General features: G+C 35.4%; 2 protein-coding genes across 3 annotated transcripts in view; both read left to right on the top strand.

The window, feature by feature from the left end:
• The first annotated feature begins 29,808 nt into the window (after positions 1-29,808).
• On the top strand, positions 29,809-96,853 carry LOC142342403 (uncharacterized). Its single transcript, XM_075393719.1, has 11 exons — positions 29,809-29,969; positions 34,865-35,035; positions 36,036-36,182; positions 41,916-42,004; positions 54,661-54,757; positions 78,668-78,751; positions 81,692-81,784; positions 84,270-84,426; positions 88,344-89,066; positions 89,446-89,869; positions 96,456-96,853. Exons 1-11 carry the CDS (start codon positions 29,838-29,840, stop codon positions 96,748-96,750), a joined length of 2,412 nt encoding a protein of 803 aa, XP_075249834.1. The 5' UTR covers positions 29,809-29,837; the 3' UTR covers positions 96,751-96,853.
• Positions 96,854-124,349: 27,496 nt separating this feature from the next.
• Positions 124,350-144,179, top strand: part of LOC142343191 (uncharacterized) — a 24,599-nt gene continuing 4,769 nt past the window's right edge. The window contains exons 1-5 of one of the 2 annotated variants that reach the window (XM_075394917.1): positions 124,350-124,614; positions 134,237-134,397; positions 135,238-135,356; positions 136,133-136,317; positions 143,876-144,040. In XM_075394917.1, coding sequence (XP_075251032.1) covers positions 124,411-124,614; positions 134,237-134,397; positions 135,238-135,356; positions 136,133-136,317; positions 143,876-144,040 — 834 coding nt within the window. In that variant the 5' untranslated portion in view covers positions 124,350-124,410. The remainder of the gene's footprint in view (positions 124,615-134,236; positions 134,398-135,237; positions 135,357-136,132; positions 136,318-143,875; positions 144,041-144,179) is intronic. The other variant, XM_075394916.1, reaches the window with a different exon arrangement.

Genomic DNA, 144,179 nt, shown 5'->3' with positions numbered 1-144,179 from the left:
TGGCATCTCAATCACGGAGCCTGCTAGCATTCAAAAACACAAGAAATTGTTCTAAAGAAGAAATCAGTTGGAATGATACACCCTGATGTGATGGGAGATTGGTTCACTCGCCTAGGGCTGGGTTGTTGAGGCTTGAAAAGGTAAGGGTTTGATTCATTCCAGCGCGCATACGTATTTGAAAATACAGCGGAGGTAAATTTGTTCGGGGGTTTTATTCAATAAGTTTATCACAACAATTAGGCTAGTAAGTTTTTCATAAAATAAAATAAGAAGTAAATTACTAAGAAGTTCTTAAGAAGTACGTTCTCTCGTAAGTTCTTCATGAACATTTTTGCCACCACTTCTATCTCAGAGATTCTCCCCTGGCGTATTTTCTCACATAATTTTACAAGCTTGTCAATATCGGCTGAAAAAAAGTGTTTTGTCAAACTTATGGAAAGACCCTAAACAAAATTATGGAAAACCCTAAACAAAATTGCAGAGAAGTAATTGTCAATCAAAAATTAAAATGATTAACTAAAACGAACCTTTTCGAACATTGCGTTCGTCGTCAGATTTAAAAATTAACTGAAACGAACGGTTTCGAACATTGCGTTCATCGTCAGGTACCTGAGTTTCCGGGGTCAGCTATGAAGAGCCTTTTGAGCCTAGCCGCAACGAATGTTCACTTTAAGTGTAATAAAATGTGGTACACTCAATCGGACGGTTTAGCAATGGGTGCTTCGCTGGCGGTAATTTTGGCAAACTTGTGGATGAAATCCTTCAAAAAATCTTTGCAGAAACCAAAAGGGGGAAGGGAGATCAAAACTCCTGACACAAAGGTGATATGCATTGAATGTAACCGACGCGTTACTTTCCGAAGAAAAGGAGTCGAGTGCGAATCATGCAAAAACTGGTTTCATGCAAAATGCCAAGGTATCACTGACACAGAATACAAGACCATGCAGGAAGTTGTTTGGATCTGTTCCTATTGTGCAGAAGAAGGTAAAAAGGAGGACACGTTGGAAATGAATTTATTCATGAGGTATGTGGATGACATAGTGTGCATGGTAAAAGGGAACCCTCTAAATTACCTTGAGTATGCAAATTCTTTTCACAAGAACTTACAATTCACTCTTGAGACACCAAACGGAAGTGAATACCGGGCATTCTTAGATCTAACATAAACCTAAAAGAAGATAAAAAACAGCTGTCATTGGTATCAAAAATCAACTGATACCGGCATAATCCTAAATTTCCGTAGCTGTGCACCGTTACAACATAAGAGAAATGTGATTCAAGTGACTGTGCATAAGATTTTAAATGCGACTAGTGACGGGCAATCCTTTGATGTAGCTCATAAGAAAAATCAAGAGATCTCGACTGAAAATCAATACCCAACGGAGTGGATCTCCAGTATTGTTAATGAGACGTTGGATAAAATAGTCACGAAGGAAAAGGTCACAGCAAAACCATCCCAAAATGAACAACATCTTAAAAAAGTTAAAAGCCTTAACATTAGGGAGCCTAAACCTAGGTTTTTTGTTCAATAAAGAGGAGATATCACGCAAAATTTTGCAAGTAGACTGAAAAAAAATTTGTGTGAGACATTCAAATCATTTTGACAACAAGAAAGCTAAGAACTTGCTTGCCCACCCTGAAATCACCTTTTGATAAGAATTTGAAATCCCATGTGGTATATAGAGTTACATGTAATGGATGCAGTTCCATCTATGATGGCCAAACCAGCCAATATGTTACCATTAGAATTTCAGAGCATCAAAAGAAGGATTCCCCTGTTGGACAGCACCTTGTTGAATGTTGTGGTACAAAGCATAACGTAAAATGGGAGATTATTGATGCATGTCGCGGGGTTGAAAAACTAATGGCGACAGAAGCGATCTACATCGAAAAGCTGAAACCGCAATTAAATGAGCGCGATAAGTATCGGGGGCGGGAATTGACATTGAAGTACTAGTTCAAATACAAAAATTTGACTTTTGAAATTCAAAAAATATTCTGGTGCATGTTAATTCGAAATTTTGTCAGCCCCAAAAAAGTAAAAATAAAAACAGATAAGAATGAAAGTAAAAATTCTTTTCAGGAATAGAAAGCCTTATACCCGGGACTTTCATAAAATCCGGAATAAAAAATGACTTGAATTAAGTGTAATAAGTGTAAATAAAATGTTGTAAATGTGTTTTTAACTGTAAATAATTTCAAAAATTCGATGTTACTCTAACTCATTTCTTAGAATTATAGTCAACGACAAGTTTATATACTTTGTAAATGATTTCATTTAATTTTTTAAACCTGACGATGAACGCAATGTTAGAAAACGTTCGTTTTAGTTAATCAATTTAAGTTTTAATTGATAATTACTTCTCTGCATCATAAATGAAATCAATTACAAAGTATATAGACTTGTCTTTGCCTATAATTCTAAGAAATGAGTCAAAGTGACATCGAATTTTTGGAATCATTTACACCCAGGAGCCTTACTCTAAATCCTGCACTCCTACTACTACTACTACTACTACTACTGCTACTAACTGGATCTTCTGATCCGTACAATACAATTTTGACAACATTAACTGGTAGCTCAAATTGTTTTAAGTGTTTAAAGGGAAGTTTCTGTCATGAAAGTGTGTGCCTTGCCTAGCTGATATTTTTTTCTAATATGTTTTTATCTTAGTTGTTTGATTTGATATCAGTGAGGTTGTAGAAAATGAGGACTAACGGCATTGACCATTTTGTTTCACTCTTTTTGATCAAGCCTCCCGTTTTTCGGCGTTCTGTTGTAGGTTTGTAAAAATTGGCCTCTGTGTTTTGCAACTCGTCATTCAGAAGCCTTATTTGAAAATTATGCACGGACTGCTCAGTAAAAAGTTCAGTTCTGGAAAATGAATTTCGAAATCTGGAATGAAACAATTAGGCTAAAAGAGATCAAAAAGTTTTGCCCTATTTATTTCTATTGCCACTTTTAGTCTTTTCTCATAAACCTGGTAGCTCTTCAATCAGTCATTTTTGACCAGATTCCGGAGTAGCCGAACCTGTGGTATTACTGTCAAACCCGCCGATCAATTCACAAGATCTGTGGACAACAATTTCCGTACATTGCAGCTAAGCCTCGCCGAAGAGTCGCTTTTACGTTTCTTTGCCTCTTACCTGGTCCATGCTATGTACCTGATTGAATGTTACGCGACGGAGTGCTGCACTTTTGCAGAGATACTAAATAGACCCCAATTGACCACGACAATAAAATGGTTGTAGCATACTAGACTACCAAAGGCTTGCAATTTTTTCACACATACCATTAACAACTATGACTTCGTCTGCCTGAGGTAAACATGGTTCAAACAACTTATCGTTGATCCAGAACTATTCATCTCAGAATAAAAAATACAAAAAGAAGACAAGAACCAAAAACATTGGAGACACCAAGCACGGAGCAGTGCTGATCGAAGTAAACAAGGATATACCGAGCGCATCACCAATTTATCTGACTGTGCAAAAATCACGCTATGTCTATGGAAACCATCATTATCTTCTGTCTTTACCGTGGACCAGGGACAAGCACTTATTCGTGGCCTACAGAGAAATGAAGCAAATTCGTCAAAAAACTAATAAAATGCAAAAGCGGAACAATTCCCCCAAACGTACATCAGAGCCTGAACAGATAGAGCCAAAACTTCAGTCGCTCGATGGAGAAATTTTCTCAAGTAATTCCACCACCACTGATGATGACGCTCGACTGGACATCAAGGCAAACGGTCTGTGGGGCTCCCGTTTTAATCGCACTTTCTTCGATGTGAAGATTTTCAACCCTCATGCGAAGAGCTGCCCTAAGACCATAAAAGATGCATACAAATATCACGAGAGCATCAAGCGAAATAAGTACGAGGAGGCAATCCACGAAACCGAACACAGCAGCTTCAATGCACTGGTTTTTGCTTGTTCGGGTGGTGCAGGTCCATCAGCATCGCGCGTTATGAAACAACTCGCAACCAAGATCAGCGAAAAACGCGGAGAGCCGTACGGCGACACTATAAGCTACATCCGAACGAAAATCAACTTCGCACTTCTGAGGAGCTGTGTTCTCTGCTTGAGGGGATGTCGTGCCCTCAAGCCTCGTGTTCTCAGTGAGACTTTGATTAGCGCCGTCGTGGAGGAGGGAAGGCTGCACTGAGTGTTTGGCTGCTTATGTTTATTACTTTGCTTATTCCTTGATGTTCCATTTTTATTTTAATCCTTCCATTCCAGTTCCCTATGTGTGCCATATATATATATATATATATATATATATATATATATATATATATATTTAGAGTTGCTTTCCTCTCCACTTGTTAGTTATTTTTGTGACTGAGCCGTCTTTACACTGTCTGGAGGGGAACAGCTTGGAGTGCAGCATCCGGCTACTAAGTGCTATTCATCATGCCCTATTTTTCGACCTACATCCATCGATGCCGGATGGTGTACTCGGCCCTTTATTGTTGTTTTTTTTGTCCAAACGTACATCATTAGTGGTTTCAATGTTTACCACACCCCCTGGCGCACCATGACTTCTCCACTGCTCGAGGATCATGACTTGATAAACAACCTATGCGATCTGACCTCTCGAAAGATATTGCAAACAACATACATTGAAAACCTTGAGGTTTTGCTAAGCAACGACCGAACTTCCGTCATTCATGTAGCCGTTGATAACAGAGTGGAGAGGTTTTTCCCCCTTAAACCACCCCCAAATTCTACATGAAGAACAGCAATGACAACAAACCAATCCATAAAGTTAATCAGAATTCCCGGAAATCAAAATACGACTTCCACCTTCAAGAACGCAAACTGGAACGAAGTCAGCAAAGACATAAAAATTAATCTCTTTGATACCTACTGTAAGATCAATGTGGATCTTGGAGGATTTGGCAAAGAGTTCCATCCTCATTTTAGGCACGGCTGTCTCAGTACAGTTTTCGATTGTGGAAAACTGTCCACAGCTACAGACCTCGATTAGTTTTTCCTCGTACCTAGCTTTCTTCATTAGTCAAAGACCATTCATTATATTATTTGGTATGGTGCAACCAAAAAAATTTTCGGTTTTAGTATTGAGCAACATTAACGAGTCCGCCATCGCACGGAGTTTCTCGGAAATTCTTCATGAACAGTTTTGCCGCCGCTTCTATCTCAGAGATTCTCTCCCGGCGTAATTTGTCACGAAATTTTACAAGCTTGTCATTATCGGCTAAAAATAGGTTTTGTCAAACGTATCCCTAACTGGATCTTTTTATTCGTGCAATACAATTTTCATTACATTAACTGGTATAGCTTAAATTGTTTGAAGTGTTTACAGGAAAGGTTTTGTCATGAAAGGGTCTGTCTTGCCTAGCTGATAGTTTTTTCATTTTCTTTTTATCATAGTTGTTTGATTTGATATCAGTGAGGTTGTTTTGGAAAATGAGGACTAACGGCATTGACAATTTTGTTTCGATCTTATTGATTAAGCCTCCCGTTTTTTAGTTGTTCTGTTGTAGGTTTGTAAAAAACGGCCTCTGTGTTTTGCAACTCGTCAATCAGAAGCCTAATTTGAAAATTATGCACGGACGGGACGGCCTGTTCAGTAAAACGTTCAGTTCTGGAATATGAATTTCGAAATCTGAAATGAAACAAGTAGGCTAACAAAGATCGAAAAGGTTTGCCCTAGTTATTTCTGTTGCCACTTTTAGTCTTTTCTCATAAACCAGGTAGCTCTTCAATCAGTCATTTTTGACCAAATTCCGGAGTAGCCGAAGCATTATACCCGGGACTTTCATAAAATCCGGATTAAAAAGTGACTTGATTTTAGTGTAATAAGTGTAAATAAAATGTTGTAAATGTGATTTTAACTGTAAATAATTTCAAAAATTCGATGTTACTCTAACTCATTTCTTAGAATTATAGTCAACGACAAGTTTATATACTTTGTAATTGATTTCATTTAATTTTTTAAACCTGACGATGAACGCAATGTTAGAAAACGTTCGTTTTATTTAATCAATTTAAGTTTTAATTGATAATTACTTCTCTGCATCATAAATGAAATCAATTACAAAGTATATAGACTTGTCTTTGACTATAATTCTAAGAAATGAGTCAAAGTAACATCGAAATTTTGAAATCATTTACACCCAAGAGCCTTACTCTAAATCCTGCACTACTACTACTACTACTACTGCTACTAACTGGATCTTCTGATCCGTACAATACAATTTTGACGACATTAACTGGTAGCTCAAATTGTTTTAAGTGTTTAAAGGGAAGTTTCTGTCATGAAAGTGTGTGCCTTGCCTAGCTGATATTTTTTTTTCTAATATGTTTTTATCTTAGTTGTTTGATTTGATATCAGTGAGGTTGTAGAAAATGAGGACTAACGGCATTGACAATTTTGTTTCACTCTTTTTGATCAAGCCTCCCGTTTTTCGGCGTTCTGTTGTAGGTTTGTAAAAATTGGCCTCTGTGTTTTGCAACTCGTCATTCAGAAGCCTTATTTGAAAATTATGCACGGACTGTTCAGTAAAAAGTTCAGTTCTGGAAAATGAATTTCGAAATCTGGAATGAAACAATTAGGCTAGAAGAGATCGAAAAGGTTTGCCCTAGTTATTTCTATTGCCACTTTTATCCTTTTCTCATAAACCAGGTAGTTCTTCAATCAGTCATTTTTGACCAGATTCCGGAGTAGCCGAACCTGTGGTATTACTGTCAAACCCGTCGATCAATTCACAAGATCTGTGGACAACAATTTCCGTACATTGCAGCTAAGCCTCGCCGAAGAGCCGCTTTTACGTTTCTTTGCCTCTTACCTGGTTCATGCTATTTACCTGATTGAATGTTACGCGACGGAGTGCTGCACTTTTGCAGAGATACTAAATAGACCCCAATTGACCACGACAATAAAATGGTTGTAGCATACTAGACTACCAAAGGCTTGCAATTTTTTCACACATACCATTAACAACTATGACTTCGTCTGCCTGAGGTAAACATGGTTCAAACAACTTATCGTTGATCCAGAACTATTCATCACAGAATAAAAAATACAAAAAGAAGACACGAACCAAAAACATTGGAGACACCAAGCACGGAGCAGTGCTGATCGAAGTAAACAAGGATATACCGAGCGCATCACCAATTTATCTGACTGTGCAAAAATCACGCTATGTCTGTGGAAACCATCATTATCTTCTGTCTTTACCGTGGACCAGGGACAAGCACTTATTCGTGGCCTACAGAGAAATGAAGCAAATTCGTCAAAAAACTAAGTAAAATGCAAAAGCGGAACAATTCCCCCAAACGTACATCAGAGCCAGAACAGACAGAGCCAAAACTTCAGTCGCTCGATGGAGAAATTTTCTCAAGTAATTCCACCACCACTGATGATCTGGACCACTCGACTGGACATCACCACCACCACTCGACTGGACATCAAGGCAAACGGTCTGTGGGGCTCCCGTTTTAATCGCACTTTCTTCGATGTGAAGATTTTCAACCCTCATGCGAAGAGCTGCCCTAAGACCAAAAAAGATGCATACAAATATCACGAGAGCATCAAGCGAAATAAGTACGAGGAGCCAATCCGCGAAACCGAACACAGCAGCTTCAATGCACTGGTTTTTACTTGTTCGGGTGGTGCAGGTCCATCAGCATCGCGCGTTATGAAACAACTCGCAACCAAGATCAGCGAAAAACGCGGAGAGCCGTACGGCGACACTATAAGCTACATCCGAACGAAAATCAACTTCGCACTTCTGAGGAGCTGTGTTCTCTGCTTGAGGGGATGTCGTGCCCTCAAGCCTCGTGTTCTCAGTGAGACTTTGATTAGCGCCGTCGTGGAGGAGGGAAGGCTGCACTGAGTGTTTGGCTGCTTATGTTTATTACTTTGCTTATTCCTTGATGTTCCATTTTTATTTTAATCCTTCCATTCCAGTTCCCTATGTGTGCCATATATATATATATATGTATATATATATATATATATATATATATATATATATATATATATTAGAGGTGCTTTCCTCTCCACTTGTTAGTTATTTTTGTGACTGAGCCGTCTTTACACTGTCTGGAGGGGAACAGCTTGGAGTGCAGCATCCGGCTACTAAGTGCTATTCATCATGCCCTATCTTTCGACCTACATCCATCGATGCCGGATGGTGTACTCGGCCCTTTATTGTTGTTTTTTTTGTCCAAACGTACATCATTAGTGGTTTCAATGTTTACCACACCCCCTGGCGCACCATGACTTCTCCACTGCTCGAGGATCATGACTTGATAAACAACCTATGCGATCTGACCTCTCGAAAGATATTGCAAACAACATACATTGAAAACCTTGAGGTTTTGCTAAGCAACGACCGAACTTCCGTCATTCATGTAGCCGTTGATAACAGAGTGGAGATGTTTTTCCACCTTAAACCACCCCCAAATTCTACATGAAGAACAGCAATGACAACAAACCAATCCATAAAGTTAATCAGAATTCCCGGAAATCAAAATACGACTTCCACCTTGAAGAACGCAAACTGGAACGAAGTCAGCAAAGACATAAAAATCAATCTCTTTGATACCTACTGTAAAATCAATGTGGATCTTGGAGGATTTGGCAAAGAGTTCAATCCTCATTTTAGGCATGACTGTCTCAGTACAGTTTTCGATTGTGGAAAACTGTCCGCAGCTACGGACCTCGTTTAGTTTTTCCTCGTACCTAGCTTTCTTCATTAGTCAAAAACCATTTATTCTATTATTTGGTATGGTGCAACCAAAAATTCGTTCGATTTCAGTATTGAGCGACATTAACGAGTCCGCCATCGAACGGAGTTTCTCGGAAATTCTTGATGAACAGTTTTGCCGCCGCTTCTATCTCAGAGATTCTCTCCCGGCGTAATTTGTCACGAAATTTTACAAGCTTGTCATTATCGGCTAAAAATAGGTTTTGTCAAACGTATCCCTAACTGGATCTTTTTATCCGTGAAATTTTCATTACATTAACTGGTATAGCTTAAATTGTTTGAAGTGTTTACAGGAAAGGTTTTGTCATGAAAGGGTCTGCCTTGCCTAGATGATGGTTTTTTCATTTTCTTTTTTATCATAGTTGTTTGATTTGATATCAGTGAGGTTGTTTTGGAAAATGAGGACTAACGGCATTGACAATTTTGTTTCGAACTTATTGATTAAGCCTCCCGTTTTTTAGTTGTTCTGTTGTAGGTTTGTAAAAAACGGCCTCTGTGTTTTGCAACTCGTCTTTCAGAAGCCTAATTTGAAAATTATGCACGGACGGGACGGCCTGTTCAGTAAAAAGTTCAGTTCTGGAATATGAATTTCGAAATCTGAAATGAAACAAGTAGGCTAACAAAGATCGAAAAGGTTTGCCCTAGTTATTTCTATTGCCACTTTTAGTCTTTTCTCATAAACCAGGTAGCTCTTCAATCAGTCATTTTTGACCAGATTCCGGAGTAGCCGAACCTGTGGTATTACTGTCAAACCCGTCGATCAATTCACAAGATCTGTGGACAACAATTTCCGTACAAAGCAGGTAAGCCTCAACAAAGAGTCGCTTTTAATTTGCGTTTCTTTCCTCTTACCTGGTTCTGCTTTACATCTTCCCTTATTCAACAGGCAGGACAGGTTATTTCTGTTTCTCTAAACAACCTCAAGAGTATGCAGGTCAGATTTTTCTTCACATGTTTTGAGGCACTTCATCAGGTGGCGCTTGATAGAGTTCAGGTGCCTATCTCATAACTTCATGCTCTTTAACTGATTGAATGTTACGCGACGGAGTTCTGCGCCTTCGGAGAGATACTAAAACAACCCCAATACATCAGGACATTAAAATGGCCATAGCATACTAGGCTACCAAAGCCGTACAATTTTTTAATACAGACCACAAACAACTATGACTTCTTCTGCCTGAGGTAAACATGACTTGAACAAATTATCGTTGATCCAGCATTATTCAGCACAGAATAAGAAAATACATAAAGACAGAACCAAAAACATTGCAGACATCAAGCACGGAGGCTGATTGAAGTAAGCAAGGATATACCAATTTCATCACCGATTTCTCTGATTGTGCAATAATCATGCTATCTCTAAGGAGACCCATCATTCTCTGCTGTATTTGCCCTGGACCAGGAACAAGCAACTATTCGTGGCCTACAGAAATGAAGCAAATTCGTCCAAAGTAATTATTAAAACACAAAAGCGAAAAAATTCCCCCCAAACGTACATCATTAGTGGTTTGAATTTTTATCACACAACTGGCGCACCATGACTTCCCCACTGCTCGAGGTTCCTGACTTGATAAACAAACTATGCGATCTGAACTCTGGAAAGATAACGCAAATTACAAAAATTGGAAACCTTAATGTTTTCCTAAGCAACAACCCAACTTCCGTCATTCATGTAGACGTTGATAACAGAATGGAGAAGTTTTTTCGCCTCAGGCCACCCCCAAAATCTACATGAAGAACAGCAATGACTACAAATCAATCCATAAAGTTAATCAGAATTCCCGGAAATCAAAATACGACTTCTACTTTCAAGAACGCAAACTGGAACGAAGTCAGCAAAGACATAAAAATTAATCTCGTGTGGATCTTGGAGGATTTGGCAAAGAGTTCCTTCCTCATTTTAGGCACGGCTGTCTCAGTACAGTTTTCGATTGTGGAAAACTGTCCACAGCTACGGACCTCGATTAGTTTTTCCTCGTACCTAGCTTTCTTCATAAGTCAAAAACCATTTATTATATTATTTGGTATGAAGCAACCAAAAAAATTTTCGGTTTTAGTATTGAGCAACATTAACGAGTCCGCCATCGAACGGAGTTTCTCGGAAATTCTTCATGAACAGTTTTGCCGTCGCTTCTATCTCAGAGATTCTCTCCATGCGTAATTTGTCACGAAATTTTACAAGCTTGTCATTATCGGCTAAAAATAGGTTTTGTCAAACGTATCCCTAACTGGATCTTTTTATCCGTGCAATACAATTTTCATTACATTAACTGGTATAGCTTAAATTGTTTGAAGTGTTTACAGGAAAGGTTTTGTCATGAAAGGGTCTGCCTTGCCTAGCCTTACCAAGCACGGAGCAGTGCTGATCGAAGTAAGCAAGGATATAGCGAGCTCATCGCCGATTTATCTGATTTTGCGATAATCACGCTATGACTAAGGAGACCATCATTATCTACTGCCTTTACCGTGCACCAGGAACAAGCATTTACTCGTGGCCTACAGAGAAATGAAGCAAATTCGTCCAAAATACTAACTAAAATGCAAAAGCGGAATTTTTATCACAACCCCTGGTGCACCATGACTTCCCGCTGCTCGAAGATCATGACTTGATTAACAGCCTATGCAATCTGAACTTTCGAAAGATAGTGCAAACTACAAACATTGAAAAGCTTGAAGTTTTCCTAATCAACTACCCAACTTCCGTCATTCATGTAGCCGTTGATAACAGAGTGGAGATGTTTTTCCCCCTCAAACCACCCCCAAATTCTACATTAGGAACAGAAATGACTACAAACCAATCCATAAAGTTATTCAGAATTCCCGGAATTCAAAACACGACTTCTACCTTCTAGAACGCAAACTGGAACGAAGTCAGCAAAGACATAAAAATTAATCTCTTTGATACCTACTGTAAGATCAATATGGATCTTGGAGGATTTGGCAAAAAGTTCCTTCCTCATTTTAGGTACGGCTGTCTCAGTACAGTTTTCGATTGTGGAAAACTGTCCACAGCTACGGACCTCGTTTAGTTTTTCCTCGTACCTAGCTTTCTTCATTAGTCAAAAACCATTTATTCTATTATTTGGTATGGTGCAACCAAAAAATTGTTCGGTTTTAGTATTGGGCGACATTAACGAGTCCGCCATCGAACGGAGTTTCTCGGAAATTCTTCATGAACCGTTTTGCCGCCGCTTCCCTCTCAGAGGTTCTCTCCCGGCGTATTTTGTCACAAAATTTTTTAAGCTCATCATTATTGGCTAAAATTAGGTTTTGTCAAACAAATCCCTAACTGAATCTTTTTTTCTGTGCAATGCAATTTTCATGAAATTAACTAGTGTAGCTTAAATTGTTTGAAGTGTTTACAGGAAAGGTTTTGTCATGAATGGGTCTGCCTTGTCTAGCTGATAGTTTTTCTAATTTTTTTTTTATTATAGCTGTTTCATTTGATATCAGTGAGGTTGTTTTGAAAAATGAGGACTAACAGCATTGACAATTTTGTTTCGATCTTATTGATCAAGCCTCCCGTTTTTAGGCTTTCTGTTGTAGTTTTGTAAGAAACGGCCTCTGTGTTTTGCAACTCGCCATTCAGAAGCCTAATTTGAAAATAATGCACGGCCGGTTCATAAAATGTTCAGTTCTGGAATATGAATTTCGAAATCTAGAATGAAACAATTAGGCTAACAGAGATCGCGAAGGTATGCCCTAGTTTTTTCCCCACTTCTAGTCTTTTCTCATAAGCTAGGAAGATCTGCAATCAGTCTAGGAAGCTCTTTTGTCCAGATTCCGGTGTAAACGAACCAGTGGTATTACTGTCAAAGACGTCGATCACCGATTCACAAGATCTGTGGACAACAATTTCCGTCCATTGCAGCTAAGCCTCACCAAAGAGTCGCTTTTACGTTTTTTTGCCTCTTACCTGGTTCATGCTATTTCATGCTATTTACCTGATTGAATGTCACGCGACGGAGTGCTGCGCCTTCGCAGAGATACTAAATAGACCCCAATTGACCACGACAATAAAATGGCCGTAGCATACTAGACTACCAAAGGCTTGCAATTTTTTCATACATACCATTAACAACTATGACTTCTTCTGCCTGAGGTAAACATGGCTCAAACAACTTATCGTTGATCCTAAACTATTCATCAAAGAATAAAAAATACATAAACAAGACAGAACCAAAAACATTGGAGACACCAAGCACGGAGCAGTGCTGATCGAAGTAAGCAAGGATATAGCGAGCTCATCGCCGATTTATCTAATTTTGCGATAATCACGTTATGACTAAGGAGACCATCATTTTCTACTGCCTTTACCGTGCACCAGGAGCAAGCACTTACTCGTGGCCTACAGAGAAATGAAGCAAGTTCGTCAAAAATACTAACTAAAATGCAAAAGCGGAATTTTTATCACATCCCCTGGCGCACCATGACTTCCCCGCTGCTCGAGGATCATGACTTGATTAACAGCTTATGCGATCTGAACTTTCGAAAGATAGTGCAAACTACAAACATTGAAAAGCTTGAAGTTTTCCTAATCAACGACCCAACTTCCGTCATTCATGTAGCCGTTGATAACAGAGTGGAGATGTTTTCCCCCCTCAAACCACCCCCAAATTCTACATTAAGAACAGAAATGACTACAAACCAATCCATAAAGTTAATCAGAATTCCCGGAAATCAAAATACGACTTCTACCTTCTAGAACGCAAACTGGAACGAAGTCAGCAAAGACATAAAAATTAATCTCTTTGATACCTACTGTAAGATCAATATGTATCTTGGAGGATTTGGCAAAAAGTTCCTTCCTCATTTTAGGTACGGTTGACTCAGTACAGTTTTCGATTGTGGAAAACTGTCCACAGCTACGGACCTCGTTTATTTTTTCCTCGTACCTAGCTTTCTTCATTAGTCAAAAACCATTTATTCTATTATTTGGTATGGTGCAACCAAAAAATTGTTCGGTTTCAGTATTGAGCGACATTAACGAGTCCGCCATCGAACGGAGTTTCTCGGAAATTCTTCAAGAACCGTTTTGCCGCCGCTTCTATCTCAGAGATTCTCTCCCGGCGTATTTTGTCACAAAATTTTTTAAGCTCATCATTATTGGCTAAAATTAGGTTTTGTCAAACGTATCCCTAACTGAATCTTTTTTCTGTGCAATGCAATTTTCATGAAATTAACTAGTGTAGCTTAAATTGTTTGAAGTGTTTACAGGAAAGTTTTTGTCATGAATGGGTCTGCCTTGTCTAGCTGATAGTTTTTCTAATTTCTTTTTATTATAGTTGTTTCATTTGATATCAGTGAGGTTGTTTTGAAAAATGAGGACTAACAGCATTGACAATTTTGTTTCGATCTTATTGATCAAGCCTCCCGTTTTTTAGGCGTTCTGTTGTAGTTTTGTAAGAAACGGCCTCTGTGTTTTGCAACTCGCCATTCAGAAGCCTAATTTGAAAATAATGCACGGCCGGTTCATAAAATGTTCAGTTCTGGAATATGAATTTCGAAATCTAGAACGAAACAATTAGGCTAACAGAGATCGCGAAGGTATGCCCTAGTTTTTCCCCACTTCTAGTCTTTTCTCATAAGCTAGGAAGATCTGCAATCAGTCTAGAAAGCTCTTCTGACCAGATTCCGGTGAAAACGAACCAGTGGTATTACTGTCAAAGACGTCGATCACCAATTCACAAGATCTGTGGACAGCAATTTCCGTCCATTGCAGCTAAGCCTCACCAAAGAGTCGCTTTTACGTTTTTTTGCCTCTTACCTGGTTCATGCTATTTCATGCTATTTACCTGATTGAATGTCACGCGACGGAGTGCTGCGCCTTCGCAGAGATACTAAATAGACCCCAATTGACCACGACAATAAAATGGCCGTAGCATACTAGACTACCAAAGACTTGCAATTTTTTCATACATACCATTAACAACTATGACTTCTTCTGCCTGAGGTAAACATGGCTCAAACAACTTATCGTTGATCCAGAACTATTCATCAAAGAATAAAAAATACATAAACAAGACAGAACCAAAAACATTGGAGACACCAAGCACGGAGCAGTGCTGATCAAAGTAAGCAAGGATATAGCGAGCTCATCGCCGAGTTATCTAATTTTGCGATAATCACGCTATGACTAAGGAGACCATCATTATCTACTGCCTTTACCGTGCACCAGGAACAAGCACTTACTCGTGGCCTACAGAGAAATGAATCAAATTCGTCAAAAATACTAACAAAATGCAAAAGCGGAATTTTTATCACACCCCCTGGCGCACCATGACTTCCCCGCTGCTCGAGGATCATGACTTGATTAACAGCTTATGCGATCTGAACTTTCGAAAGATAGTGCAAACTACAAACATTGAAAAGCTTGAAGTTTTCCTAATCAACGACCCAACTTCCGTCATTCATGTAGCCGTTGATAACAGAGTGGAGATGTTTTCCCCCCTCAAACCACCCCCAAATTCTACATTATGAACAGAAATGACTACAAACCAATCCATGAAGTTAATCAGAATTCCCGGAAATCAAATAACGACTTCTACCTTCAAGAACGCAAACTGGAACGAAGTCAGCAAAGACATAAAAATTAATCTCGTGTGGATCTTGGAGGATTTGGCAAAGAGTTCCTTCCTCATTTTAGGCACGGCTGTCTCAGTACAGTTTTCGATTGTGGAAAACTGTCCACAGCTACGGACCTCGTTTAGTTTTTCCTCGTACCTAGCTTTCTTCATTAGTCAAAAACCATTTATTCTATTATTTGGTATGGTGCAACCAAAAAATTGTTCGGTTTTACTATTGAGCGACATTAACGAGTCCGCCATCGAATGGAGTTTCTCGGAACTTCTTCATGAACAGTTTTGCCGCCGTTTCTATCTCAGAGATTCTCTCCCGGCGTATATTGTCACAAAATTTTTAAGCTTATCATTATCGGCTAAAATTAGGTTTTGTCAAACGTATCCCTAACTGGATCTTTTTATCTGTGCAATGCAATTTTCGTGAAATTAACTAGTATAGCTTAAATTGTTTGAAGTGTTTACAGGAAAGTTTTTGTCATGAATGGGTCTGCCTTGTCTAGCTGATAGTTTTTCTAAATTCTTTTTATTATAGTTGTTTGATTTGATATCAGTGAGGTTGTTTTTGGAAAATGAGGACTAACAGCATTGACAATTTTGTTTCGATCTTATTGATCAAGCCTCCCGTTTTTTAGGCGTTCTGTTGTAGTTTTGTAAGAAACGGCCTCTGTGTTTTGCAACTCGTCACTCAGAAGCCTAATTTAAAAATAATGCACGGCCGGTTCATAAAAAGTTCAGTTCTGGAATATGAATTTATAAATCTAGAATGAAACAATTAGGCTAACAGAGATCGCGAAGGTATGCCCTTGTTTTTTCCCACTTCTAGTCTTTTCTCATAAGCTAGGAAGATCTGCAATCAGTCTAGGAAGCTCTTTTGACCAGATTCCGGTGTAAACGAAACAGTGGTATTACTGTCAAAGACGTCGATCACAGATTCACAAGATCTGTGGACAACAATTTCCGTACATTGCAGCTAAGCCTCACCAAAGAGTCGCTTTTACGTTTCTTTGCCTCTTACCTGGTTCATGCTATTTCATGCTATTTATCTGATTTTGCGATAATCACGCTATGACTAAGGAGACCATCATTATCTACTGCCTTTACCGTGCACCAGGAACAAGCATTTACTCGTGGCCTACAGAGAAATGAAGCAAATTCGTCCAAAATACTAACTAAAATGCAAAAGCGGAATTTTTATCACACCCCCTGGTGCACCATGACTTCCCGCTGCTCGAGGATCATGACTTGATTAACAGCTTATGCGATCTGAACTTTCGAAAGATAGTGCAAACTACAAACATTGAAAAGCTTGAAGTTTTCCTAATCAACGACCCAACTTCCGTCATTCATGTAGCCGTTGATAACAGAGTGGAGATGTTTTCCCCCCTCAAACCACCCCCAAATTCTACATTATGAACAGAAATGACTACAAACCAATCCATGAAGTTAATCAGAATTCCCGGAAATCAAATAACGACTTCTACCTTCAAGAACGCAAACTGGAACGAAGTCAGCAAAGACATAAAAATTAATCTCGTGTGGATCTTGGAGGATTTGGCAAAGAGTTCCTTCCTCATTTCAGGCACGGCTGTCTCAGTACAGTTTTCGATTGTGGAAAACTGTCCACAGCTACGGACCTCGTTTAGTTTTTCCTCGTACCTAGCTTTCTTCATTAGTCAAAAACCATTTATTCCATTATTTGGTATGGTGCAACCAAAAAATTGTTCGGTTTTACTATTGAGCGACATTAACGAGTCCGCCATCGAACGGAGTTTCTCGGAACTTCTTCATGAACAGTTTTGCCGCCGTTTCTATCTCAGAGATTCTCTCCCGGCGTATATTGTCACAAAATTTTTAAGCTTATCATTATCGGCTAAAATTAGGTTTTGTCAAACGTATCCCTAACTGGATCTTTTTATCTGTGCAATGCAATTTTCGTGAAATTAACTAGTATAGCTTAAATTGTTTGAAGTGTTTACAGGAAAGTTTTTGTCATGAATGGGTCTGCCTTGTCTAGCTGATAGTTTTTCTAAATTCTTTTTATTATAGTTGTTTGATTTGATATCAGTGAGGTTGTTTTTGGAAAATGAGGACTAACAGCATTGACAATTTTGTTTCGATCTTATTGATCAAGCCTCCCGTTTTTTAGGCGTTCTGTTGTAGTTTTGTAAGAAACGGCCTCTGTGTTTTGCAACTCGTCACTCAGAAGCCTAATTTAAAAATAATGCACGGCCGGTTCATAAAAAGTTCAGTTCTGGAATATGAATTTATAAATCTAGAATGAAACAATTAGGCTAACAGAGATCGCGAAGGTATGCCCTAGTTTTTTCCCACTTCTAGTCTTTTCTCATAAGCTAGGAAGATCTGCAATCAGTTTAGGAAGCTCTTTTGACCAGATTCCGGTGTAAACGAAACAGTGGTATTACTGTCAAAGACGTCGATCACAGATTCACAAGATCTGTGGACAACAATTTCCGTACATTGCAGCTAAGCCTCACCAAAGAGTCGCTTTTACGTTTCTTTGCCTCTTACCTGGTTCATGCTATTTCATGCTAGTTATCTGATTTTGCGATAATCACGCTATGACTAAGGAGACCATCATTATCTACTGCCTTTACCGTGCACCAGGAACAAGCATTTACTCGTGGCCTACAGAGAAATGAAGCAAATTCGTCCAAAATACTAACTAAAATGCAAAAGCGGAATTTTTATCACAACCCCTGGTGCACCATGACTTCCCGCTGCTCGAAGATCATGACTTGATTAACAGCCTATGCAATCTGAACTTTCGAAAGATAGTGCAAACTACAAACATTGAAAAGCTTGAAGTTTTCCTAATCAACTACCCAACTTCCGTCATTCATGTAGCCGTTGATGACAGAGTGGAGATGTTTTTCCCCCTCAAACCACCCCCAAATTCTACATTAAGAACAGAAATGACTACAAACCAATCCATAAAGTTAATCAGAATTCCCGGAAATCAAAATATGACTTCTAGCTTCAAGAACGCAAACTGGAACGAAGCCAGCAAAGACATAAAAATTAATCTCTTTGATACCTACTGTAAGATCAATGTGGATCTTGGAGGATTTGGCAAAGAGTTCCTTCCTCATTTTAGGTACGGCTGTCTCAGTACAGTTTTCGATTGTGAAAAACTGTCCACAGCTACGGACCTCGTTTAGTTTTTCCTCGTACCTAGCTTTCTTCATTAGTCAAAAACCATTTATTCTAATATTTGGTATGGTGCAACCAAAAAATTGTTCGGTTTTAGTTTTGAGCGACATTAACGAGTCCGCCATTGAACGGAGTTTCTCGGAAATTCTTCATGAACAGTTTTGCCGCCGTTTCTATCTCAGAGATTCTCTCCCGGCGTATTTTGTCACAAAATTTTTTAAGCTTATCATTATCGGCTAAAATTAGGTTTTGTCAAACGTATCCCTAACTGGATCTTTTTATCTGTGCAATGCAATTTTCGTGAATTTAACTAGTATAGCTTAAATTGTTTGAAGTGTTTACAGGAAAGTTTTTGTCATGAATGGGTCTGCTTTGTCTAGCTGATAGTTTTTCTAATTTCTTTTTATTATAGTTGTTTGATTTGATAACAGTGAGGCTGTTTTTGGAAAATGAGGACTAACAGCATTGACAATTTTGTTTCGATCTTATTGATCAAGCCTCCCGTTTTTTAGGCGTTCTGTTGTAGTTTTGTAAGAAACGGCCTCTGTGTTTAGCAACTCGTCACTCAGAAGCCTAATTTAAAAATAATGCACGGCCGGTTCATAAAAAGTTCAGTTCTGGAATATGAATTTCTAAATCTAGAATGAAACAATTAGGCTAACAGAGATCGCGAAGGTATGCCCTAGTTTTTTCCTACTTCTAGTCTTTTCTCATAAGCTAGGAAGATCTGCAATCAGTCTAGGAAGCTCTTTTGACCAGATTCCGGTGTAAACGAACCAGTGGTATTACTGTCAAAGACGTCGATCACAGATTCACAAGATCTGTGGACAACAATTTCCGTACATTGCAGCTAAGCCTCACCAAAGAGTCGCTTTTACGTTTCTTTGCCTCTTACCTGGTTCATGCTATTTCATGCGATTTATGTGATTTTGCGATAATCACGCTATGACTAAGGAGACCATCATTATCTACTGCCTTTACCGTGCACCAGGAACAAGCATTCACTCGTGGCCTACAGAGAAATGAAGCAGATTCGTCCAAAATACTAACTAAAATGCAAAAGCGGAATTTTTATCACACCCCCTGGTGCACCATGACTTCCCGCTGCTCGAAGATCATGACTTGATTAACAGCCTATGCAATCTGAACTTTCGAAAGATAGTGCAAACTACAAACATTGAAAAGCTTGAAGTTTTCCTAATCAACGACCCAACTTCCGTCATTCATGTAGCCGTTGATAACAGAGTGGAGATGTTTTCCCCTTCAAACCAACTCCGAATTCTACATTAAGAACAGAAATGACTACAAACCAATCCATAAAGTTAATCAGAATTCCCGGAAATCAAAATATGACTTCTACCTTCAAGAACGCAAACTGGAACGAAGCCAGCAAAGACATAAAAATTAATCTCTTTGATACCTACTGTAAGATCAATGTGGATCTTGGAGGATTTGGCAAAGAGTTCCTTCCTCATTTTAAGTACGGCTGTCTCAGTACAGTTTTCGATTGTGAAAAACTGTCCACAGCTACGGACCTCGTTTAGTTTTTCCTCGTACCTAGCTTTCTTCATTAGTCAAAAACCATTTATTCTAATATTTGGTATGGTGCAACCAAAAAATTGTTCGGTTTTAGTTTTGAGCGACATTAACGAGTCCGCCATCGAACGGAGTTTCTCGGAAATTCTTCATGAACAGTTTTGCCGCCGTTTCTATCTCAGAGATTCTCTCCCGGCGTATTTTGTCACAAAACTTTTAAGCTTATCATTATCGGCTAAAATTAGGTTTTGTCAAACGTATCCCTAACTGGATCTTTTTATCTGTGCAATGCAATTTTCGTGAAATTAACTAGTATAGCTTAAATTGTTTGAAGTGTTTACAGGAAAGTTTTTGTCATGAATGGGTCTGCCTTGTCTAGCTGATAGTTTTTCTAATTTCTTTTTATTATAGTTGTTTGATTTGATATCAGTGAGGTTGTTTTTGGAAAATGAGGACTAACAGCATTGACAATTTTGTTTCGATCTTATTGATCAAGCCTCCCGTTTTTTAGGCGTTCTGTTGTAGTTCGTAAGAAACGGCCTCTGTGTTTTGCAACTCGTCACTCAGAAGCCTAATTTAAAAATAATGCACGGCCGGTTCATAAAAAGTTCAGTTCTGGAATATGAATTTCTAAATCTAGAATGAAACAATTAGGCTAACAGAGATCGCGAAAGTATGCCCTAGTTTTTTCCCACTTCTAGTATTTTCTCATAATCTAGGAAGATCTGCAATCAGTCTAGGAATCTGTTTTGACCAGATTCCGGTGTAAACGAACCAGTGGTATTACTGTCAAAGACGTCGATCACAGATTCACAAGATCTGTGGACAACAATTTCTGTACATTGCAGCTAAGCCTCACCAAAGTGTCGCTTTTACGTTTCTTTGCCTCTTACCTGGTTCATGCTATTTCATGCGATTCATCTGATTTTGCCATAATCACGCTATGACTAAGGAGACCATCATTATCTACTGCCTTTACCGTGCACCAGGAACAAGCATTTACTCGTGGCCTACAGAGAAATGAAGCAAATTCGTCAAAAATACTAACTAAAATGCAAAATCGGAATTTTTATCACACCCCCTGGTGCACCATGACTTCCCCGCTGCTCGAAGATCATGACTTGATTAACAGCCTATGCGATCTGAACTTTCGAAAGATAGTGCAAACTACAAACATTGAAAAGCTTGAAAATTTCCTAATCAACGACCCAACTTCCGTCATTCATGTAGCCGTTGATAACAGAGTGGAGATGTTTTTCCCCCTCAAACCACCCCCAAATTCTACATTAGGAACAGAAATGAATACAAACCAATCCATAAAGTTATTCAGAATTCCCGGAATTCAAAATACGACTTCTACCTTCAAGAACGCAAACTGGAACGAAGTCAGCAAAGACATAAAAATTAATCTCTTTGATAACTACTGTAAGATCAATGTGGATCTTGGAGGATTTGGCAAAGAGTTCCTTCCTCATTTTAGGTACGGCTGTCTCAGTACAGTTTTCGATTGTGGAAAACTGTCCACAGCTACGGACCTCGTTTAGTTTTTCCTCGTACCTAGCTTTCTTCATTAGTCAAAAACCATTTATTCTATTATTTGGTATGGTGCAACCAAAAAATTGTTCGGTTTTAGTATTGAGCGACATTAACGAGTCCGCCATCGAACGGAGTTTCTCGGAAATTCTTCATGAACCGTTTTGCCGCCGTTTCTATCTCAGAGATTCTCTCCCGGCGTATTTTGTCACAAAATTTTTTAAGCTTATCATTATCGGCTAAAATTAGGTTTTGTCAAACATCCCTAACTGGATCTTTTTATCTGTGCAATGCAATTTTCGTGAAATTAACTAGTATAGCTTAAATTGTTTGAAGTGTTTACAGGAAAGTTTTTGTCATTAATGGGTCTGCCTTGTCTAGCTGATAGTTTTTCTAATTTCTTTTTATTATAGTTGTTTGATTTGATATCAGTGAGGTTGTTTTTGGAAAATGAGGACTAACAGCATTGACAATTTTGTTTCGATCTCTTTGATCAAGCCTCCCGTTTTTAGGCGTTCTGTTGTAGTTTTGTAAGAAACGGCCTCTGTGTTTTGCAACTCGTCACTCAGAAGCCTAATTTAAAAATAATGCACGGCCGGTTCATAAAAAGTTCAGTTCTGGAATATGAATTTTTAAATCTAGAATGAAACAATTAGGCTAACAGAGATCGCGAAGGTATGCCCTAGTTTTTTCCCAATTGTAGTCTTTTCTCATAAGCTAGGAAGGTCTGCAATCAGTCTAGGAAGCGCTTTTGACCAGATTCCGGTGTAAACGAACCAGTGGTATTACTGTCAAAGACGTCGATCACAGATTCACAAGATCTGTGGACAACAATTTCCGTACATTGCAGCTAAGCCTCACCAAAGAGTCGCTTTTACGTTTCTTTGCCTCTTACCTGGTTCATGCTATTTCATAAGATTTATCTGATTTTGAGATAATCACGCTATGACTAAGGAGACCATCATTATCTACTGCCTTTACCGTGCACCAGGAACAAGCATTTACTCGTGGCCTACAGAGAAGTGAAGCAAATTCGTCAAAAATACTAACTAAAATGCAAAAGCAGAACTTTTATCACACTCCCTGGTGCACCATGACTTCCCCGCTGCTTGAAGATCATGACTTGATTAACAGCCTATGCGATCTGAACTTTCGAAAGATAGTGCAAACTACAAACATTGAAAAGCTTGAAGTTTTCCTAATCAACGACCCAACTTCCGTCATTCATGTAGCCGTTGATAACAGAGTGGAGATGTTTTTTCCCCTCAAACCACCCCCAAATTCTACATTAAGAACAGAAATGACTACAAACCAATCCATAAAGTTAATCAGAATTCCCGGAAATCAAAATACGACTTCTACCTTCAAGAACGCAAACTGGAACGAAGTCAGCAAAGACATAAAAATTAATCTCTTTGATACCTACTGTAAGATCAATGTGGATCTTGGAGGATTTGGCAAAGAGTTCCTTCCTCATTTTGGGTACGGCTGTCTCAGTACAGTTTTCGATTTCGGAAAACCATCCACAGCTACGGACCTCGTTTAGTTTTTCCTCGTACCTAGCTTTCTTCATTAGACAAAAACCATTTATCCTATTATTTGGTATGGTGCAACCAAAAAATTGTTCGGTTTTAGTATTGAGCGACATTAACGAGTCCGCCATCGAACGGAGTTTCTCGGAAATTCTTCATGAACAGTTTTGCCGCCGTTTCTATCTCAGAGATTCTCTCCCGGCGTATTTTGTCACAAACTTTTTTAAACTTATCATTATCGGCTAAAATTAGGTTTTGTCAAACGTATCCCTAACCGGATCTTTTTATCTGTGCAATGCAATTTTCGTGAAATTAACTAGTATAGCTTAAATTGTTTGAAGTGTTTACAGGAAAGTTTTTGTCATGAATGGGTCTGCCTTGTCTAGCTGATAGTTTTTTTTAATTTCTTTTTATTATAGTTGTGTGATTTGATATCAGTGAGGTTGTTTTTGGAAAATGAGGACTTACAGCATTGACAATTTTGTTTCCATTTTATTGATCAAGCCTCCCGTTTTTTAGGCGTTCTGTTGTAGTTTTGTAAGAAACGGCCTCTGTGTTTTGCAACTCGTCACTCAGAAGCCTAATTTAAAAATAATGCACGGCCGGTTCATAAAAAATTCAGTTCTGGAATATGAATTTCTAAATCTAGAATGAAACAATTAGGCTAACAGAGATCGCGAAGGTATGCCCTAGTTTTTTCCCACTTCTAGTCTTTTCTCATAAACTAGGAAGATCTGCAATCAGTCTAGGAAGCTCTTTTGACCAGATTCCGGTGTAAACGAACCAGTGGTATTACTGTCAAAGACGTCGATCACAGATTCACAAGATCTGTGGACAACAATTTCTGTACATTGCAGCTAAGCCTCACCAAAGAGTCGCTTTTACGTTTCTTTGCCTCTTACCTGGTTCATGCTATTTCATGCGATTTATGTGATTTTGCGATAATCACACTACGACTAAGGAGACCATCATTATCTACTGCCTTTACCGTGCACCAGGAACAAGCTTTCACTCGTGGCCTACAGAGAAATGAAGCAAATTCGTCAAAAATACTAACTAAAATGCAAAAGCGGAATTTTTATCACACCCCCTGGTGCACCATGACTTCCCCGCTGCTCGAATATCATGACTTGATTAACAGCCTATGCGATCTGAACTTTCGAAAGATAGTGCAAACTACAAACATTGAAAAGCTTGAAGTTTTCCTAATCAACGACCCAACTTCCGTCATTCATGTAACCGTTGATAACAGAGTGGAGATGTTTTTCCCCCTCAAACCACCCCCAAATTCTACATTAAGAACAGAAATGACTACAAACCAATCCATAAAGTTAATCAGAATTCCCGGAAATCAAAATACGACTTCTACCTTCAAGAACGCAAACTGGAACGAAGTCAGCAAAGACATAAAAATTAATCTCTTTGATAACTACTGTAAGATCAATGTGGATCTTGGAGGATTTGGCAAAGAGTTCCTTCCTCATTTTAGGTACGGCTGTCTCAGTACAGTTTTCGATTGTGGAAAACTGTCCACAGCTACGGACCTCGTTTAGTTTTTCCTCGTACCTAGCTTTCTTCATTAGTCAAAAACCATTTATTCTATTATTTGGTATGGTGCAACCAAAAAATTGTTCGGTTTTAGTATTGAGCGACATTAACGAGTCCGCCATCGAACGGAGTTTCTCGGAAATTCTTCATGAACCGTTTTGCCGCCGTTTCTATCTCAGAGATTCTCTCCCGGCGTATTTTGTCACAAAATTTTTTAAGCTTATCATTATCGGCTAAAATTAGGTTTTGTCAAACATCCCTAACTGGATCTTTTTATCTGTGCAATGCAATTTTCGTGAAATTAACTAGTATAGCTTAAATTGTTTGAAGTGTTTACAGGAAAGTTTTTGTCATTAATGGGTCTGCCTTGTCTAGCTGATAGTTTTTCTAATTTCTTTTTATTATAGTTGTTTGATTTGATATCAGTGAGGTTGTTTTTGGAAAATGAGGACTAACAGCATTGACAATTTTGTTTCGATCTCATTGATCAAGCCTCCCGTTTTTAGGCGTTCTGTTGTAGTTTTGTAAGAAACGGCCTCTGTGTTTTGCAACTCGTCACTCAGAAGCCTAATTTAAAAATAATGCACGGCCGGTTCATAAAAAGTTCAGTTCTGGAATATGAATTTCTAAATCTAGAATGAAACAATTAGGCTAACAGAGATCGCGAAGGTATGCCCTAGTTTTTTCCCACTTCTAGTCTTTTCGCATAAGCTAGGAAGATCTGCAATCAGTCTAGGAAGCTCTTTTGACCAGATTCCGGTGTAAACGAACCAGTGGTATTACTGTCAAAGACGTCGATCACAGATTCACAAGATCTGTGGACAACAATTTCCGTACATTGCAGCTAAGTCTCACCAAAGAGTCGCTTTTACGTTTCTTTGCCTCTTACCTGGTTCATGCTATTTCATGCTATTTACCTGATTGAATGTTACGCGACGGAGTGCTGCGCCTTCGCAGAGATACTAAATAGACCCCAATTGACCACGACAATAAAATGGCCGTAGCATACTAGACTACCAAAGGCTTGCAATTTTTTCATACATACCATTAACAACTATGAATTCTTCTGCCTGCGGTAAACATGGCTCAAACAACTTATCGTTGATCCAGAACTAAAATTAATCGCTTTGATCCCTGCTGTAAGATCACTGTGGACCTTGCAGTGGACCTCTGGTACAAGTGGTTAAAGGAGGTGTTGAAGAGATGTCTCCCCAAGAAAACTAGACACCAAAAACCACTGGTGCCATAGGTTGGCCAGGAAGCTTCAAATCTGATTGACAGAAGACTGAATGTCCTACAGAAACAAGCAAGAACAAAAACCGAAAACTTTTATCGTAACTAAAAAAATTAAAACTTGTTCTATCACCTGAAAGTGATCATTAAATCCCGAACCAAAAATTTTCAAAGAGTTTAATTCTTCAGACTAACAGAGGTATATTAAATCATTATCCAAAACAAACGAAATACCAGCAGAAATACAGCTAAAACAGAATATCGCAAAAAACCAATCTCGATTGAGCTGAACTCCTCAAACTCCTAATTTCAAGCTGTCTACTCTGAGACTACTACAAGGCACAAATAGGCGAGAGTTAACAGCCCGAACTTGGTTGCATCGATTTCTCCTTAGCCGAAATAAAAACGGTCGTACTAAACCTTGATATCAATAGGCCCTAACTGCTTCGGTAATGCATCACTAAAAAACCTCGCGGATTCTATACCGTAGTCCATTCAATTTCTATTCAAGCTCATTAAAAATCGCAAGTTTCAGTTATGAGAAGTGAGCACTTTTTTCCCGTCTTCAAATAAGGGGACAAAGAAGATGCCTCACTATCGACCAATAGGCCTACTTTTGGCCGTTTCCAGGCTTTGAGAAAACTCAACAAACAGTCAACAATACTTAATCTCAAACTCAACCCATAGCAACATGGTTTCGGAAACAGAAAATTAACGTCTAACCTAGTTGAAATAATTGACAATATCCTGTGTAAACTTGCTTCTCAAAAAGCTGATGATGTCACGGCTTTCAACCTCGAGTTGAAAAAGCTCTTCGACAAGGTAGCAGATCAATTACTTATCGGAAAACTCTGCTCTCAAAACTCAGTATTACAGAAAATTGCATCAAACTTATAAATATTACTTAGATCACAACAACAGATGTTCAATATCAGCGATGTTATCTGCAGTGAGCTTTCAGTAAGAAGTGGAGCACAAAAGAGATCGCTACTGGACGGCTGCATTTCTTAGTCTCTCTCTCTCTCTCTCTCTCTCTCTCTCTCTCTCTCTCTCTCTCTCTCTCTCTCTCGCTTTGGGTATTAATCCCTGTTGGGATCCCCCTGACTTCTCACAGCTCCTGATGTGCCTCGCCATATTGGATGTTGACACGATTCGTCCGCATTCTGGGCATTCCCTGGCCGTTGCTCTGTACTTTTTGGGCTCCTTCGTCTCTCCATAGCTTTTCACATTTTTTTCTCGTTTATCCACGGTGGATCTTCTTGATGTGAATGACTAAGCCTCCTCTGGACTTGCATTCCTTGCGGCACGTTTCACATCTCAACTCGTTCCTCCGTCTGTCGTTTCTCTCTAGTATCTCTCCTTCATAACCGTTCTCTTGTGACTCTTCCCATTGGTTGATTCGTTCTATCCTCTTTCACCATGCTTTTCCATTTCTTTCGGTCCTGGGCTCTTCGCCCTTGTTCGAGAACGTCCGACATTGCTTCCTTGGCTAGCTTGTTCCAGTACCTGGGCGTGCACCTGCAATTTTTCTTCTTTTCTCTAATTCTTTCAGCCAGCCAAACGTTACCTTCCAGACTACTCTTTCCGGTCCCACTCGCAGCATGTGTCCCTAACCTTCTTGGCGTCTCTTATCTATCTTCAATCTTATTGACTTAGTTCCGAGTTCTTTTCTCACCTCCCATCTGTTCTTCTTTTGTTCCATCTTTTTAATGGTGTCATTCGTTTTGAGCTCAAAATACTTTTGTAGCATTTGTCAACGCAACCAGTTTATCTCACTCATGTGCCATTTTCGTACTTGACAGTTGTACATTGTGCTCTCTGCTATGGCTTGGAGTACATGGGCTTGTGTTTTGTGAGTCATGTCTTTTTGAGTCGGTTTTTCACTTTTCTCCATGCTTCCATTCCTCTGCGGATTCTCTTCTTTGTGTCTTCTGGCTCCCCTAGCCATAGGCCCAGGAATTTTGCTCCTGCTGCACCCTGCTCCCCCAAGGTAATGTTTTCTTATTTGCTCTCGTTTTTTCGTTCTTCGAACAGGCCCATTACCTTCTTGGTAGTCTCCTTGGCTTCGTCTAGTTTATCAGGCTGACTTACTATGGTTGTATCGTCGGCAAATAACATATTTTTTTGGTTGATTTTTTCTGCTTCTTCTTTGAACTGTCCTCTTTTTGCTCCATACATGCATTTTCCGATATAAACAAGATCTGTACTACATCATCTGTTCGTTTGTGCTCCGCGGCCCTCATTACCACCTGGTGGTAGAGTTTGAACAAAATCGGAGAAGATGGACATCCTTCCCTCAGTCCTCTCTGTGGTATCCATTTGGAGCTATCCTGCACCTCTGGACATTCGATGTCGCGATTACCGTTTCCTTCGTTTCTCTTCCCAAACATTTGGTTCAATTTCTGCGTCCATCTCTTCTTTTCTGGTTTCCTCTGTTTGGTTGTTTTTTCTCTCGAACTGTTTTCTTTTGTCGTCTTTCTTTGGTCAGTCTTTCCCACTTCTCTTGTCTCTGGTTTTTCCTCTTGATTTTCCTGTGGGCTATTTTCATTTCTTTTTGAACCTTTTATCGGCCCATTTGTTCAATTGCATCGGTCTTAGCCATGGGTTTGGATGTATTGTTTCCAGTTTCTTCCGAAGCCATGCTTCTTTGTGTCGGCTGTTCAAAATGACGAGCATCCGGCCGTGATGTCTGTTTTTGCCTAGTGTTTGTTTTAGGTGCTCTGGTTGGCTAATTCCGGGCCACTCCCCTCCCTAAAAATGATTTTTTCGTGTCCAGATTCTTTCGTCTCTGTTCGGACTTCCTTTCTGAGGTGATGCTGCTTTTGTTCTCCACTCTCCACCACGGGTAGGTTCAGCATCTGGGAAGCTTCTTAGTCTCATAAACGACTTGCCAGGCATTGTCATATCCCCGAAGTTTGTTAACGCTGATGGCTGCAAAGTTGTCGATAATGAATCCTTAACCCTCATCATCGATGTACGAAAAAAATCACAAATGGTGCGCAGAAACTTCATGACAATGATTTTGAAAAAAGTAAATCGGCCTCTCTGAGAAGAACTACTGATGTAACGCTTGCTAGTTACTGCTTCAGCAGAACGGAAACTATGAAAGATATAAGAATTTTTATATCAGAAATGCTAAATTGGTCAGTGCAGCTAAAACTGAGGGCACTAAAAGTTATCACTTTATTCTATATCAAAAAAGAAACCTCTCAAAAAAAAACCTTCCGGACCAGGAAAAGAGCCTACATTAGATATGTGGTAACAATTATCAGCAATGATTCATCCCTCTGGATGCCCGGCAAAAGAGATCTAAAAACCATTGAGGGCGTACAACGCAAAGCTATGTCCTGGATTTTTGACTTGAGTAATTTGAATTACAAAGATAAACTTATGACGATCGACACCTTACCGCTCTCTGTTACCAAGAATTGTGCGTTATTGTATATCTCACGGAAATAATAAACGGCAAAGTGGACATCCAATGGAAGGATTATGTGCCAATTTCAGAATACGTAGGAACACGAACGCAGAGCACACGTATTTTTGCTGCCAAGCCCATAAGATTACGGAAATGCGTGTCAGGTTTCTGGACAAGAGCGTGCAGTCTATCCAACTTGTTCAACGAGCATTTCAAAAGTGACAGCATCTTGGTCACAAAAGCAAACTCCTTCAAATGTACAAAGCCTAATTTGTCAAAAAATTTGCGAAAAATGTTACATGCACATGGCGAATTCTATGCACGTACAGCACCTGTAAAGAAGTGAGGAAGCTAAATTATCTATATTGAGAGCGTATCATCAGACAACTTGAACGCCAAATTGACAGGGTTCTTACCAAACCCTTGGACTCACGCCCTAAATTCTATTATTATTATTATTATTTAATGTAAAATTTCGAATAATGAAAAGAAATCTATGACTTTTCTTCAGATGTCTAATGATTCTTAATTGGTAAGGGTCTTGATGCAACTAGCTTCGAGGAAAAGTCATCGATCATGCGAAGCGCTGAAAAGTGCGGTTGTGTCTCTATTTCACATCGACGATTTGGAACTTCAGCAGTCGATTGGCAATGGATTTTACTCAAATGTCTTCAGAGTAAGTGAATTCTTTTCATCCATCATAAGAAATTGAAGTTTTGCTGTATGCTGCCCTCGATTGAGGTTTAAAAATACTTTCATTAAACACAAATGTTCATTAAACACTTGCATGAACTAATTTCATGATCTTCACTGCTCATATTAAAAAAAAAAATTGTTCGCCTAAATTTAATTGTGCGGTCTGTTATTGTAAACACAAAGTATGCAGCTTCCATTGCTGAAAATGAAGTTTTGGTGGGTACCCAGATGCTCCTGAAAACGCTGTTGAGTTAGTTTGGCTTGATTGATACAATGTTCCGTTGAATCAATTGATGTTTTGCGAATGTTGGCTTTGTTGGAGATTCCGACCATTAGCCTTTAAATATGCTCCTTTCGGTACCAGATTTTGTTTTATAGGTTCCGAAATATTAATTTTTGACCCCATCAACGAAAATGTCGAAAATTTACATAACTCTTTCAGAGAAACAGTCAGAAACCAACGATCTCCCCGACTTAATTCACCAAGCGAACATTGAAAAACCCGAGAAAAATCTCAAAAATTTAACTACAACTACTAATTGCAATCAGTTTCTACATGCAAACTCTTTTGAGGTCACTGTTTTGCAAAAAAGGCGTTTGCATAATTTTTAACTGACCGCAAACTATTTAGTATAGGCGTGTGCGTTGTATACTTGTGTTTGTGTCTATTAAAGAAAAATTAGATATCAGCTGCTTGATCAAATATGACTTTTTGGTTGACGTTTCTCCCTTGACTTTGTTCTAGAATGCTTTAATTGGAACTTCCTGCATGTCTTCTGTGAGCATTGCGTCTCACGTTAATAGGCTTTATTAAATAGATCTTAATAAAATTATTAACAGTTTTCACAGGCGGCAATAATTTTCACAACTGAAAAGTTCTTACAAATCGAAGAGCATTGATATTTATAACCTTTAGCGAAAAAAACACAATTATGCTTCCGTTTCTAAGAATCTTTTGAAACGAATTTTAATTATAAATTATAAAAAACACTTACTTTTGTTCCTTATTGGCATTTATTCTTTCAACTAAAAGCAAGAATTGAAAAAGTTTTTGCTGAGAGCTTGAAGTTATGGGTTTTTGCGCTGCGTTGACTTTTTTCACTTTGAGGCATTTATAACTGGCCCCAATTGATTGAATATAAGTTATTATTTGATTGAGCGGTTACAATCGTCTTAAGTAAATAGTTGATGGTACAGTATTACTTAGTGCCTACTAATTTGTTTTAACGGAAAAACCCACGTTTTACGAAAAAAGCCCGAGAAATATTGTGTTAGATTTTACTTTTTTCAATATTTTTGGTATTTTTGTGACAGTTTTTTTCTGCAATTATTCTATGCAGCAATTGATTTGATTTATATGCGATTAGATTTTCAAAATTTTTAGTTGTTGAAGATTATTTAAGAAGTTTTTATAGGACGTAGTTTTCTTTTTCTGATAGTTTTAACAAGATGAGAATTAATTTTAAATATGAAGGTCATTGAATAGTTTTTTTCTCATCGCTTTTTTTCCGTTTTTTCATTGGCTCTGGCTAAACTTTGAGATTTTTCTTGTTCGGTAACATTCGTTACTTGTTTATTGGGAATGAAAGCTAATTGTATTTGATTATTTTTGCGTTTAAGGGCAAAATCGGCTCAAATTTCTCATTTTTGGCCTATCGATAATTTCTCTATTTTTGATCTTTGAAAGAATTTTTTCGCAATCGGTGCATATGGTAACTGACTTTTTAAAAAGCTAGCACTGCATTTCTCAGTTGTTAACGTGAGGTCTTTCTTATAAATTTGAGCTGATTGAAAGCCAATTTTCGAAGCTTTTTGTCTGATGTTTAATGATTTCTTGCTTATTGGTTTGATTTACGAGAATGAGTCTATGTGCACCGTCAAGGATTAATGCACCGCCAAGAGTGTTTTTTCGTAATGGTAGTTTAAATTCTGACATATTTAATAAAATATTTCAATGTTCTCCAAATCGTTAAATTTAGTATTAAATGTTTTGTGTTGTCAGGAAGATATGTAAATAAATTTACAGAACCTCTTGGTATGAATTTTGTGATCTAGTTGTTTTTCTTTTGTTACGTTTTTTTGTTAGCCACCGACATTCTCTCAAAGGCTATTATTTAAGCGCTCTCCTTTTTAAAAAATTGCTTTCGCTTTCCACCAGTTTTATTGTTTTACATAAAACATGACTTTCACGTTTGACTTTCGACTAACCTCACTTGCTGTTTCGACTGAATTGAATTAAAATTCTCAGCAAGTTTACCCGGATACATTCAAGATCAAAAAGCGGGAGAAAAAATGGGATAAACCAATGGAGCCCAGGCACTAGGACGTGATTTTAAAGACTTAGTGCGTTCAGTTATGAAAGTTCTGAGTTTACTGCTTTTTGATTTTATTGACCTAATCGTTCTCCAATTTAGAGGCTAAGTTCTAAACCATATTTATCGATCTAAGGAAACGGCAGAAAAAATTAAAAACTGTTTTCGATACTCCCTTTTTCTCCTCTTTTTTTTCTAACTGATTAAATCCCAAAGATAGTGTGATCAACGGTGGCTATACAGCGGCAAATTGCAAGCAATGCTTCTGTTTTTGGTCTTTGAATTTCTTTTATAATTTTTTACAATGTGTGCATAACTTTTATTAGATCTATTGTGTTTCTCGCAAACGATGAGTTGTTGACATTGTTTCAGCAAGTCGACAAGTTTTTTGGTTCCGTTTGTTTTTAAAAATTTTTCAGATGCTTGCTGTTATTGCGTTTTAATTTTTTGTTGTCTTGCAATAATTTAAGTAATTGCTCGAAATTTGATGCACTTTTTGTAAACGTGTGTCCTTTTTATGCAAAGTTCTTGCTTTACTTTTTTGTTCTTAAAAATTCTTTTGATGAGACGGGGGTTCGAAGATCTCATTGGTCGGACTTTTTACCCATAAATTATCTATGCTACAGCCCCGCTGATTCAAATCGCCCCGCAGGTTGTCCGAAAGCAATTTGTCCGATGTTAGCAGGTTGATGTTATAGTGCTGTTTTAAGTTTTTTAATATAATTACTAAGTTATTTGAGATTTTTGGCAATTGAAACTTACAACTTAAATTGTTTTGAGTCTTTGGGCCTGGTTCTGGTAATAATTTTATGCTGTATTGTTTTAAGTTTCTTTTGTCTTTTCCTGATATTTTGCTAGTCTAAACTTCTGTTTTCTAAAATCCATTTTCAACAAGAGAAAATTAAGTGGGAAATTTTTAAATTGCTTTGACGGCAAAATCAAAAATCTATTTTTACACTAAATGCCTTCTCAAATTCTTCAATTTCTATTCAGTTCCTAAGAATTAATCTGTCTTCCCCAATTTATCTGCTTTCCCAATGTAGCATTTGTGTCGTTAGTTGCTGTATTCTGAAATTCGGGACGGGGTATTTCGTTAGAATTGTTAGTTTTTGAGTTCATCAGTTTTCCTTCACTAATGTGTATCTGACTACCTTCCGAACACGGAGAACAAAAGTAAGAAAATATTGAAATTTTTTCAAATTTTTGCCATTTTTCATGTTTTTACAAAATCTTAAAATTTTACTAACTCATGAAAAATGAACTAACTGCTATTAGTCATATACGCATTACTTCCCTCAGCTTGAGAAATTTGCCGTTTTTCAACTCTACTATTATATGTCTAATATTTCAAAGTTTCGCAATTTGAAGAGCCCACGGGAAGTCAGGTCTCTACCTCAGATTTAGTTGTTTTTGTCTTTGCGCGGTTACTAAAGAGCGTCTTAATTTTTTCTTCGGTGCTATCATTGCTGATTTTATTTCTTTTTTTCATCATCTTTTTGGCAAATTTTCTTGAGGGAAAGAACAAATGTTTCCGGACAAAGAGAAACAGTTCCGTTTACGTTCTTTTAGAAGGTTACGGCGCTTCGGGACTTCTTCGGCTATGTTTTTTTTTGTTAAGATTATTCTTGCTATAATATGACGTCACGATTAGTTCGAATCTCCGATTAGTTCAAATCTGCTTTATTGGATCTGCATTCGGGCCATTGCCACTGAATTGCGTGCTTGACGGCATTTTTCACTTTCGCTTGAGCGAGTTTTTTTTTTCATTCGCGTGATTAAAGTACCTCACTCTAAAAATAATATTCCTCACTGTTAAAATGACTTTTCTTTCTATTTTAATTCAAGGAGATAAAGCGAACTAACTCAGTTGAAGTTTATTCCAGAGCAGTTATCAGAATTTGCAATAAGTTATAAAGATTCCTAATCAAAATATAACATCTCAGCAATTAATTAAAAAAAAAATGAATTACTCGTTTTCATTTTTTTGTTATCCTTTTGAGACTGCATATCTACAAAGCTATCGCCGTTTGTCATATAATTCTGCAGCTATGTTTTGCTATACTTGAGCCGTTTGTTTTGTAAACTGCATTGCAATAATCTATTTGAGATAACACATAACATCTAACAAAAAGCACACGTTGCTTCCTATTTAAGTTCCGTTTGCATGATGAAAGCTTTCGCAGGAAAAAAAACATTGTTTCAGACTTGGCCAACTTGTTCATCAAGGTTAAATGCTCAAATAGAACAGCGCAAAAATTTTGAGTGAATGCCTGAGTTTGTTCCTGTAATACAGGTGAGTTAGCTGGAACTCGAGCTTTGTTTTCTGACAAACTGAACAAAAGTTGCTTCAGTTTTCTCATTCAATTTAAACCTAAGAGCTTTCGTAGTCTCTTCAGCACTTCGAAAAACTTCTTGCATGTTTTCTGGTATATTGTCATTTTCATTTGTCTATTTGCCATTTTTGGCTATATGCAATTGGAAGTGACAGTGAAAGCGATGTCTCTTTGAGTGAGTTTAGATTGAAGGTACTCCTTATAACTGAAAGAACATATGTGTTTGATAGGCTCAGACTGAAGACGGAGATGTGCTGGCTCTGAAGCTGAACTTGAACGCGGAGAACAGAGGCAACTGTCTGCGAGAGATTCACATCCTCCAGCAGCTGCTCAAACACAGAAATGTGCTGGAATTCAAGGGAGCATGCATTTCAAAAGGAGGGCTTCACCCTCTTACGGAGGTATTATTCAAGAATTTCGAGATTACGCTTGGCTAGAATTCCTTCAAACTCTTTCGCACTATAGACAACCCACGAAATTATTGCACCATCGTTATGTTAAAGGAAAAGCGCTCATATTCGATCTTTGTGTGATACAATTGAAATCTTTTTTGACACCACTGTGTTGACTGATACTGAACAAAACTATCTGTTGGTTCTAACATAATGGTAAAGAAAACGGCTTGACTGAGGCCGTGCTTGGCACACAAAGTTCTAAACATTGTCAATGATAGAAAAATTAACAGGAATGGATTGACAGGTTTTGGCACAACAGGGAAACTACTCAATGATACAATATTGATACAGACTACTACTTAAAAGCACTGAATAATTTAATGAATAATTTGATAATTGATTGGTCATTTTGACAAAAGTTGAGTTTTTCGTTAGTAATAACAGACAGACATCGTGAACACATGCGATGGGTATTTACAATTTTGAAGCTAATGTGAATTAGTTATGTTTACCGTCAATGTTGTTTACATAATGTACTATTTATACATAATGAAAATTTTTCGAAGGAAAGGCTATGTAATATAGATACATCGTCTTCGGATGAAGAATAACGGTCTATGTTGATACGATCCACTTAAATGTCTGCTTATAAAGTTATGAATTAATTGTTCTGAAGTGAGTCTCATACAAGACAAAAAAACAATGACGTTTATTCCTAATTACAAATATTAGATTTATAGTGAATTCCACAAATCAACTGCAACTGCTTACCGCGGTTTATAAAATCTGATAATGCGTAATAAAAGTTTAGCTCACCGCGAATACAAAATGACTGTCAAATATTTGCTGAAAATTTGTAGTATTTCAACTCAATATTACTGTATAACATATTATCTGTTGTTACTTAATCAAAAATGAGCTTACTTGCAATGTGAGAGCATCATATAGATATGGTTAAACTTATATATGATCGGGGAGCTGAGATGTTTGATGCTTTGTGCTTCAGCTTGTCAACGGCGGCACTCTTTGTGACTTTATTGCTAAAGAGAACACAATCAGCTGGGGCTGCAAATGGTTCATCGCCAGTCAAGTGGCCACAGGCATGGAATATATACACCACATGGGCATTTTCCACCGCGACTTGGCCTCTAAAGTGAGCAAGCTACTTTTTATATACATCCAAATAGTGATAGGGTCTGCTGCGTTTAAAAATCGACTGATTGAGGCGAGTGTTTTCCTTTTTCTCGGTTTTCTTACTCGGCGTAGCTATATTTTTAGAACCTGCGGCTGACCCATTTTTCGTCTGACCCTTAACTTTTCGTCCTCAAAAACGGAATAAACAGGTAAAGCGCAGAGGGAATTAAGTGGCTGAGCAGCTCTTAGAGCCGTACGCCTCACTAGTCTCTGCATGCGATATACCAAAACTGTTATGAACATGACGAGTTGATCCCCCTCTATACCAACCCTCCCAAAACAACCCCCCACTGCTCACCCTTTTCCCTAATGACAGCCTTTCTAAGCCCCAGCTGGCTACTACCAAAGCAAAACCCCTCGCCGGTCATTCGAGAGCAATTTGCCCGTCGTTAGTTGGTTTTGCTTTTTCCGTCGTTTTCGCCATGGTTTGGTTGTTATATGTCCTACCTCGTATCTCCTATGACGTAGTTTTTGAAGTCTCGTATGTCAAAAAGTTAGACAAAAGCATCGATTTTGGCTGTTTTCAAAGTTTTTTTTTGGCAAATTTGTATTTGAGTTCATGTGATAAGGTGCGTTTTTGCGTCAGTTTTAGTGTTGTAATTTTGTTCTGAAGATATGGAAACCAAGAATCTACTATTTTTTTTCGTTTTGCTAATTTAAATTTTTTTGTATACTATTTTTCTGACTATCTGCTTGCCTCCTATATATAAATCAAAAAACTTTCTTGGATTTCAATTCTTTTATTCTGACTTCCTTTCAGTGGTTAATTTCAATGGTTATCATTTTCTCTAAATTTCAGAAACTAACTTTCATCTCTTTGGACATGACGTTGCGCTTTCAAAACGTTATAAGCTGGTAAAGCCCAGTTGGCGTTAAATTTCATTAGAGGCCCTAAGCTGGACTTATTTGTGCATCAGGTGCTTCGTGTGCTGTGACGTCTGAGAATGCCTAAGTTTGAGAGGCAAATGTCATTTTTGAGTGAGCCCAAAATGGTGCAATTTGTCTCATTATTTTTCGTTTGTCATTTTTTAATAGCCACCGTCAGCCTCTCAACGGCTATTTTTTATTTTTTTAGGCGCTCTCCCTTTTAATTTGCTTTGCTTTTGATCACGTTTTTCGTTTTACGGAAGTCACAATTTTCACCCTTGACTTCTGACTTACTTCACTCACTGCTTCAATTGAATGGTTTTTAAATTCTGTCACGCATTGAATTACGCAATTTAGTGAATACGTTCAATGTCAAAAGAGCAAAATCAAAAGAAAAGGGATAACACGATAAAGCCCGCTCATCAAGTCATAGAGCATTAGGTTTTCAATGTTCATCGGAGTGCTTGTTAGCTGCCACTAGTATTAGGCCTAACAGTTTTTAGTTCAGAAGCTGAATTAAGTATAATTTCAGAATCTAACTGAAAATGCACGCCAAATTATATCACTTTTTGACACTGAAAAACAGAAAAAATCAATTTTATCGGTCAATTCGGTCAATTTTATCTCTTCTTTTTCTGTTTCAATCCCGATGTGCATCAAGTGGATCAACGGTGGCTGTTTTCCGGCAATTCGTCTGCTATGTTTGAATTTGTTAGGTGTGTAAATTGATGTTGATCGTAAGTCATATTAATCTTTTTTGGCAAGCCGTATTTTCTTTTGTCTGTTTTTTGATGTATATATAATGGTAATGCAATCTGGAACGTGATGATGCTGAATTTGCGGTTTTTGAAATTGAGTTTTTTGGTCTTCGGGGCCAAATAAATGTTTCAGGGCTGGACGATAGGTCTCTAAATTTTTTTCGGTAAAGAAACAAAGGTTTTGAACCTAACCATTGTTACGAATTTTAAGGACTTTCCAAAAATAATTTTATTTTTCATTTCCGATTGTTATATCTTCAGGGGCCAAGAAATCAAAGCCAGTTCGTGGGTTAATTTGTATAATTGATTAATATAAGTTTTATTTTTAGGTCATATCTATCAAAAAATTTTAGTGTGTTTTCAATAATTTTGTATAATTTTTTCCAGTTCTTGCTCTCTTAGATCTGAAACCAGATTCCTGCTTCTTGAAAATTTCGGAAGGAAAGCAATGGTAGACATTGCTTTGGGGAGCTAGACAAATTGGCTTCGTTTCTTTTTAATTGCTCTCAAACGAAGTTTGTAGCAATTATATTAGTCCTGTCGGTCTTTTTTTTTTGCGATTTTTCGCTTGACCAATTTTTCGTCTGACGCTTTTGACTTTTCGTCCTCAAAAACGGGATAAACAGGTAGCGCCCAGCGGGCATTAAGTGCTCTTAGAGCCTTTTAGCTCTGTTTAAGCTCAAACAGTTTTGGAGTCTTATACTTATGGTGTGAACAGCGGTTCTTAGAGGTTGAAGACCCCCCCCCACTGCTGACCCCCCCCCCCCCCACTATTGCCCCCCCCACCGCCCTGTTGCCCCCCACCCCCTACCCGACTGTCGCCACCCCCATCGGCACCCCCGTGCACCCTCCCCCCACCCGTGGCTAGCTACTGACGAACAACCGCTAGCTAAAAACGCAAATTTATACTAATTTTCACAATTTTTTTCAAGATTTTTGAAAATTTTTGTCAGTTTTAAGTTTTTTCAGCCCTAGCAGCCCTAGGTGTCAAGGAATCCACTCTAGGATTTAATAATAGGTTATTGAATAGTTTCTAGTGGTAATAGAATGGTTTCAACATTTCAACACTGCGAATTTTTTGCATTTTTTTGATAAATTTTTGCAAATTTTTTCAATGTTTTTGAAAGTTTTTGTCGTTTTTTAGGTTTATCCAGCCTCAAGAGCGAAGGAACTTCCTCGAGGGTTTAATAATAGGTTACTTTGTAGTTTCTAGAAGTAATGGAATCATTTTCAAGATTTAAACATCACGAATTTTATCATTTTTTTGACAAAAATTGCTATATTTTAAAATTTTTTTGACATATATTTTCATTATTCAAGATTTTTCAGCCTCAGGGTTCAGACAACCTCCTGAAAGATTTGATAATACGTTGCTGCATAGTTTCTAGTGGTAATAGAATGTTTTTCAACATTTGAACACCACGATTTTTAGCAATTGTTGGATAAAACTTGAATTTTTTTTTCAAATTTTTCAAAATTTGTCATTATCTAAGTTCTTCCAGCCCCAAGAAACCTCGTATAGGTTTTGATAATAGGTTACTGAACAATTTTTATTGCGATAGAATAGTTTTGAACTTTTTAATATCACAAATTTTATCGATTTTTTAATAAAACTATGATTTTTTCAATTTTTTTTCGAAATTTTTGTCATTTTATTTGCAGTTTTTGAGTCCTTTTTTGAGTTTAACGATTAATACTGGCCAACGAAGCTTTTTAAGTCTTGCAGATGGGTTACATTACAAAAATCCAGAGGCAAAAAAACGTTCTTTGAACATTTTCGTCACTTCGAAATGTGGAAAGTTTTCTTCTGAATTTTGCACTTTCAGTTTTTTATATGATTTAGTTACTAACAAGGCTAGAATCTCATGGAAAAAATTTCTAGCTCTCTCTCTCCTTCTCTCTCTGTGTGTGTTGGTTGGCGTTTCTTTTCTTCTCTTTCTCGCTCACGTTTCACCTCGCACTCTCTCTCTCTCCTTAACTCTTTTGTTGACTTCAGCGGCTGCTATGTGGCGTGATAATATCGTCTATTACCCTACCCTCACGCCTCTTCAATCAAGCGAAAGCTAACCTCACTAAACAGTGGCTAGTTGCTGACAACCGCCCGCCGGTCGTTTGAGAGCAATTCGCCCGACGTTAGTCGGTTATGTTAATTTTTCTAATTTTTTGTCATTTAAATTTCCTAGCTCAAGTCGAGATAGGAGCTGCTTTTATAGTAAATGAGTGAAAAAAGAGTTTAGGAGCTGGTCTAAATAGTTCACTTTAAGTGTTAATCTTTGTCTTACTTTAACATCTTTGTTTTTTAACTATCTTTAATGCCTGCATGAACTGGATCAACAGCTTTAATATTTTCAAAAAATGTTAAGGGATCTCATTGTAATTCTTTGTTTGATTTTGCAATCCATGTTGACTATTAAAAGTTGTTCTTCTACAGAGTCTGACAGACAAGTTTTTAGTTTGTTTTGTGTATTGGTTTATATTTTATGTTCTTACTTCGTTGAACAAAGTTTGTTTCGCTTTATCTTATTGTGCTGCTTTCTCGGCATTTTGCGTGAAATCTTAGACTTCTCGAGGTTAGTTTCGTGCTTTTTCATTCTGCTCAATGTCTTTTTGAACAACAATTGTTCAGCGAATAATTTTGAAGTGAACAGATTTGGTATCGAAAAATTTAATCAAGGATAGAAAGTTGATCTACCCATGAAGCCCATTTTTAGATGCCCTGTATTTTGACTTGTTTCAATTAGTCTTAGTTATGACGTCAATTTTTGTGTTATTACTATTAATAGCCGCCCTCATCTTCTCAGCAGGCTATTATTGCGCTCGTATTTTTTTTTTACTTCGTCAAACTTTTTTTCGCTTTACCATTTTGCCGCTTTTTCGACATTTTGCGTGAAATTCTTTTTGACTTCTCTAGGCTAGTTTCTCTCTTCTCTCATTCTGCTAAAAGTGAATTTGAACATCAGTTGCTCAGCAAAGCAATTCAAAATGAACAGAGTTAGTATAAAAAATTGGAAGTCAGAAGTAGAAACGGGATAAACCCATAAAGCCCAATTTTAGATGCCCGCTATTTGAACGTCGTTCCTGTAAGTCTTAGTTACCATCTCTAATGCTTATTGGTATTGATAGTAGCCCCTGTAGCCTCTCTCTAAGAAACAGAAGTACGTTATGTTCAACTACGAAATGCCATCAAAATAAATCGGACTAAAAAAATGTTTTCCTACAAAAATCTTTTTTTTTCAATATATTCTATTCGTTCAATCCCAATCATGCTTATTGGAATCAACGGCGGCTATTTTCCGGCAATCTGCCGGGTATGTTTAGTCTTTGTATCCAATCTGTTTGAACCAGGGGTGTGTCTTATTGCGAGGTCTAATCAGAATAGCCCACAATTTGAATTTTTTTTACTACAATCAATTTTTAATTGCTCTCAAACGAAGTTTAGCAATGATATTAGTCGTGTGGTCATTTGTGCGATTTTTGCCTTTACTGATTTTTCGTCTGATTTGACTTTTGTCCTCAAAAACGGAATAAACAGGTACTGCAAACAGAGGGCAGTCAGTTCACTTAGAGCCTTGTGGCTTACTAGTCTCTAAGTATGCGATTTACCGAACCTGTTTCGGAGACATAAATTTATGATGTGAAGGGCGTTTGTTAGAGTTTGACTACCCCATCTCCACCCCTGTACATCGTTCCTTCCGTAACCCAGCGCTCTCGAAGTCCAACTCACCTACTTGATTTATATAATAGCTTTTGTCAAGGTATCAAGTGTTGCAACATTTTCGAGATTTGAAGTATGTTCTCATTATTGATGAAGTCCATTAAAGACTTGTCTATGGACGACATGTGTGCAACAAATGTCACCTAATTTGAAAAGTTTTGCGTCCCAAATTTTGTCAAAACTAAAGTCACGGAAATCAGTTTTGACTGGTCAAAAATTGATGTGCAAACGCACAATTAGGAGTCTTTTTGTTGCTTTCTATAAAGATTGCCCTAACTGTGGCAATATGTTCACTGCGGAAACTTAATTTTAGCGATTGGTTCCGTTGTTTTAACTGAATTTGTTTGTTTAGAATGTCTTCCTAGAAAGAGACAGATTTGGCAATATAATCAGAGCAATTGTTGGTGATTTTGGATTGGCTGACCACTATCGATCGAAAAGGTTTGTGATAAAATTGGGACCTTCCCTTTTAGGTCCCTATAATGATTTCGAGTTATCGGGACCAGTCAGTGCTGCACGTGAAAACTAAAGCGTTTAGGTCAAACGACTGAACAAATTAGAGAGCAGAGATAAGAAAATGGTTTTTTGTTCATACCTCAATTTTCAGGGAGAGGGAGAGCGAAAAGTTGGTGTAAAAATTTAAGCTAATTGAAAAAAACCTGTTAAGTATTTTTTAATTTTAATAATTAGACGCCGTCAACCTCTCAGCGGCTATTATTTAGGCGCTCTCCTTTCCTTAAAATTTGCTTTACCTTTTGGATGACGTTTTTCGTTTTTTATAATTCACGACTTTCACGTTTGACTCCTGATATCACATGATTTGCTATTTTAAAACGGGATAAACAGTTAACACCCAGTGGATATCAAGTTTCATTACAGGTCCTTGTCTGGCTTTAGTAGTCCTTCGAGAGCTTAGAGTGGTACAGCTGCTGGGAAGGCCTTAATTCAAGGTTAAAAGGTCATTTTCAGAGTTTTGTGCTCGAAATGGTTCAATTTATCACGTTTTTTTTTGCCATTTTCCTAGTTTTTTGTTTGATCAGTCTCAGATTGACGGTAGTCATAGCTGATAAAGGTCTGTTAAAAGATATAATTTCTTTTTATGGCCATTTTGTGAGCTTTTTTTGGTACTGCAAACATAAACTGTCACAATGATAGTAAATCTTGCAATTTTTTTCAAGTTTTTTTAAAATTGTTTGCCCTGTTTTCTGAGTTTATCCAACCGCAGTGGCCAGGTAACTCTAGGGTTTGATAAAAAGGTTACTGCCTAGTTTCGGGAATGCAATGGTTTTCAACACTTTAATATCTTGATGTTTAGCTCTTTTTTGATAAAACTTTTCAAGTTTGTTGAAAATGTTTGTCGTTTTTTGAGTTTTTCCAGCCACATGGCCAGGCAACTTCATCTAAGGTCAGATAATAGGTTGCCGCATAGCTGCTCAGGGCAATAGAAATTATTATATTCCGCGCTTGTCAATCTCTATGGGACAGTGAAATGTTTTTAATGTTTGAAATTGGGTAACTGACAATTTCTGAATACAATGAAATGGTTCTGAAGATACTATTGTCACTATTTGTTTGCAACATTTCTATAAAGTTTGCCATTGTCTTCCATTTTGAGAAATTGTTATTTTCTGAGTTTATCAATCTTTACGGGCAAACGAAGCTTTTCTAGGTCTTTAATTTAAAAGTATTTCTAAAGAATATTTCTCTATTTTCTCCATCTTGAGTGGCCAATATACCCCTTTCATGGCTGGTGCGTGGGTTAATGCGTTTTTTTAAACGGATCACATTTGACCTTCGGGGTAAAGCTTCAAGAATTATAATAATGATTTTATTTTTGTTTTGTTTGGTTATTTTACTTTCTCAACATTTGAGACTTTTGTCTTTATGGCTGGCCTTGTTCAAATGGTCTTCTGGTCACATACAGTAGTTCTTATTTTGCATTCGTTTCTTGGATTTGTTTTCAGGACTTGTCATGCTCTGATTTTTTACAATCCAGGAATTGGATTGTATTGGTGCTATGTCTTTTTATTTTTGTAAGATGTTTTCACACCTTTCTTCATGACTAAGCTTTCAAAACGGGATAAAACGGTAAAGCTAGGCAGGCATCAAGTTTCAGTAGAGGCCCTCAGCCGTGTCTAGTTGTCCTTTAAGTGCTTAGAGTGGCGAAGCTACTGGGAAGGCCGTAATTCAAGGTTAAAAGGTCATTTTTAGGAGTTTTTGAACCCAAAATGCATTTTTTAGTTTTTTCGTCTTTTCGACTTTTTTGTTGGAACAATCTAAAATTGAAGAATGTTAAAATTTTTTGAAGGTTTGTCATTTTGCAGTTTTTTAGCCCTAATTTTCAAGGAACCTCCTCCAGGGTATGATAATAGGTTACTGCATAGTTTCTAATGGTAATGGAATGGTTTTCAACATTTTAACATGACGAGTTTAAGCACTTTTTTTTGCAAAACCTGCATTTTTTCCAGATTTTTTAAAACACCTATTGTTCTTATCTATGTTTTTCCAATCCCAGCAGCCAGAAAACCTCCTGTAGGGTTTGAAAATCTGTTGCTGAAATTTTTTATTGGCCATGGAATGGTTTGCAACTTCTAAATGTCACACATTTCAGAAAATTTTTAAAATCACACATTTTTACGTGTCTCTAACCTCAAGATCCAAGGAACCTGCTCTAGTGTCTGATAATAGGTTACTGCATAGCTTCTATTGCCAATGAAATAGTTTTCAGTTTTTTAATATACGAATTTTAGCTTTTTTGTTAAAAAAAATGCTAAAAATTTTTTGGCACCATGGGCCCTGGAATCTCCAAAATAGAGATGCTGGAAACAATGAAATGGTTCTGTAGATTTTAATATCAAGAATTTTAGCAAGATTTTATTAAACTTTGATCTTTATTTTTGAATTTTTTCTCAAATCTGAATGTAACGATCTTTACTGGCCTTGCGTTTAGATCTTTTCTAGGTCTTGAAGATGGTTAACATGGCAGAACTCCACAAAAACTACAAAAATGATTTTGAACATTTCATTTCGCAAAATTTGAAAACTCTTTAAATTTTGTTATTGTCAGTTTTCTTGAAACATTTGTCATTTTTCTTATCTACCTTTAGTGGATAATAAATTTCTTTCAAGTCTTGCGAGTGAGTTTTTGATTTTACTAAATTTTGTGAAATTTTTGACCTTCAGGTGTAGAGTTGGTTATTTTTTAGCATTTTTGTTTAGTTTGTTTATTTTAGCAATGGTTATTTTTTATTTAGTTTGTTTGATTATTTTAGTTTTGCAATTTTTGATATCGTATTTTTGGCTGGGATTGTTCAATTGATCTGCTGGTGAGGTGCATTAGTTCTAGGTTTTGCATTAGATTCTTTGGATTGTGATTCAGGATTTGTGCTGCTATGTTTTATTTTTGTAAGGTCTTTTTAAACATTTTTTTCATGACCTTGAGCTTTCAAAACGGGATAGACCGGTAAAGCTAGGCGGGCTTCAAATTTCATTAGAGGCCGTCAGCCGCGTTTAGTTGTCTTTCAATTGCTTAGAGTGGCGAAGCTACTGGGATGGCCGTAATCAAATTAAAAAGGTCATTTTAGGAATTTTTAGGCCAAAATGTTGCGAATTTTCACGTTTTTTTTCGTATTTTCAGAACTTTGTGTTAGACCAGTCTAAAATTGAGGTTTGTAAAAATTGATTAGTCCTTTGCAAGACATAACTAAGAGCTATATGTTTTGGTACTCCAAACATAAACACGCAATTTTATAATAATTTTTACAATTTTCAAGTTTTTCATTTTTTTGGGTTTTTACAGCCCTAGGGGTCAAGGAACATCCTCTAGGGTTTCAAAATAGGTTACTGCATAGTTTCTGGTGGTAATGGAATAATTTTCAACATTTCAACATTACGAATTTTACCAATTTTTTTATATTATTTGCATTTAAACATTTTATCAATAAAGTTTTTCGAGCACCAGGAGCCAGGAAACCTCCTCTTTGGGGTTTGATTATAGGTTACTGAAAAATTTTATTGGCCTCGAAATGGTTTCCAACTTTTTAATATCACATTTTATAGCAATTTTTCTAAAAATCTGCTTTATCTTTTGATCAAGTTTTTCGTTTTACATAAGTCACGACTTTCACGTTTGACTTCTGACTTACCTCACTCACTGCTTCGAATGAATGGTTTTTAAATTGCATTCACTCAATGAAATACGCAAGATAGTGAATACAGTCAAGGTCAAAAGAGCAAAATCAAAAGAGACGTGATAAACTGATAAAGCCCGGTCATTGAGAATTAGGTTTTCAAAGTTCATTATAGTGTTTGCTAGCTGACATTGGTATTAAGCCTATTAGCTTTCAGTTTTGAAGCTGAAGTAAGTATAGTTTTAGAATCCAACCGAAACTGCACGCCGAATTTCCAGCCGAAAAAAGAGAAAGAAAATTGGGCAATTTATTTCTTTTTTTTTTCTGTTTCTATCCCGATTTGCATCAAGCGCGTCAACGACGGCTATTTTCCGGCAATCTGGCGGCTATGTTGTCGTTTTTTAGGTTTATGCAACTTCAGGGACCAAGGATTTTCCTCTAGGGTTTGATTATAGGTTACTGCATATTTTCTGGTGGTAAGGAAGTAGATTTTAATGTTATGAATAAAGCAATTTTTTAATAAAATTTGAAATTTTCACAAGTTTTTCAAAATATTGGTCTTTTGTTTTTTGGCTAACGCAGCCGGGCAACTTCTTTAAGGGTTTGATAATATGTTACTGCATGGTTGCTAGGGGTAATGGATTGCTGGGTTGCTATGGTCTCCAACTTTCGATATCACGAATTTTTGCAATATTTCAATAAAAACTGTTCTTTTGAAGTTTCTGAAATTTATTATTTTTCATATTTATCGATCCTTATGAGCCAATGAAATTATTTAAAGATTGAACTAGGGATACTGGATAGTCTGAGGAGACACAAAAATTGTTCTGAAGATATTAATATTAGAAAGTTAGCAAGTTTTTTTTTAATATGGATTTGCTTATAAATTTTTTGAATTTGTCAATTTTTGAGTTGAATGAACGTTGCTGGCCAACGAAACCCTATTTACTACTATTTAGGCTGGGATTGTTCAATTGATCTTTTGGTCAGGTGCATTAGTTCTCAATTTTTTGTTTCAATTCTTTAGATTGTATTTCAGGACGTGTCCTACTATGTTATTTATTTCATTGAACAAAAGTTTGTTTCGCGTTACCTCATTTTGCAACTTCGACATGTTGCATAAATATTTTTTTTTCGAATTCTCTAGGCTAACTTTATTGGATCATTCTGCTCAAAGTACTTTCAAGCAGAAGTGGCTCAGCAAAGCAATCTAAAATAAACAGAATCAGTATCAAAACACGAAATCAAAATTAGAAACGTGATAAACTCGTAAAGCGTAATTTTAGATGCCCGGTGCTTGAACTTCTTGTAAGTCTTCTCTAGAGTTACCATCTCTAATTAATTTTGGTTTTAATGCTTGCCATTGTATCGACTCAACAAGAAGCAGGAGTATGTCTAACGAAATGAAATCAAAATAGTTCGCATTTGAAAAATGTTTTCGTACATCAATCAATTGTTTTGCATTTCTTTTCTATCGATCCCAATCGGGGTTATAGCAATCGAAGGGAGCTATTTTGCGGTGATCTACCAGTTATGTTTAGCCGACAGGTTTGGAGCTCAATTAAGTATAATTTTGTATCTAACTGACTCTGCAAGTCAAGTTAGAAAACTTTTTTGACACTTTTCATTTTCTGTATCAATACCGATTGGCATCAAGTGAATCGATGACAGCTATTTTCCAGCAATTAGCTGGCGTTGTTTTTTTAGTTTTTTAAAAGTTAAAGTGGCTTCTCTGAGCCATATCAACATGCAACCCAGCGTTTAGTAGAATTTTGAACCATCTCAATCATGTATTAGACTTTAAGATGCAATCCTGCGCTACTTTGCTTTGTCGTTTTCGAAGATATAAGGTGAGCGTTTTCTTTCTCGATTTTTTTGTCTCGAGTATGTTTTTGCTTGAAATTAGTTTAAATCTTTGTTTTACAAACCTTTTGATTTGACTGATATCGATTTGATTTGGTTTCAGTCGATTTCGCTTAAGTTTTTTTTCCCAAATTCTTCTGTTTTCAGTAGCCGCGCTCGTCTTGTATACCTGTTTTTATAGCGGGACCCGAATCCAAAAATTTTAAGATCAGATTTTTTTCTTGTTTTGTAAGATCACAGGTTTTTCGTTCACACTTTTTTGGACTTTTTGATGTCAATGAGAATTAGTCAGTCTTGAGATTTTAATCACGCTGGAGTGGTAAACATGCAAAAATAGTAGAATTGAAGCCTGAATTTTTTTAATGTCACATTTAAAGTGGGGCGAGAAGTTGGTGTTTGATGGGGTTTTCTGCACGTGTGGCAATTCGACTTTTATTTTAACTGTTTTTTAATTATGGTTTCAAAATGTCATGAATTTTTTATAATTTTGCATTGTTTTTTTGTAATAGACGCACTGATCTTTTCAGCTGGTTATTATAGCCTTATCAACTGGTTATTATAGGTTATGGTTAATTAAAATTTGTTTTACTTTACCGCAGTTACAGCTTTTTCAATTTTTTGTTTAATCTTTTTTGACTTCTCTAGGCTAATTTTGTTCGCTCGTTCTGCTCAAACAGCTATCTATTGCTCAACAAAGCAATCTAAAATGAAAAGTCATAAAAAACGAAATGAACAGAAACGGGATAAACCCAGGGAAGCTTAATTTTAGATGCCCGCTACTTGAACTTTGTTCTTATAAGTCTGTGTTACAATCTGTATTGCTGATTGCTTTTTGCTGGTAATAACCACTGTATCCCCACATTAAGCAACAGGAGTAGTCGAACTAAAGAATGACATCAATATAGTTCGTCATCAATTTTTGTTGTTGTTTTATCACTTAGTTTCCTTAATAACAGTTTCCATCACTTGGGATAAGGCACAAATAATTATTCGCTTGAGTTCATAGTTAGTGTTTTTCATTCCTTGGATCTTCCTTATTTTCAAAAATTTCTTGGCGAGTTTTTGAGTTTTGCGTGTTTTTTGTTGTCTTATTACTATCACATTAATGACTGGTCTCATCGGTTGATAATGAGCCTGAAGCTAATCGAACTTGTTTCAGTCCGGATTTTTTGCTTTCTCTGTCGTTGAAGTTGTTTTTGAGCCGTTTTTTATAGTAAGTTTTTGCCCCGCTCTACTGTTCATTTGTTTGTCTGATAACGTACTCTTTCATCATCAGTGAAATTGGCTGCTAATAGGTAAATATTGAAACTATTTGTTGACTTTCTTTTCAAAAATCATCAGCGAATGTTTGTCTTGCCCGTTCTTTTTGCTATTTCTATGGTCCTATCATTTAATCTTAGCAATGGTTGGTCTAATGGGTGGCTAGTAATTTTCATATGAATCAAATTACTCGTTTCAGTTCATAGCTAATCATTTTATTGAGGCACTCTTTTATCCAAAAAAGATATGGCGAATTTTTGAGTATTCACTGTTTTTCATTTAATTTCTTTTGTTAATAGCCGCGAAGCGATAGCGGCTATTTTTAGGGACATTGTGGTTTTTTTTAATTCGTAGTCTCCATTGATGATTCTTTCGATATGACTTATTGGAATTGACTTTTTCAATGACTTCAGTGACTTCTGTTTTGCAGTTAAAATTTGTGTGCTGGACGTAATTTCTGGTTTTAGGGTCAATTGCGTGATTTACCTCACTCAAAAAAATGACTTCCGAAATCACTTATGGAACTTTAAATTTTATGAACATTTACTATAGTTAAAGATCAATAGTGTGCATCTAAGTAGAGCGGAACTTATATGCCCTAATTCTTGAGTATCAGCCTTGAGTTTTTGATTTCGAATAATAATTTTGAAAAACCCTTTTAGGGCTTTTTCCTTATAGACGTTATGTGATAAAATTGAAGTCGAATCTAACCCGAGAAGTCTAGTGGTCTATTAAAGGACTGGTGGTCGATCTGTCTATCTTATTTTTATAGTTGTTTCAATTCATGGAAGGCCACAAGCGTTTCGCGGCTATTTTCCGACAATCTGCCGGCTATTTTTTATTTTGTTTTATTAATGAGTCTCATTAAGGGTAGTTCTCATTGATTGCTATTAAGTTTCATAAATTTCATAACAATTTCAAGTTAATATCTAGTGGATTTATTATTTGGCGTCATAAAGTATTAGCCATTTGTTTTATTTTAGCATGTATTCGTTGTTTTTTGCTGTCTTATCATTTTATTACATTAATGGCACGTCTCAACGGTTTTTAATGAAGCTTTAGTCATTTAGTTTTTGTTTGGAGTATGTTTGGATCAATATATTTGTTTTCAAAAAGGGATATTGGGTTTTTGAGTTCTGCGCGTTTTTGCTTTTCTTGTGCTCTTTTCGCCGTCTTAAAAGTAACAGTTGCCCTTCTAAAGCTTGAGTTCATAGTTAGTGTTTTTCATTCCTTGGATCTTCCTTATTTTCAAAAGTTTCTTGGCGAGTTTTTGAGTTTTGCGTGTTTTTTGTTGTCTTATTACTATCACATTAATGACTGGTCTCATCGGTTGATAATGAGCCTGAAGCTAATGGAACTTGTTTCAGTCCGGATTTTTTGCTTTCTCTGTCGTTCAAGTTGTTTTTGAGCCGTTTTTTATAGTAAGTTTTCGCCCCGCTCTACTGTTCATATATTTGTCTGATAACGTACTCTCATTCATCATCAGTGAAATTGGCTGCTAATAGGTGAATATTGAAACTATTTGTTGACTTTCTTTTCAAAAATCATCAGCGAATGTTTGTCTTGCCCGTTCTTTTTGCTATTTCTATGGTCCTATCATTTAATCTTAGCAATGGTTGGTCTAATGGGTGGCTAGTAATTTTCATATGAATCAAATTACTCGTTTCAGTTCATAGCTAATCATTTTATTGAGGCACTCTTTTATCCAAAAAAGATATGGCGAATTTTTGAGTATTCACTGTTTTTCATTTAATTTCTTTTGTTAATAGCCGCGAAGCGATAGCGGCTATTATTAGGGACATTGTGGTTTTTTTTAATTCGTAGTCTCCATTGATGATTCTTTCGATATGACTTATTGGAATTGACTTTTTCAATGACTTCAGTGACTTCTGTTTTGCAGTTAAAATTTGTGTGCTGGACGTAATTTCTGGTTTTAGGGTCAATTGCGTGATTTACCTCACTCAAAAAAATGGCTTCCCAAATCACTTATGGAACTTTAAATTTTATGAACATTTACTATAGTTAAAGATCAATAGTGTGCATCTAAGTAGTGCGAAACTTATATGCCCTAATTCTTGAGTATCAGCCTTGAGTTTTTGATTTCGAATAATAATTTTGAAAAACCCTTTTAGGGCTTTTTCCTTATAGACGTTATGTGTCATAAAATTGAAGTCGAATCTAACCCGAGAAGTCTAGTGGTCTATTAATGGACTGGTGGTCGATCTGTCTATCTTATTTCTTTAGTTGTTTCAATTCATGGAAGGCCACAAGCGTCTCGCGGCTATTTTCCGACAATCTGCCGACTATTTTTTATTTTGTTTTATTAATGAGTCTCATTAAGGGTAGTTCTCATTGATTGCTATTAAGTTTCATAAGTTTCATAACAATTTCAAGTTAATATCTAGTGGATTTATTATTTGGCGTCATAAAGTATTAGCCATTTGTTTTATTTTAGCATGTATTCGTTGTTTTTTGCTGTCTTACCATTTTATTACATTAATGGCACGTCTCAACGGTTTTTAATGAAGCTTTTAGTTTTTGTTTGGAGTATGTTTGGATCAATATATTTGTTTTCAAAAAAGGGATATTGGGTTTTTGAGTTCTGCGCGTTTTTGCTTTTCTTGTGCTCTTTTCGCCGTCTTAAAAGTAACAGTTGCCCTTCTAAAGCTGCTTGCTTGTTGTCAATTTGTCGGCTTCAGCTGTTAGTTATCGCTTTCATTTACTGAAAAACCCTTCTTCCGATGTTTTTGTTTTGTTTTTGAATCTTCCCTTCATTGTTGCTCTTTTTTCCCTTTTCAGCTCACGGAAGTATTAATAGTTTATTGCTAAAGTTTTGAGTGCAATTTTTTATTACTGCAGTTTGTTTATTTATATGCTTTTGTCATGGATTTTAGTTGACAGTTTTGTGGTTTTTGTCTATGCCACTAATTTCAGAATAGTTGTGATTTTTGCCGAGTTTCTGTATTTGCACCGATTTGCTTTTTCTAGCAAAGATTTCCGCTGCTTTGATGTATTGTGCACTCATTTTAAGGACGCATAGTGTACAGTTTTGTTCCTTTTGATTTTTTATGACTTCATCATGGTGTTTCTTGACCGTCATAGTCTAATGGTGCAGGAAAAAGCCCCCTAACTTTTCATCAAGAAGCAGATGTATGTGTAGCTGCAAAATGAAATCTAAATAGTGCTTTTTTAAAATGTTTTTGTACAACAATCAGTGTTCAATTTCTCTGTTCTTTCAATCGCATGGTTTCGGGAATCAATGGCGTGTGTTTTTCGGCAACTTGTAGGGTTTTTTCTGCCTTGAGAATAGTGTTTCGTTTTCAGTTGTTCACCTAGAGTCCTAGGGATGTTATTGATTGGAAAATTTTGGTGGCTTGATATGCTAGATTTTCATAAGAGATAAACTAAACTTCCAGTTTTTTTCCCTTTTTTTGCTCATTATTTAATGTTTTCACTGTTTTTTAGTGCGACAGGGTTTCTTATGAGAGCTCAGTGAAGAAAGAGATTCTTTCGTCAGTTTTTGTGATGACAAAAGTAATGGAGATGGCGCAATTTTTAGAAAATGTTTTTCAAACAAGTTGACAGATTTTTATCGTTTTTTATCGTTTTTATAGTTGACAAATTTGTTTTATCGTTTCTTTTTGCGCGTATTTTTTTCCTTTCCGAATGTTAATATTCTTTTTAATAGCTGCAAAGCTCTATATGGGGCTCTTATTGGCTGTATCTTGGTTTTTTTATTGCGTCAAGATTTTTGTTACCACCATATGACTTCAATCTCGTCAAATCTGCTTTTTGTTCATTCATTTATGCAATTTTAACTGAATTGCGTGCGTGACGTCATTTTTCACTCTTATTGGGGCCAGCTGTTTTGTTCTTTCGCTTGATTAAGTTTTTGATTATACTTTACTTACCTCACTCTCAAAAATAATTTTCTCATTCTGAAATTGAATTTTCTTTCCTTTAATTCGAAGAGATAAAGTGAAGTGACTGTGTGTCACTCTGATTAAAGGTTATTTGAGAGGAGCTAATAGAAGCAGCAATGTTTAACAGAGTTTTAATCAAAATATAGCCTCTATACCTCTATACATGTAATGAAGTTTCGTTTTTGGTTTATTTCTTTTACAATCTTTTGGAGACTACAGATCTGCAAAGCTATCGCGGCTATTTTCTAGCTATCTGCCTGCTGTGTTCCTTTCGTTTGGCAGCCACGTTGTTGGACAAAGTATATCAGATGATCTGTTATAAAAGGTATGATGTCGAAACATTTTCCAAATGTTATTACATTTTGCTTTTCCGTTGTAATTTGTTTCCCGGTTTTTCGTTTCAAAATGAATGCTATAATGAGGTAAATAGATTTTTTGTTTAGTTACTGATTGGCTGGGGCTTATTTTAAGTTTTATTTTTTTGATTCCAGATTTTTCCGGCATTTTTCTGATTTTCTTCGGAAGATCTTCACAAATTGTTGTGGTTTTTTTAAAAGTCAAATGCAAGTTGTGAATTTAGTCACGCCGAAACGTAGTGGAGCGAATAAGTGAGTGAGTAGTGTTGCAGCGCCAAATTTTTCACTCTTATTTTAAAGCTTAATGAGTACAGTGTTTGAACAACCGTTTGTTTTCTCCTTAGTGTTTTTTTTTTAAATTACTCTTGCACGAAGTTCATAGCAATTATTGTGAACATGCTGGGCTTTTTTATGCAAATTTTTCGCTAGACCATTTAGCGCTTTTCTTCTAGAACATTCTTTGACTTCTCAAGTGACTTCACGCTTTCGTTCTTTATTTTTGAGTGATCTCTATTGCTCTCACTCCGAAGTAAAGCTTGTTGCTAATAAAGTCGGTTGTAGCATAGCAAAAACAAGGCCTGATATGGCATCTGATATGGCCTGATATGGCAAAAACAAGGCCTGATAGTGCATCTGATTAAGGATTGGGAGGTCAGTGGTTCGAATCCCGGCGGGAGAAAATCCTTTTCTACCCGCCTGTCGTTCGAGAGCAATTCTTCCGACATTAGTCGGTTTATGTTTGTATGTTGGCAATTATACTTTGATTTCTACTTTTGACTATGCGATTTTGACTCAATGGCGTGCGTGACGTCATTTTTCTTCTAAGTGGAGTGAGTTTTTGCTCTATTGCGTAATTAAGTTTTTTAGTCAAACTTCTTCACTTTCAAGTCGATTTTGGCTTGCTTTAATGGAAGGCGTTAATGTAAATTGAGGATATCTCACTCTAATTAAGGATTATGTAAAGGGAGCTGATAGTAACAACACATAATCTATACAGATTTTCTGAATAAAATTTGAGATCTCGGCGATTTGAAAAAAAATCTTTTTGGTTTTTCCTTCATTTCTTTTGGAGACTGCAGTTCTAAAGCTATTGCAGATTTTATCTGGCAATCTGCAAAGTTATCTTATTTTGACTGTGACATTAATGTGAAAATTGTGAATTCCCAATGGTTGGAATTGTGCTCTTCCGTTTTCTCCTTTTAACAACTCTCTTGTATTGTAGTTCATTTGTTGTTGGCTGTCTGTCTAAATGCAAAGTTAATCTCCAAGAATTGACAATTATCATTTTACAAAAAATTGTATTTTGACGGTACTACGGCCATTCTAAATTGCTTAAATTCATTCACATTGTAATTTATAGCGGATAGTTAATTAAATAATTGATAGTGGTGATGATGACATTTGTTTGCAAAATGATCCACTAGACATAGTTAGAATTGGAAAAAGTCTTCTGTATTCTCAAAGGTTTGACTTAATTTGTAAAGATTCAAATTAAATTCCGATGTCCACCTAAATTTGGGTTTGTGGTTGCTGGAGGGTAACTTTTGAGACTCTTGTAATTTCAGCAACAGCACTTCCAAGCCACTGACGGTTGTGGGTTCGCCTTATTGGATGGCGCCAGAATGTCTCAATGTACGGGGAACTCAGCACTATGATCACAAGGTAAGTTTTGGTGGAACTCGTGCTGCTAAAAATTTCAGCTTTTGTCGATTTGACAAGATGTTTCTCTTGTTTTCTCTAAAGTTTTGGTATCAAAATTATTGCAATTGTCTAAAACTTGGGGAAAAGTTTGGGTCTCCGTTCGTATCAGTGAGACTTTTTTGATCATTGCATAGTTTTTATGAATAGAGGGATGATGAAGTTCGCGGATTGGCTACCTCATTTTTGCTCTTCATACTTGTTTTGATGATCTTTGCGCTATGAATTATATCTGCTTATGGATGTTGTTATTTAACGCTTGGCGATATTGATTTTTGCTAGTGGGCAAGTTATCCTAATTTTTTGGCGATAGGTTGTTGTAATAGAATCATATATTCTGAATAGGACATCAAGTTAAATTGGTCGTGCTCAATTTGTTTTTTTTTTTGGGGGGGGGGGGATTATATTAGCACTGTGGTCTTTTTATGCAATTTTTTGCTTGACCGATTTTTCGTTTAACCCAATTGACTTTTCGTCCTCGAAAACGGGATACACAGGTAACGCCCAGTCACCCCGCGCCCTAACACAGCACCAGTTCACCCTCCTCCACTTGAAGATTTGGACCTCCCTCCGTCCAGCTAGTGATCGGAGGTCACTAAATTCTCTTATCTTATAGCCCTGCGGCTTAATAGTTTTTAAGCGCGCGATTGACTGAACCTGTTTAGGAGACATAAATTTGTAGTGTGAAGGGTAGTTCTTGAGTCCCAACCCAAACCCACAACCCCACCCCATCCACATCACCGCCCACTTTACCACTAAAATTGTTAAATTAACTGTTCCTTTGTGAATGTTACGGTTTCCGTTGAGAAAAATCGATTCTTTGAGTGTTTCCCCTGTGATTGTTATTTCATAGGAAAGTGATTGAATCCTCATTTTTTAAAAATATTTTTTGTTAATTAAGCATTTGGATTTTAGCTGCGAGATGTAACTCTTCCTCTTTTGGCCACTTTTTCGACATTTTGCATGAAATCTTTTTAATTCCTCTCGAAGAGAAACAATTATTAATAGCCGCACTCATCTTCTCAACCGGCTATTATAGCGCTCCTATTTTTTTTTACTTCGTCGAACTTTTTTTCGCTTTACCCATTTTGCCGCTTTTTCGACATTTTGCGTGAAATCTTTTTGACTTCTCTAGGCTAATTTCACTCTTCTGTTATTCTGCTCAAAGTCCTTTTAAACAACAGCTACACAGCAAAGCAATTCAAAATGAAGAGAGTCAGTATTAAAAAATCAAAGTCAGAAATAGAAACGGGATAAACCCATAAAGCCCATTTTTAGATGCACGGTACTTGAACTTCGTTCTCATAAGTTTTAGTTACTATCTATAATGCTTATTGGTATTGATACTAGACCCTGTAGCCTCTCACAGAGAGACAGGAGTATGTTCAACTACGAAATGACATCAAAATAAATCGCACTTAAAAAGGTTTATATACAAAAATCACTTTTTGTTGATATTTTTTTTCTTTCAATCCCGATAGAGTTATGGGGGTCAACGGCGGCTATTTTTCGGCAATCTGCCGGTTATGTTTGTAAACGTGCGTCTTTTTTATGCAAAATTTTCACTCGACCGTTTTTTGACTTTTCGGTTGACTTTTACGCCCTTGACTTTGCGTTAAGCGTGCTCTAAAGTTCTCTCTTATTCACATTTTCAAGCAGCTGAACTCAATTTAATGCAATTTACGGCAATTTAATGCTAAAAGTCAAATGATAAGTGATGCGAAATTGGTGCCGTTTTTACTTTAAATCTTATTGGTGGTATATATTGACCTCTAATGAGCTTATTTGACCCTAGTGGATTTTTTAGTCCCATTTAGGCTTACCCCTCCCCCCCACCCAATGAACCAGGCTGCAGTTGATTAGAGCTCCCACTATTTATTCGAGAGCAATGTTTGACTTCTCTTGGCTAGTTTCGTTGTTCGCTCATTCTGTTCAAAGTGCTTTTACGCAGCAGTGTCTAAGCAAAGTAATCTAAAATAAATACAATCCTATATATTAAATGCATGAGTTTATAAGGCACCGTGCTTAACGAAAGGCGAAAATGCATGTTTGAGGGGCCTCTGAAGAGCATGTTTAAGAACTATCGAAGAGCATGTTTAAGAGCTCTCGAGCAGCATGGTTAAGAGGGAAGATTGTGAGAGGTCAATGACCGAAAAATGCTCTCGTAAAAGGTCAATGTCCGAAAAAGCGCAGACTGCAAAAGAGTCATTGACCTAAATGCCAAAAGAGTCATTGACCTAAATGCAAAAAGAGTCAATGACCGATAATCCTGCTGCCAAAAAGTTTGAGCGCCTAAAAAATGAGGGATGCACGAAAAGTCATTCTCCGAAAAACGTAAATTGAATCCAAAAATAGGGTTTTGGCCTTTATTTGATCGCTTTTTGTTTCGTTGGCATTATGTTGATTGCGAACATATGAGGTTCAACTATTCTAGTTAATTGCTCTCAAGCGAAGTTTGTAGCAATTATATTAGTTCTGTTGGTCTTTATGTGATTTTTCGCTTGACCAATTTTTTTTCTGACCTATTTGACTTTTCGTCCTTAAAAACGGGATAAACAGGTAGCGCCCAGCGGGCATTAAGTTTAATTAGAAGCCCTTAGTGGCGTTAAGTAGTTCTTCAAGTGCATATTGTGTTGTAGGTGCTGAGAGGGCCGTAGTTTTTGAGTAATTTTTCGAGTTTTTCGTGTTTTTTCGATTTTTCGGGACCAGTCCAAAATTGAGGCTGCTTAAAGTTGTTAATGTTCTTTATTGCAAGACATAAGTACTTTTTATGAACATTTTAACAGCTATCTGTTTTGGTACTCCAAACAAAAACACGCAAATTTATACTCTTTTTCAAATTTTTTCAGCCCTAGGTGTCAAGGAACCTCCTCTAGGGTTTGATAATAGATTACTGCAACGTTTTTAGTGACATTGGAATAACTTTCAACATTTTAACATCACGAATTCTAGCGTTTTTCTGACAAAACTTGGCAATTTTTTTTAAAAGTTTTTCGAAATTTTTCGTCCTTATTCAAGTTTTTCATTTTTTTTCTATTTTAGGTTTTTCCAGCCTCAACAGCCAAAATAGCTCCTCTAGGGTTTCATAATAGGTTACTGCACAACTGACCTATGTAATCGAATGTTTTTCAAGACTTTAACATCACGAGTTTTAGCATTTTTTTTAACAAAACTTGCAATTTTTAATTTTTTTGTTATTATTCAGGTTTTTGGGGTCAGATAACCTCCTTCACTGTTTAAGAATAATTTACTGGAAAATTTTTAGTGTCCATGGAATAGTTTTGAACTTTTTAATATCACAAATTTTAGCAATTTTTCTGTTTCAGTTTCTCCAGCTTCAAGAACCAGGGAACCTTTTCATAAAAGCTTACTGCATAGTTTCTAGATGTCATTTTTTCAATTCTGAAAATTTTTCAGTCTTTTTGGTTTTTTCCGGGCCCCGGGACCTAAGTTTTGGTAATAAGCTACTGCATAGTTTTTAGAGTTAATGGAATGGAATGATTATCAATGTTCTAATGACTCAAGTTTTTTGCAATTTTTTGAAGAATTTTTAGTTTTGCCAATTTTTATCATTTTTTAAGTTAATGGATGTCTATGAGCCACTGAAACTATTGAAAGCTTGAACTGGGGATACTGGGTAGTCACATGAGTCAATGATAAGGTTCTGAAGATATTGATATCACGAATTATTGCAAGATTTGTAAAAAAAAAATTGCAATTTGAAAAAGTTTGAATGTTTTTGACCTTTTCTGAGTTTAACGATCATTACAGGCCAACGAAACTTTTCAGGTCTTGTAGATGGGTTTTATGACAGAACTCCAGCGACCAAAATTGGTTTTGAAAATTTTTTTCACTGCGAAATTTGTAAAATTTTCTTTTTTTTACAATTTTTCAATGGATGATTTAATTTCTAATAAAGCAAGGAAACTAGAAGTTGCGGAGTCGAATCTCATCATGAAAATTTTCCGCTCTCTCTCTCTCTCTGCCAGTGTGGGTTTTTTTCCTTTTTTCGTTCACGTCTTCTCTTTGTAGCAATCCTGTTGGTCTCTTTTAGGTGTTTTTTCGCTTGACCAATTTTTGTCAGAACCATTTGACTTTTCGTCCTCAGAAACCGGATAAAGAGATAGCGCTCAAAGAATATTGATACATCTTAGAGCCGTTCAGCACATTTTTCTCCAATTGTGAGAATCACAAAAATTATTTTGGAGACTTATTCTTATGGTGTGAAGGGCGCTTCTTAGAAATTGCCACCCCATCCCGCTCCCCAAATCAGCCACCCCCAATCCCCACCCTGCACATCGTTGAGAACGTAAGGGCCCCGTGTAGCTGAAGATGCCCTCCCACCATTGCCCCCACCCCCAATGTCCCCCCCCCTTCCCGCTGCGGTGCACACCCCCTTGCTCATCTCACACCCCTTCAATTAAGCTAAAGCTAGCTTCACTGAACCGTGGCTAGCTACTGATGGAGCCAACCGCTCGCTGACCCTTTGAGAGCAATTCGCCCGTTGTTGTTCGCGTATTTTCAAACTTTTGCGAAGTAGGTTTTGTGGGCTTGGCGAGTTTTACGATTTTCGCTCACGATCGAACAATTTATCCGTTAATTGCTTTCCATCAATTTTTTTCAGGCGATGTTTTTGACTGATAGATCTGAATTTTTATATACTTGTTTGCCTTTGTATTCATGATTTTCTCCTTGACATTTTCAAGCACTATTTTTACTTGCGAACGTGAGGTGAAGTGTGCACCAAGGTTATCGGAGGTTCTGATATTGCTTTGATATAGTTGAAGTTTTTAGCTTACCGCCGACGCAGGTTGGATTTATCCCCGTACTTCTATTCGAGGGCGTTTCCTTGGATTTTAGTCGGATGTTTCATTGTCATCAGAACGGAACAAAAAATTTCAATTGTAATAAAAATTTAGTTTTTCTTAAACTTAAAAAAGTAGTTTCGCTTAAACTTAATATTTGTGACCATTGCGCTCATTTTCCTTATATTTGCCGGATTTTTTTTCAATTTCTTCACGATCTTAAACAATTTTTCAGTTCTCGGTAAATGCATCAATGAAATTAGTATTGGATTGTGCACATTTGTTCGTCCAAATTTTTTTCAGAAAGTTCTTGAAAAAAGTTCATTTAAACTGCTTTTACAGACCTGCTAGTCAGTATTAAATAAAGAAATCAAAATTTGAAACGGGATAAACGTAAAACCCAAGTTTAGATGCCAGATACTTGAACATTGTTCTTGTGAGTCTTTTTGCCATCTCTAATGCTTATTGGTTGTCTACTGTATCCTCTCAATAAGGAGTATGTCTAACAGCGGAATGAAGTCAAAATCTTTCGCCCATTGAAAATGTTTTTGTACACCAATCGATCAATTTTTTCCCTTGCCTTTCTGTCAATCCTTATCGGGGTTATGGGAATCAATGACGGCTGTTTTACGGCAATCTGCCGTGTATGTTTGCTAATGCTTTTCGGTATTGATCGATGTATCCATTGAAAAACATGAGTGTCCAACTGAATAAATCCATCTAATTAGCGCGCACCCGAATTTTCAATTCTATCCATTTTAAAATTTTCTGTTCAATCCCAACCGGAATTAGGAAAATAATTTCAGCTATTCTCCAGCAATCTCCTTCGTATGATTGATTTGTTTAGCTGATACAGAACTGGCCCTATTTTAGCCATTATCTTAATTAAAGCTAAAACAAAGCTATTTATATGATCGTTGTTTTTTGCTACCCCAATCATCGCAGGTATAAATTTTCATGCAGCAGGATTTATGAAGCACTGAGCAGTTGTTATTGAAATAAAATTTTCCTGTTCCATTTTTTCTTGAAAAGGTTAAGAGCATCTGAAACAGTAAGTTGCCACCGATGTTTCTTTGTGGGCGGTTTTTTTACTAGTACTTCTTAATCAAGATTTGAGGAGCCGAAATAACGAATTAAGAAAAATACCCAGCATTTTGAGTTATGAAAAAGTTGATTCTGCGAGCATGATTAATGGTGAAAAGCTGAGCGAATGCTTTAGTTCTAAACAAAGGTCTATTTTTTTTAAAAATGAACGAAAAAATGAAAGATATGTTTAATCAACTTTTTGAATGATTATAGAAATCGAAAATTACAAGCAAATTATGAAACTTGTGGAACTTTTATGCAAGCTTTGTGCAGTACAATTTGTAGCTCATGTGGAATTACTTGATGGGTGTCTAAACACATTGTCTTTTTAGTTTTTGCCTTCATTGTATTCCATACTTTCTAAATACTACTAGTCTGCATTGAATTGACGAATAGTCTGTATTCCGAACATTTTAGAAAAGTTTGACTTCAAAGTCGCACTGCAGAGAATTGATGTTAATCAACTGACAGTTTTTGCACATGCACGTCGATTTTTTAGCAGAAGTATTCCTTTTTTCACAAAGTTGACTTAGAAAAGTTGAACTGCAGAAAAATTGAAACATCAATTGTAAAAATTAAAAATATAGGAGTAAGTGTTCTCCTGTTTGCATGATGTGTTTTTACAGCTACTTTTAATAGCCACCCTCCCTCATCTTCTTAACCGGTCCTATTTTTTTTACTTTGTCGAATAACGATTTGTTTTGCTTTACCTCGTTTTGCCGCTTTTTGACGTTTTGAGAAATCTTTTGGACATCTCTGGGCTAGCTTCACTCTTCGCTCCTTCTGCTCAAAGTGCTCTAAAACAGTAGTTGCTCAGTAAAGCAATCTAAAGTGAACAGAATTGGTGTCGAAAAACGAAATCAAAATAGAAACGGGATAAACCCATAAAGCCCAATTTTAGATACCCGCTGCTTGAACTTTGTTCTTACAATTGTGAGCGAACATCTCTAATTCTTTGTGGCAATGATACTAGCCCTGTATCTTCTCATTTAGAAACAGGAGTTTGTCTAACTACGAAATCCAATCAAAAAAGTTCTTACTTTTCAAATGTTTTTGTATAACAATCAATTTTTATTGTTTCCTCTATCCCAATTGGTTATGGGAATCCTTTGCGACTAATTTCCGGCAACCTGCCGGGTGTGTTTGTTCCCTGCTTTTCTTTTTGTCTATTTTTGGAGATTGCAACAGCTGTCTGAAAAAATCACCGCAGAACTTTGCTGAATAGGAAAACCTGACCTGTACTGCTGGACATAAATAATCTTTATTTGATACTCTTGAATGGAGATCTCATATAAAAATTTTAGTACTTTAAGCGTACTAAACTACCCAATAGCAGGAGTATTTGGTCTTTATTTTTTAAATAGTTTTCGAGCATGAAACTCATGGGCCCTACCATTGCATAGCATGAACTAGTTATTGGCCCAGGCCCATTTTTTGGAGTCTTTTGTGATATCCTTGCGACTATTAATTAAAAAAGAAAAGAAGATTTTGAAAAGAAGGAAGCAGATTGTTTTGAAGATACTCTTGCAGTTTTCTGGATTCTTATCCGCAAAGAATTAGCTGGGGCTATTATTGGCCTAACTTTGTCGTCAGGATTTTTGGTTCGACCACATTAGCTCACGATCGCTTCAAATCTTCTTTCTGTTCGTTTTTTTATGTAATTTGTCTGATTTAGCCGGACTTCATTTTTCATTCTTATTGGAGCGAGTTTTCTTGGTTCGTTCGCGTGATCAAGTTTATGGTCACATGTGACTGACCTCACTCTCAAAAATGACTTCCTTACTTTCCAAGTTACTTCTCTTTACTTTTTTGTAGGAAATAAAATCAACTGAGATGAGTTTCCCTCTGATTGAATGTTATTTGAGAGTACCTAATGGAAGAAGAGAAAAACATAGTTAATTTCCTCTAATACAAATATGAAAAAAAAAACGAAAATTGTGAAGGTGCAATGTACAGTTCAGAATATATCCTTGTAAAATTTAAAACTAAACCCATCAAATTAGGTATTCAAAGAACTTGGACCTTAGTAAAAGCGAGCTCAATTATTTTTTGCACATTTTCCTATGTACAGCGTGAAGATGTAGAAGGTACAATTAATTGCTCTCGCTCAAATGAAAGCTGATTGATAGTTTATTTGACTTATTACAATTAGTGGTGCCTAAGTAATTTTGTCTGGTAAGCTTTCACGAAGTGAAAGGTTGCCAGATAAAAAAGTTATATTCCGCTAGCCTTTCTCATTGTATCTATTTCACTTTTTCTTCAAATTTCATTTCGCTATCAATAACTACGCCTAGATATTTCACAAAAATTAATTCTAATATAATGTTGACGTTCGAAACGGTATTTGTCAAACAATTCCTGGTAATCAATACTATATACTGTTTTTTGTTTGTTCAACATTAGTTGGAACTTTGTAAAAAATCGATTATTTTTGAGATGTTATGTTGAGGCTTTGTTTTTGAACAATTTTGTTATCAGTGTTATGACTATGCTTTCTTTTTGAACTATGCTTGGTTTTTGAACTATGCTTTGTTTTTGAACTATGCTTTGTTTTTGAACTATGCTTTGTTTTTGAATGCTTTGTTTTTGAACCATCATTGTTATAACGAGATATAATTAGAAAAACTTCGTCTGCATACTGGACAAATGAGCAATGTTCTACAAACTTTGTTTAGTCATTAATAGTAATGTTAACAATTGAGGACTTAAAATAGTACCTTGTGGAACTCCTCTTTTCAAAGCTATCTAATCTGATTGAAGCTCTCTGATCAGATTGGTCCAATCTGATTCTATTATAGACAACTCTTTGCAATCTTCTATTCAAATAGTTCTCTATTAAATTGGTATCGTATTTGTCAAAACCTAGTTTTTTTGTTCTCCATATAAGTGCTTTGTGATTTATTGAGTCAAGAGCCTTTCAAAGGTCAATATGTGCCTGTCACTGTTTCTCGATAATTTTTAGTCTTATTTGTGCTCTAGATCTATCAATTATTAAAATTTGTTTTCTATAAGCAAACTGGCTCGCAGAGATTAGTTGCTCCCTTTCTCTCAAATCTTTTTTTTGAGAACTAGGCGTCTTTTCAAAAGCTGTGATTAAAGAGGAAGTGACTGCAATTGATCTATAATTGAATGGGTCTTCGAGATTTTCTTTCTTGAAAAGAGGAGTTACATAGGCTTTTTTCAGAGAATTTTCTTTGACGTGAACTGAATAATGAGATAGCAGAGAAGTTGCACCATCGCTTCTTTAGCATCTTCTTTTGCCCATGCGGGTTTCTCCGGAGGACCGCGAGGTTTTGAGACTGCTGATCGGCGCAGCTGTCACCGCTATTTCCTGGCAATCTGCCAGCTATGGCAATCTGTCAGATATACATCAATAATTAGACATAATTTAATAATTAAATTTAAAAAGTAATGTTCTGCAGGGATTTTCTTGCATTTTTAAAAAAATTCCATGCCACAGTTGAAGAATAGTTTTTGTCCATATCTGCGTAAATTTATACTTTTCGCAAAGAAAATATAGAAACGCTGTGCTTCTTCGCGTAAATTTTTGGAATATCAGCAGTAAATTCTTTACATTATATATGCAACAGCTGCACTTTTCACTACTGCAACGCTCATTGTGATTTAGCTTTGTAAAATAATGGATCTTTGCGCAGTTGGCTATAAAGCGCTGATTTGTTGAAATTTTTATGAAAATGGGGAGAAGTTTATGTCAGTCATCTGATGCATAAGTATCCGACATCAGATTAGAATTGTTCAAAGTATAAAACCGCGTAATAGAATAAAACTGCAATTTTTTGGGATGATTTTACGGAACATCGCACAACTTTTACTTGTTAAAAGCACGCCATTTTTTTCTTTGAAAATGATCAGTTTTTTTACACAGTGCTACAATCAGAATGTTTTTTGTTTGTTCAACATTAGTTGGAACTTTGTAAATAAATGGATTATTTTTGAGATGTTATGTTGAGACTTTGTTTTCGAACAATTTTGTTATCAGTGTTATAACTATGCTTTGTTTTTGAACTATGCTTTGTTTTTGAACTATGCTTTGTTTTTGAACTATGCTTTGTTTTTGAACTATGCTTTGTTTTTGAACCCTCAGTGATATAACGAGATATAATTAATGTTCTACAAACTTTGCTCAGTCGTTAATAGTAATGTTAACAATTGAGGACTCAAAATAGTACCCTATGGAACTCCTCTTTTCAAAGCTATCTAATCTGATTGAAGCTCTCTGATCAGATCGATCCAATCTGATTCTATTGTAGACAACTCTTTGCAATCTTCTATTCAAATAGTTCTCTATTAAATTGGTATCGTATTTGTCAAAACTCAGATTTTTTAGTTCTCCATATAAGTGCTTTGTGATTTTTTGAGTCAAGAGCCTTTCAAATGTAAATATGTGCCTGCCACTGTTTCTCGGTAATTTTTAATCTTATTTGTGCTCTAGATCTATCAATTGTTAAAATTTATTTTCTATGAGCAAACTGGCTGGCAGAGATTAGTTGCTCCCTTTCTATCAAATCTTTTTTTGAGAACTAGGCGTCTTTTCAAAAGCTGTGGTTAAAGAGGAAGTGACTGCAATTGATCTATAATTGAATGGGTCTTCGAGATTTTCTTTCTTGAAAAGAGGAGTTACATAGGCTTTTTTCAGAGAATTTTTTTTGACGTGAACTGAATAATGAGATAGCAGAGAAATTGCACCATCGCTTCTCTAGCATCTTCTTTTGCCCATGCGGGTTTCTCCGAAGGACCGCGGGGTTTTGAGACTTCTGATCGGCGCAGCTGTCACCGCTATTTCCTGGCAATCTGCCAGCTATGGCAATCTGTCAGATATACATCAATATTTAGACAATTAAATAATTAAATTTAAAAAGTAATGTTCTGCAGGGATTTTCTTGCATTTTTAAAAAAATTCCATGCCACAGTTGAAGAATAGTTTTTGTCCATATCTGCGTAAATTTATACTTTTCGCAAAGAAAATATAGAAACGCTGTGCTTCTTCGCGTAAATTTTTGGAAGATCAGCAGTAAATTTTTTTCATTATATATGCAACAGCTGCACTTTTCACTACTACAACGCTCATTGTGATTTAGCTTTGTAAAATAATGCATCTTTGCGCAGATGGCTATCAAGCGCTGATTTGTTGAAATTTTTATGAAAATGGGGAGAAGTTTATGTCAGTCATCTGATGCATAAGTATCCGACATCAGATTAGAATTGTTCAAAGTAAAAAACCGCGTAATAGAATAAAACTGCAATTTTTTGGGATGATTTTACGGAACATCGCGCAATTTTTATTTGTTAAAAGAACGCCAGTTTTTTCTTTGAAAATGATCAATTTTTTTACACAGTGCTACAATCAGAATGTTTTTGTTTGTTCAACATTAGTTGGAACTTTGTAAATAAATCGATTGTCTTTGAGATGTTATGTTGAGGCTTTGTTTTTGAACAATTTTGTTATCAGTGTTATGACTATGCTTTCTTTTTGAAATATGCTTTGTTTTTGAACTATGCTTTGTTTTTGAACTATGCTTTGTTTTTGAACTATACTTTGTTTTTGAACTGTGCTTTGTTTTTGAATGCTTTGTTTTTGAACCATCAGTGTTATAACGAGATATAATTAGAAAAACTTCGTCTGCATACTGGACAAATGAGCAATGTTCTACAAACTTTGCTTAGTCATTAATAGTAATGTTAACAATTGAGGACTTAAAATAGTACCTTGTGGAACTCCTCTTTTCAAAGCTATCTAATCTGATTGAAGCTCTCTGATCAGATTGGTCCAATCTGATTCTATTATAGACAACTCTTTGCAATCTTCTATTCAAATAGTTCTCTATTAAATTGGTATCGTATTTGTCAAAACCTAGTTTTTTTGTTCTCCATATAAGTGCTTTGTGATTTATTGAGTCAAGAGCCTTTCAAAGGTAAATATGTTCCTGTCACTGTTTCTCTCGATAATTTTTAGTCTTATTTGTGCTCTAGATCTATCAATTGTTAAAATTTGTTTTCTATAAGCCAACTGGCTCGCAGAGATTAGTTGCTCCCTTTCTCTCAAATCTTTTTTTTGAGAACTAGGCGTCTTTTCAAAACCTGTGGTTAAAGAGGAAGTGACTGCAATTGATCTATAATTGAATGGGTCTTCGAGATTTTCTTTCTTGAAAAGAGGAGGTACATAGGCTTTTTTCAGGGAATTTTCTTTCTGACGTGAACTGAATAATGAGATAGCAGAGAAGTTGCACTAGCGCTTCTTTAGCATCTTCTTTTGCCCATGCGGGTTTCTCCGAAGGACCACAAGGTTTTGAGACTGCTGATCGGCGCAGCTGTCACCGCTATTTTGCTGGCAATCTGCCAGCTATGGCAATCTGTCAGATATACATCAATATTTAGACATAATTAAATAATTGAAATTAAAAAGTAATGTTCTGCAGGGATTTTCTGGCATTTTTAAAAAAAAATTCCATGCCACAGTTGAAGAATAGTTTTTATCCATATCTGCGTAAAATTATACTTTCGCAAAGAAAATATAGAAACGCTGTGCTTCTTGGCGTAAATTTTTAGAAGATCAGCAGTAAATTTTTTACATTATATTTGCAACAGCTGCACTTTTCACTACTACAACGCTCATTGTGATTTAGCTTTGTAAAATAATGCCTCTTTGCGCAGTTGGCTATAAAGCGCTGATTTGTTTGAAATTTTTATGAGAATGGGGAGAAGTATATGTCAGTCATCTGATGCATAAGTATCTAAGTATCCGACATCAGATTAGAATTGTTCCAAGTATAAAATCGCGTATTAGAATAAAGCTGCAATTTTTTGGGATGATTTTACGGAACATCGCGCAACTTTTACTTGTTAAAAGCACGCCAGTTTTTTCTTTGAAAATGATCAATTTTTTTACACAGTGCTACAATCAGAATGTTTTTGTTTGTTCAACATTAGTTGGAACTTTGTAAATAAATCGATTGTCTTTGAGATGTTATGTTGAGGCTTTGTTTTTGAACAATTTTGTTATCAGTGTTATGACTATGCTTTCTTTTTGAACTATGCTTGGTTTTTGAACTATGCTTTGTTTTTGAACTATGCTTTGTTTTTGAACTATGCTTTGTTTTTGAATGCTTTGTTTTTGAACCATCATTGTTATAACGAGATATAATTAGAAAAACTTCGTCTGCATACTGGACAAATGAGCAATGTTCTACAAACTTTGTTTAGTCATTAATAGTAATGTTAACAATTGAGGACTTAAAATAGTACCTTGTGGAACTCCTCTTTTCAAAGCTATCTAATCTGATTGAAGCTCTCTGATCAGATTGGTCCAATCTGATTCTATTATAGACAACTCTTTGCAATCTTCTATTCAAATAGTTCTCTATTAAATTGGTATCGTATTTGTCAAAACCTAGTTTTTTTGTTCTCCATATAAGTGCTTTGTGATTTATTGAGTCAAGAGCCTTTCAAAGGTCAATATGTGCCTGTCACTGTTTCTCGATAATTTTTAGTCTTATTTGTGCTCTAGATCTATCAATTATTAAAATTTGTTTTCTATAAGCAAACTGGCTCGCAGAGATTAGTTGCTCCCTTTCTCTCAAATCTTTTTTTTGAGAACTAGGCGTCTTTTCAAAAGCTGTGATTAAAGAGGAAGTGACTGCAATTGATCTATAATTGAATGGGTCTTCGAGATTTTCTTTCTTGAAAAGAGGAGTTACATAGGCTTTTTTCAGAGAATTTTCTTTGACGTGAACTGAATAATGAGATAGCAGAGAAGTTGCACCATCGCTTCTTTAGCATCTTCTTTTGCCCATGCGGGTTTCTCCGGAGGACCGCGAGGTTTTGAGACTGCTGATCGGCGCAGCTGTCACCGCTATTTCCTGGCAATCTGCCAGCTATGGCAATCTGTCAGATATACATCAATAATTAGACATAATTTAATAATTAAATTTAAAAAGTAATGTTCTGCAGGGATTTTCTTGCATTTTTAAAAAAATTCCATGCCACAGTTGAAGAATAGTTTTTGTCCATATCTGCGTAAATTTATACTTTTCGCAAAGAAAATATAGAAACGCTGTGCTTCTTCGCGTAAATTTTTGGAATATCAGCAGTAAATTCTTTACATTATATATGCAACAGCTGCACTTTTCACTACTGCAACGCTCATTGTGATTTAGCTTTGTAAAATAATGGATCTTTGCGCAGTTGGCTATAAAGCGCTGATTTTACGGAACATCGCACAACTTTTACTTGTTAAAAGCACGCCAGTTTTTTTCTTTGAAAATGATCAATTTTTTTACACAGTGCTACAAGCAGAATGTGTGATTACTTAGTGCTGTACTTGATGACGTCGCTGGAAATTTTTTATGGAAATTTCATCTCTACAGAGGTTAATAATCAAAATCTACAAAGTAAAAGTTATTGAACAACTTTTCTTTGAAGTCGCGTATTTCAATGTCAACGGGTAGAAGTAATTTCAACATTTGTAGGCGAAGGCGCGTTTGATCTCATAAGCTTCAACAAACATATGGTATTGACGCGAGCTTCAATTTTCACTTGTTCGTACTTCTGTCTCCAGTCAATTTTGCAATAAATCATTGTCGATTGGAGAAGTTATCAAAACTACTGGCAGGCAACATTTTATTTAATTGCATAAATTTAGTTATTGATTCACATAATTTGCAAAAATAGAGGTGGTTTCATTTGAATAATTTAGTTCATGAGTGAACTATTTAGTCTCATCATAGCATCTTTTTTTCATCTGCTTTAAAGTGTTAGTAATTTTAAATTTTCCTTCAGATTGCTTTAGAATAGAAGTAAAAAATTGCCAGATATATGCTGTGGCAGTTTCTAGAGAGATAGATTTTCCCTAATACATTGCCAGATTTTGCTTCCTATATACAACGCGAGATTTTTAATAGCCGCTGTCTGCCTCTCAAAGGCTAGTATTTATTCGCCCTTTTCTACAGTTCGAAGAATTTGAATTGTATTGGCGCACTTTTTCATGACTCGAAGAGGATTGGTGGAGCGTCCTCTTACGACTCGAAAAGAAATTCAATTCGAAGAATTTGAATTGTATTGGCGCACTGTTTTTCATGACTCGAAGAGGATTGGTGGAGCGTCTTTTTACGACTCGAAAAGAAACTATGGTCATCTATTTTTTAATTCGGTTCACTGATTCTGAAACAGGATGTAATAATGCCGCACGTGAAAGTGTTTAGGTCAATATGCTGAACAAAGTCAAAAAGTAGAGCCAAAGAGGTTTTTGTTCATTCGTATTCCTGAGATGCAGAGCGAAAAAGTTGGGTGTGAAGAATTTTGCGCTAAGCACAAGATATTTTTTGATCACGTGCAGCTTTAACTCAGCCACAGGTGCTGGTCTGAATTAGCTTAGCTATTTATGGTACGTTTAGATTCATTTTTGACCACATGAAGCAACTATTTGACTCACGGTTTTTAGTCCTTTAGTTATTTTAGCTAATTATATCTATTTTGAGCTGTTTTCGTTATCCTGGGGACAATTTTTGAAGTTGTTGTAATTTTAGAATTTTGTTACATTATTAAGCAGGTGTTTCTTTGTAATTAACTGCTCTGAAACGAAATTTGTAGCAATCATATTAGTCCTGTTGGTTTTCTTTATGCGATTTTTCGCTTGACTGATTTTTTCTCTGGCCCATTTGACTTTTCGTCCTTAAAAACGGGATAAACAGGTAGCGACTAGCGGGTATTAAGTTTCTATAGAGGCCCTTAGTCGGGTTTAGTTGTCCTTCAAGTGCTTAGTGTGATGCAGTTACTGGGAAGGCCGCAGTTAAAGTTTAAAAGGCCATTTGTAGGAGTTTTTGAGCCCAAAATATTGCATTTTTCGTTTTTTGTCATTTTTCGAATTTTTTGTTGGACCAATCCAAAATTGAGGCTGGTTAAAGTTGATAAAGATCTTGCTATTTTTTCAGGTTTTTTGAATTTTTGTGTCATTTTTTAGGTTTCTCCAGCCTCATGAGCGAAGGAAACTCCTCAAGGGTTTGATTATGGGTTACTGCATAGTTTCTAGATGTTATGGAATGTTATTAAAAATTTTAATATCAATTTTCTAAAAAAATATTTGCAATTTTTTCAATTTTTTTTTAAATATTTTCTGGCACCAGGAGCCAAAGGACTTCCTCAAAGGTTTGATAATAAGCTGCTGCATATTTTCTAGAGTTAATGGAATGGTTATCAATTTTTAAAAACTTGAGGTTGAGCATTTTTTTTGATAAAATCTAATTTTTCTCATGTTTTGGAAAATTATTGTTCCAACTTTATAGATCTTTATGAGCCAGTGAAAATGTTTATGGCTTGAAATAGAAATTGAGACAATAAAATGATTCTGAAGATGTTAGTATCACGAATTTAACCAAGATTTTGTTAAAATTTTTAATTGTTGAAGTTTTTGAATATTTTGTCCTTTTCTGAGTTTAACGATCATTACTCGCCAATGAAAATTTTTAGGTCTTGCAGATGGGTCCCATGAAATAACTCCAGAGACAAAGAATGGTTTTGAACCTTGTTGTCACTGCGAAGTCTGGAAACTTTTTTCTTAAATTTTGCAGTTTTTATTTATGATTTAAGTAATAACAAGGCTAGAAAACACAAGTGTCAGAGTAGAATTTCATCATGGAAAGTACTCCTAGCTCTCTCTCTCTCTCTCTCTCTCTCTCTCTCTCTTTCTCTCTCTCTCTCTCTATCTCTTTCTCTCTCTCTCTCTCACACTCTTGGTTAGAGTTTCTTTTTCTCGTTCACGTTTTTCTCACACCATTCTCTCTCTCTCTCTCTCTCTCTCTCTCTCTCTCTCTTTCCTTAACTCTTTTGATGCCCCTCTCCAGCTGCTGTTGTGTCACTTGATTTCGTCATCTATTAATCTCATTAACGCTGAATTAACGTAATGTTTAAAAATTTTTTGAAATCATAAATGACTTAACTAGCCCTTTAGGAAATCATTGTTAATTGCTTTCAAACGAAGTTTGTAGCAATTATTTTAGTCCTGTTGGTCTTTTTTGGCGGTTTTTCACTTGACTGCTATTTCGTCTGACCCAATTGACTTTTTGTCCTCAGAAACGGGATAAAGAAGTAGCGCCCAGTTGGCGTTAAGTTCTCTTAGAGCCTTTCAGCTCCTTAGTCTCCAAGTTTGCGAGTCACAGAAACTGTTTTGGAGACTTATACTTATGGTTTGAAGGAGGTTTCGTAGAAATTGAACCCACCCCGACCCTGCCCCCCCCCCCCCCCGCACATCAGCCCCCCCCCCCAATCCTTACGCCTAAACATCGTTAGGCACCGTGCAGCCAAAGATCCCCCTCCCAACGTTGCTCGCTCCCCCTCGTTGCACCCCCCGCTGCGCTCACCTCGCGCTCCTTCGATTAAGCTAAAGCTAGTCTCACTAAACCGTGGCCAGCTATTGATGAAGCCAACCGCTCGCCGGTCGTTTGAGAGTAATTCACCCGACGTTAGTCGGTTATGATTAGAGAGTTGTTGGCTGAGGCATAAGTGAGCATCTACTTTTAGTCCTTTCAGGAGACTAATAATGGCTATTTTTTGATAGTCTTTTTGGAGTGTATTTGATACAGGAAAAGATATGCATAAAAACAATTTTTAATGTCAAATAGCTGAAGAGCCGAAAGAAGAAGAGTGGTATTCCGTTGATGCCGCATTTTTGAGAAGAAGCGGGATTAGCTGTGAAATTTTTGCTAAACCCGCAAATTCTTCTACCTTGTGCGTCTTTTTGAGGGCAGTTGTTTCTATTTTTACGCTAATTATAGTTTACGCATTTATCTTAGCTAGTAATGATGTCTCTGCAAGCATTTTTGACCACCTGAAACAAATTTTATTGCAATAAATTCAGTTCTCAACATTATTCCTCATTGGGCGCTTTTTTCAACAGCTTTAATATGCTTCTTTAGTTTTTTAATAGCCTCTAGGAGTTTTGTGGTTCAAATTCGTTGGTATTTCGTATTTTGCTCTCTTTTGTTGAATTGATATATATTTTGAGTTGTTCTGTTTAAAAAATGGAGTAATTTTAAACAAATTTTGGGCAATGTCGTTGTTTTTTTGCCTACTTCTAATGTTTTGTTACTCGCTGTAGTTTTTCTCATTCAATCCTTATCTTGGAGCTAGTCTGTGAATGTTACTACTTACGAGCAGACACTACAAGGCTAGTTTATTAAAAATTCCATTGTCGGGTTTTTGTTTGCATCATTTAGTTGCTGTTTGACATGTCTCTGCCAGTTACTGGGTAGGTGACTGAAACAGTGTGTTTCTTGAGAGCACTCTTTTCACATGCTGAAATTTGAGTACCATTTTTGCTGTTTTCCCTGATTTTCTTTGCTAACAGTTGCAAAAAGTGATTCACATGTGTTTATAATGTATAGCTGCGTTCCTTGACTTCTTCAAAGCACAGTTAAGGGTTGTTATTAATAGAGTAGTTTTTTTTACTTTACTCGTTTTTGTAGATGTTTTCGTTGTACTGTTACTTAGTCTCAGCAAGGGTAGTTCTCACTGGCGCCTTTAGGAAGCATGATTGAGGGTTTTTTTTAAAGGCCCGTTCATATCAAACCGTTTTACGAGTTTGACTGACATCTTTTTTTGTGTGTTTTGCCCTTATTTGTCATTTTTGTTTGCCGACGAGTGTCTCGTTAATGAAAGGTCTACTTGCCTCTCTAGTGAGACATTGTTATTTCTATTTGAGGTTGTTTCTTCCTATGTAACAGTTTTACATACTTTGAGACACTTTTACATCTTTTTACACACTTTTTTACATACTTCAAAAAAAGTTGGCAAGGATTTGTTTTAGTTTTACATGCTTGTTGGCTTTGTTGTTGTCTTGATACTTAGTCTCAGAAATGACATGTCTCTGTCAGTAACTGGTTAGGTGACTAATATAGCAGAAGTAATGAATGTTTTTCCCAGAATAACGGTTGGGAAGTAGCTTAATTTTTAAAAAAGGTCTTTTCAGAGAACATTGTTTCTTAACTTTGTCCTTCATTTGCCACTTTCATCGGTTGTTCTCTGCATGTTTGTTGGTTGTACATTTTTTGTTTTTTGGTGAGCTGGTAGCAGTTCATTGAGTTGAAAATAACTGTATAAGTTACTTGCGCATACTTGCTTCGGAGTTTAAAAAAGATTTTTTAAATCAGATATTTTGACTCCATTTTTCGCGACATACTTTGACACCATTTTTCAAGAGATTTAAACTCGAGGATTCGCTTCAGTTTTGAATGCTTGTTGGGTTTCTTGGTGTATGGCTACTTTGTTTCTGTAATTACATATGTTATAGATTTTCTGGATAACGCAGAACAAAGCACACACATAGCTAATGCTTGTGTCTAATATTCTTTACTTCCCTTAGCTAAAAGTTATACTACCATTTGTTTTCAAAAACTATTTTTTCTAGACCATTAGTCTCACTATTGACGGATCTCGCTGTTCTTAATTGGGTCAAGATTGAACCTTTTGAACAGTTATCAAATTTTTTAAATTTGTGTTGAAGTCAGATCTTGTTGAGTTTTATTTTTGGTCATATCTTAATTGTTAATTTTGTTAAATTTTTCCAGAGATCTAGCTCTTAATTTTTTATGCACCTTCCAATAACCAAAGGTTTTATAGTCCAGTGATTCGTGTTGTATTTACATTTTTCAATCAGTTTTACGTCGCTTATTATAAAGGTTTCAGAAAAGTTTACCTCGTATTTTTGTTTTTATCTGTTGTTCTTTACTTTGCGTCTCATTTTTTTCCTACAGATATATTTTTCATTTTTTATGTACTTGCTTTTTAAACGTCTACTAGTCATCTTGTTAAGAGTGTCAATGATTTTTCCTCAAAGGACTTCTCAAAAATTGTTTGCTAAGTTGTTTATACGTTTTTGATTAATTTGGTGTTCAATAGCGGCCGTCGGCCTGTCAACGCCTATTTAGGGGCTCTATTTTATTCACGTTGCCTCCAGATCACTTTTTTGTTTTGCTCATTTCACGAATTTTGATATTTGACTGCTGTCTTACCTCACTTACTGCTTGAACTGAATGGATTTTGAGTTTTTTAATGGATTACTCATGTGAAGTTGAAAAGAGCAAAATTGAAGGAAACGGGATAAACCCATAAGGCCAGGTCATTAATTAATCGTACACAATTTTATCAAAGTTCATTAGTGCAATGACAGCTGGAATTAATATAGCTTTATAGGGCTTCAAAGCTGTCAGTTTAGAAGCTATCACGTAGCATTTCATTGTCTAACTGAAACTGCACAAAAAAATATCTGAACACAAAAAATTCTGTCAATTTTTATCATTCTTTTTCCAATCCCGATGTGTCGGTTGAGGGGGACAACCACGGCCATTTTCCGGCAGTTTACCGTCTAAATTTTTTATTGCTGTATGTTATATTGACTACCTGAAGTTATATATGATTTTTACTTTGCCTAATTGTTTGGATTGTAATTCGGGACGGGACGTCTGCTATGATTTTTTAAAATTCTTTTTCTTTTCGTTTTACATAAATCATCTTTTTCACGTTTGACTTCTGACTTACCCCACACACTGCTTCAGCTCAATTGAATTTAGACTTGATTTGGCAAGTTTACGCCATTACGTTTATTCTCAAAAGGCGAAACTGGACAGGCCGATAGAATGCGGGAATTAAGACTGGTATCAGTGTTAAGCTTATTTTTTTCGAATTTGGTGGCATGATTCACCATTTTTATTGAACACCAAATTAGAACACGTTGATCCTGAGATAAAGTTGAGGCTGCCATCAATTTTTCTTTATTTTTAATTGCTCTCAAACGAAGTTTGTAGGAATTATATTAGTCCTGTCGATCTTCTTTTATGCGATTTATCGCTTGACTGATTTTTCGTCTGACGCTTTTGACTTTTCTTCTCCGAAAACGGGATAAACAGGTAGCGCCCAGCGGGCAATAAGTGCTCTGAGAGCCTTTCAGCTCTGTTTCAGCTCAATCTGTTTTGGAGACTTATAATTATGGTGTGAAGGGCGGTTCTTAGAGGTTGAAGACCCCTCCAATGTTTACCCCCCCCCCCATCGCACAATGGCCCACCCCCTCCCTCCTCAACAGCCACCCGGTGGAACCCCCGTGGTTATGTTCGAATAACCGATCGCTAAAAACATGCAATTTTATACTTATTCTCACAATTTTTTTCAAGCTTTTTGAAGATTTTGGACGTTTTAGGATTTTTTAAGTCCCAGGTGTCAAAGAACCTCCTCTAGGTTATAATAATAGGTTACTGCATATTTTCTAGCGGTAATGGAATGGTTTCAACTTATCAACAGCACGAATTTTAGCTTTTTTCTTGAAAAAAACATGCAATTTTTTTATTTTTTTGACATTTATTTTTCCTTATTCAGTTAAATCCAGACCCAGGGGCCAGAAATCCTCCTAAGTGGTTTGATAATAAGATACTGACCATTTTCTATCTGCCATAGAATAGTCTTTTAACTTTATAATGTCACAAGTTTTACCATTTTTTTTAATAATAAATTTTTCCATGTTTTGTTATTTTTAAGTTTCTCTAGCTTCAAGAGCCACGGAGATTCCTCTAGGGTTTGTTAATATGCTACTGCACTGCATAGTTTATAGATATCCACAGAATGTTTTTCAAGATTTTAATATCACGAATTCTAGCATTTTTTTGCAAATTTTTCATGTTTTTGAATTTTTTCCGTCACCAGGGTCCTAGGGACCTCTTACAAGGTTGTATGATCAGCTGTCGCATTGTTTCTAGAGTTAGTGGAATGGTTATCAATATTTAAATGGCTCCAGTTTTAGTAATTTTTGATAAAGTAAATTTTCAATTTTTCGGAAAATTTTTGATGTTACAAGTGTATGGATCGTTGCTTGAAGCATGGAATTTGGATAGTCTTTTGAGACAATGAAATGATTCTTAAGATATTAATATCTTAAATTTTTGTAAAATTTGTTAAAATTTGCAATTGGTTCCACAAATTTTTCAAATTTTTTTTATCTTCTGCTGAGTTTAACGACCATTACTGGCCAGCAAAGCTTTTTAAGTCTTGGAGATGATTTACTTGACAGAACTTTCGAGACAAAAAATGGTTGTAGACTTTTTTTACTCCGAAGCTGGAAACTTCTGTGTTTAAGTTTGCCTTTTTCAGTTTTTCTATATGATTTATTTACTAACAAGGCTAGAAAGCTGCAGAGTCAAATCCCATCATGGAAAATTTTCCTTTCTTTCTTTATCTGTCGTTTAGAGGTTCTTTCCTTCTCTTTCTTGGTCACGTTATATCACGTTGTTGATGCCGCACTTCAGCTGCTGTTATGTGGCGTATTATCATCATCTCTGATCCTCATTAACAATTTACAGTGGAAATGTTTTTATCATAAATGACTTAATGCGCTTCTTAGGAAATCATTGTTAACTGCTCTCACAGCCGTTTGTGGCACATATATATTAATCCTGTTTGTCTCATGCAATTTTTCACTCGGCCTGTTTTTCGTCTCAGCCATTTGACTTTCGTCTTTAGAAGCGGGATAGAGGTAGCGCCCAGTTTGTATTAAGTTCTCTTAGAGCCATTCAGCCCAGTAGTTTTCAAGTATGCGATTAACTGAAACCGTTTTCGAGACCTATTTTTCTGGTGTGCAGTGCGGTTCTTAGAAATTGATCACACACTCCCACCCACCGCTCCCACATCAGCCCCCATCCACTTTTGCACCCCCGCTGCGCTCACCTTACGCCCCTGCGATTAATCTAAAGCTAGCCTCACTAAACCGTGCCTATCTGATGAAGCCAACCGCTCGCCGGTCGTTTGAGAGCAACTCGTCCGAAGTTAGTCGGTTATATTTAAAAACTGCAATCAATCGTTTGCATGCCAGTTAATTTTGGGTTCCTATTTTCCAAATTTTTTCCTTCACTTTTTTTAAGGAAGCTCTCGAAATTTATAGTCTGATACTAAAAGGCAGACTATTATAAATTGGAATGGCTTGTGTAACAAAGAATCAATCAGTTGGTATACTCAAGGTGTGAAAGATGGCACTTAGAGTTAGCCTCACTAAACCGTAGCTAGCTAGCTACTGACGAAACCAACCGCTCGCTGGTCTTTTGAGAGCAATTCGCCCGACGGTAGTCGGTTATGTTTTTTTTAATAATTAACGTGAGTTTTTTTCACCTGTGATGGTGTTTTGTTCTCATTGTAGAGAGTAATTAGTTTTTTAAAGCTGGAGACGCGTTGTTGAGGAGAGGCGACAAAAATGATTTGCATATCTATACTCGGAGAAAAGAAACGTAAATTTTTGTTTTGAAGTTTGAGATCTATGGACTGATCGCACCTTCTTCAATTAAAACAAGTTTTTCTTTCCCCGATTTAATTGTTTTTTCGAAAATTGATCAACGTTTTTTGCATTCTGAGCTTGTTTGAAGCAAGGTTGCGTGACTGCATATCAATAAGCTTCGCGGAGCTCAACGATTGTCAGGAGTTCTGCGACTTTATCCGAGTCACGCAATTTGTACTTCTCATGTTAAGTATAGAAAGCTTGTTTGCGTCACAGCCGTCAAGTAAAACAGTCAGATTTCAAGATTGATTATTAGAGTGTGAAGAAAAAACAGTTAGTTCCTTTGTGTAGGAACTGAAAGATACAGAACATGGTTAAAAGGCAATGTTTACAAATATTACAATGATGAACAACACTTTTTGAGAACGTTTAAAATGTTTCAAATTTACACTGCTACAGTAGGTCTAAGTAATTGAGAGAAATAAAAAACAAGTTAAAGAATTGAAATACGAAAAGAAAAGAATTGCCAATTCTGCAATTAACCTTTCTTAACACCAACTTTATCAACTTAAACTCAGTTTTAGCTATCAGTTTTCTCTGTTAAGAAATGTGAATTGTAGAATTGGTAATTCTTTTAGTGTTTTATTTCTTAAATGTGTTTCTTTGTTTTTGTTTATTTCTCTCAATTACTTAGACTACCTAGGAGTGTGACTGTTTGATTAGGTGGATGTGTTCTCCTATGGCATTGTCCTCTGTGAGCTCTCTGGGCAAATAGATGCCGACCCGGATGTCCTGCCACGAACCAATGTTAGTACTACTGTTAAATTGTATTTTATGAAGCTTTGTTGGGAATCGTGTCTTTTTGAAATCAAGTTCATTTTATTTGATATTTCATATTCTGTCCCATGAAGTGTATAGAGTTATTTCCTCGTAGGGTGTAGAATTGATTCAACGAAGTCACGCTGCATCCAATTAAGGTCGTGGTTAGGAGATCAGAGTGAAAAGAAATTGAGCAGCCAAAGCCTGGTCAATAAGACAATGTCACTAGATTATCAACAGTCTATTGGATATGATTAGTATTGTAAGCTTATTAACCATCAATTTAGAAGCTAAAATTTTTTAGAAGCATAATATTGGATCGAACTTAGTGTACGCTTTGCATAAACACTTTTTTTGCTATCATTTATCTTTTTAATTACTCTCGAACGAAGCAATTATTGTAGTCCTGTGTATTTCGTCATTTTTTGATTGATTTATTGATTGACTTTTGTCTCTCTGACTTTTAGACTGAGTTTTGTGTGATCTACAATGCTCTCTCATTCATAATTGTGATCAACTGCATCCCTTCGACGACAGCTTGTTACTAAAATTTAAATGAATATTGCGTTCAAATTGGTTTCAATGTTTTAAAACGTTTTTGATTTAGTTCTATAAGGATCTCTTAACATAATTAGAAGCTTCCTAGCTAATGACCGCCACGCCAATGCTAACTATAAGCAAACCCCCTCCACTCCTATCTTAATCAAGTTTCGATCTGTTTTTGAGAGCATTTCGTCCGACGTTACTCGCTCATGTATGTTGTTCTTTTCTACAACTATTTTAACTCCATGAAATAAAGAGGTCATAGCTTATCCGAAAGATGAATAAAGGATGGCCATCGTCCGTCTTCAATTGCGTGATTAATGGCCAACTCTCAATGACGACTGATAGTGACGACATAAGCAAGCTTTTCCTTTTTTCTACCTTCTCCAAATTGCTTGCAGGTAGTTTTGTGCGAGCATCTGAAGCGACTGCTGATCACAACAGCAGCTATCGGACCTAACTGTGAATTTTTAAAACGTCTTTTTAATCTGTTGAAAAACAAATCAGCAAAAAAAGTTAATCCTAAAGCCAAGATTCAAATTTTTTAGTTGCTCTCGAACAAAATTTGAAGCAATTGTTGTAAACATGTGTGCCCTTTTTTTATGCAAAGTTTTGCTCAACAATTTTTGCGCTTTTTTAGATCATTGTTTGAGAGACTTTCTTGGGAGACTTTTTCACTCTTTTAGTTCTTAATTTTTGAGTGATCTAAGTTGCTCTCATTCTCAAATGAAGTTTGTTGCTGGTATAAAAGCGATTGTGAGCTTAAGAGAATCAAAGCCATTGTATCTTTGTCTTTAAAATGTCGAACTGGGATCACAGAACTCCGGGATTCGAAGACATGCGGGACGTTTTTATACCTATATATCATTTCGTATCTACGTCCCCTGTAAATTAAGTTGTCCGTCCTGTACTTCGATAGGAATTGATCCGACCCGATGTCAGTTGGTTTATGGTCAATAACCGCCGTCAGCGTCTCAACGGCTCTTATTTGGGCTCTCTCCTTTTTTCGTACCTTTCGATCAGGTTTTTTGCTTTCTGACTTTTGTCATACCGCACTCACTGTTTCGGCTAAATAGATTTAAAATCGTTTACTCAATTTTTTTGCATCTTAGTGAATACGATAAAGGTTGAGAGAGCAAGATCAAAAGAAGTGGGACAAAGCAATAATACCCGGTCATTATTTCATAGTGCATGAGATTATCAAAGTCCATTAGAGCGATTGCTAGCTGGCATTAGTGTTAAGCTTAATAGCATTCATATTAGAAGCTGAATTAAGCAAATGGCCGGCTAGGTAGTCTTATATTTGTAGAATGGAAACAAAGTTGCCATTTTGAAGGCTATCCAACTTAAAAATTTTCTCGACTAATTTTGCCAGATCAATATCTGAATACCTAGCGCACCTGCATTTTTTCCACGCACACTGTATTGAAAGAATGCGCTCTTAGACCGATATAATTCTAAGGATCATCGTATTCGTGAAAAATGTAAGCTTTTTATCCTTTTTTAGTTTTTCGTCCTAACATCTTTGATCCTTTTTTCCTATCTTTTCGTCACAAAGGCAAGAACTGAGATTTTTGAATTTTATAATATTACAGTAAATGACTGCTGGAGGCTCTCGTAGCTTGTTTCGGCAATCTAATACTACATTTTAACAACGAGTTTTTGATTTCTTTGCGAATGAAACATAGCTGTTCGGATTCGCGTAAGCAATTTTTCACTATTTCTGCATAACTATTGGATCTGCTATATTAACTTATGAAAATTATTATTCCTGTTTTTGTAGAGAAAATTCAAAAAAATATTGAATTTTCCTAAAAGTTTTCACATTTTGGTAATTGCTTTCTCAATCCAGATACGGTTTTTTCTACTTAGCTATGGACATTGTTATGCTCAATCTTTATGTTCTCTCAAACAGAGATTGGAGTTATTTTTTGCGTGTCTATTTACGTCTTTTAATGCACAATTTTGGCTTGACCGTTCTTGGTCTTCGCTCGCTTGAGATTTGAGTTTGTCGAAATAAACGGGATAGTTTGGAAAAGACGGGGGCGTTAAGTTGCTCTGTAGCTCTCTTTTAAAGCCTAATTATGTTCTGAGTGAAAGGTTCATCGAAGCTGTTGAGGAACTTTTGAGGAGTAATTATTAGAGTGAAGAGCAATTTTGTGAAAATTGGACACACCCACTTGCTTTTATCTTTGTCCACCGACGGTAGTCAACTAAGCTTAGGCTAGATAGTCTTAGGACTTAAGTTATGTTGGTCATTTATGTTCAGATATTGTTACCCAGATTTAAAAAATGCCGTTATTGTTTCTTGCGGGGGTTAGCAAAGGCTTTATCAATATACAAATACTAATTGTTAATTGTTTTCTAAAATAGATTTTATTATAGGAGTTTGGAGTTGACTGGGATCTATTCACTGGGATGCTGCATCAACTTAATTGTCCTCGCAGTATGAGAGCCATAATGGAGCACTGCACTGAGGTAAAATTGTATTGAAATTCTACAATTCCCGTAGCTTAATTTGTTCTATCACCAATCATTTGGGTCCTGCTTTTCTCTTTATGGGTGTTCTTAGTGTCCCCTTTTTTCACCCCTATTTACTTAACCCCTATCATTTCTCCCGATTTTAAGCTTTTCTAAAATTAAGATTATTAAATTTTTTAAAATAATCACGGATAGAATTCATTGAATTGATAGAATTCGTAGAAAATTTTGACAATTCGTTGGTTATTTTTGCGTTTTAACCATCAGCAATGGCAGTAAATGGGTTTCTAAGCTGCTACTATATCCTTTGTTATTTTCATCACCTAAAGCTGCAGTAGTTCAAATAATTTTACGCAGTTACTTGATTACTTTTAATGGTGTCGCGGATTTTGTGAAAACAACAATTTCCGCTTGATGAGTTAAGAGAATGCATTTTCTTCCCCTGGCTGTAAATTTCATAAACTTGGGTTCTTAAGCGAAGCGACAAGGCTTTGATCTATTTTTTGTATTTTCGGTCTATTGAGGCGGTAATCGCGATGTATTAGATTTTGAGTTAAGAATTTTGAGTTTTGCAAATGGTTTTTGAAATGGTGACGTCGGAACTGTATTTTAATCGTTTGATAGAAAAATGAAACATCTAACTTTGATTTCGTCTGCAAATGTTTCTAATCCCCGCCCCTGAAGGAAACTGAATTTGCGCTTAATTGTAGCTTTGATTCAAGGTTATGCGTCGTTTTTGCATCAACTTGAGCGAACTGCAATTATGCACAGCATATGCCTTGAGTGCTTTTACAAATTAAAATTTGTGTATCTGGTAGTAATTCATTTAGCGTTGATGAAACAACCTGGGAAAGTTTTTTTTTGTTGAAAGTGTAATCTGAAACCACTTTAACGCCCTGTGTGGTTTTGAGAAGCCGTATTCCCAATTATAATCTATTTTTGAAAGGTCAGCCTTGTTTCAAATTTCCTTTTCATTAGAGGGCTTGCACACCAAAATACCACCGGAATTTTTTGTTATCTAATTACTAGTTATTTGAATCCGTGGTCTTCTGTGAGCGAATGAAACCTCCATTAGGTTATTTATCTCCTGTATAATTTCCCGTCATCTGAGGAATTCTTGGAGTGGGACTCGTAATAAACTGAACTTAGTTTCAGTCAAGATTCCAAAAACTAAAGGTGCTTTTTATATCACTTGTTTTACTTCAATTTTTTCTCCAAGTCGATGGATTGTTTTTCAAATTTATGCGGGTATTATTTTGAGCCATAATAAATTTTGTTCTATTTATTCTGTTATACCAGTTCTATTTATTCTGTTTGTTAATAGTAGCGTAAGCTATTCAGTGAGCTACAATTTCCCTCTGATTTAAAAAAAAATATTGAATGCTATATTTGGCCTATCTTTTTATCTGCTGTCGAAGGAGTTTTAAGTTTCTTGCAATTACATGAGTCCTGTTGATGTTGGTCTCCTTCGTAATTTTCTTCTGATCATTATTTAAGTGCAATTGAAGTTGTCATTCAGTTGAAAGAAATGGGCCAAACTGATGAAGTCCGGGCATTCGGTTAAGGTATGTTGTGAGTTATCGGAAACGCAAGGTTGAATTTTGTGTTGCATCTTGATCTGATTTGTCTACTTTTTAATTCTTTTGGTTTGTTTGTTATGTGTAAGTTCTATGTAAGTTTGTGCTTGGCAAAAAATAAATATGCATTTTTTCAAAAATGATTTGAAAAATACAGCAGATTTCTTGTCAATTTTAATTCTGCTGTTAGCATTATATGCAATTGCTTGTTTTCAGCTCTGCAAGAACTTTAGTCTTGTTCTTGGCTTCACCTGTTAAAATTGGAAATTTTGAGCAGATGTTGCTGTGACAGCAAAATTGTTTATGAAAGTGATAATTTGGTGGCATTATTTTTGCAGTTTTAAGTATTTTCATTTAAAAAGGTTTTTTTATATAACCTTTAATTTACTTGATTTTTGAAAACTCATGGTTAATGTTTAATTAAGTCAGCAGTACATCTCGCCAAACGATCCGTTTATTGCGATAGTGAATTCATCGGATTTGATTATTTGATGTCTAATTGAGTACTTATTGAGTACTTGGCTAATATCATAAGTTATTACCTTCAGCCATCTTAAAAAAACTCAATTTTTTATTACCCCCGCAACTGTAATCTCGGGTTGATTAGGTATCCTCTGTTTTATCCATGCTTTTTATGGTTTCACCGATTTCAAGGCCGTTGTAACTTGCTCAAGAAATGCCTAACAAAGGTAGTGGTAACAGTACTTAACACTTTAAAACTATAATTTTAACGCGTCAGTGGCTGATGACAACTCAAGTAAAGAAGTCAAAAATGCAGTTTTGTTATTATAACGCAACTAAAGTAATAGCGTGTAAATTAAGTAAAACATTTTTATTGTTGTTTGTTATTGGCTTGTTTCTTCCTTGAAAAAGGAAAAAGTTGAACAAGTTATTGCTTGTTGTAGGTGGATCCACTGGAGCGACCCGAGTTTTCAGAGGTAGTGAGAGAGTTGCAAATTAATCAAACTGACATCGCATCTACTACCACCACCACCACGACTAGTAATTCTACGAATATCACAACTGCTGTGCACACCTCATCTCATCATATCATTACTACTGGTCAGTACTTTTCTGGTATCACTATAACTGCAATTAGTTGGGCAGTCTTTTCACCAATAACAATTTTCTCTGCTCCCGTTCTAGCATTCTGTGATAACTTGATGTAGCATAACTTGATCTATCAACTTTAATAATTTTTAGGTTTTCCAATATTGTTCCAAAAATTACCTAAATCTAGCTAGTACACCAAGACTTTGAGATGACAGAATAGGAAAACTGAAAAACGAAAACTAAATAATTATTTTATCATAAACCATTGTAATCAACATCAATTTAATAAATCAGATCTATCCTCCAAAGTTCTTAAGGTGGTCAATGTAACAGAACGCTAAGGTAGTCAATGTTCTGTTATTGTGCTGCTATTTTTTTACAATCCCGAGGATTTGGATTGTGTTGGGGCGATGTCGTTTTTCCGACTCAAAGAGATTGTGGTGACCTCTCTTTTCTGTGACCTCTCTCGACTGGATGTTAAGTCGAATGCTGCACGTGAAATTTAGTGTTTAGGTCAATATGCTGAGCAAAAGTCAAAATCTGCTCAACAAAAGTCAAAAAAGCCTCTTTTAAAAAATCTATCAATCAAAGTGGGTTTCTACAATTATACTAGCCAGTAATTGTACGTTTTGAAGCATTTTTGTGGTTTTAGATGCTAGTTCTTCATTTTTTTGAGTGATCTAAATTACTCTTGTTCTGAAATGAATTTCACTGCTTTTAAAGGGTTTGTGAGCGAAGAGAAATCAAATCTTTCGTAGCTGAGTGGTTAAGATGTCAGGCTGCAAACCTGAATGTCTGGGTTAAAAACCACAGTGGGAAAGCTTTTTTGCACTTATGAACTATTTCCAAGCTATGCCCACTCTAATTTAAATCGCTCCCGTCTGTCCTTAGAAAGCAGTTCATCCATTCAACGCTCTCCCCCCACATACCTCCAACCTAATCCCCTCATCACTCCAAACCAAACACCCCTCCACATCGCTCCAAACCCAACAGTCCAAATTCCTCCGAATTCGACTCCTGCTGCTGGCCTCCAAAAACCCCAGCTGGTTACTTTCGAAGCCAACCACTCTCTGGTAGATGGAGAGCAATTTGCTTGACGTTATTTTTGTAGTATTTGGCTAATGTCTGGGTTAAAGATGAATTTTTAATTGCTCTTGAACGAAATTGGAAGCAACGATTGTGCCTATTTCATGCCGATTTTTTGCTCGACTTTTCTACTTTTACTCCTTTGACTCGCTGCTTGATCTTATTACTCTTTCTTCACATTTTTCAGATGCTGAGCTCAAGTAGTGGCAGTTTACTACCAAAATTCATCTTAAAAGTTTATCAAAATTGGTGTCATTTTTTTACTTAGTGGTATATTACAGCATCTAATGACGTCATTTGAAGAAGCCCCCTTAGCGAATTCAGTTTCTCCCTATAAGCTACACCCTCCCCCTCCCCCCACACGACTGGTTGATTAAATTAAATCAGTTTTAGCCTACTTCCTCTGTTTCTGAGCGATTTGCCTTACTTTTCTTGCTGATAGCTGCAATAGCTACAGCTTGGGTTCCTTTGTCAAGACCTTTTTTTTACAACCAATTGACGTCACGCTCACTTAAAATTGGACTGTTTTCGTTCTCATACAAATTCAATTGAGTTGTGTGCGGTCACGTCTTCTCTTTTTGTGGAGTTTTTACTTGAATGAGTTTTCTCTCAACTATGCTCTAATTCTTTTCCTTGTAATATTAAGACTTTGAAGCTATTGCAGCTGTTTTCTAAAAAAAATCTTCCAGCTGTGTTTGTTTTTTAACTACTCTTTGACTGCTTCTACGAAGAAGTTCATTGTTAGAGTACAGTTTTGTATTTTTTTTGGGTTTTTCTCTTTGCAAGATTTATTTGTTTTTAATTGCTCTTGAACGCAGTTCATAGCAATTATTGTAAACGTGTGTGTCTTTGTTTATGCAAATCTTTCGCTTGACAATTTTGCGTTTTTCTTCTAGAACATTTTTTGACTTCTCAAGTGACTTTTTCACGCTTTCGTTCATCATTTTGAGTGATCTCTAGTGCTCCGAAGTTGCTAATATAAAATCGGTTGCGGCGTAGCAGAATTAACTGACTTGTAGCGCAGTGGTTAGTGAGGGTGGCAATGGATTGAGAGGTCAGTGGTTCGATCCCGGTGGGGTCAAATTTTTTGCACCCATAAAGAATAGAGCCCTGATGAATTAAATTGCCTCGCCTGTCGTTCAAGAGCAATTCTTCCGACATTTGTCAGTTTATGTTTTTTCAGTTGGTGTTTTGTGTATTGAGTGGGTCATTGATTGAACAGTCATTTTTTAAAGTTTCTAAGCAGAACGATTATGCGGTCAATGCATTTGTTGAGATTTCTGAAAACGCATTATTATATTTAGAATATATGGCGCTACATCTGTTTCCCTTTTCTCGATTTCTGCTGTTTGTAAGGTTTTTCGTTTATTTAATTGCTCTCGAACGAAGTTTGATGCAATTATTGTAAACCTGTTGGTCTCTTTTTTGTGCAAAGTTTTTGCTTGACGCTTTTACGCTGTTTTGATAATTTTCTTGGACTTCTTGAGTGACTTTTTCTTTAGTTCTTCATTTTTGAGTGATATAAATTGATCTCGTTCTAAAATGAAGTTCATTGCTTAGAGGGATTGTGAGCGAAGGGAAATCAAGGCCTTTGTAGCTGAGTGGTTAAGATGTCAGGCTACACACCTGCAGTTTCTTGTTCGAACCCCCCAGTTTTTGCTCCCATCAAACTTTTCTACGGCACGCCCCTTCTAAATTTCTCCCGTCTGTCGTTCGAAAGCAAATTAAACAACTGATTTTTAAAAAAGTTTCGCGTGATTGTTGTTTTTTTCACTGTCTTTTCACTCAGTCTCTTTAATATCAGGTCTCATCAATTTTATAATTAAATTGAATTCGTTTTTATGATGCAACTTTGTAGCTAATGGTCTCGAATGAATTGAAGCCATTCATTATTTAGAATAGTTAATGAATTTTTGATTTTTGCGTTTATTTGATGCTATTGTTGTTACGATGCCGCGTTGTTATATTAAAGACCGGATGTATATTTCTAACGATTGATAGTTTCTTATTGACAGCGATTTCATATTTTAGTTATATTTTTAGTGGATTCGATGCCGTTTATTTTCAATGACAGCAGTGAGTTTCCATTAGGTTGAATTTTGCTTTTTTATTGTTTTTTAACTTCGCCTTGTCCTGCTCTTCTACGAAGTTGTATGCTGTCCAAGGCCTGTAGTCCTTAGTGAATTTATTTCCCCGCTAAAGTCTGCCCCATCTCCTTGATTAAAGCTGGAAGATTTGGGCTTCATCTAGTGTTTGGAGTGTAATCTTGTGCGACGTTAGCCTGTTATGTTCGGTACCTTTGGTGATAAGTAGCATGGCCTAAAATCAGCGCATTCTGACTATTAAAACGGGTACAGACAGTTACCTAGTTACATGCAAAATATAAGCTTGGTTCGTATAGAAATGCATTTTTCAGTTCAAGTTTGTCCTAAATTACAACGTAGAAAAACAACAAAGGCAATAAAACTGACAGTCTCAATATTTTTCAGTTTGTTCTCAGTGGATGATTTTGTTCCTTAAAAGGAGTTCATTTCAATTATTGGTATGTAATTAAGGGGCAATGTTAACGGTGTTTTTACAGTTGAGTGAAATAATTTCACTGAACCAAGCAAAATTTTAAGAGAACAGAAAGCAAATTTTTTTGCCAGTTGGTAAAAGTTTTAATTGTTCTCAATTGCTAAGCTTTGTGTTTATTATTCATGTGTGTCAAAGTTTGTTGTTTTTTTTACCATAATGTTAGTTTTAGTTGATTCTTTATAAATTTGCCGAGGTTAACAATAAAGAATATCCGTTCAACCGAATATAAGGAAACCCAAGAGCCTAATTTTTTGAGTCTTTAGGTGCTAACCAACATATCCCTACGCCAGAACTGAGTTCCGTCGATTCCCTCGAAGTGCGGATTATGAAAGCAGAAAATATTCAGGCAACAATTCCGGATGAACTTTTGATGCCGCCACCCGTAAAACTAAACCCATTCAGATCTAACTCAATATCTATACCTTTTAAACAAGGAGAGTTCAAATTTTGGGATCAACCCAATGAAAATGAGATTTACGAAAACATGGATCCAGAAATGTACCGTGCAATAAAACATGCTGGACTGCAATACCTCGATAGTGATCATTTGTCCAATTATGACATAACGAACGAAAAAATATGCAATCGATTACTTAACAAACGCGTATCGGACGTGTCGAGTGTTCACAGTAACGGACATTTTACGCTTCCGATCAAACGCAAATCGAACAGTTTGCGCAGTTTTGACAGTATGTCCTCAGAATCGGATCGTTCATTGTTATCATATAAACAAAAGACCTCAAAATGCTCGTCGAATGCCTACAGTAACATATTCTCGGATGTTTGTGAAGAGAAATCGGAAACTCAACACGTGAAAGAAAATGAGCACCGATCTTGTATTGTAGATGCAATAGCGACCACGAGAAATTCAAAGTTGCAGAGAACGTTATTGCGTATCAATTCTAATGAGGGGACTCTGCGAAAGCATAAAAGTTTGCATTGTTTGACACCTGATGATACGTTGCAGTTGAAGACGCCAACATTCGGTGAGTGAATCATGTTTGCCCGAAAACTAAGTTCAAAGCAGGTATAAGAGTTTCGATCAAAAATTTAAATGCATTAATTTCCAGGTTGGTAGCAATTTTTTTGCTCTAGTAATTTTTTCCCTTGTACAGATTTTCTTAATCAGAATAAAATTTCTTTATTTCTAAGAAGTGACTTAGGCAAACTGAATTTCCCTATAATTTCGCACCTTTTCGTGATATACTCATTGTAATTTATTGGCAGTTTCGTAATTTTGCTCTGAACAAGGTGTTTAGCGAGAACTGTTGTTTGTTCAACGCGAGAAATTGTTTATGACTTAATCTCTCGTTGTGACCTGTAGTTGGACATCAGGAAAAGCTAATCATTTGTATGTGTTCTCAGGTCTTCGAAGCTGGGGAACAGTAAACGATGCATTGAACTCCTCGTTTTTGAATGGATTGAGTCCTGTCCGCAAAAGCCAAGTAAACCTGAATAGTTCAGAAGCAATACGAGCATCTCCTACTCCTGAAGAGAATAAGAAAAGATCCGAACACGAGATTGAACATTGTGACAGTCTAAGCATGGAGAACCCTACTGAATCGTTGAAAACCCACCCCGACCTGGAAATGAAACGGAGTTTGTGTGAACAAGTTGATAAAATGTTTGATTTTCTGACCACTGAATCGGATCCCGAATTGTCCAGCGAAGAGTTTTCAGATGCGTTTAGTAGCACGAGACCCAGAGACAGCTTGAACGACTTTTCGTCATCTTTTATCCCAGAGTCGGCAAACCCCGACGTTGTTCAATCACAGGAAAAGGAGATTTGGTTAGTTCACGGACTGAAATTATAGTCTATCTCAGGAATATTTTTAATAGCCGCGTCAGCAATTCCAGGCGACTATTATCGCGCTCCTAATTTTTTTTTACAATTCAAAGAATATGAAATGTATTGGGGCGCTGTCTTTTTACGACTCGAAGAGGAGTATTGGAGAAGTCAATTTTATTGGAGTGACCTCGGAAGCGGGAAATGAAACGCTTTGAAAAAATCTGGAATTATATTGGTGCTGAAGAAAAGTGAAGAGCGGAGCAAAAAGAGTGGTTTTTGTTGATACCGCTGTTTTTGAGAGAGCGAGAAATTGATGTGTAAAAACATTTTCTCTACGCGAGCAAAATTTTTTGTTCACGTGCGGCTTTTAAAAGCAGTTTTTTGGCAACTTTTGATGGTTATAAGGTTTCATTATGATATTGTATAAGTTTTAGGCTTGTTTTGATAGGAACTGAAGGTTTCAAGTAGTTAATTTGAGTTAAATGCTAATTTGAAGGTTTTTGATCAGTTTTGCTGATTTTTAGACGAAATTTAATGATTTTTTACCTCTCTTTTTTTTGTTTTACTGCTTTCAGTGCGATTTGAATAGAAGCTTGTTACTTAAGGAATTTTCAGATACCGATTGATTAAAGTTTTGTCGGTATAATTCATTTTTTTCCTAGGAAAAATGACAGAAAAATTGAGAAATTTTAAACCATTTTTCTTATTTTTTTTGCACTTTTGATTTCTTTTTAATCTGAAACACGGTTATTAGCCTATTATGACGTGCTCATTGTTTTGCGGGCTGTTCATTGCTCTAATTTCAAGGGAATTTTATTCGGCTTTGTGTTTCCTTGTACTATTAAAAAAACTCATTAAGTTTGTATAGTTTTTTTGCAATTTGTTTTTGAATGCCGTATTATTTGAATTGTACGTCAGAACTTGTCCTGCTATCTTCTTTTACTTCGTCTAACAGATTTTATGTTTCGTTACCCTGACTTCCTGGAATTTTCAATGACTTGAGTGACTTCTACTGCTTTGCAGTTAAAATTTGTTTTCGTGACGTCATTTTTGCTTTTAGGTCAATTGCGTTACTTACCTCACTAAAAACATGACTTCTGAAATCACTTATTGAACATTAAGTTTTATCAAAATTTACTAATTAAAGGTCAATAGTGTGCATCTAAGTAGTGCCAATTTTATATGCCCTAATTCCTGATTAATAGAGTCTTGAGTTTTAATATCGAATAATAATTTTGAAAAAGCTTCATTAGGGCTTTTTCCTTGTAGAGCAAATGTGTCTCATAAAAATGACAGTCCGAATTTAACCCAAAAAGTCTGGTGGTCTATTGAAAAGCTGGTGGTCGATCTGTCAATCTTATTTCTTTTGTTCAATTCATGGTAGGCCAACATGCGTTTATCGCTGCTATTTTCCAGCAATCTGCCGGCTATTTTTATTATGTCTTTTAATGAGTCTCATTAGGGGTAGTTCTCATTCATTGCTATTAATTTTCCTCAGTTCCATAACAATTTCAATTTAAATTTTAGTGGATTTATGACCGACATTATTTGGTGTCATAAAGTATGAGCCATTTTTTTAAATTTTAGCATGTATTCGTTGTTTTCTGCTCTTACTATTTTATTACATTAATGGCACGTCTCAACGGTTTTTAATGAAGCTTAAGTAATTTATTTTTTGTCTGGAGTCTCTAAAGGTGGTTTTCGTGAACCATATATTTGTTTTCAAAAAAGGCATATTGGGTTTTTGAGTTTTGCGCGTTGTTGCTTTTTTGTGTGCTCTTTTCGCCTTCTTAAAAGTAACAGTTGCCTTTCTAAAGCGGCTTGCTTGTTGTCAATTTGTCGGCTTCATCTGTTAGCTATCGCTTTCATTTACTGAGAAACCCTTTTTTCCGCTGTCTTTGTTTTATTTTCGAATTTTCCCTTCATTGTTGTTCTTTTTTCCCTTTTCACCTAACGGAAGTATTAATAGTTTATTGCTAAAGTTTAAGTGCTATTTTGTATTACTGCAGTTTGTTTGTTTATACGCTTTTGTCATGGATTTTAGTTGACAGTTTTGTGGTTTTTGTCTTCACTAATTTCAGAATAGCTGTGATTTTTGCCGAGTTTCAGTATTTGCACCGATTTGATTTTTCTAGTAAGGATTTCCGCTGATTTGATGTATTGTGTACTCATTGTAAGGATGCATAGTGTACAGTTTTGTTCCTTTTGATTTTTATGACTTCATCATGGTGTTTTTTGACCGTCATAATCTAATGGTGCAGGAAAAAGCTCCCTAACCTCTCATTAAGAAGCAGATGTATGTAGGCACAAATTGAAATCTAAATAGTGCTTTTTTAGTTTGTTTTTGTACAAAAATCAGTGTTCAATTTTTCTGTTTTTCAATCTCGTGGTTTCGGGAATCAATGGCGTTTTTTTCCGGCAACTTGTAGAGTTTGTTTCTGACTTGAGAATAGTGTTTCCTTTTCAGTTGTTCACCAAGAGTGCTAGGGATGTTATTGAGTGGGAAATTTTAATGGTTTGATGTGCTAGATTTTCATAAGAGATAAACTTCACTTCCAGTTTTTTCCCTTTTGGCTCATGATTTATAGGTTTTACTTTTTTAGTGCGACGGGAATTCTTATGAGAGCTCAGCGAAGAAAGAGAGACTCTTTCGTCAGCTTTCGTGATGACAAAATTAATTGAGATGGTATTTTTTTTGAGAATGTTTTTCAAACAAGTTGACAGATTTTTTATCGTTTCTTTTTGCGCGTATATCTTTCTTTTCCGAATGTTAATGTTCTTTTTAAGCTGCAAAGCTCTAGCTGGGGCTATTATTGGCTTTCTCTTGGTTTTTAATTTCGTCAAAATTTTTGGTACGACCATATGACTTCAATCTCGTCAAATCTGCTTTTTGTTCATTCGTTCATGCAATTTCAACTGAATTGCGCGCGTGACGTCATTTTTCTCTCTTTTTTGTGGGGCCAGCTGTTTTTTTTTCATTTGCATGATTAAGTTTTTTGTTCACACGTGACTTACCTCACTCTCAAAAATAATTTTCCCACTCTGGAATTGACTTTTCTTTCCTTTAATTCGAAGAGATAAAGTGAAGTGACTGCGTGTCACTCTAATTGAAGGTTATCTGAGAGCAGCTAATATAAGCAGCAATGTTTAACAGATTCTTAATCAAAATATACCATCTATGCTTGGAATGAAATGAAGTTTTATTCTTGGATTGTTTCTTTTACTATCTTTTTGAGACTACAGATCTACAAAGCTATCGCAGCTATTTTCTGGCTATATGCCAGCTGTGTTTGTTTTATGTTTGTCCATGTGCAATTGCTGAAAGTTTTTTAACGACTCTAAGAGGGTTGTTGGTTTTCTTGATGTCTTTTTAAGCGGAAGTATTTGTTCTGGATGCGGTTTGACCTAAGAACCAAAGTTAGTGAAATTGCCATGTAAACTTTTTTTGTGAGCGAGAGAAGTTTTTTCATGCGATTCTTTTATTCTTTCTCAATAATTGCTTTTGGTCTCAGCTTTGTAATAAAAAACTGGTTATTTCTTGGCAATTATTAAACCTGGTCAGTTATTGGAGCTTGTCGTTTTTTGTCCGTCCTAAATTTTAGCTATTCATTTATACCAGATGTTTCAAATAATACAAAATTTTGTTCGGGTGTATACTACATGAAACCACTCAACGTAAGTTTTAAGCAGTTTCCACTGAGGCTTGTGGCCTGGTCGGTAAAAAGTTTATCGCTGCATTAAAAATTCGGCAGTTTTTTAATTGGGTTATGTTACTGCTCTCATTGGATGATGATTTCTTTTTTATGCTACAGAATTAGTGTAGCATTCCGAAATTTATAGTTTGTTCAAATTCCTCTCAAACGAGTTTGTGTCTTTTCGTTTAAACGTGTAGGTCTCCTTGTTAGCAAAATTTTTGCTTGACCGTTTTTGCTCTCCAGCATTCTTTCGATTTCACTTCTTGAGTGACTCTTTCATGCTTGACTTCTTGACTTTTGCTTGACCGAACTCGCTTTTTTCAAGAACGTAAGTTTCGTGCTAAAACAAAAACGATTATAGGATAAGAATATTGCACAAGGTCGGGATAGCTGATTGGTGAATGTTAATTTCGGGTACGCAGGAGGTCGCGTTCTCCTTTTCGGAACTTTTGCACCCATAAAAATATGTAGACTGCACCCCCCTTAACTAATTTGCTCCACCTGTCTTTCGAGAGCAATTTGTCTGACGTTGGTCCGTTTTTTAATAGCCGCCTTCAGCCTCTCAACGGCAATTTTCTAGGTGCTGTCATTCTTTTAAATCTCTTTCCCTTCGTTAACGTTTTTTTGTTTTACTTTTTTGTTGCTTGACTCGTGATGTACCTTACCTCAATTGCTGTTTCATCTGAATGATTTTATTTTCTTTCACTTACTGAATTAAGCAATTTTTTAAAACTCCGGTCATTAATTTATACCGCATTAGGTTTATCTAAGTTCTTTCGACAGATTGCTGCCTGGTTTTCATTTCAAGCTTAATAGCTTTAAGTTCAGAAGCTGAATTGATGTTAATTTTAAAATCTTTCTGAATCTGCACACCAAATTAGGGCACTCGTTGCCTTTTCTGTTTGAATCCCGATGCGTGTCAATGGCGGCTATTTCCGGCAGTTTGCCGGCTGTGGTGTTTAATAGCTGCCCCTCATCTCAGCTGTCTTTTTAGTGGCCCTAATTTATACAACACGAATAAGAGTATTAGTGGAGCGTCTTTTTAATAGTCGCTCTCGCATTCTTATCCGGCTATTTTTGCGGGCCTGTTTTTTTTTACTTCGTCTAATAAAAATTGTTTTTCCTTGCTTTCATCCACAGATGGTTCAACATTTACTTTGAAATCTTGATGAATTATGTAGGCTTTTCTCAATCTGCTCTCCTGCTCAGCAATCTAAATTGAACGGAGCAATCTCTTATTTAGATGCTCACAACTTGGGCTTTTTAATAGGTTCTAGTTACCACTTCTAATGCTTCTTGCTATTGATGCTAACCCCTGTATCCCCTCATAATGAAACAGGATTATCTCTGACTAGAATATGGGATCTAAATTTTGAGTTCAAATTCTTTGTTTGTACAACAAAATCAACCTTTTCAGTTTTTTTTCTGTTCTTCATATCCCAATTGGGGCTGTGGAAATCTATAGTGGCTTGTTTCCGACAATCTGCTAGGTATTTTTTGATCGATGATTTTTTGCAGTGTGCTTAAAATAGGATGTAAGAGTCAATTAAGTGAAAATTAGGCGTTGAGGTCAAAGTGCTGAACGAATTAAAGAGCAGAGGAGAGCGTTTTCGAGAGAGAAAAGTAGGAAAAAAAATTTGCTAATCGAGGAAAACTTTTTTGATCATACGTGAATTTTCTTAATCATTTTTTAGTTTTTACTTCACTTTTTGGAGTGAAGTGGTTTTTCTAAAAGTGTAGTTTTGGGTGCATTTGTGACCATCTCAATCATACATTGCAATCTTGAGTTTTATATGCAATCTTGAGCTATTTTTGTGATTTCTTAGTTTTAGACGATTTGTACTCTATTTCATATTTTTAGTCTCTGGAGTATTATTTTGGTTGAAATTTGTTTTTGTTTTTCGTAATTTTTTGATATCGTTGATATCATTTTGTTTTTTTTAAAAAATATTGGCTAGTTTTTAATTATTTTTTGCCGATCTTTTCTGTTTTTGATGTTTCGTGTCCAATCCCTCTGTTTTTTTCTGTTTTTTCTGCCTATCAGAATATTTTTTGTTCAATTGTGTAGTAAGGGGTTTTGGTTGAGCTATTATTTTTACTAAGGGAAAACAACTAAAGGTTTTATAGCACATTTTCATAAAACCAACTCTGCATTTTTCTATTGGTTTGACTTGTTGCTTATATTTGAAGTGATTTTTAGTGTCGTGTGGATGCTCAATGAGTCATCATTAACGTTCTTAATGTGTGTTGAGACCATTTATGGACTTCATATTTGTTCGAGCATCAAAAAAATTAACAGGCTTTCAAGATTTGGTACGTTAATTCTTCTCTTTCTGCCCGGATTTTTCTCGTTTTTTGAGATGCATTGTTGGCTTTATTTCCCGTCATTTGTTGAACGCAATTAAATCCAGCTTACAATCTATTAAATGCAATGCTTTCCAAGGAAGGTTCCAAGAATGCTTTTCCATTAAAGTTCCCAAGAAATTGTTTTCTTAATTTGCCTTTTCCCTGATAATTGGTTTTCTGTTTGTTGTTGCAATTTGAATGGACAATGAAGTTGACAGTTTCCTCAGTTATTGGCTGACTAGGGTGAAAGTGAATTTTTACTTCAAGTCTATTCCGGAGTCTTGCGGCTACATTTTTTTAGTTTGTTGAATTAAAATTTGTTTCCCTTTACCGTAAGTCAGTCTCTAATGCTTTTTGTATTGATAGTAGCCCCTGTATCCCTTTTTTAAGAAACGGGAATATTTCTAACTGCGAAATGACGTCAAATTATTTCGCTCTTTAAAAATATCTTTGTATAATTTTTTTTTCTGTTCTTTCAATCCCAATGGAATTGGAATCAATGGCGGCTATTTTCCGGTAATTTGCGGGTATGTGGTAAATTTCAGTCTTGATCGACAATCCCCAGCTCGTGCTGCAATTACACAACCTACATCCGACTACATGCAATCGTTTTCGCTGTCCAAGAAACCTGAGACAACTTTGAAATTCGAATCAGAAGTGCAGGACCATCAACCTCTTGGCAAGTATTCCTCCCCCATATCATCCACACATAATCATCATCAATCGGTGCATTCCAACGAGGGCTCCCAAAGTCATATCCTACGAGTTAAAAATGTCGGCTCCACTGATGGTGATGCAGATAAGGACGACTTATGTCCATGTGCTTGCAGAGTTTGCTGAAATTCTTTTCTATCAATGTGCTATCTCTCCCTAATTAGATTAATATGATTTCCTTTTCAATCGTGTAAAAGTTAATAGATATAATTTATGTTTATTTATGTGATTTGGTATGATCGGACATACACCTATCGAGGAATTCAGCATAAAGGTGGATTCGGTAGTTCAATCTTAAGTTTACTGAACTGTCAAACGTTTTCTAAGTTGTGCATCAAAATTTTAGGTCAATTATTTTCTAAATGCAATCATATGTGTTTTTGTGGTGAAATGTAACAACTAATTTCACTATTTCATAGATTGTTTTGATACTTTTATGCAGTTAGATTTTTTGAACATATTATGCCAAAATGTGCGTCAATAGAGAAGGTACTACGGCACGCACGCCTTAAGATTTTTTAGAAATCTTAAGTGCATCAATTACAAATTTCATTCAGTCGCTTATAATGCGACATTACTTCTCGCTTTTTAACGTATTGCAGACTGTTTGTTTAATTTCATATGGATTTTGAGCGATGTCGGTGTGATTTGCGTTGATTTAAGATGTCCCATAGTAATTAAAAAAACACTGTAAATGCTCGTAAGATTTTGTCAAGAAATAACTTCTGAGGGTTCTAGAGTTGGTGATAATTGCCTATGGACTTTAGATCCAATCTATATGATGGACATTATAGTACCTCCCAATCTTTTTTACGCACCATATTCTCTATTTCTTGCTTAGGAGCCTTATCTTGTTGATAAATTGGGATTGAACATTTTTTTTCGTTGTTTTGAAATAGGGTGTGGAAATGCATTTTCTCGACCTCTTTTTCTAAAATTGCAAGTAATCTTAATATCGTATCTTGTTTGGGCGTCTTGTAGACAATGTGCGTCCTTCGGATGATGGTACAATAGATTGTCAGAATCTAATTTTTTTAAAGCATCGGATGTTAACATTTCCCAACAAAGGAAAACTCGACCCATCTTTGAAATGTAAAAATACAGATATAGAAAACCAAAAGTCTTAAAACGCTTAAAACCAAACAAAATGCACCATTAAAAAGTGAGGCAATAAGGCGAACAAATTTTTTTTATAATACCAGAAACCATTGTTCCTTTATTTTTAATAGGCGCTCTGAGCTGTTCAATCACGTTTATGTTTACAATTTAAACGCTTAAAGTAGTGCGGTCCCGAACACACATTGAGTTACAGGGACAGAAGTCTTGGAGAGCTGATGATTTGCTGAAAACTATATTTTGCATAAAACAGCGTACTGAGTTCGTTAATATCCTCAGCTATTGATTTGTTGATAATAAGCAAACCCTCTGACTAATGGTTATTGAAAGGAAAAGGTTCAAGAATTAAACAAGACTCACCGATCTAAATTCAGTACTACCAGTTAAAGGATCAATGACGCTAGTAAAAATGAATTTTTCCCGGCTAATTAGCACTTTTAGGGAATCTATAACAGGAGTCAACAAAAGAGTTACATGTGGTCTCAGAACTTCACTTGTCAACTGCGTACACCATTTGAAAGACTAAAAAAGCCCAATTCAACCTGGTGCAAAATTGTTTTAAATTTCAGCATCTTGACGCATTGAAAGATTTTCTTGAGCTGATAATTGTCTAATCATCTCGAATGTCGATTTAGATAAAATCCGTTTTTGCAAAAATGGATGTTTGATTGAATTCCTTATGACTGCAAATTGTCGTAAGTTAGACACAAAGCTAAAGGACCACGAATAATAGTTTCTCCAACATAATCTGTCGCTGATGCCAATTAAGCTGCTGAGCACATAGTTGGCTTGATTGGAGATATTGACAGTGAGTTAAATGATCGATTAAAAGTTTGCTAGGAGCAAGAAATCAACATCCTCGTAATCACGCAGGTGCCTCCAGATAGCAAAACGATGATCTGTCTGTTATGCTGTTTGGTGTTGAAATTTATTCAATATTTCAAGAAATGGCCAGAAATTGCCTCTTGCCATTCTTCAAAAAAGTTTAAATCTGAATATTGCTGCTTGCTCAAACATCGAGCAGGCAATGTGCGTCCTTCTGATTTCGGGATGGACCGTTGGAATCAAAATTTCTTACATCGGATGAAATGCTCTCAAATGATAACTGCACCCATCTTGAAAATACGGATATGGAAAACCAACGGACTGTTCCTTACAACTCATATATATACTCCATTAAGATGTGCAGTAATGAAGCTAACAACAGATTTTCATATAATAACAATATAAGCATCTCAATCAATATAAGCATCTGAATGATCTCAATGAGTTTTTAGTTTTATGTTCTGACATGTTGTTCATGCGCGTTAATGAGTTCAAATGAAACGATAATTGTGCACAATAAAATCCTCTTTGTTCAGATGAATTGAAAGAGAAGAGAATTTGTGTCAGAAACTTGGAGATTGGAACTCAAATAGTAAGTGAAGATCGATCCCAAAATTGGCAAGGAGGGTGGAAGTTAAGTTAAGAAATTTACTATTTAATCAGATAGGAGGATAACATAATAACATTGAATTTAAACAGGGTAGATGGAGAGGAATGAGAATGTTTGAAAGAGAAGGCAGTATGAAGTTTAAAGTTAGTAAAATGATAAATATAAGCAATGATGTTTTCATAGAAGATCAAGAAAATGGTTTTGGCTAAATTAAAATACCCTGTATATAATATGCTCTAACCAATCAGAGAGCAGTACAAAAAGCAGGAAGCTTAGCAGGTAAAGTGACGTTTTGCCTGAATTTATTGGAAAAACTGAAGTTAAAGTCCATTCTCGGAAGAATTACTAACCATATCGTAATGAATGAGAAGTGAAAGTTTCCGACTCTACTCTCTACTTTTTACCTAAAATGGTATGTTTAGTCCGAAGTTTGAATCCACTTCAATTTCATCAATGTTGTTTCAGGAGTCCTTTAGTAAATATCTGAGTTGTTTTTGGTCATCATGTTTCAAAAATGAGCAAAAGCTAACGTAAAGTTTTTGAACACTGAATTTTGATTGGCTGGACCTTTCTAATACAATTACGTTGACGTCATTTATATAAGTACGTCTTGAATAATAGAATTTTCCTTAAATACTTTTTTTTAAAAATGGCTTCAGGAATTGGACTGAAATTGCGACTGCTCATCATTTTTCGAGAATTGAAAGCTCTGAATGTTGTTTCCAGCTTTGAATATTGTTTCCTGCTTTAGCATCGAGCAGGCAATGTGTGTACTTCTAATTTTGGGGTGGCCTGTCAAATTCAAATTTCCTTGCATACGATGAATTGCTCGGATTATTCTATCATTACTAGGATCAATTGCAGGGCATACACCAAGTTATATCTCTAATGTCTAAATAACAATCATTAGCCACTGCATTAGCCCCCGCAATAACTCTAAACAATGCTCTATCATTAATATTTCTCTTTAGTATTATTTTAAATCCTATACCATTTTTAATCTTTTCTAAATCAATTATAAATCCAGATAGATCTTTCATTTTAATAATCATATACACATGACCTCTTTTTTCAGCTGGATGATCGCCTGTTAATTGACTATATCTTTCTCTGTGATCCCTAATAAAACTACTTTCATATTCATCACTAGCGCTAGGTACTAACTTATCATTACTAACCATATCGTAATGAATGAGAAGTGAAAGTTTCCGACTCTACTCTCTACTTTTTAGCTAAAATGGGATGTTTAGTCCGAAAAAGCTTGAATCCACTTCAATTTCATCAATGTTGTTTCAGGAGTCCTTAAGTAAATATCTGTGAGTTGTTTTTGGTCACCATGTTTCAAAAATGAGCAAAAGCTAACGTAAAGTTTTTGAACACTGAATTTTGATTGGCTGGACCTTTCTAATACAATTACGTTGACATCATTTATATAAGTATTGTCTTTAATAATAGGATTTTTTAAATACTTTTTTAAAAAATGGCTTCAAGAATTCGACTGAAATTGCGACTGCTCATCATTTTTCGAGAATTGAAAGCTCTGAATGTTGTTTCCAGCTTTGAATATTGTTTCCCGCTTTAGCATTGAGCAGGCAATGTGCGTACTTCTGATTTTGAGGTGGCCTGTCAAATTCAAATTTCCTTGCATCCGATGAATTGCTCGGATTATTCTATCATTACTAGGATCAATTTCAGGGCATACACCAAGTTATATCTCTAATATCTAAATAACAATCATTAGCCACTGCATTAGCCCCAGCATTAACTCTAAACAATGCTCTATCATTAATATTTCTCTTTAGTATTAACTTATTTCCTATACCATTTTTAATCTTTTCTAAATCATTTATAAATCCAAATAGATCTTTCATTTTAATAATCATATACACATGACCTCTTTTTGCAGCTGGATGATCGCCTGTAAATTGACTATATCTTTCTCTTTGATCCCTAACAAAACCCCTTTCATATTCATCACTAGTGCTAGTTAGTAACTTATACATTAATAGATTAGGATGACAGTGATCTATATATTCAATTGTTTTACCACTAATAGTTTCGAGTCTTACAGAACTAAATATTTCTTTTACACCATAGTTTACTAATCTAATAATAGCATCATTAGCTATTACCCCACCAGAATTATCTGAAACCATAAACTCTGTTTCTAAATAAGATTTTTGTATGTTTAATTGATGTATGTTTCTAGATTATTTGGTTCATAACTTATTATCGTGCTATTGTGTATGTCATTATTATACATATATTGTTTCATTATTTGAAAGTTCTTTTGTATAGGTTAAAAAATGATAGACAACCTTATTATATGTGCTAAATAAAGATACATAACGCTTTAACTTAAACTAAATAAGAATATACACTCAACTTTAGAATGGCTTAGCCAACAGAAGGATTTAACTTTAGTGAGCCTATACTTAATACAACAAAACTGGGGTTGATTAGATTATCAGTTTTCAACTCAGTGTTTAATGTGAATCGAAGGAATAATCAATTTACATATAGAGTGCATAATGAATATACTTCATTCAATGTATATTCTACTGTAAGTTCTAATGTATGTTACTAAGGAAAGAATAGAATATATAGAGTTTCATTTTAGAGATGAGCAAGAAAGATCAATTTATTTTAATGGAGATGTATTCAGTTTTACTTTACATCTAGTTTAAGATAAAATTATAGCTATAGTTATAGCTAGAAATAAAGTTATAGTCTTAGTATGGATATAGCTTTATCTATAGTTAGAGTTAATGTTTTAGTCTTAGCTTCAAGTTTAGTTATTGTTATAGTCTTATACTAAACTCTAAAACACTCCTATCCCAAACAAATCTCAACTTACCATTAGTCTTTTAATTGAGATCTATCAATGACAATGTAGTTATAGGGCTCTCTCCATACTTTATTACACTTTTTAGCAAAACCTATATAACTAATTTCGTTTTATTAAAGAAGTCTCTATGTATTGATTGGAGTACATTATCTCTTTGTTCAAATAATATAAATATATTACAATTCTCTTACATTCTGTCTATCTATTGAAAATAAATTTTGATTTAAATAAATCTTATCACAATTATAATGTCTACCTCTACAAAAATACTCATTGATAACTGGTTCTTTAGCTTTCACATCAAATATCTGGAGTTTCTTAAAATCTTTGGCTAGATCGCCGGGTGAGCGAAGGATCTTCGCCCGTGGTTCCCCAAGCAGGTTCCCTGATCGGTGAAACGGCTTCGCGTATTGCTATTACTATATTTATTGGTATCGCTATCTGTGAAGCAGGTCCCTGATTACTATTTTTTGCTATTGTTATTGATATTTCTATTGCAATAGCTATTGCTATCTCTATTGTAATAACTACAATTTAAGCGGTAACATTTATCATATATCCAAGGTTTCTTACATTGAATGATTAGAATATTAAGTGCGCTAGTTATCCTAAATCCGTGATCAATAAGATATATCATATATAAACAGTAAGATTCATCATATTCTTGTATTCTTTCATTAGAGCCTAGATTAGTATATTGTTGTAGAATTAATGGCGATGTTTCTACTCCAAAACTATTGAAGCAATAGGTTTTGGTTTACTCTCTTTTTATTACTAAAACCCAATGAGTACCATCATTTGGATGTAAATCAATAATAATTTTATAATCTTCATGCAAAATAATTTATGGTATCCGATCTCGCATTACTTATTCAAGTGGAATTAGACTATTAACTTTGCCAATATCTCCTATCTCGATATTGCTCATAGCTTTTTTCTCGATGTTGTATTTGTTAAACTCTTTAAAAGTTAGAATAATTGTTTTAAATAGTATACTATTTTAGATATTAAAAAAATGGAAAGAGGAGCCTTTATTTTCGGTATTTTAATAATAGTCGCAGTTCGCTTTATAATATATCATTCAATACCAAGCAAACATGCAAAGTTTGAAGAAAGCTTTGCTGGATATGTAGAAAAAAGTTTAGTAACATTTGAATATAAAAAGTCACCATTACATACTGTTGTTTATGGTGGTTCGGGTACTGGTAAGACCTATTTTGTTCAACAGTATAATTTATTTGAAGAAGAGGCAAGAGAGCAGAAGAGAACAATAGTAGTATGTAAAGATGTAAGAGATTGGATCAATACAGAAACTGGAGAAGTTGATACTATATATATACTATGTGTGACATAGACATGATCACTACACTAAATATGTTATAAATACAAAAATAGTATAATTGTTCTTGATGATATGTGCGATAAGTTACTTAGGAACGGTATACAATAATGTTTCACAGAAGGTAGGCATAATAATATTAAAACGATAGTAATATGTCAAAAACCATCTCAAATAGCTAATACAGCGAGAATGAGTGCCAATACTATTTATATAGCAACTTATAATGGGGCTGATCTATTTGATAATTTCAATGATATATGTATAAATGTAAACATGATTTCCATGGAATAATTGAAGAATTGAGTGATAACCTATAATTGCACAGATGGAATGCCAGATCAGCTTCGTTATGGTAGAATTAAATTTAACAAAACCAATGGCACTTTCTTTAATATTGATAGAGATAGAACTTTGGTATATGATTCAAAGTTTGGTTCAATAGATTGAAAATCTCTTAGTTTAGAGGATGAATTATTAAATGAAGATAAAGATAAAACTACATCATACATGAATCTACTAATGACGGGACCTGCAGATAGCAATGCTATTAACATTAATAATTTTATGTTTCATTTCAATGAACTTGAGTTTAGAGAAATTGAAGCGCAAAATGATGTTTGACAGAAGATAGTTAAAGCTCAGGGGATAAGGATGAGCTCATGTATATTTATATTTATTAGCTCAGCAATTATGATGTATAATTTTATACATACTGGCAGCTCAATGAGAACGGCAATAGACGATACCCCGATAGACGAGGTTAAATTAAACAAGCTATATAAAGAACCTTTAAATAGAAAGACAAAAGGTTTAAATAAAAAGGAAAGGATCCTATAAATGCAAATATGATAGTAATGAATATTTTAGTTTTGATCTTCTTAACTATAGTTTGCATAATGTGGAAGAACGAGGAGAAAAACTTATAGTTTTTCTCGCACTTTTTTTGAATTACAATATTTTATGATGACCACTGAGAGTTATATAACTACCAGCCTTATGTTTTCACTCTAAACACCTGCAAACCATTATTAATAATGGGCTAAATTTTCAACTAGATTTCGAGCATGATTAAAAACCCACATTATTAAAAACAGTACCGTTATATCTATTATCTATAAGGTGGGTAGACGATGTTTAAATGAGTGTATGAACTCTAAAAATAATGCTCGAAATCTAGTTGAAAGTTTAGCCCATTATTGATAATGGTTTGTAGATGTTCGGAGTGCAAACATAAGGCTGGTAGTTATGTAACTCTCAGTGGTCAACATAAAGTATTGTAATTCAAACCAAGTGCAAGAAAAACTTATTAAAAACAGTACCGTTATATCTATTATCTATAAGTTTTTCTCCTCGTTCTTCCATATTATGCAAACCATAGTTAAGAAGATCAAAACTAAAGTACTCATTACTATAATGTTTGTCTTTTTAGTATCCTTTCCTTTTTTTATTTAAACCTTTTCTCTTTCTATTTTTATATTTTTTATATAGCTTGTTTAATTTAACCTCGTCTATTGGGGCATCAAAACCAGAGACCATTTCTTTGTGTGGGTGCTCGCTCGGGCTGTCACCCTCTATACTACATACTGTAATTATACCAAAATGTCATGCTTCTTAGAATCTGATTTAGCTTCTTTAATTAAACTGAAAATTGTTAAATTTTAGCCCATTATAAATAATGGTTTGTAGATTTTTGGAGTGCGATTATAAGGCTGGTAGTTATATCATTCTCAGTGGTCATCAGAAAGTATTTCATGAAGATAAAATAGATAAATTTGAATGTATTTATAGATTACTAGGCGGTGTTTGTTTTAAAATTGATTGTTATAATAATAATAGTTCTAGTGTAGATATTATTGCTTAGACTAGTCTTAGTGCTAACACTAGTGCTAGTGCTGATACCAGTGATACCACTAGTTTTAGCACTAGTGCAAATGCTAGCGCTGGTGCTAGTACTAGTACTAAGACCAGTGCTAGTGCTAAGACTAGTGAAGAGATTAGTGCTAGGACTGGTGATGTTGATGTTGATGCTTCACTGATATATAATATTAGTCAGGAGACAGGTGTAAAAACTTGTTTCAAAAGTAATACAACTAAGACTATATTTTTTCGTAGAAAGAAGTACATGTAAACAATGTCTAGCAGAAAAAATTTGTTGCAAATATTGTCTTTCTCTTATTTCTAGATGTAATATTACAACTCATGTTAAAAAGATGCATGATTGAAGTTTTAATAAAATAATGGAAAATGATATTAATATTAACCAATTATTAGCAGCAGATAGAATTTTACTAGAAAACGACGAGTGACACTGCTTCGTAGATTAGTAATTAAACTGTCTTAGTAAACTATCTTGCCCATAAATTGTCTAGGCGTAAAAGAAACTATTTTACTAACTAAACTATTTTACTCGGACACTCTTTAATTTTAATCTTTTTTCACCTTAATTTTTAAGAGTATTCCTGTACTCAAATCATTTGTATAGGGGTGATTTCACCCTTGAGGAATGTTATCATTTTTAGGGGGTGATTTCACCCTTAAGGAGTGTTATCACTAGAGGGTTTGTTATAACTGAAAATGGAGGAAATGAATTGAAGCAAACTAAATTTCATTTAGCGGGTGTGATATCAAATTTAATGCAACATACATTTCACAATAACTGAAATTATGAAAACTGTAGTTCTGTCACACATCTAGATTGCAACTAACTATCCTTCATAAGCTCTGCTATGAACATGGTTAAAAACTTTTTCCATTTCGAAAAATTGTCTGTTGAGACTAGAATCCTTGTATAGCTTTCACATGCTTGGGAAAAGTTGTTATAGCTCCGAATAGTTGAATACGAATATCCTTTATCATTCAGCAGTTGTTTCCAAAGAATGTCCTTATTATTGTCATGATGATCTTGTTTCATTTTAAATAATGGTTTGTAGTTTTTTGGAGTGCGATTATAAGGCTGGTAGTTATATCATTCTCAGTGGTCATTAGAAAGTATTTCATGAAGATAAAATAGATAAATTTGAATGTATTTATAGATTACTAGGCGGTGTTTGTTTTAAAATGGATTGTTATAATAATAGTTCTAGTGTAGATTTTATTGCTAAGACTAGTCTTAGTGCTAACACTAGTACTATTGCTGATACCAGTGATACCACTAGTTTTAGCACTAGTGCAAATACTAGTGCTGGTGCTAGTACTAGTACTAACACTAGTGCTAGTGCTAAGACTAGTGAAGAGACTAGTGCTAAGACTGGTGATGATGATGGAGATCCACGAACTGGCTTCACCGATATATAATATTAATCTGGAGACAGGTGTAAGAACTTGTTTCAAAAATAATACAACTAAGACTATATTTTTTTGTAGAAAGAAGTACATGTGAACAATGTCTAGCAGAAAAAAATTGTTGCAAATATTGTCCTTCTCTTTTTTCTAGATGTAATATTACAACTCATTTTAAAAAATTTGCGTGGTGCAAGCTATAATTGTGAGCAATTTAGTGAAGTTTTAATAAAATAATGGAAAATGATATTAATATTAACCAATTATTCGCAGCAGATAGAATTTTACTAGAAAACGACTGGTGACACTGCTTCGTAGATTAGTAAGTAAACTGTCTTAGTAAACTATCTTGCCCATAAATTCTCTAGGCATAAAAGTAACTATTTTACTAACTAAACTATTTTACTCGGACACTCTTTTTTAATTTTGATCTTTTTTAACCCTAATTTTTAAGAGTATTCCTGTACTCAAATCATTTGTTTAGGGGTGATTTCACCCTTAAGGAGTGTTATCACTAGAGGGTTTGTTATAACTGAAAATGGAGGAAATGAATTGAAGCAAACTAAATTTCATTCAGCGGGTGTGATATCAAATTTAATGCAACATATATTTCACAATAACTGAAATTATGAAAACTGTAGTTCTGTCACATATCTAGATTTCAACTGACTATCCTTCATAAGCTCTGCTATGAACATGGTTAGAAACTTCTTCCATTTCGAAAAATTGTCTGTTGAGACTAGAATCCTTGTATAGCTTTCACATGCTTGGGAAAAGTTGTTATAGCTCCGAATAGTTGAATACGAATATCCTTTATCATTCAGCAGTTGTTTCCCAAGAATGTCCTTCTAATTGTCATGATGATCTTGTTTCATTTTTCCCCATATGTATCCTGTGTCACATATTGTTGGCAGATATAATTCATTGAGTTTTCCCTCCATCTTTTTGACTGTAGTTAGATATGACTCAAATTCACCAATATTGAAAGCTTTTCTCAGTTTATTGCGAAATAATAAATATTCTGGCACGTTTACTTCAAAGTTGTTCATTGTTTCCTGATCCTCCTATTGTAGTAAATTCTTAAACTTGGTAAGGAAAAGCTGGAAGAGTTCTGCTTTTGTTCGTTTTCCATTCTCAATTTCGTGTTCAGCAGTTTTGCCAGGTGTGTTTTTGTTATCTTTACAAAATGTAATCAATTGAGTTGTTAAATTAGTCAACTCGTTTAAACGTTCTGTAGCTAAAGATTTATTTGATAACGCTCCAGTAATTAAAGTTTTATCAAATGAAGAAAACTGTTTAAAGTTTTTTGCTAGTTTTTGTAGTGAAGTGAAACTCATGATGAATAACCAAAGTGTCAGGTAGAAAAAAGGTCTACCCAGGTAGAATAATTCTAGAGGATTCTTTTTCTAGATTAATTGAACATGCTTGATAACTTAAATTTAGTTACGCTTTCCCAGGTAATCACCTGTTTTAAAGTAAAATAATAATTATATCCTTCTATTTAATTGAATACTTTGTATAATTTATTATAAGATTTTGAATAATACTTAAACTTGCAAGCTTATATTTAAAGACATCATATAGTCGAAATTTGCACATGTTTGATATTTTTGTGTTACTTTCTTGATTGACACCACTTTGTTAATGGCGGTGGCCATTTTACCATGACAAGCACTTTTTTCTTCATCATATGTGGTGTGATAATTAAATGTTATAGCAAAATAGACTACATACTTTAATTTTACCAAAAATGTTCTTATTCTTAGATTCTGATTTAGCTTCTTTAATTAAACTGAAAATTGTTAAATTTTAGCCCATTATAAATAATTGTTTGTAGATGTTTAGAGTGTGATTATAAGGCTGGTAGTTATATCATTCTCAGTGGTCATCAGAAAGTATTTCATGAAGATAAAATAGATAAATTTGAATGTGTTTATAGATTACTAGGCGGTGTTTGTTTTAAAATTGATTGTTATAATAAGAGTTCTAGTGTAGATATTATTGCTAAGACTAGTCTTAGTGCTAACACTAGTACTATTGCTGATACCAGTGATACCACTAGTTTTAGCACTAGTGCAAATACTAGTGCTGGTGCTAGTACTAGTACTAACACTAGTGCTAGTGCTAAGACTAGTGAAGAGATTAGTGCTAGGACTGGTGATGTTGATGTTGATGCTTCACTGATATATAATATTAGTCAGGAGACAGGTGTAAAAACTTGTTTCAAAAGTAATACAACTAAGACTTTATTTTTTGGTAGTAAGAAGTACATGTAAACAATGTCTAGCTGAAAAAATTTGTTGCAAATATTGTCTTTCTCTTATTTCTAGATGTAATATTACCACTCATGTTAAAAAGATGCATGAGTGAAGTTTTAATAAAATAATGGAAAATAATATTAATATTAACCAATTATAAGCAGCAGATAGAATTTTACTAGAATACGACTAGTGAAACTGCTTCGTAGATTTGTAAGTAAACTGTCTTAGTAAACTATCTTGCCCATAAATTGTCCCGGCATAAAAGTAACTATTTTACTAAATAAACTATTTTACTCGGACACTCTTTTTTAATTTTAATCTTTTTTCAGCTTAATTTTTAAGAGTATTCCTGTACTCAAATCATATATATAGGTGTGATTTCACCCTTAAGGAGTGTTATCATTTTTAGAGGGTGTGATTTTACCCTTAAGGAATGTTATCACTAGAGTGTTTGTGATAACTGAAAATGGAGGAATTTTTTTGATACAAACTAAATTTCATTTAGCGGGGATGATATCAAATTTAATGCAACATACATTTCACAATAACTGAAATTATGAAAACTGTAATCCTGTCAAACATCTAGATTGCAACTGACTATCCTCCATAAGCTCTGCTATGAACATGGTAAGAAACTTTTTCCATTCCGAATAGTAGTCTGTTGAGACGAGAATCCTTGTATAGCTTTCACATGCTTGTGAAAAATTGTTATAGCTCTGAATAGTTGAATAGGAATATCCTTTATCATTCAGCAGTTGTTTCCAAAGAATTTCCTTATTTTTGTCATGATGATCTTGTTTCATTTTTCCCCATATGTATCCTGTGTCAGATATTGTTGGCAGATATAATTGATTGAGTTTTCCCTCCATCTTGTTGACTGTACTATATGACTCAAATTCACCAATATTGAAAGCATTTCAGTTTATTGCGTACCGATAAGTATTCTGGCACGTTTACTTCAAATTTGTTCTGTGTTTCATGATCCTCGTATTGTAGTAAATTCTTCTTAAACTTGGTAAGGAATAGCTGGAAGAGTTCTGCTTTTGTTCGTTTTCCATTCTCAATTTCGTGTTCTGCAGTTTTGTCAGGTGTGCTTTTGTTATCTTTACAAATTGTAATCAATTGAGTTGTTTAATTAGTCAACTCGTTTAAACATTCTGTAGATAAAGATATATTTGATAACGCTCCAGTAATTAAAGTTTTATCAGATGAAGAAAACTGTTTAAAGTTTTTTTGCTTGTTTTTGTAGTGAAGTGAAACTCATGATGAATAACCAAAGTGTCAGGTAGTAAAAAGGTCTACTCAGGTAGAATAATTCAAGAACATTCTTTTTCTAGATTAATCGGACATGCTTGATAACTTAAAGTTAGTTATGCTTTCCCAGGTAATCACCTGTTTTAAATGAAATAATAATTATATCGTATTAAATTGAATACTTTGTATAACTTATTATAAGATTTTGGATAATACTTAAACTTGCAAGCTAATATTTAAAGACGTCTTAAAGTCTAAGTTTTCATTCTTTTTGAGTGACCACCACTTTGTTAATGGCGGTGGCCATTTTACCATGACAAGCACTTGATGTGGTGTGAGAATTACATGTTATACCAAACTATACTACATACTTTAATTATACCAAAAATGTAAATCTTCTTTGATTCTGATTTAGCTTCTTTAATTAAACTGAAAATTGTTAAATTTAAGCCCATTATAAATTATGGTTTGTAGATGTTTGGAGTGCGATTATAAGGCTGGTAGTTATATTATTCTCAGTGGTCATCAGAAAACATTTCATGAAGATAAAACATAAAATGAATGTGGTTATAGATTACTAGGCGGTGTTTGTATTAAAATTGATTGTTATAATAATAGTTCTAGTGTAGACATTTTTGCTAAGACTAGTACTAGTGCTAACACTAGTGCTAGTGCTGATACCAGTGATAACACTAGTTTTAGCACTAGTGCTAATACTAGTCCTGGTGCTAGTACTAGTACTAACACTAGTGCTAAGACTAGTGAAGAGACTAGTGCAAAGACTGGTGATGATGATGAGGATTTACGAACCGGCTTCACCGATATCTATAATATTAATCAGGAGACAGGTGTAAAAACATAAACAGGTAAATGTATTACTACTAAGACTATAATATTTTTTGACTACAATGTCTAACAGAAAAAAATTATTTCAAATATTGTCCGTCTCTTATTTCTGGAGGTAATAATACAACTCATGTTAAAACGATGCATGGTGCACGCTATAATTGTGAGCAATGTAATAAAGTTTTAAAAAAATAATGGAAAATCATAATAATATTAGCCAATTATTAGCAGCAGATATAATATTACTAGAAAACGACCAATGAAACTGCTTCGTAGATTAGTAAGTAAACTATCCTTGTAAACTATCTTGCTCATCAATTGTCTCGGTATAAAAGTAACTATTTTACTAGGTAAACTATTTTGCCAAGAATCTATTTTAATAATTATAACCTTTTTTCACCTTAATTTTTAAGAGTATTCCTGTACTCAAATCTTTATTAGAGGGGTGCATTCACCCTTAAGGAGTGTTATCACTATAAGAGGGTTTGTGATAACTGAAAATGGACGAAATGAATTGAAGCAAATTAAATTTCTTTCAATTGGGTTGATGTCAAATTTAATGCGACGTATTTTTCACAATAACTGAAGTTATGAAAATTGTAGTACTGTATTACATCGAGATTGCAACTGATGGTTAGAAACTTTTTCCATTCCGAATTACAGTCTGTTGAGACCATAATCCTTGTATAGCTTTCACATGCTTGGGAAAAGTTGATATAGCTCTGAATAGTTGAATAGGAATATCCTTTATCATTCAGCAGTTGTTTCCCAAGAATGTCCTTTTTTTTGTCATGATAATCTTGTTTCATTTTTCCCCATATGTATCCTGTGTCAGACATTGTTGGCAGATATAATTGATTGAGTTTTCCCTCCATCTTGTTGACTGTACTTAGATATGACTCAAATTCACCAATATTGAAAGCATTTCTCAGTCTATTGTGAAATGATAAATATTCTGGCATGTTTACTTCAAACTTGTTCAGTGTTTCATGATCCTGGTATTGTAGTAAATTATTCTTAAACTTGGTAAGGAATAGCTGGAAGAGTTCTGCTTTTTTGTTCGTTTTCCATTCTCAATTTCGTGTTTAGCAGTTTTGTCAGGTGTGCTTTTGTTATCATTACAAAATGAAATCAATTAAGTTGTTATATTAGTCAACTCGTTTGAACATTCTGTAGATAAAGATATATTTGATAACGCTCCAGTAATTAAAGTTTTATCAGATGAAGAAAACTGTTTAAAGTTTTTTTTGCTAGTTTTTGTAGTGAAGTGAAACTCATGATGAATAACCAAATTGTCAGGAAGAAAAAAGGTCTAATCAGGAAGAATAATTCTAGAACATTCCTTTTCTAGATTAATCGGACATTTTTGATAACCTAAAATTAGTTATGCTTTCCCAGGTAATCACCTGTTTTATAATAAAATAATAATTATATCCTATTAAATTGAATACTTTGTGTAACTTATTATAAGACTTTGAATTATACCTAAACTTGCAAGCTAATATTTAAAGACGTCTTAAAGGCTAAATTTTCATATTCTTTTTGAGTGACAACCACTTTGTTGATGGCGGGCGGTGGCCATTTTACCATGACAAGTACTTTTTTTCATCATTTGATGTGGTGTGATAATTACATGTTATACCAAATTATACTACATACTTTAATTATACCAAAAAGTACTAAGTTAATTATACTAAGTACTAGTCTTAGCAATAATATCTACACTAGAACTATTATTACAACAACCAATTTTAATAAAAACACCGCCTAGTAATCTATAACCAAATTCATACATATGTTTTATCTTCATGAAATGTTTTCTGATGACCACTGAGAATAATATAAAAAGCAGCCTTAAAATCGCACTCCAAACATCTACAAACCATAATTTATAATGGGCTTACATTTAACAATTTTCAGTGTAATTAAGGAAACTAAATCAGAATCTAAGAAGAATTACATTTTTGGTATAATTAGATTCTGATTTAGTTTCCTTAATTACACTGAAAATTGTTAAATGTAAGCGGTTTGGAGTGCGATTTTAAGGCTGCTTGTTATATTATTCTCAGTGGTCATCAGAAAACATTTCATGAAGATAAAACATATGTATGAATTTGGTTATAGATTACTAGGCGGTGTTTTTATTAAAATTGGTTGTTGTAATAATAGTTCTAGTGTAGATATTATTGCTAAGACTAGTACTAGTGCTAACACTAGTGCTAGTGCTGATACCACTAGTTTTAGCACTAGTGCTAATACTAGTCCTGGTGCTAGTACTAGTACTAACACTAGTGCTAGTGCTAAGACTGGTTACGATGATGAGGATTCACGAACCGGCTTCGCCGATATCTGTAATATTAATCAGGAGACAGGTGTAAAAACATAGAAACAGGTAATTGTAATACTACTAAGACTATAATATTTTTTTACTACAATGTCTAGCAGAAAAAAATTGTTTCAAATATTGTTCGTCTCTTATTTCTGGAGGTAATAATACAACTCATGTTAAAACGATGCATGGTGGACGCTATAATTGTGCGCAATGTAATAAAGTTTTAATAACATAATGGAAAATCATGTTAATATTAACCAATTATTTGCAGCAGATAGAATTTGACTAGAAAACGACCAGTGAAAATGCTTCGTAGATTAGTAAGTAAACTATCCTTGTAAACTATCTTGCTCAGCAATTGTCTCGGTATAAAAGTAACTATTTTACTAGGTAAACTATTTTGCCAAGAATCTTTTAATAATTATAACCTTTTTTCACCTGAATTTTTAAGAGTATTCCTGTACTCAAGTCAATATTAGAGGGGTGCATTCACCCTTAAGGAGTGTTATCACTATAAGAGGGTTTGTGATAACTGAGAATGGAAGAAATGAATTGAAACAATTTAAATTTCTTTCAATTGGTGTGATTTCAAATTTAATGCGACGTATATTTCACAATAACTGAAATTATGAAAATTGTAGTACTGTAACACATCTAGATAGCAACTGACTATCCTTCTTAAGTTCTGCTATGAACATTTTTAGAAATGTTTTCCATTCCGAATAGTAGTCTGTTGACACTAGAGTCCTTGGATTGCTTTCACATGCTTGGGAAAAGTTGATATAGCTCTGAATAGTTGAATACAAATATCTTTTATTATTCAGCAATTGTTTCCAAGGAATGTCGTTTTTTGCCATGATGATCTTGTTTCTCTTTTCCCCATATATATCCTCTGTCAGACATTGTTAGCAGATATAATCGATTGAATCTTCCCTCCATCTTGTTGACTGTAGTTAGATATGACTCAAGTTCACCAATGTTGAGAGCGTTTCTCAGTTTATTGCGAAATGATAAATATTCTGGCACGTTTACTTCAAACCTGTCCAGTGTTTCATGATCATCGTATTGTAGTAAATCCTTCTTAAAATTGGTAAGGAATAGCTGGAAGAGTTTTGCCTTTGTTCGTTTTCCATTCTCATTGTCGTGTTCAGCAGTTTTCATATTTGATAAAACTCCAGTAATTATATTTTCATCAAATGAAGAAAACTGTTTGAACTTTTTTGCCAGTTTTTTGTAGTGAAGTGAAACTCATGATGAATAACCAAATTGTCAGGAAGAAAAAAGGTCTAATCAGGAAGAATAATTCTAGAACATCCTTTTCTAGATTAATCGGACATTTTTGAGAACTTAAAATTAGTTATGCTTTCCCAGGTAATCACCTGTTTTAAAGTAAAATAATAGTTATGTCCTTCTATTAAATTGAATACTTTGTATAACTTATTATAAGAATTTGAATAATACTTAAACTTGCAAGCTAATATTTAACGACATTTTATAGTCGAAATTTTCACAAGTTTGATAATATTCTGGTACTCTTTTTGAGTGACCACCACTTTGTTAATGGCGGCGGCCGTTTTACCATGACAAGCACTTTTTTTCATCATTTGATGTGGTGTGATACTTACATTTTATACCATAATATACTTCATACTTTAATTATACCAAAATTGTTATTCTTCTTAGCTTCTGATTTAGCTTCTTTGATTAAACTGAAAATTGTTATTCTTTCAACATTTTTACTCTGAGTTACTTGTCGGTATATTTACAAACGATAAGTTGAATTTTATTTTTGTTGTAAACGTTAAAAAACGTGTTAAGTAGTGGATAAAATGAAAGCCAAATTTAATATGGTTATCAAATTACTGGGAGTCAACAAGCCGTACAGTGTCTTTGAAACCGGTTTCAAGTTTATTAGAAGCCCCAATTTTGATGCCTCATATGGTGCCCCACATTCACTGAATTGATATGAGAAGCACAAGTTTCACTAATTGGCATACCAAACTTGGTATCTCTTGCGCCTTTTGAGCTTGATTTCTCGAACTAGATAGAGAAATTACACAAACTAAAACTTCACCGATGTTAACGTAGCAGTTAGCGACAATATGGTGTAACTAGTTTTATCTTGGATTCAATAGGCCAGATTCGGGGAGAGAAAAACTATTTATAAACTGCACAAAATTGCATATCATCATATTAAGTTAACTAAAGGTCTGCAGTGTGCGCGCAGATGATAGCGGTGAGTGCTGTGTGCGCGCAGAGCAAAGATATTGAAAAAACCCTAATTTTGCGCGCAATTTTCCAGTACTTCAACCGCTGCGCGATTCTCGATTAATGTTAGATTTTCTCAGTGACTTCAATAGATTCACGTACGTATACTTGTTTTTCTTGCGCTAAGTTTTGGCGTGATATTGAAAGCTCTGGTTTAAACTCAACATGCAAATTCCAAGAAAAAATTATAAGTTCGATTTAAAATTCAATTGAAATCAAGTTGGTCATTCAAAGTAATGTTCACAGTTTTAATTGAACAAGATTAAAATTCAATGTGCCATATAATTAGACACAGATATTTTAAATGTCGGAAAATTATTGGCCTTAATCATTAGCTGATACCTCGATAGCTTGAAGATTGTGTAAAAATGCAGCGTTTGTTGCATTTTGTATCTTGAATGATTGATTACAAGACTGTTCACGTTAGATACTTGATAGTGTGTTCCCTGCAATTGATATCAATATGAATGAGTGCAATGAATTGAATTTATGCTGTATCAGACTTGTTTTATCATTCACTCGAGTAACAGCAAGGATTCTTGTAATTTGTAAAATCCCAGATCTCTCAAGTGCCAGATTCTTCAGTGGAAGATTTTAGAACTTCCACTCGGAAGTTCTGAAATTTTAGCAAATTTTAGAAGATTTTTAGCAAAAAAAAACGTGTTTCAAGCAAGGTTGTGTGATGCTGTTAAAGTAGCCTGGAAATTCTGGATTGTCTTTGAACCGTTACATAGTTCTCGGCGACTATCGGATTTTTTCACTGATTTCACCAGAGCAGAGTTATGTACTATCTCACGCTCTCTTACAGCAAAAATGTTTTTTGGTGAAGTCTTGGTGTAAGCTTTTGTTATTGTGATCCCATCCCGAAGATGGAGTCTAAATTTGCAATAAGCTTATTGTTTACCCCCCCCCCCCCCAACTCGCACACAGTGCAATTTCTCACCAACTTTGAAAACTTATTAGCCTTGTTAATACGTTACCATGCAAAAAACAGCACGTCGCATTAGAATTGCATTCTCATTAAGGGTTTTTTCTTAGGGGGGAATAGATCATAACCCTGAATTGAACATGGAGCTTCTATTATCATCACTTGTACAAAAGAGTATCATCACTCGAACCAAATTAGCCTAACACTAGTGGTTGAGCTAATTTAGAGTACAGTTACAATACTCTATTTTCTTTTGTGAATGGTAAATTGATATACATGACTAATTACATACTGCTTGATAGAATGCAATGAACGCTTGTGTGTTTACAAGGTTGCGATTTGAATGAAATACCTTTTGGTACCTAAAAGGTACACTGCAGATTTTTAAGGAACATTAGAAACAATGAATGAAATAACATTTTGAATTCAACTCTATCCTCGAGTAGCGTGTCATTACGTCTTTGGGTTTTCAAACTTCTAGTAGACGGTTTGTTTAGCTTTCGTGCAAGCTTCTCGGATCTGCATCAAGTTCGCTCCAAATTTCGAGCACTTCATTTTTTTTGAAAATTTCTATTTTCGTAATTGCTGCTTCAAAATCGACCTACAAATTCAATTGGGTTCGAATTTGGACTATGTACTGGCAACTCCAGTAAATCACATACCTTTTCTTGAAAAAATCACGATATCTTTGAATTATTCGTTGGAGCATTATCTTAAGGGACAAAGTTAATGTCTCAAAATTGCATCTTGTTTTAAAAATTTTCAAATAACCAGGAGTTTCAGTTTGTTTGAGCACCTCAGAAGCTATTTTAATCCATTAGAGATAACGTTTTCTTCAGGAAATCTCGATGCATTTCGAAAAACTCGATTAGTCGATCAGTGAAGATGCTTTTTTGTCTCGTAAGTGAAAACATTATTTTGCAGACGGAGAAGTGTCTCCTGAGCATATTATTACACATTGCATCCCAAATTATTAGTGCTCTTTTTTAAGAAATCTTTTTAATAGATCTATTTATTCGCAAAATTCGATCAGTCCAGCACACTAGAGAAGCGCATTTTACTGTCATCTGTGAGGAGCATGAGCCACTCTGATGTGTTCCAGTGAGGTTTTCCGGTTTTTTAAACCCCTTTACTAGCTTTTTGGATTTTTGTGACAATGTTGGGGATCTTCCTCTGGACTTTTTGTTCCGACCCCTCTTTGACCCCTCTTGAGGGGGGAGGAACTATATACTCAAATGGGTTTTTTTTGTTCAGTCCGTAGAGAGTTGAGACTGGTATCATTAGAAAGCTCGTCCAGCGTAGAATATGGAATTAAAAAGATTTTTTTAATTTTTGTTTTATACAGGGAGTTATCGAGGTTTAAACTTCTGAAAAAAGTAGAGTGAATTCACGTTGTTTTAATCACATTTTCCGAAATTTTTGCATAATTTTGTGTCAATTTTGCTAAAATTTGATGAAATTTTTAAGAAGAGTGTCGTTGATTTTATTTTTAAGGACAAAAAAGCCTTGTTGATTATTCTGATTTAATTTTTTTGGTCAAAAACTCTGGATAAATATCTCAAAATACAGCCTTTTTCATCAAAAACAATACGAAATAATCTACTTTAGTCCACTTTGATAAAAATTTGCCGCCAGTACACCCCCAAACAACACTAATAACACTAATTTGTAGACTCTGAAGTGGGCTATTCCTACTTCAACTTCCACTGAGAGTGCTCTGTAATTAAAACTTCGCCGTTTTTTGCTAGCTTTACTCGTTTAATATCAAAAATGCAGATTTTTTTTGAGTTTTCAACTAACAAATTATCTATATCTACAATATTCGAAAAATCAATAGTTACTAACGGACAATAAGCATTAGCAGGCCTAGTTTTGGTCCAATCTTGGACTGTTACAATCGAAAAAGAATTCGGATTGCAATCAGTAGGTCTTTTTTTTAAAAAAAAAAAAAGACCTCTTTTTAATAATAAAGAACAGAAAATATCACATGAAAGCTCAGGAGTGATAGGTCTAATTGGCTTCCTATGCAACTCCAAGCTAATGCATTTAATTTTTTGCATGTAAAGTTTATGATCGTTTCGACTTTTAAAAATAATTGATTTTTAAATAAATAATGGCTTAATGAACTTTTCCTCCTTTTTTCCTTAATTTGGTCAACTTGCAGCTTAGTGTCAGCAAAGAAAGAATGCTTCTTCATTCCACTGATTGGAAACGTAGTCTCGATTGCGTTTTTAACCCTGAAGTTATTGTTCTCCGGCTTTGATACTACTAGATTTCAGATTTTTTTTGTTTTTAGAAATTTGCCAGTTTTTCACGTTTTCTAGGCACATTATCACATTACTGACAGTTCTCATATAACATTACTAGCGTTCAAAATGAAACACATATGAACATATTAAAATCCTTAAAGATATAGATTATAGTTTTAACGGCCTCGACACTTCTTTCTTCAAGAAATTAATTGAATTTTTTGATTTTGTCTTTAACTGTCATTTTTACTTTGTCATTTCAGTTTTATGAAATTTCCTGTATAGTGATAGGTTTCACTTACTCTTTATGGAAAAATAGACGAGCCGATATTCTGATATCAGAAGATAGCTGATTGCTTTCATGACTTGGAAAACAGTCGTTTTCCAAAACTAAAAATAAAAAACTTCTCAACTGCGCAAGTTTGTTCTTTTTATTTTTCATTTTGGTACCTAATCTCGTTAATTACAGGTGAAATATGACATTGTGGGTGTCAAGGGATGGCGTCAAAATGGATTGATTTCCCAAAATCTATTTTTTTAAAAAAATGCGTTATGACCTTACTGACTTGACACCGGTTTTTCACAAAAAAAGTAATTTAATTTGATTTTTGTCATGTTTGACGTTCTTTTTGTAGACGCAAGAATTATTCTGGATAATTGCAGGTCTCAAAATGTTCCCTTGGATGAATAAACGACCCAGTTTAAATATTTTATTTTGTAATTAATGTTTTTCATGAATTTGTATATAATTTTGTTTCGAAAAAAAAATCAAAATTATTACATACTTTTGCCTTTTTCTCTTTTTTGTCTACTTGTTACCTAGTCTCACTCATAAATGGCCAAATACTATATTATCGGTGTTTGAAGAAGGCGCAAACGAATATTTTGAGGGCCGAAATATGGCTTGACGGTTTTGACAGCGTTTTCTGGCAAGTTTCAATTGAATTTTTTGTTGTTCTTTTTAGCCGCTTAAAGAAATGAATAAGGACAGGTCCTAATGCCCTTCTATAGAAGCTTTGGTAATCATAAACCTTTGTGATATTTCATCTGATTTCTAGTGGTTTAGTTACTTTGAATCTAATTCTTTTAAAAAAAAATAAGCGAATTTTTTAACTTTACTGTTTTTGTTCTTTTTCGTCTAATTGTTACCAAACCTTTTTATGGACTGGTCCATATCTTTTCTGGTGATTCATAAGTTATTTTGTTTAGTTTTAGGTTCATCTGACTGTATGTTGACTTTGTTATTAATTTTCGTTTTTTAAAACGGACAAAAAATTTTTGAGGTAATTAATGTTTGTTGTTGTTGTTTGATTTTGCTGTTCGTCTTGACTCGCTTTCTTAATATTGGCATATCACAGCAATTTAATGCTTCAATTTTTACTCCACTGAGTTATTTGCTTTGGAGGCTATCTTATCGTTCATACACAATTTTTTTGAAAAATACTTGGTGGGCTTTTTTGGGTTTTTTGGGATTTCCAAGAAATAATTTTTGGGTTTTCTATCTGTTTCTCATTTGGTAGAAAATTATGCCAAAATTGTGGATGGGCGGGGTCGGAACCTTATGTGCCGTCGCAAATTGCTGAGCCGCCTTGTTGGCCTAGAATCTAGTTTGTAGGTTAACGGTTCTGTTCATACTGTTCGCTTGATCTTGATTTTAAGGTGAGTTATTTTTATTTTTCATGAACATTCGACATGAGATCACTCTTGAAACTTTGAACTTTCATTTTTTTTTCACGCGTTGGGGCATTACATGTTTACTGAGAGCGAATAACGTTTAAAGACCAAAGTTTATGCTGTACTTAACTTTTCAGTAGCATAATGTATAATGAATGTTTTTTTTTGCTTTGAGCATGAAAAATTGTCGTACATTTAAAAATTTGGCATAATAGCTGCTCTTATTTTGCTGCTCAATAGACAACCAGGAGGCATCTTCATTTTAATAACTGTTAGAAAATCATTATCTTAATTATCAATTGTGATGCCATATTTTTATTTAGTCATATTTTCAAGATCATTTACATCAATTTTCGAGATAGCTTGAAAACAAATTCAGCGGTGATCTAATTCAGTTGAGCTTTGATCAGTTTGGTTTTTCATCTGCAAAATATACCAATGTAACATTGTAACTTTCTGAACAATTATGACGAACAACAAGATAGTCCCATCAATAGATTTATGTTCGAAGAATGAGACGCGTCGTGTTAACTAGATAGAACTTTATCTGTTATGAAAGTGCTCTTTTTCTGTTATGACTGTACTCTCATACCGTTAATTGCCGAAAATGAATTTCTGTGCTTTTTCCGTTTGAATGGCCCATCCAGTGTGAAGAAAAATTTCTTCAAATCAAATTTATTTCCCAATTTACCCTCTGAAATTTGGCAGGCTTTTTAGCCTTACAATTTTTGTCTGACGTTGATATTCGGTAGTTGTAATTTGTAATTGGATTGTCGGGTGCATCAATCGTTTTACCAGACGTATTTGCTTTTTATATTGAATTGCTGAGATCGGGAAAAGCGGGACTTGAATTTGGATAGTCTTTCTCCGAAAAGTGGGTATTCATTTCTCCGAAACTCTGCACAAATTCGTCAAAAAATACTCAGCAGTTGTTCTATGTCTGCATTCCTGGCTTATAGATGCATGTTGCAAATTTCACATTTAAGCCCGTCATTAATGATAAAGTATTGATAAATTAGAGGCACTTACGTTGTTTGGACAGCATAAAATACGCTACTTACTTCAATTAGTAGAGCATGTTGTTTGTAGCGGTTATCGACAAACGGTATTCTATTACTGCTGCGCAAATAGTGACATTGAAGCATTATTTCTGATCCTTTTCAAGATTGCACGAAAACGATGTCCCAGCCAATTAAACATTAAGCTGTTGACTAAAAACATTAAAAATTTTTGATTGCGTTTTTTTAGAGGACCGCTCATTTTTGTTATACTGTGAAAAGAAAAAAACCTACAAAAATTGGCGAATATGCAAAAATCACGATTATTTTACGAAAACTGGTTGTACCTGGAACAAAGACAATTTGAGGAAAATAAAATCGTTATAAGGAGTAAATTGTTGTTCATTGGATAAGGGAAGTGACGCTAAGCTACAAGAGATAGAGATGCTAAGCTACAAGTTAACAGAAATAAGATTGACAAATCTCAGAAATGCATTTTCTTTTTTTAAAAAAAAAAATTTTTAAATTTCATAGCCATCATAAACTTTCGACTGGAAAAGTAGACAGTTTTTCTTGCAACATCATTGAAAACGAATCTTTGCACCTGTTATAGGTGAGACTACGTCATAAGACTATAAAATAACCTTAAATACAAACTGAATTGAGAAATTTCAAACATACATTACGAAACCACAATGTTGAAGCCATTAAATTTTATAAAATATTAACCGCGAAAAAATTTAATCTTCATGTACGTCTCCTTTGAACATCATTAAGTTTATTTGTAAATTGACTACTTCAAAAAATGACAGTGAAAAACCACAAAATTGAAAAGTATCTAAATTTCTCAAAATTCTTCTGAAAAAATCGTTTAAGCCCTGAAGACATCAATCAAAATGTTTAACCAACAGCAAAATCATTGTTTGCTTCAACGGAACATTAGAAATATCTCACAATAACGCTAAATTATGAAAATGATACAGCATTGGAAAATAAGAAAAAAACAGCAAACAAGAACAAAAAGCGATAAGTTGAAGAATACTTTTACATTTTTGTGAAAAAACATAATTTGAGAGTCAATGAAGCCGTTAGCTATGTATCGATATGTTATTAAGTAAATTTTTGTATCATATTTGGTGAATGAGGGCTTCAATTACACCATATTTGGCATACGGCAACAAAATTTAACTACAAATACATGGCAAAAGTAAAAAGGCTCTACCAAATTCTGCAAGAGAACGGTGTCGCAGCCCTTAAAAACATATGTTCAAAAAATAAAATTCGTCAAGTTGCGATTTTTTAAAAAACTTTTTTTCAGTTAGATTGTTAAGTAATGTGACAATTTACCAAAGAAACAAAAACAACATAACAAATGGGCAATTATGCAGAAAAATCACAAAATTTGTATGAAAACTCGTAGTACAAAAATCAAGAAACCGTTCTTTTAAAACAATCCAACCTAAAGTTATTTGTAATCTATGAGAAAACAATTTTGACCTGTATTTACTGAAAACAAGCTGAAAGTTGGCAGAAATAATATAAATGAATTGACAAGTTCAAAAAATCACTGAAATTTCCTTAAAGCAAATACATTCAGACATAAGAGACATCAGGTAACAACCGAATGCATAATCCACACACACCTCTTGAAGAAGCTATTTGGACCTTTAATGGTTAGACTTAATAATAAGAGTGCAACAAGAATAACAATTGAAGGCAAAACAAAAGAATTCAGTTTTCTAAAAGAAGTTTTCTAAAACTCTTTTTCAAAGCCATAAAAACTATTAGGTTTTCGGAAAACAAACTATATCTACGGCCTCATTTTCACGTGGGGGTTGTCATTAATGGAGTCGTGAATAAAAAATTTTGTCTGTAGTTAACATTAAAAAATCAAAAGCAAAATATTTTTTGGCAGCACAAAAATAAAAATTGAACATTTTCTGATTGTAAGAATCCGTGATAACATCAAACCTATCCCTGATTTTGCCCGGTGACGAAAAACCGCGCAAGTGTTCCAAATGTTTGCCAATTAGACCAATTGTTGTGTGAGCTACTTCAAATATTTAAAAAACAATGATGCATTTTGTATGTTTATCGAGTTAAATTAGTAAAAAAAAAATCGGCAAAATTATAATTCCAGAAGACTTTTTATAGGGCGCCGAGTTTCAACTAGCTCTCTTTTGAGATTAGAGAGATTGTGTCAGCGGTTTCTAGTTCTCCGCTTTCGGCAAACTTAAACAAAGTTGACCAAAAACATATTTTGTCCAATTTTTGATGAAAAAAGTCTGTTTCAAAAAGTTTGTCAAAATTTTTAGCCAAAGAAACTCAAATCAAACAATTAAGCAACGCCCTTCTTTTTCTAATGGTAACATTAACTCTCTACCGTTAAAAATTCTAATTTTTTTAAAATAATAGCAAAATTGTGCCAAATTTTAGCAAAAGTTACTGGAAATGTGAATAAAAACCGTCGAATATTCACAAGATTTTAAACCTCGATAACTCCCTGTAGAAAACGAAACTAAAAAAATCTTTTTAATTCCATATTCGGGTTCGGAACAATAAAATAAGTTCTGGCATAGGATATCATAGAAGCGATATAACTGATTCTAGGAAATTTATGGTAATTTTGGAAGTTGACCGTTCAATTCTAGTTAAAATTATTGAGCTCTGTGTGGTATTTAGTATGCCTGGTCAGAAGAAGTTCATTGAGTTATCCAGATGGGGCGAACCATTAAATATTCTGCGTGGAATAATTCAACTTAGTTGAATTGCTATTACAAATTGTTTAAAGCAAATGAGAAGCATGAAACGTCGCTTCGATTTAGTTGTTGAACTTCAAACATGCTGGACGAGTTTAATCACCTTACCATTTGCTCAGCCTAACTTTGTTTATTTCACTATCGCTTGCATTTTAACTGAGTTAGAAGTCATACTGATAGACTGATTTAAGATCACCATGTTTGCGTTCACCACTCGATCACTCATCTCTCGCAGTGGGCCTCAGCTTAGACATGGACTGCGCAGAGGCATCGCCATTAACTTGCAGAGGGAGTTGAGGAGAAACAGACACTTTGTGATGATGGGTGGGGTGACGCTGCTTGGTGCAGGGGGTCTGTTGTTTTGTTTAGAAGAGCGAAAACTTCTGGCGGAATCTGTTAAAGTAAGTTAAAAAGTGGGGTTGGATATTTAAGCTCGATTATGTAAAAACAGGTTGTAAACAAAGATGAAGTCAACATTTGCGAATACCAATTATGTATAAATTAGAACCTAAATCTTTGTCACCCTGAGGACTTAGAACCCGAGTGCTGGGCACAAGGTACGAGGGGACTAGGATTTCTGTTTAGCGTATTTAGAAAATCGGAGGGGGAAAAGTAAAAGTTCGATTTTGCTAATGAGAGAAGGCAATTTAGGTGAGCCTGAAGCTTAGACAATTGCGCTGTAAAAAACTTGTTTCTATTGAGTACGCGTACGCAAGATTTATTTGCAATCTAATTACTATTTGAGTTGCCTCATGGTTTTAGTGCCTGACTATTTTATACCCTTGATTCGCGAAAACATTTAAAAGTTGTACTTCGAAATTCACTCGACGCTGTAAAATCAACTGTACATGCAAAATCATTTGATAAAGTACGCTTTACGTTATTTGATGTTGTCTTTTTTCAACTCTTCATTATTCTCAGGGCCATAACTTTTGAGGAAGGCAACATAATAAGAATGGTGGACTTGTAAAATTACAAATTAATCGTTTCAATCTTAACAATTTAGAGCTATTAGGATAGATCAAATGGTAAAATGATTGAGGGACATAGATTTATTCTAAGTCATGCAAATGCTCAAGTTTGAAGAATTTTTTTTATGCAACAGTTTTTTTTCGTAACAGTTGTTTTGTTAAATAGAAGCGGAACAATTAGGCCAGGCCAGAAGAAATCAAGTTGCTGTGTAGCTTCCTAAGAGCCTTAGTAGACTCTAAGTGTATGGTTCACCGAAGCTGTCGACGAATCAGTATGTCATAGGCAATGAATTTTAGTCGGTTTTCAGCATAAACGTAAACGGGCTGCGCCTATTAACTTTTTGACTTTGATAACAATCGTTCTTAGGATAAACGGGCTGCGCCTATTAAATTTTTGGCGTTGACACCAATCGTTCTTAGGATAAACGGGCTGCGCCTATTAACCTTTTGGCGTTGACACCAATCGTTCTTAGGATAAACGGGCTGCGCCTATTAACCTTTTGGCGTTGATACCAATCGTTCTTAGGATAAACGGGCTGCGCCTATTAACCTTTTGGCGTTGATACCAATCGTTCTTAGGATAAACGGGCTGCACCTATTAACCTTTTGGCGTTGACACCAATCGTTCTTAGGATAAACGGGCTGCGCCTATTAACCTTTTGGCGTTGATACCAATCTTTCTTAGGATAAACGGGCTGCGCCTATTAACCTTTTGGCGTTGATACCAATCGTTCTTAGGATAAACGGGCTGCGCCTATTAACCTTTTGGCGTTGACACCAATCGTTCTTAGGATAAACGGGCTGCGCCTATTAACCTTTTGGCGTTGACACCAATCGTTTTTAGGATAAACGGGCTGCACCTATTAACCTTTTGGCGTTGATACCAATCGTTCTTAGGATAAACGGGCTGCGCCTATTAACCTTTTGGCCTTGATACCAATCGTTTTTAGGATAAACGGGCTGCGCCTATTAACTTTTTGGCGTTGACACCAATCGTTCTTAGGATAAACGGGCTGCGCCTATTAACCTTTTTGGCGTTGATACCAATCGTTCTTAGGATAAACGGGATGCGCCTATTAACCTTTTGGCGTTGATAACAATCGTTCTTAGGATAAACGGGCTGCGCCTATTAACCTTTTGGCGTTGATACTAATCGTTCTTAGTATAAACGGGATGCGGCTATTAACCATTTCGCGCTGATACCAATCGTTCTCAGTATAAACGGGCTGCGCCTATTAACCTTTTGGCAATGATACCAATCGTTCTTAGGATAAACGGGCTGCGCCTATTAACCTTTTGGCGTTGATAACAATCGTTATTAGGATAAATGGGCTCCGCCTATTAACCTTTTGGCGCTGATAACGTTTCTAGTTGCGAACTGACGATTTTCAAAATTTAAACAAGAATGATCGACTTTGTTTTTCCGCACAAACTTTTGACCTCTTATAGCAATGGCCTATCAGAATAAAATTAACAACTGATTTTTTTCTCGAATGTAAAAGGGGTGCAATTTCGGCAAAGATTTTTGAGGGAGTACAGAAATTTTCAAATAGAAAAAATGCGGTATATCTATTTGAAGTAGTGTTTTTACAGCAAACGGGACTAGTGTTTACTATAGCTGCCAAATTCTAAGCAGTATAGCTATATTGTGGTGTTCTTGGTTTTGTTTTGCTTTGTCGTCTGACGGTTCGCATTACATGTCTTCACGCCGGAAACCTCAGAATGCCAGCTTTATAATCTTTGCATGCCACTCTCGAACTGCTTTTATGTGCGTGATATCATTTGTCGCACTTAATACTAGTGAGTTTTAGTTTACTCTTTAAATGAATTCTAACGCCAACATCAAAGTGGATTAAAATAAATAGTGAAATAAACTTTTTCAAGGTCAATAATGGAACCATATACAGTGAAAGCTGATACTAATAAAGCATTGCGACTAAAATTGTAATTGGGAGCATATTCTTTTTTTTCGAGGAAATGATGTTTTTCGGTGAAAAATTCTAATGGATTTCAATAGGTTTTATAAATCACGCCGACCGCTCCATCAACTCAATCCGAATTTGTTTCACTCAATTTGCTACGACTCACAAGTCTCTAATCTGTCGGCCCTGTTTTCTTGATGTAGTTAACCAATGAAGTTTGTGGAAATAAACTCAGTATTTGTTGGAATGCTTTTGCAGTTGTCGCAGATTTCTATTGTGGCTCCTTATTTCGGCAAATTGTGTAATATTGGGGACCAAACAAATAAAGAGAAGAATCATTTGATTTTGGGGATAAAAAGACTTTTTGCAAATTTTTTGCAGTACAAATGGTCAAATATTGTTCATTTTAGGAAAAAATATTTTGGACATAGTTACCTCTTGGCGTGAAAAGGTTTTCTGATTTTCCTTTTAGGTCTTATTTAGTACCTCTTTTTAGATTTTGTCTCAATTTTTCTTGTTTTATCGCCAAGATCGAAATTTACCGTTTTCTGTTTTTTGTGTTACTTTGAACCTCATTTCAAACCTTCAGTGGGGCTTTTTGTTTGATCTAAAAGTTTTTTTTCGACTAATAGATAACAGTCTCGAACGAGACATGCAAATTTTTAGATAATAATAAATAATAATAATTGTGGTTTCTGCGTAATCGCAGTGGAACAGCATTAGGCCTACAGTAGCCTGCCTGTTTTCAGCTGCCCTTTTTCTTATTATTCCCCACATTTCAGACTGATCTTTTCATGAGCAGCCTTGCTCTTTTTTTGGTTACTATAGCCACTTTTTTTTGCGTCTGAAACTTTCACGTGGTACCATCATTGCAGCCAACATTGGTCAGGCTGTGGTCAATCTGAAGCTATGGTTAAGTAAGAGCTCATCCTCACACAAACGTAAACGGGCTGCGCCTATTAACTTTTTGACTTTGATAACAATCGTTCTTAGGATAAACGGGCTGCGCCTATTAAACTTTTGGCGTTGACACCAATCGTTCTTAGGATAAACGGGCTGCGCCTATTAACCTTTTGGCGTTGACACCAATCGTTCTTAGGATAAACGGGCTGCGCCTATTAACCTTTTGGCGTTGATACCAATCGTTCTTAGGATAAACGGGCTGCGCCTATTAACCTTTTGGCGTTGATACCAATCGTTCTTAGGATAAACGGGCTGCGCCTATTAACCTTTTGGCGTTGATACCAATCGTTCTTAGGATAAACGGGCTGCGCCTATTAACCTTTTGGCGTTGACACCAATCGTTCTTAGGATAAACGGGCTGCGCCTATTAACCTTTTGGCGTTGACACCAATCGTTTTTAGGATAAACGGGCTGCGCCTCTTAACCTTTTGGCCTTGATACCAATCGTTTTTAGGATAAACGGGCTGCGCCTATTAACCTTTTGGCGTTGACACCAATCGTTCTTAGGATAAACGGGCTGCGCCGATTAACCTTTTGGCGTTGATACCAATCGTTCTTAGGATAAACGGGATGCGCCTATTAACATTTTGGCGTTGATAACAATCGTTCTTAGGATAAACGGGCTGCGCCTATTAACCTTTTGGCGTTGATACCAATTGTTCTTAGTATAAACGGGATGCGGCTATTAACCATTTCGCGCTGATACCAATCGTTCTCAGTATAAACGGGCTGCGCCTATTAACCTTTTGGCAATGATACCAATCGTTCTTAGGATAAACGGGCTGCGCCTATTAACCTTTTGGCGTTGATAACAATCGTTATTAGGATAAACGGGCTCCGCCTATTAACCTTTTGGCGCTGATAACGTTTCTAGTTGCGAACTGACGATTTTCAAAATTTAAACAAGAATGATCGACTTTGTTTTTCCGCACAAACTTTTGACCTCTTATAGCAATGGCCTATCAGAATAAAATTAACAACTGATTTTTTTCTCGAATTTAAAAGTGGTGCAACTTCGGCAAAGATTTGTGAGGGAGTACAGAAGTTTTCAAATAGAAAAAATGCGGTATATCTATTTGAAGTAATGTTTTTACAGCAAACGGGACTAGTGTTTACTATAGCTGCCAAATTCTAAGCAGTATAGCTATATTGTGGTGTTCTTGGTTTTGTTTTGCTTTGTCGTCTGACGGTTCGCATTACATGTCTTCACGCCGGAAACCTCAGAATGCCAGCTTTATAATCTTTGCATGCCACTCTCGAACTGCTTTTATGTGCGTGATATCATTTGTCGCACTTAATACTAGTGAGTTTTAGTTTAATCTTTAAATGAATTCTAACGCCAACATCGAAGTGGATTAAAATAAATAGTGAAATAAACTTTTTCAAGGTCAGTAATGGAACCATATACAGTGAAAGCTGATACTAATAAAGCATTGCGACTAAAATTGTAATTGGGAGCATATTCTTTTTTTTCGAGGAAATGATGTTTTTCGGTGAAAAATTCTAATGGATTTCAATAGGTTTTCTAAATCACGCCGACCGCTCCATCAACTCAATCCGAATTTGTTTCACTCAATTTGCTACGACTCACAAGTCTCTAATCTGTCGGCCCTGTTTTCTTGATGTAGTTAACCAATGAAGTTTGTGGAAATAAACTCAGTATTTGTTGGAATGCTTTTGCAGTTGTCGCAGATTTCTATTGTGGCTCCTTATTTCGGCAAATTGTGTAATATTGGGGACCAAACAAATAAAGAGAAGAATCATTTGATTTTGGGGATAAAAAGACTTTTTGCAAATTTTTTGCAGTACAAATGGTCAAATATTGTTCATTTTAGGAAAAAATAATTTGGACATAGTTACCTCTTGGCGTGAAAAGGTTTTCTGATTTTCCTTTTAGGTCTTATTTAGTACCTCTTTTTAGATTTTGTCTCAATTTTTCTTGTTTTATCGCCAACGCTGTAAAATCAACTGTACATGCAAAATCATTTGATAAAGTACGCTTTACGTTATTTGATGTTGTCTTTTTTCGACTCTTCGTTATTCTCAGGGCCATAACTTTTGAGGAAGGCAACATAATAAGAATGGTGGACTTGTAAAATTACAAATTAATCGTTTCAATCTTAACAATTTAGAGCTATTAGGATAGATCAAATGGTAAAATGATTGAGGGACATAGATTTATTCTAAGTCATGCAAATGCTCAAGTTTGAAGAATTTTTTTTATGCAACAGTTTTTTTTCGTAACAGTTGTTTTGTTAAATAGAAGCGGAACAAATAGGCCAGGCCAGAAGAAATCAAGTTGCTGTGTAGCTTCCTAAGAGCCTTAGTAGACTCTAAGTGTATGGTTCACCGAAGCTGTCGACGAATCAGTATGTCATAGGCAATGAATTTTAGTCGGTTTTCAGCATAAACGTAAACGGGCTGCGCCTATTAACTTTTTGTTTTTGATAACAATCGTTCTTAGGATAAACTGTTGGCGTTTATACCAATCGTTCTTAGTATAAACGGGCTGCGCTTATTAACCTTTTGGCGTTGATACCAATCGTTCTTAGGATAAACGGGCTGCGCCTATTAACCTTCTGGCGTTAATAACAATCGTTCTTAGGATAAACGGGCTGCGCCTATTAACCTTTTGGCGTTGATACCAATCATTCCTAGGATAAACGTGATGCGCCTATTAACCTTTTGGCGTTGATACCAATCGTTCTTAGGATAAACGGGCTGCGCCTATTAAACTTTTGGCGTTGATAACAATCGTTCTTAGGATAAACGGGCTGCGCCTATTAACCTTTTGGCGTTGATACCAATCGTTCTTAGTATAAACGGGATGCGCCTATTAACCTTTGGCGCTGACACCAATCGTTCTTAGTATAAACGGGCTGCACCTATTAACCTTTTGGCGTTGATACCAATCGTTCTTATTATAAACGGGTTGCGCCTATTGACATTTTGGCGCTGATACCAATCGTTCTTAGTATAAACGGGCTGCGCCTATTAACCTTTTGGCGTTGATACCAATCGTTCTTAGGATAAACGGGCTGCGCCTATTAACCTTTTGGCGTTGATAACAATCGTTCTTAGGATAAACGGGCTGCGCCTATTAACATTTGGCGTTGATACCAATCGTTCTTAGTATAAACGGGATGCGCCTATTAACCTTTTGGCGCTGATAACGTTTCTAGTTGCGAACTGACGATTTTCAAAATTTAAACAAGAATGATCGACTTTGTTTTTCCGCACAAAGTTCTGACCTCTTATAGCAATGGCCTATCAGAATAAAATTAACAACTGATTTTTTTTCTCGAATTTAAAAGGGGTGCAACTTCGGCAAAGATTTGTGAGGGAGTACAGAAGTTTTCAAATAGAAAAAATGCGGTATATCTATTTGAAGTAATGTTTTTACAGCAAACGGGACTAGTGTTTACTATAGCTGCCAAATTCTAAGCAGTATAGCTATATTGTGGTGTTCTTGGTTTTGTTTTGCTTTGTCGTTTCACGGTTCGCATTACATGTCTTCACGCCGGAAACCTCAGAATGCCAGCTTTATAATCTTTGCATGCCACTCTCGAACTGCTTTTATGTGCGTGATATCATTTGTCGCACTTAATACTAGTGAGTTTTAGTTTACTCTTTAAATGAATTCTAACGCCAACATCAAAGTGGATTAAAATAAATAGTGAAATAAACTTTTTCAAGGTCAATAATGGAACCATATACAGTGAAAGCTGATACTAATAAAGCATTGCGACTACAAATGTAATTGGGAGCATATTCTTTTGTTTCGAGGAAATGATGTTTTTCGGTGAAAAATTCTAATGGATTTCAATAGGTTTTATAAATCACGCCGACCGCTCCATCAACTCAATCCGCATTTATTTCACTCAATTTGCTACGACTCAGAAGTCTCTAATCTGTCGGCCCTGTTTTCTTGATGTAGTTAACCAATGAAATTTGTGGAAATAAACTCAGTATTTGTTGGAATGCTTTTGCAGTTGTCGCAGATTTCTATTCTGGCTCCTTATTTCGGCAAATTGTGTAATATTGGGGACCAAACAAATAAAGAGAAGAATCATTTGATTTTGGGGAGAAAACGACTTTTTTGCAAATTTTTTGCAGTACAAATGGTCAAATATTGTTCATTTTAGGAAAAAAATAATTTGGACATAGTTAACTCTTGGCGTGAAAAGGTTTTCTAATTTTCCTTTTAGGTCATATTTAGTACCTCTTTTTAGATTTTGTCTCAATTTTTCTTGTTTTATCGCCAAGATCGAAATTTACCGTTTTCTATTTTTTGTGTGACTTTGAACCTCATTTCAAACCTTCTGTGGTGCATTTTGTTTGATCTAAAAGTTTTTTTTTCGACTAACAGATAACAGTCTCGAACGAGACAGGCAAATTTTTAGATAATAATAAATAATAATAATTGTGGTTTCTGCGTAATCGCAGTGGAACAGCATTAGGCCTACAGTAGCCTGTTTTCAGCTGCCCTTTTTCTTATTATTCCCCACATTTCAGACTGATCTTTTCATGAGCAGAATTGATCTTTTTTGTTACTATAGCCACTTTTTTTGCGTCTGAAACTTTCACGTGGTACCATCATTGCAGCCAACATTGGTCAGGCTATGGTCAACCTGAAGCTATGGTTAGGTAAGAGCTCATACTCACACAGACAGCTTCACGGAGGCAGGGGATTGAACTCTCAATCATTGGCGTGTGAACCACACACCTTACCTCTCGGCTATCACGCCACAGATGCAGTTGTACGGTGAGCTTAACAGTATTCTCATGTTCCACTCGTTTCGTCTCAGTTGTTTCCTTATGGGAAAGCTCAAAGTATCGAATTGAAGATTGAATTGTAGTTTGGAGACTTTTGGGTTGTGCGACAGTTTTGCTCTTTTGTGGCTGACGCTCAATGTTTTTAGCTGGTTGAGAATCAACTCATGGCCGTGCTACTCTACATATTTTTTAAAAACTTTGGACTCAGAAATAACAAAAGAATGTAGTAGGGTTTTTGAAAATATTAGATAATTCTCAGGAACCTTGGTACCACACTGAAATTAATATTTTTTTAATCTGGAAATAGTTACGAAGTTATTCATCTTTTAGTCAATTCCTAATGAAATGCTCAAAGAAGAGAGAATGAAATAGTTCTCTTCAAGATAGTTCAAAATGTTTCTTCACGGATCTTTTCTGCTGGCCCGGTCATTGGTTTTTTATCTCTCTGGAAAAGGTATCGATGGGCAAAAGTTGACTGCCGAAAAAAACCGGGGTCGTATAAAGTTTCTAGTTCCCCAAAAAATATGGTTCGTTGGAACAATTAAGTGGTAACTGTAATGACATTTAGATTTTTCACCCTGTCTTTATTTGCCGACTTTTGTGTCTGCTTTTAAAAAATGACCGCAATCAATTCAATGTTGTAAATTCGAACACTGTGTAGAAGTTCTATACAACAATTTGCTCTCAATTTATTTTCATATACCAGTTCCAGTGAGCGGCAGCCAAGCAGGACCTGAGATTCAATCTCACTTTATTATACTTTAAACCTTAATTTTGTTAACGCCAAAGTATAATAAAGTGAGATTGAATCTCAGGTCCTGCTTGGCTGCCGCTCACTGGAACTGGTATATAAAAATAAATTGAGAGCAAATTGTTGTATAGAACTTCTACACAGTGTTCGAATTTACATCATTGAAGCAGGTAGCTACTCGTAGTTGGAAGCGAGTGTTAGTTAATCTTTAATGAAGGTGTAATGTTTTTTTGTCGCCTGAAATAATTGGTGAATGCACAAGAAACAGTGATATCTTGGTCTTTGAAGATATCTTCAACCCGTACATCAAAAATAGAGGCAATATTAAACGTTATTACTTTTCTGGTCGCAAATGTATAGTTTCAAAGTGTAAATATAAACAGCGAGAGTTAATTTCCTCTAGAAGCCTTTCCCCTTCCAGTTAGAGTGATTACCCGTTAGACCATGGAGCTGCATTTGGTAAGTTTTAATTTTGTCAAATTGCGAAATGTTATTCACTAATAAATAAACATTCACTTAAAAATTAAGGTTTAAAATGATGGATTCAACCATCAAATTCGTGTTTACCTCCTAGCGATAGAATGATTGCGTATAAGGCCCGCACTGATTCATTTAGGAATAATTTATTATTTGTTTATAGGTAGATTGGGCTAAGCTGAAGCAGGAGATCTTGGAGTTGATGGAGGATGACGACCATGATGATGGCTCTTTTGGACCAATCTTTGTCAGACTGGCCTGGCACTCTGCTGGTACCTGGTGCAAACACACAAAGACTGGCGGTAGTGAAGGAGGCACCATGAGGTAACTAAAAACTTGTGATGCATTCTATCAATTATTTAGGTTGGTTTTGTTTAAAAATATCTGAGTAAAATGATGATTATTAGCTAAAATTACGTTTATAATGGTTGATTCATTGATTGCACTTGTTATATGTATAGGTTGCATGACTCTCGAGTGACAGAGAAAATCTGGACTTCGCCGAGTCATGTGTCAGTGTCATGCAATCTTGATTGATTTGTACATTGCATTTTTTTTTCGGACCGGACCGGACAAACTTTAATCGGGAAGAAACTATATACTCATATATAGACTGATCTTCGTTGTTTTTGTTATAATTTTCCGTATTTTGTACGCAGTTTTTGTCAGAGTTCTGCCAATTTTGCCAGAAGAGTGTTTCTGAACTGTTTGATCCAAGTTTGTGGTTCAAAGTTCTTGCAATTTTCTCAAATTTCAAGCCTTTTCCCATCAAAAATGGAACGAAATAAGCTTCTTTAGTCCACTTTGTTTAAATTTGCCTGATAAACACACCTAAAACTGTTGATGCAATCTTCGTTGACTCCTAAGAAGGCAGTCATCTTCGTTGACTCCTAGTTTAATAGCGTTTAATAGTTTAATAGCGGTTAATAGCGTAACAAAAAATAAGGAGTGATTAGCAGCGGCTCATTGTTTTTACTGGGAACGTTGGTTAGTGGTCTTTAAGGACATGTTATTTGAGCGAATAAAAGACTTTCCACAACCGGAAATGAATTTCATTGCTTTTCATTGGAGATGTATTTTTGACTTTCGTTTTTAGGCTCTAAAAACCAAAAGCTTGCAGTAATTGCTTAAGTTGTGCTCTGAAGCATGCAACTTGTTTTTGAGGTTCAAAACGGAGGGAGGTCATGGAGCCAATGCTGGCCTGCATATTGCGCGAGCTAGACTGGAGCCCCTGATGGCCAAGTACCCGGGATTGTCCCATGCCGATCTCTATATCTATGCTGGTTAGAGATGAAATACTGCAAAATATCAATGAAATACTGCAAACGATTTGGCCAAATTTTTTTAGCTAAATGAAATCAAACTTGATTTGTCGTGAAGTTCGTTTTTTTTTTCATGAAGACAGATCTATTATTTCAGTCTTTCAGTTTATTAAGCATGGAACAATAAATTACGCTGAAAATCACTCCCTTTAATTCATTACTAAAGTGCCAGAAACTATGCAAGAAACCCGTGTTGAGAAATTCTTCGGATTTAAACATAAGAAATCGTCGGTTTTCGTCGCTTTTACTTCGCCAAAACCGATCAAAGCCCTTACGTTTTTTTCTTCGTTTTGATCGGTTTTCGTCGGTATTTTAACGTAAGAATCGTCGGTTTTTGCCATTCTAAAACTCTCACAAACCGGACAGTCCCTGCCAGGATTCGAACCTTTGACACCTGTATTACTAGCCACCTTCTCCTCCGCTGCACCACTTGTCACTTAGTTTTACTCTATTTCTTTTGTATTTAAAACAAATTGAGACTGACAATATCGACAAAAAACGACGATAATCGACACTTCTTACTGCCAAAACCGACAATACCGACGAAAACTACGCTAATCGACACTTCTTACATCAAATACCGACGGAAACGTGGATAATCGACATTTCCTACATAAAAAACCGACGAAATCGACAAAAGTCGAACAAAAACGACAGTTCTTGCTTCGATTTCGTCGCAATTTCTCAACCCGGGAAGTTGTTATTCAACGACTGAGTCGCCAATTTAATTTATCTAGGCTGTCTTGCCATTGAGGAGATGGGTGGCCCTAAGATCCCCTTCAGACCTGGGAGATCAGAGGCTGACAAAGAAGATGTTCCAGAAAAAGACCCTAGATTCTCTCCCGACGGACGACTGCCGGATGCGGCTTTGGACCAGACGCACCTTAGAGACATCTTCTTCAGGATGGGATTTAATGACCAGGTGTCAGATTCACTCTTTTGAAACAGTACAGTGTTCTAATAGTACACTAATGACTTTAACGCCGTCTAACAGGAGTAGCCTATTGATAAGTTCGGAAAAAATCGAAAATCGTATCAAAACTTGATTATTAATAGCCGCGTCCTCAATTCTAGGCGGCTATTATAGCGCTCCTAATTTTTTTTTACAATTCAAAGAATTTGAATTGTATTGGGGCGCTGTCTTTTTACGACTCGAAGAGGAGTATTGGAGAAGTCCTTTTTTTTAAATCAATTGTTATTGGAGTGATTTTTGAAGCGGGAAATGAAACGCGTGAAAAAATTTGGAGTGATTTTGGTGCTGAACAAAATCGAAGAGCGGAGCGAAAAGAGAGTGGTTTTTGTTCATACCGCTGTTTTTGAGAGATCGAGAAATTGATGTGTGAAAAAATTTTCTCTAAGCGAGCGAAATTTTTTTGTTCACGTGCGGTATTTTAAAGCATTTTTTTTCATTTATTTTTGTTAAGATGTTTGGTTATGATTTTGTTTCAATTTTAGGCTGGTTTCGGTAGTGGTTTGAAGGTTTCTGGCAAATCGTATGAATTTTATGATAATTCGGAGGTTTTTAATGTATTTTGCTGGTTTTCTGTCTAATTTTTGCGTTTTTTTGACGATTATATTGTTTTACTGGCTCAAACGGGTATTCAAGAAACCCCGTCTACTTGAACAATATTATGATAACAATTGGTTACAACTTTCTGGGTAAGAATAATTTTTTTGTTGAGAAATAAGACAAAAAAATGGCGAAAATTGGAACTATTTTTCTTAATTTTTTGCAGTTTTTCGTTTTTTTTTCTGTTTTTAGCCAAGTTTCTTTGCCTATTATGACTTGCCTATTGTTTTGCGAGCATCTGGATACCCTATTGGCTGAGGGGAATTTTTCTTTGGATTTATATGTTTTTTGAAATATTAAAAAAAATTTAGTAACTTTTTCCAGTTTTTCAGTAAAAGTTGTTTTTAAGAGCTTTTTTTTCATAATTTAGCCTAAAGTATTTTTTCAAAATCCACATAAGTGGTTTTTGTATGTACTAGTTGTTTTGATGAAGTTATTTTGGCGGAAATATTTTTCGGGATCTCAATTTATAACAAAATTTGATGAGATTTTTTATCATATTTCAACAGATTTGATTTTATTGTTTTACTTTTTTGGTTTGATGACTTTGTTTCAAGATAATCATAAATTAGTGAAGGCACGTTTTTTGATGAGTAGTTGGATGCCGTTTAAATGGATTTTCACTTCGAGTCGTTTACGGAATTCTTCGGGCTATGTTCTAAGATCTGTTCACACATTTTCTTGATTTTTGAAGTCAAATTGGTATAGTCATTCTGGCCACGCCGAAACAGGAAGTGGAGCGAAAAAGCGAGAGGTTTTGCGGCGTGAATTTTTTTGCTCTAAATTTAAAGTAGAGTGAGAAAACGGTGTTTGAACAAAAATTCGCTTCATCGCTAGTGGTTTTTTTGTTCACATAAGCAATTTCACTTTGATTTTGTTTTTTTTTCGATATTTTGGATTGGATTTTTTTCTAAATGGTTTTCCCAATCCATTCAAAGTCCGTTCTTGGTCTAGTTTTCTAATTAGTCAATGAATATTCTTTGAATTGTGCGTCAGGACTTCTCCTGCTATGTTTTTTTTAAGATGTGTTCACACATTTTTCAATGACTTTGATCTTTCAAAACGGGATAAACAGGTAACGCCCAGCGGGCATTCAATTTTATTAGAGGCCCGAAGTGGGCTCCAGTAGTCCCGCAAGTGCTTAGAGTGGTGCAGCTGCAGATATGGTCTTAATTTTATGTTAAAAGGTCATTTTTTGGAGTTTTTGAGCTCAAATTGTTGCAATTTTTCATGTTTGTGATTTTTTTTAGTTTTTTGTTTGATTGGTCTTAGGATGAAAATTTTGCAGAAAGATGAAGGCCTTTTGCGAGACAAATTTACTTGTTATGACCTTTTTATGACTATGTGTTTTGATACTACAAATACAAACACGCAAAATGATACTAAATTTTGCAATTTTTTTCAAGTTTTTTGAAAATTTGTTATTTTCCAGCTTCAGGGGCCTTGAAATGTCCTTTGTGGTTTGATAATGGAGAACTGCATAGTTTCTAGTAACAGTGGATTTCAACATTTTAACATTTTAATGTTTTCAACATTTTAATTTCTCGAAATTTGGCATTTTTTGATAAAATCTGCAATTTTCTCAAGGTTTGCCAAAGTTTTTGTCTGTTTTTGATATTTGTCCTTTCTTAAGTGCCAGAAAGCTTATTCCACGGTCTGATAAAAAGTTACTGCATGGTTGTTAGTTTAAATGGATTTGTTTTGAACAAGTTAATTTTTCGAATCTTAGAAATTTTTTGATGAAATTTGCAATTTTTTTCGAGTTTTTTCAAAACATTTTTCTTTTATTCAATTTTTCTTGCCTCAGTATTCAACTAACTTTTTCCAGGGTTTGATAGTATGTTACTAGATATTTGCTAGAGGGCAATTGAAAATTGAACGGTTTTCAATTATTTAATAGACCGAATTTCTTTTTTTTTCTTGTTGAAATTTTTAGATTTGGTCTAATAATTATTGCCTATCGATCTTTGAGCCAATGAATTTTTTAATGCTTGGAATTTGTTTAATGAATAGCATCTAAAGGGACAGAAATGATTTTGAAGATATTAATATCACAGCAAAAGTGTATTAAATTTTACAATTAATTTCAGTTTTTAAATTTTTTGGTCATTTTTGAGTTAATCGAAAATGAATTTTTTCAGTTCATTCAGATATAATACTGGACCGATTTCAAAAACAAAAATTGGCCTTTTACATATTTTTGAAATGGGTATATTTAAAGGGATGAAATTTTGCTTTAGGGGTAAAAGCTTCAAGAGTTTTAGTAATGGGTATATTTTTGTTTAGTTTGTTTGATTTTGGCTGATATTGTTCAATTGATCTTCTGGTCAAGTAGAGTACTTCTAAGTTCATTCTATCTTCATTCAATTCTTTGAATTGTGTTTCAGGACTTGTCCTGTTATGTTTTTTTACTTCGTCTGACAGATTTTTGTTTCGTATTACCGTGACTTCTTGGAATTGACTTTTTCAATGACTTACCTCACTCAAAAAAATGTCTTCTGAGCTCACTTATGGAACTTTAATTTTTATGAACATTTACTTATTAAAGGTCAATAGTGTGCATCTAAATAGTGCCAAACATATGCCCTAATTCTTGAATATTAGAGTCTTGAGTTTTTGATTTCGAATATTAATTTTGGGATCTTTTCCGTTTGTGTGCCCCCCTCCAATATTGCACGTGCATCTGGGGGTGCAAATAATATGCGCCCACTAAGTTGAGGGGGCACAAACGGAAAAGATCCTAATTTTGAAAAACACTATTAGGGCTTTCTCCTTATAGAGCTTATGTGTCTCATAAAATTGACAGTCTGAAGCTAACCCAAAAAGTCTAGTGGTCTATTAAAGGACTGGTGGTCGATCTGTCTATTTTATTTCTATAGTTGTTTCAATTCATGTAACGCCACAGGCGTCTATCGGGGCTATTTTCCGGCAACGTTTTGTGGATATTCAATTGCTCTCAAACGAAGTTTAGCAATTATAATAGTCCTGTGGTCTTTTTATGCAATTTTTTGCTGGATTGGTTTTTCGTTTGACTTTTTGTCCTCGAAAACGAGATCAAATTTTATCCGCCCTTCACCCCCCTCCCCCCCTCAATCAGCACCCATGTACATCGTTCCACTCGTAACCCAGCGCTCGTAACAATCCCCCCCCCCCCCCCCCCCCCCGTGAATTCCCCCAGACAGCAATTCACCGACGTTGGTCGGTTATGTTCATTATAGCTGTAAGCTTAGCGTAGTTATATTGCGATGTTCGTAGTTTTTAGATTTCAAAGAATTTGAATTGTATTGGGGTGCTGTCTTTTTTAAAGATCTTTCCACACATTTTCCACAAAGTAGAGTGAGAAAACGTTGTTTAAACAAAAATTCGCTTTCTCGATAGGTTTTCCGTTCACATGCGGCAATTTGTCGTTGATTTATTTTTAATTGCTCTCAAACGAAGTCTGTAGTAACTATATTTGTCCTGTTGGTCTTTCTTTATCCAATTTTTTTGCTTGACCGATTTTTCGTCTGACGCATTTGACTTTTCGTCCTTAAAAACGGGATAAACAGGTAGCTCCCAGCGGGCATTATGTTTCAATAGAGGCTCTTAGACGAGTTTAGTAGCCCTTCAAGTGCTTAGCTTGGTGAAGTTACTGGGAAGGCCGTAGTTTAAGGTTAAAAGGTCATTTTCGGAATTTTGGAGCCCGAAATGTTGCATTTTTTCGAATTTTTCGTCGTTTTTTCGAATTTTTTGTTGAACCAGTCTAAAATTGAGGTTGGTTAAAGTTGATAAAGGTCTTTTGCAAGGCTTAAGTACTTTTTACGGCCATTTTAACAGCTATATGTTTTGGTAATCCAAAAAAACGCAAATTTTATTTTTCACAGTTTTTTTCAAGCTTTTTGAACATTTTTTTTTGAGTTCTTTTTAGCCCTAGGTGTCAAGGAACCTCCTCTAGGGTTTAATAATAGTTTACTAAATAGTTTCTAGAGGTAGTGGAACGATTTTCAACATTTTAACATCACGAATTTAGCACTTTTTTACAGAGCTTGCATTTTTTTTCGTTTTTTTTTGACATTTATTGTCATTATTCAAGTTTTTCCACACCGAGGGTGCAGTAGAACCTCCTTAAAATTTTAATAATTAGATACTAAAATTTTTTTAGGCTATGGAATAGTTTTCAACTATTTAATATCACAAATTTTAGAATTTTTAAATTTAAATTTGCAATTTTTTTCAAGTTTTTTGAAAATCTGTCAATTTTTAGGTTTCTCCAGCCTCAATAGGCAACAAACCACCTCTAGGGTTTTAGAATAGGTTAGTGTATAGTTTTTAGATGTCATGGAATGTTTTTCAAGATTTTAACATTACGAATTTTAAAAGTTTTTGAAAAATTTGCATTTCTTTCTATTTTGTCATTTTTTTTTTTTCATTATTCGGGTTTATTCAGCCGCAGGGTTCAGAAAATCTCCTTTCGAGTTTGATAATAAGTTACTGGAAAGTTTTTATTGGCCAAGGATTATTTTCCAACTGTTTAATTTCTGGTTTCTCCAGCCTCAAGAACCACGGAACGTCCTCTGCTGTTTGATAGTAGGTTATTGAATCATGTTGTGGAGTGTTTTTCAAGATTTAATATTACGAATTTAAACAATTTTTCAATTTTTGTAGAAAAATATTTTCAAATTCAATTCTTTTTAAAATATTTTTCAAATTTTTTGTTTGATTTTTTTGGCACCAGCAGCTCAGGGAGCTCCTCCAATGTTTGATAATGATCTGCTGCATAGTTTAGAGTTATCAAACTATGCAGTTTAGAGTTATCAAACTGGTTATCAATTTTTTAATGACTCGAGTTTTAGCAATTTTTTGATAAAATTTAATTTTTCAAAGTTTTGGAAAATTGTCATTTCCAAATTTTATGGATATTTATGAGCCGGTGAAACCTAAGGCATGAAATATGGATGGTCTCATGAGACAATGAAGTGGTTCTAAAGATATTATTATCATGATTTTTTAGCAAAATTTTGTTAAAATCTGCAATTGTTTTTCAAATTTTTGAATATTTTTGTCCTTTTCTTAGTTTAAAGATCAAAGTTTTTGCTGGACTGATTCACAGAAACTGTTTTGGACCCTTATTTTGACGGTGTGACTGCGGTTCGTATCAGAAATTGATCATACACCCCCACCCCACTACCAACTCCGCCGCCCACATCCCCCCAATCCCCACTCCTGTAAATCGTTAAGGTCTAATAGGCCTAAGTACCGCCTCTCACGGTGCCCCCCCCCGTTGCACCAATCCCCCCCAACGCTGCGCTCACCTCACGCCTCTTCAATTAAGCTAAAGCTAACCTCACTAAACCGTGGCTAGCTGCTGACGAAGGCAACCGATCGCCGCTCGTTTGAGAGCTTTCGCCCGACGTTAGTCGGTTATGTTTTTTTGATTGGATGTTTTCTGAGTGGTTTGCCGAATTCAAATATTGCCTATTCTAGGTCTAGTCGTCTGTTTACTCAATGAAATTTTTTTTGAATTGTGTCACGACTTGCCCTGCTCATTTTTGTTTCGTCGTCTGACGCTCTTTTATGTTGTACATCTGTTCACACAGCAAAGCTGAAAGTCAAATTTTCTGAATGACATCTTCCTCTCACTAACGGCATTTGCGCGCGTGACGTCATTTCTCACTCTCTCTGGCAAAAGTTTTCAGGTCATTTCCAGGATTAGCTTTTGATCATACGTGACATACCTCATTCAATAAAATTACTTTTGCACTTAAAGCCTAATTTGGGCAAAGGAACTCAAGTGTAATAAAGGTCCCTAATTAAAAGACTTCTGCGGAGTGATTTTTAACAAATTTTATTATTTCATTTCTAAATATTTTTTGCATAGTTTTTTGAGCGGCGTCAATAACTTTTTCAACTTCTATCTGTGTTCGTTTCTATCTGTATTATACGGCACGCAAGCCTGTTTCGCAGCTATTCCAGCAATCTGTCGGTTATGTTTTTATAGCTGCGAAGCTGTAAGCTGAGCGTAGCTATATTGCGGTGCTCTTGTTTTTTTTGTTTCGTCGTCTGACGCTCTTTTTTCGTTTTACATTTGTTCACACAGCAAAGCTGAAAAAGTCAAATTTTCTGAATGACTTCTTCCTCTCACTAACGGCATTTGCGCGCGTGACGTCATTTCTCACTAGCTTAAGCGAAAGTTTTTAGGTTATTTGCGTGATTAGATTTTGATCATACGTGACTTACCTCACTCAATAAAATGACTTTTGCACTTTAAAACTTAAGTTTAATTTGAATTTGTTTAAGGTCAAAGGAACCCATATGTGCAGTAAAGGTCCCTAATAAGAGGCTTCGGTGGAATGAATTTTAACAAGCTTTATTAATTTATCGCTAAATGTTTTTTAGCCTAGTTTTTGGAGCGGCGTCTATTTTTTTTCAATTTAGATCTGTATCTGTTTCTATCTCTATTATATGGCACGCAGGTCTATTCTTTCGCAGCTATTCCGGCAATCTGCCGGCTATGTTTAGTAATTACTGCATATTCGCAGAATGTAAGAGATGCCTGTTCTCTTTGTTATCTTTAACATTTTCTTCAGGTGATAGTTTGTTCTACTTTATGTCCAAATGCGATATTACTTTTTCCAGTGTTGTGCGTATTCGTGGATAAGGAATCTACATTTTGTTTCTTATTTCTGAACGCAAATTATTTGAACTAAATATCTCTAGACCATTTTTTAGCTGTCCTCTTTTCAATTTACAAATCTGATTGCGTCCACCGTATTTTGTTGGCCGTGGACATCAATTATATAGAGTTTTCATATCTGCTCATGTGCTTCGTTTTGACGTCATAAGATATGTTTGCTGGTCACAAGAGACCACTATATAAGATAATTCATATTTCATTCATATTATATTACGCATGAACTGTGAAACCTTTCAGGATATAGTGGCTTTGAGTGGAGCACATGCACTTGGTAGGTGTCACACGACCTCCTCTGGATTCAGTGGACCCTGGACCAGAGCCCCCACCACCTTTTCTAACGAGTACTACCGCGAGTTGCTAGAGAATACGTGGACTGTCAAGAAGTGGAGTGGACCCAAACAGGTTATCCACTCAATGTTCCTCATTTCTGCGCTTACTCGTATTTAAAATAAGAATACTCGCTGAAGCAAGTTTTAGGCTGAATGAAATGTTCTGCGAAAAAATAGTGATAAATTATTTGTTAATAGCCGCCGTCAGCCTC

This window comes from Convolutriloba macropyga, chromosome 7 (assembly GCF_964194025.1).
Source record: "Convolutriloba macropyga chromosome 7, txConMacr16.3, whole genome shotgun sequence".
Classification (NCBI taxonomy): domain Eukaryota; kingdom Metazoa; phylum Xenacoelomorpha; order Acoela; family Convolutidae; genus Convolutriloba; species Convolutriloba macropyga.
Note: the sequence above shows the minus strand (reverse complement) of the source record. Positions and strands in the feature narration are given on the sequence as shown.

What these genes read in the sequence shown, in the direction of transcription:
- LOC142342403 (XM_075393719.1), top strand. Translation starts at nt 29,838, where the DNA reads ATGCAACTAGCTTCGAGGAAAAGTCATCGATCATGCGAAGCGCTGAAA. An exon ending in GACCACTATCGATCGAAAAG is followed by an intron (nt 42,005 to 54,660) that starts GTTTGTGATAAA and finishes TTGTAATTTCAG; the next exon opens with CAACAGCACTTCCAAGCCAC. An exon ending in TCACAGGAAAAGGAGATTTG is followed by an intron (nt 89,870 to 96,455) that starts GTTAGTTCACGG and finishes GGTAAATTTCAG; the next exon opens with TCTTGATCGACAATCCCCAG.